Source organism: Schistocerca americana, chromosome 6, assembly GCF_021461395.2.
Source record: "Schistocerca americana isolate TAMUIC-IGC-003095 chromosome 6, iqSchAmer2.1, whole genome shotgun sequence".
In the NCBI taxonomy this organism is placed as follows: Eukaryota; Metazoa; Arthropoda; class Insecta; order Orthoptera; family Acrididae; genus Schistocerca; species Schistocerca americana.
Window position 1 is genome coordinate 37,731,177 of NC_060124.1, and position 144,179 is coordinate 37,875,355.

The 144,179-nt window shown below is 43.0% G+C and overlaps 1 protein-coding gene across 1 annotated transcript; it reads left to right on the forward strand.

Annotated features, from left to right (window-relative positions):
- The first annotated feature begins 26,167 nt into the window (after positions 1-26,167).
- On the forward strand, positions 26,168-90,746 carry LOC124619944 (beta-1,4-galactosyltransferase 4-like). Its single transcript, XM_047146605.1, has 2 exons — positions 26,168-26,893; positions 90,411-90,746. Exons 1-2 carry the CDS (start codon positions 26,168-26,170, stop codon positions 90,744-90,746), a joined length of 1,062 nt encoding a protein of 353 aa, XP_047002561.1.
- The last annotated feature ends 53,433 nt before the right edge of the window (positions 90,747-144,179 follow it).

Here is a 144,179-nt window from a genome sequence, read left to right on the forward strand (position 1 = left end):
TGGCGACTTGCGCGTCGATGGGGATGACATGGTGATGATTAGGACAACACAACACCCAGTCCCTGAAGGGAGAAAATCTCCGACCCAACTTGGAATTGAAGGCAGGCCCTTAGGATTGAGGTTCTGTCGCGCTGACCACTCAGCTACCGGGGGCGGACAGGAAGTTAGTGACGCCAGTAAATGGAATAAGAACACGAGGCGGCAGTACCGTAAGGGAAGATGAAAAACAATAAACGGGATGAACACGAACCGCACACGCCTCAGAATGGTTCAAATGGCTCTGAGCACTATGGGGCGTAACTTCTGAGGTCATCAGTCCCCTAGAACTTAGAACTACTTAAACCTAACTAACCTAAGGACATCACACACATCCATGCCCGAGGCAGGATTCGAACCTGCGACCGTAGCGATCGCGCGGTTCCAGACTGTAGCGCCTAGAACCGCTCGGCCACTCTGGCCGGCTGCCTCAGAATGTTTTCGTGGCATTCCCTGGAAGGCAAAATGAATCAACACAGGCATGAATCTATCCTTGGGGACCATGCTGACCGCTACATACAGTTTGTTTTCCCTCGGCATGATGGCCTCTATCAGCAGGAAGATACAGCGTGCCCCACAGCTCGCACTGTACGTGTGTGTTTCGAAGAGTCCTAGGATGAGTTAACCGTGCTCCCCTGGCTCTGGATTTAAATCCAGTTTAAAATCTGTGGGACCACCTCGATCGGGCTGTTGGCGACATAGATCTTCCAGCGAGAGGCCAGGCGCAGCTGGGAAGGTTCAAATGGTTCAAATGGCTCTGAGCACTATGTGACTTAACATCTGTGGTCATCAGTCCCCTAGAACTTAGAACTACTTAAACCTAAGTAACCTAAGGACATCACACACATCCATGCCCGAGGCAGGATTCGAACCTGCGACCGCAGCGGTCGCGCGGCTCCGGACTGAGCGCCTAGAACCGCGAGACCACCGCGGCCGGCACAGCTGGCAAGGGTACTGGAGGTGGCGCACTTTCCAGAACCTCACTGACTCTTCCTGCACTTCTCGCGCTGGAGAAGGTAGTTATCAGGCTTTCGACAGGCGCTCACTTTAATGTGACTATGTAGTGTATATTGGGAATGCATGACTTTAAAATCAAGACCAATAAATTAATAACCAAAAAAATATATCTATTATGTTTGTGACTGTAAGTACAGCAACCCACAGGAAACAAGATATAATGTGAGAGAAACGGAAGTGGTGAGTAAACAAGCACCTTTCAATATGAATGCTGTACATATCTTATCACTAACCATTGTTGCCACTAGAAGCAAGCACATTAAAAAATACAATATTTTGCGATCATTTCTTTATTTTTTCCGTTAATCCCACCGGATTAGGGCCACTGATTGACAATGAGTACTCGGTAGAGAGACAACTGTTTCTAGAAGCCATCACTCTCGTGTACGAATTACGCAATCTTAGTATCACTTCAGTGAATCCAGCACTGTTGTCTTTTTCTGACAGGTAGATATCTGCGTCCGTTGGAGCTCAGTTGTGGTGAACGGGTATCCACTGATGTTTTACGGTAGAGACTGAGCGCAACAAACGATAAAGAGTGTTTCCACTTAGATCAGCACCCTATGTTTACTTGAGTCGAGTGTCAGGTGGTAGCATATGCTAGCCTTAGTAAGTCGTCGTCCATTTCGGACCTATTTTTCTTTACGGCACTGTCAGCGGTACTTGGGCCCGGTATCACACGATCGGGTATTTTGACTGCTAATGATGGACTGAAAAATTAATATTTTCGTAAAACAAGTAATATGGTAGTGAGCGTAAACAACTGAAGCGAACTAGATTTCACACCATCCTTTGTTGCGAAATCAAGTATAGGCCTGCACCTCGCAGAAATTTTTTTTACAAAATCGTCAGTCTGACGGTATAGTTTTCACATGGCGACTGATAGCTGTGATTGATCCAGTCTGTTGGTATTTGTGACGTTCGGTTACTTATATATTTCTGTCTTCTTCTGTTTTCAGAATTCTGCTGTCCTGGTGTGCATGTTCCTATTCACGCGATATCTCGTTTTAAAGCTCCCACAAGAGAAGATATGCATAGTTTTGCCTCTTGGTAAATAAACTACTAAAAATGTCTGCATTTACCGCTTACATTGCAAACACGTGTCTACTGAGAGTGAAGGTGACTTGGTGAAGGAGGAAGGCGACTGAGGTGAAGGTTTGACTTGTACAGGATTTGTGATTGGTGTAAAGAATGGCAGCTAACTTGAAATATAGATAAATGTAAATTAATGCAGATGAATAGCAAAAAGAATCCCGTAATGTTTGAATACTCCATTAGTAGTGTAACGCCTGACACAGTCACGTCGATTAAATATTTAGGCGTAACATTGCAGAGCGATATGAAGAGGGACAAACATGTAATAGCAGTTGTGTGGAAGGCGGACAGTCGTCTTTGTTTCATTGGTAGAATTTTGGGAAGATGTGGTTCATGTGTAAAGGAGGCCGCTTATAAAACACTAGAACGACCTGTTCTTGAGTACTGCTCCAGCGTTTGTGGTTCCTATCAGGTCGGATTGAGGGAGGGTATAGAAGCAGTTCAGAGGCGGACTGCTGGATTTGTTACTGGTAGGTTTGATCATCACGCAAGTGTTACGGAAATGCTTCAGGAACTCGGGTGGGAGTCTCTGGTGGCAAGGAGGCCTTCTTTTCGTGAATCGCTACTGAGGAAATTTAGAGAACCAGCATTTGAGGCTGACTGCAGTACAATTTTACTGCCACCAACTTTTATTTCCCGAAAAGACCACAAAGATGAGATAAGAGAGATTAGGGCTCGTTCAGAGGCATATAGGCAGTCATTTTTCCCTCGTTCTGTTTGGGAGTCGAACAGGGAGAGAAGATGCTAGTTGTGGTACGAGGTATCCTCCGCCACGCACCGTATGGTGGACTACGGAGTATGTATGTAGATGTAGAGATGTAGAAGGTGAACAGGGAATGAATGAATAAGCCTTATAGAACTAAAATCACAGAATCATTTTCTGTACAATAAAAAAAGTAAACAAAGTATACGAAGTCTTTGCAGGTCAGTGAAGTCAAAATCTGCTAACAGATAATATTTAGCGCCATACTGCACCATCCCACGCGTTGTAACATGCTTGGTTCCTCCTTGATAAGTTCTCCACATGGTGGTCCAGACGTTGCTGCTGAAGCTCATCCTATTGTTCCACAGTGAAGCCCTTGAGGTTATCCACTGTCCAGGAATGATAGCTGTGGTGCTCCACTGTAAGTTTCACCTGTCCCGGGGATACTTGGGTTCGTGTCAGCGGTACGATAGTGTGCTACCGTCTTGAAAAACGAACGCATCGCATATATGTTGACTATAGGGCTGGACGATAGTTCGGAGGATCCTCCTGTCTCCATACTGCACTGCCCTCAACTCACTCTCGACTGCGATGAGAACTAGCCAAAAATATCACTTTCCTATTGATGCCGTGGAAATGCATGCCGTAGATGTGCACTGGTGCCCGGAGCCTCAAAATGCTTCCACGACGATCAGACAAATCTTTTACGTGCACCACGGTGCTGTGTGGTTTGCACTGTTATTCGTAATGGACCCTTTCTCACCAAACTGATGGTATGGAGATGACGGTTTACTGTCTGGAAAACACAGCTCTCCCTATTGCCTCCAAAAAGGCAGTGGCAGTTCTATTGCATTCTCCTAAACAAATAATTTCCCGAAATAAGAGAGGCCTACATTTATTTCTATTGCTTCAATACTTATTTAAAAAAATGTTCAAATGTGTGTGAAATTGCATGGGGGCTTAGTTAAAAATATTAATGAATAAGTGCAATAATTTTAGTAGCTCTGTGACCAGTTACGAAGTCTCGTAACCGGTTGGCCCTGACTAGTATTAGCACGCAATCTGACTGCATAAAATTAAAATAAAGAATGACAAGGAATTTCCATTAACACAATTGATTAATTAAGTCCCCTGCAACTATAAAAGCTACGAAACAAAAAGCACAAGTGTAACTGTTCTGTGTGTGGTAGTGTGACTCAACGTACATGTATCTGGCTCGGTTCTTTCTCAAAACGACAAAATATTTTAAACACCATTTACAATGAACTAATTGAAAAACCAGAAATAGTGTAATTGCACATAGAAACCAGAATTACAAGTCTAATTCATGAGCACGAGCCAGATGCTTTGTCGACTGTACCTATGACCGAGAGGCATTGTCATTAAAGAAATCTGTAATACCTTTTTACCACAATATATGTTGACGAAAATTTTCCATTACACCAGCATCATAAATCAAAGCCCATCTCCTTTCTCAAATACACTGTGATAATTGCAACATCTTCCATCTATACATTACACCAACCGAACAGCATCTACTCTGTCGCCCAACAGAACAATAGTTGCACTCGACACCCTCTGAACTACTACTGCACCAGTGGAGGCGGCGGAATAATAATCTTTGGTGCAATCTCTGGCGTTGTGACTCAGTGTAGCCACCTTTCAAAATCTTATGGGACTTAACTGCTAAGGTCATCAGTCCCTAAGCTTACACTCTACTTAACCTAAATTATCCTAAGGACAAACACACACACCTATGCCCGAGGGAGGACTCGAACCTCCGCCGGGACCAGCCGCACAGTCCATGACTGCAGCGCCCTAGACCGCTCGGCTAATCCCGCAAAACACTTATTTCTCCACCGTTATACATATTATGACACAACTGTTACTATGTACTGTTGTTATTACCTGTTGCACCAAATGTTTTTCATTGTGTCAGACTGCCAAAAATAAAATTGCTCGAGTACTTTTACATTCAGTATTCAGCCATATCTTCCGCCCTCGGCATTCTGTATCAAAACTGTTCACTGTCTCCCAGTTTCTTCACATAGGGTGACCTCATTCACCACTCTTGACTCACGACGTCCAGTTTTAACTTCATCTACATCTACTACTAGACACAACCTTCCGAAATGACTTCACAAAAAAATACGAAGTAAATATTCCAGAATTCGAATCAAGAACAGCTGGCAACATGAGTAACATACGAGTAAATATTCTCGTATTAGTGAAGAAACTTAAATCACTTAATAAAAGCAAGTCTTATGGTCCAGAGTGTATACCAATTAGGTTCGTTTCAGAGTACTTAACAATCATATACAACCGTTCGCTCGACGAAATATCCGTACCCACAGACTGGAAAGTTGCGCAGGTCAAACCAATATCCAAGAAAGGTTGAACGCACAACGGACATGAATGGATGCAGGTGATCAGACAGGATGTTTACGTACGTTTCACCTGTCAGAGTCGTATCTGGACGAATCAGGGGTCCCATATCTCTCCAACTGCACACGTCCCATACCATTACAGAGTATCCATCAGCTTGAACAGTCCCCTGCTGACATGCAGGGTCCATGGATTCATGAGGTTGTCACCATAGCCGTACACGTCCATCCGCTGGACACAATCTGAAACGAGACTCGTCCGACCAGGAAACATGTTTCCAGTCATCAACACTCCAACGTCAGTGTTGACGGGCCCAGGCGAGGCGTAAAGTTTTGTGTCGTGCAGTCATCAAGGGGACACGAGTGGGCCTTCGGCTCCGAAATCCCATATCGATGATGTTTCGCTGAATGGTTCGCACGCTGACATTCGTTAATGGCCCAGCATTGAAGTCTGCAGCGATATGCGCGAGGGTTGCACTTCTGTCACGTTGAACGATTCTCTTCAGTCGTCGTCGGTCCCGTTCTTGCAGGATCTTTTTCCGGCCACAGCGATGTCGGATATTTGATGTTTTACCAGATTCCTGATATTCACGGTACCGGAAAATCTCCTCTACATCGCTACCTCGGAGATGCTGTGTTCTATCGCTAGTGCGCCGCCTATAAAAGCACGTTCATACTCACTTAAATCTTAATAACCCGCCACTTTACCAGCAGTAACCGATCTAACAACTGCTCCAGACACTTGTTGCCTTGTATAGGCGTTGCCGATCGCAGCGCCGTATTCTGCCTGGTTACGTATCTCTGTACTTGAATACGCATCCCTATAGTATTTTTTTTTTTTTTTTTTTGGCGCTTCAGTGTAATACAGGTCGTATGAAATTTTACATATACAAAATATGAATCGTAATTGATTTCCTGTTGTTTCAACAACGTGTGACACTCGAAATAAGTAATAAATTGCCCCACAGTCCCGTCTTATGGCTTCGGCAGCACGTTTTCCAAGCTGATGAGATCAGCTTGCTGTGTAAACTCCCTGCTTCTGGAGTCCCCTTGGTGTTGTTTCGGTACTGAAAATGTTCGCGACTGCAACATTCAGTTTTCGAGGGACTGCTACTGTTGCCCCCTTATTTTTCGTGACAGTACTCTTCAATAACCGTCTGCCACAATCACTCAGCACGCACTTTGGAACTTAGCGGATGATGTTATCCGCTTTCGCTGCGAGCGGTATAAACGTTCGATGCGGTGTCTCTTGACAGACCAAAAACATTGACTACTTTCGTTAAAGAAGCATTCACCATATGAGCACCATGAATTTGGCCACTTTCGAATTCACTTCGCTCCCATGTAATACACTCACAACTACACTGTTCCGACCACGTATGGGACTTGCAACATATTGAGTACATTGCAAAGGTGCCATTCGTGGTCAAATGCAACACCGCAACTTGCAGGCTTGACTAGGATCTGCTTTGGTGTCCATGCATTTCTCGTGGTGTTTCGATATTTTTGTCCATCACCTGGATCTTTAAAACGAATAAAAAGTTACAAGAAAGACAATCATTCTGGTTAATCTCCCTGGTACCTAAACAATACTTACTTGGTACACTTTAAATGCGAACATTTTAGGTTAGGCTTTACCGTGAATGTTATTGTCATTAAATGAAACAACAAGTTTACTGTTACCAGTCACCGTTTCATTTACTTCCACGACGCGTTTCAAGGGTTTAACGCTCCATCATCGGTTGGATTTACATTACTTAGTATGACATTTGTGTGTGTGTTATGTTACGATTTTTGGAGGAACTTGTGGCACTGTCTAGTGGAGAAACAAGACACAATTTCAGATCATGGTTTCAGGTTTCTACTGACAAAAAATTAAACTCATATCTAACGGTGAACATAAAATAAGTAAAATAGAGTACCTCCAGTGGTCATATCTAACGGTAAACATAAAATAAGTAAAATAGAGTACCTCCAGTGGTCAGGTACTCTATTTTACTTATTTTATGTTTACCGTTAGATATGAGTTTAATTTTTTGTCAGAAGAAACCTGAAACCATGATCTGAAATAGTGTCTTGTTTCTCCACTACACAGTGCCACAAGTTCCTCCAAAAAGTCGTAACCCAACACACAAACAAATGTCATACTAAGTAATGTAAATCCAACCGATGATGGAGGTTTAAACCATTGAAACGCGTCGTGGAAGTAAATAAAACGGTGACTGGTAACAGTAAACTTGTTCTTTCATTTAATTACTTGATACATTTTTTACCATCTCCTGTATGTAAAGATATTTGAGGTGAAAAAGATAAATGGAAAGCTCTGTGCCGGCCGCGGTGGTCTAGCAGTTCTAGGCGCGCAGTCCGGAACTGCGCGACTGCTACGTCGCAGGTTCGAATACTGCCTCGGGCACGGATGTGTGTGATGTCCTTAGGTTAGTTAGGTTTAAGTAGTTCTAAGTTCTAGGGGATTGATGACCACAGATGTTAAGTCCCATAGTGCTCAGAGCCATTTGAACCATTTCGAAAGCTCTGTGTTTGAAATTGTTCCACTTCTTGATGTAATTGCCTTTAGTGAGGTACCGAGCGAGGTGGCGCAGTGGTTATCATACTGGACTCGCATTCGGGAGGACGACGGTTCAAACCCGCGTCGAGCCATCCTGATTTAGGTTTTCCGTGTTTTTCCCAAATCGCATCGGGCAAATGCCGGGATGGTTACTTCGAAAGGGCACGGCCGATTTCCTACCCTATCCTTCCCTAATCCGAGCTTGTGCTCCGTCTCTAGTGACCTCGTTGTCGACGGGACGTTAAACACTGATCATCACCTCGTCCTTTAGTAAGGGTAAATTCTTTTAGCTGCGTCGCTGTAAGTGAAATACAATTCACACACTAGGTAATAAAGAATTAAACGCTTAAATAATTACGGTAAAACTGAACCACCTAATCAATCTGTTCACAACCATCATGATTTGTGGTCATTTAAGTAATTTTTTAAAATAATTTATTTTCATGAACTACAGGGCTATTACAAATGATTGAAGCGATTTCATAAATTCACTGTAGCTCCATTCATTGACATATGGTCACGATACACTACAGATACGTAGAAAAACTCATAAAGTTTTGTTCGGCTGAAGCCGCACTTCAGGTTTCTGCCGCCAGAGCGCTCGAGAGCGCAGTGAGACAAAATGGCGACAGGAGCCGAGAAAGCGTATGTCGTGCTTGAAATGCACTCACATCAGTCAGTCATAACAGTGCAACGACACTTCAGGACGAAGTTCATCAAAGATCCACCAACTGCTAACTCCATTCGGCGATGGTATGCGCAGTTTAATGCTTCTGGATGCCTCTGTAAGGGGAAATCAACGGGTCGGCCTGCAGTGAGCGAAGAAACGGTTGAACGCGTGCGGGCAAGTTTCACGCGCAGCCCGCGGAAGTCGACGAATAAAGCAAGCAGGGAGCTAAACGTACCACAGTCGACGGTTTGGAAAATCTTACGGAAAAGGCTAAAACAGAAGCCTTACCGTTTACAATTGCTACAAGCCCTGACACCCGATGACAAAGTCAAACGCTTTGAATTTTCGGCGTGGTTGCAACAGCTCATGGAAGAGGATGCGTTCAGTGCGAAACTTGTTTTCAGTGATGAAGCAACATTTTTTCTTAATGGTGAAGTGAACACACTTAATGTTCGAATCTGGGCGGTAGAGAATCCTCACGCATTCGTGCAGCAAATTCGCAATTCACCAAAAGTTAACGTGTTTTGTGCAATCTCACGGTTTAAAGTTTACGGCCCCTTTTTCTTCTGCGAAAAAAACGTTACAGGACACGTGTATCTGGACATGCTGGAAAATTGGCTCATGCCACAACTGGAGACCGACAGCGCCGACTTCATCTTTCAACAGGATGGTGCTCCACTGCACTTCCATCATGATGTTCGGCATTTCTTAAACAGGAAATTGGAAAACCGATGGATCGGTCGTGGTGGAGATCATGATCAGCAATTCGTGTCATGGCCTCCACGCTCTCCCGACTTAACCCCATGCGATTTCTTTCTGTGGGGTTATGTGAAAGATTCAGTGTTTAAATCTCCTCTACCAAGAAACGTGCCAGAACTGCGAGCTCGCACCAACGATGCTTTCGAACTCATTGATGGGGACATGCTGCGCCGAGTGTGGGAGAACTTGATTATCGGCTTGGTGTCTGCCGAATCACTAATGGGGCACATATCGAACATTTGTGAATGCCTAAAAAAACTTTTTGAGTTTTTGTATGTGTGTGCAAAGCATTGTGAAAATATCTCAAATAATAAAGTTATTGTAGAGCTGTGAAATCGCTTCAATCATTTGTAATAACCCTGTATATGGTATAATCTGATGATGGTAAATGCACTGAAACTCGTGAATACGTCAAATAAATTAATTCTGCGAACAAATCTTTACCGTAACTAAGTCCTGGACAGTATGATCGCTTATATCTATCAGCATTTCAAGTAATGTAATTAAAGAGCATTTAACATTTTAAACGAATGGCTGTTATTAACCTTCTTGCACGTTAAATGCAAGTTGTGATACTGTACTGAAATCATCACTAACCATTGCACGACTTCTTGTAAATGAAGAATAAGCTGCCCATTCCAGTTCCTCGTCGGAAACGCCACTGATTACAGGTGGAATAAACTACACAGAAAGTCGATAATTCGTTCCACGGAGCATGAAACCGCAGGGTGTCGGCTGGAACCCAAGAAAAGCTTTTGTCTAAGGAATTCCTCATTAATTAGGTCAAGCACACCAGCAGAGAGGAAGTGGTCGACGTGATAAGGCAGCGACTCGTAGAACAGCAGGAAACCATGCGCCTTCCACGTGGCCCAATCGCCAACAGCTACAGCACCTAACAGTTCACAAGCAGGCGCTAATACTTTGCTTACTTTTAAGATATCTGCCACCTCAGAGATTTGACACTTCATACAGGAGAAGGCTGCGAGATAAGCAGACGTTCTTTTTAGAAGGAAAAATAGTTCAAATGGTTCAAATGGCTCTGAGCACTATGGGACTTAACTTCTGAGGTCATCAGTCCCCTAGCACTTAGAACTACTTAAACCTAACTAACCTAAGGACAGCACACACATCCATGCCCGAGGCAGGATTCGAACCTGCGACCGTAGCGGTCGCGCGGTAGAAGGAAAGAAACACTTTCGGAAATATGTGCTCGTTTCCTAGAACTACTGCAGAAAGAAAAAGAACAGATATTTAGGTTTTACAACGTGGGTGACTGCGGTGTATACGTCTTGCTGGGGTAACTGTCAAATAAAAGCAAATCAAATGAGAAGTCCTTATGAATGTTAATCTTGAAGTTGGACGGGTGTAGCTCAGATTGGTGAAAAAATAGGTATGTTGGTGTCAACTTAACTCCTCATACTTGCTCCGCTGCGGTTTAGTCTTCCTTGCAAATTTCGTAACCGATAACGGACCAGAGAACGCATTGGTTCCCTAACAACGTGAAAAGTCAAAGAAAGATTAAGGTGAACACAAATATATTTGACGTCGCTTCACAAAGTGCAGCTCAAAATCTCGTCTCTCCGCACAATTTCTCGCGGATCTTAAACTGAAGTACCACAGGAACAGGTATAGGTATGCATATTCAAATACAGAGATATGTAAACAGGCAGAATACGCGGCTGTCTACGGCAACGCCTATATAAGACAACAAGTGTCTGGTGCAATGGCAGGTTATCAAGATTTAAGTGAGTCTGAACGTCTTAAAGCCAGCGCACGAGCTTTAAGACACCTCATCTCCGAGATAGCGATGAAGTGGGGATTTTGCCATACGACTATTTCACGAGAGTACCATGAATATCAGGAATCCAGTAAAACTTCAAATCTCCGACATCTTTGCGGCCGGAAAAAGATCCTGCAAGAACGGGACCAACGGTGACTGAAGAGAATCGCTCAGCGTGACGGAATTGCATCCCTACCGCAAATCGCTGCAGATTTCACTCGTGCGCCATCAGCAAGTGTCAGCGTGCGAACCATTCAACGAAACAGCATCTATATGGGCTTCGGAATCGATAGTCCACTCGTGTACCCTTGATGACTGCACGACACAAAACTTTACGCCTCGCCTTTGCCTGTCAACACCGACATTGGACTGTTGATGACTGGAAACATGTTGCCTGGTCGCATGGGTCTCGTTTCAAATTGATCGAGCGGATGGTTGTGTACGGGTATGGAGACAACCTCAAAAATCCATGGACCCTGCATGTCGGCAGGGGACTGTTCAAGCTGGTGGAAGCTCTGTAATGGTGTGAGGCGTGTCCAGTTGGAGTGATATGGGACACTTGATACGTCTAGATACAGCTCTGATAAGTGATACATACGTACGCATCCTGTCTGATCACCTGCATCTATTCATGTCCATCGTCCATTCCGAGGGACTTGAGCACTTTCAGGAGGACAATGCGACACCCCACACGTCCATAATTGCTACGGAGTGGCTCCTGGAACCTCTTCCGAGTTTAAATACTTCCGCTGACCACCAAATTCCCCAGACATGAACATCAATGAGCATATCTGGGATGCCTTGCAACGTGCTGTTCAGAAGAGATCTCCAACATTTCGTACTCTTACGGATTTATGGACAGCCCTGCAGGACTTATGCTGTCAGCTCCCTCCAGCACAACTTCAGACATTAGTCGAGTCCTCGCCACGTCGTGTTGTGGCACTTCTACAAGCTCGCGGGGGGCCCTACACCAGGACAGGTGTACCAGTTTCTTTGCTCTTCAGTGTATATACTCTGGCAAACAATTCATACATTCTTGCCTTCAGTAATTTCGTTAATTGCAGCCACAGAAGTCGTTCTAAGTTACAGTAAATATTATCATTCGGTGTTTAAAATTGAAGTACGTGAAATAAGATACAAAGTGAAATACAATTTGGTCATTTTCGTGGAAAAATAAGTGAAATAATTCAAATAAACAACGTGGATTGCAATTTTATTAATTGCACTGAAACTACATTATCCCAAGTATTCCTACCATGCTTCCTGTTTCAAATATGAGTACATTATATTTTTGTGTAGACGGAATTTCAGTATATAATCCAATAGCCTAAATAACATTGTCAATTAGTTTCATATTGTGAATTACACAAATTGCGGAGTAATTAGATGTCGTTCTCTTAAAAAATAGTAAATCAAGCTGACAGTATGTCAAACAGAATTGTTACCGGTTTCTAACATTAGCAGATACAGTGTTTTTGGCACTCTTCTGTTATCTAGTTGTTTGTAAACGAAAAGCCCTAATTGCAACTAAACGAATCGATTATACATGTTCTTACCGATGGATGGACGTAATATTAGCCAATACTGTTTCATGAAGTTGTTGAAAATCACACTGCAGAGCTCAAAGGGCGAAATTAGGTATATAGGTCCTACAAAATGACTTAACATTTGATAAAGTTATCCAAATTAGCTTCGAAATATAATGACTCTTGGGCTGTTACATTTCATGACTTCTTTCAAGAAACCATACCTGATGTGATTGAGGGAAGCTCTGAGAGATTTAATATTTTTCTTTGACAGAAGAGAATATTCGTGGCTTTCTTTTAGCTTATACAAACGAAGAAAATTACCAAGTTGGGGCAGTGGCAAAAAAAAGGAACGGGTACTCCGGTGATGTGGGGCTCAAATCCTATCTTGATTTCGTTATTCCATGATTTTCCTAAATCTATTCAGATGAAAGCTGTGACGGTTCCCTAGATGATACTTTTCAGTTTACCACCGTACAATGGTAGAAGTCTATCCTTTTCAAAGGAACTGACAACAAGTTAGATGAAGCAAGCAAAAATTAACGTTGTTTTGAAGCCTGATTCTTCCGAATGCAAAGGAATGAAGATGTAAGCAGTAGATTAAGCTCTAACCCTCGTTTCTTTCTATAACGGACGAGAAGTGGCACTGTCGGGATCACTACAGCAATTTAATAATTAAATCAGCACAATTTAAGATTTTGATACCGTGGGGTTTCGGGTCTAAACGTAACTTACATTGCTGTGGAGCATATAGACACTGTGGCATCCATTAATGATTTACTTACAGCTAGTGAAACCACTTGCTAACTAAACAGTAAGATATAATCACTAAAACAGAGACAGTGTTTTTCTATTGCCAGTAACGCAAAACGTAAGTTAGGACACCCACAATTTGTAAAATTACGAAAAATACGTCTAAGGCGCTGCAGTCATGGACTGTGCGGCTGGTCCCGGCGGAGGTTCGAGTCCTCCCTCGGGCACGGGTGTGTGTCTTAGTTCTTAGGATAATTTAGGTTAAGTAGTGTGTAAGCTTAGGGACTGATGACCTTAGCAGCTAAGTCCAATAAGATTTCACACACATTTGAACATTTGAACGTAAAATACTCATGATGAATTCAGATGGAACAGACACAAAATTTAGATGTGAAACTCTTGCGAACCGCGCCTTGAGTTCGGTTTGTAGACCACCTTCGTTGTGGAATTGTTAAACTCGCCTTCATCCCGTCGAAAAGGAAGAAAGGTTAGTCTGACATACCGTCGATGACGAGGCTATTAGGGACGGAGCACAAAGGCAGAGTGAGGGAGGATAAGGTAGTAATTCTGTAATTTCCTTTTATTACATAGTACTGAGCGTTTCTGAAGAAGAGAAATTTGTTAACACTGAGTATAGATTTAAATGTCAGGAAGTCGTTTCTGAAAGTATTTGTATGGAATGTAGCCCTGTATGGAAGTGAAACATGGACGATAGATAGTTTGGACAAGAAGAGAATAGAAGCTTTTGAAATGTGGTGCTACAGAAGAATGCTGAAGATTAAATAGGTAGATCACATAACTAATGAGGAGGTATTGAATAGGATGGGGGAGAAGAGAAGCTTGTCGCACAACATAACTAGAAGAAGGGATCGGTTGGCAGGACATATTCTGAGGCATCAAAGGATCACCAATTTAGTATTGGAGGGCAGCGTGGAGGGTAAAAATCGTAGGGGAGACCAAGAGATGAATACACTAGGCAGATTCAGAAGGATGTAGGTTGCAGTACTTACTGGGAGATGAAGAAGCTTGCACAGGATAGAGTAGCATGGAGAGCTGCATCAAACCAGTCGCAGGCCGGCCGGAGTGGCCGAGCGGTTCTAGGCGCTACAGTCTGGAACCGCGCGACCGCTACGGTCGTAGGTTCGAATCCTGCCTCGGGCATGGATGTGTGTGATGTCCTCAGGTTAGTTAGGTTTAAGTAGTTCTAAGTTCTAGGGGACTGATGACCTCAGAAGTTAAGTCCCATAGTGGTCAGAGCCATTTGAACCATTTGAAACCAATCTCAGGACTGAAGACCACAACAACAACAACATCAGCATAGTACTGGGGCTTGACCTGAGTTTCCTTGTGGTGACTGATAGAGCTGTTTTTGCACTTCTTGTTACTGAAAGCGTGATTTCACGGGAAGTAAATACTATATTTTATATTCTTTATTTGTAATAATACTTCCGTGAGGCGAGGAGATGGAGTGAGAAAAGCTTTTGTTGTCAGTGATACATGGTCATTCAACGTAGTTTTTTTTATTGGAGATTATGCACTAATTTTTGAAACTACTGTAGTTACCACAGAATCACAAACAATTAGGATTAACTTCTATGAAGAAGAAGGAAGGAAAGTAGGAGCGTAAGAGTTTTACATTCTGTCGGCAGCGAGACCATTAGCGACGAGGGTGGAGAAGGGAAACACCCACGCTCTCGTTTTAGGAATAATCGCTAAAATGATTTACGGAAACGACAAACCGCATAAATTAGGGCCGCACGGTTCTGTTGTTATCTGCTCTCCCTGAAGATAAGTCTAGTGCCTGAAACACTGCGCTGCTATACTCTGTCACCTCATTGCTTTGCATATAATATTCATTGCCCTTAGCATTTATTCCACGCGTACAAGTGTAACGTAGTTATTGGGTTGAATTATGCAAATATGATAACTACATACAACTTTATGCTCAAGTTACATCTTTTCTGGGAGAAGTTTCCTTAGTGTATCAGTTTGAATGTAGTTTCATTCTTCATATACAAATACAAGAGATTATTTTAAAATCATCGCTAAATTGTCCACGAATCTTGAAATATTAATACAGAGGTAAAGGCAGTAAATCCTGCTACTTCATAGTCACCATAATATCTCTTAAGTCAGTTGGATTGGGAGTGCAGTTCTCAACCCGTATCGACCTCTGTCAAGTTTGTGACAATCGCGTTATATCTATTTATATCAAACCTGTCAGGAACACTTGTAGATGGAGGTATACCCCTTTGTTGATCTGTCACCGTGGAAGGTTTAAAAATACTAGTTGTAATCAATTTGCTTTACAATCTATCCCATGCTTTCTTTCATTTACTGCTTGAAAGTATTATGTGGATGAGGCCGGCCTGAGCACCACTTCCACAACGAATAATTTTTATTTGACCTAAGTGTGTAGGACAAATACCGTACTCCATCCTCATACCGGAATAGGACGTCAGATGTTGTTTGATAAGATTTACAAGCTCGAAGCAGTTTCTTAGGGATGCGTTTGGTTGCACTACTGTCTTCATTTACGCTGCTACGATTACAGCTTGCATTGTTCCGTTTCTTATAATTATATTCGCGGGTCTTAGTTTTGAAATCATTGTGTTGACTCGGAGTTAGCTGGAGCTGATCTGCAGTGCTCCTTATTGTTAAGAAGTCAGTTCTTATAAAGATACTATGATGTTCTTTTATCCATGTTGTTGTGGTCTTCAGTCCAGACACTGTTTTGATGCAGCTCTCCACGCTACTCTATCCTGTGCAAGCTTCTTCATCTTCTAGTACCTACTGCAACCTACATCCTTCTGAATCTGTTTAGCGTACTAATCTCTTGGTCTCCCTCTACGATTTTTACCCTCCACGCTGCCCTCCAGTATTAAATTGGTGATCCCTTGATGCCAACCGATCTCTTCTTCTAGTTAAATTGTGCCACAAATTTCTCTTCTCTCCAATTCTATTCAATATCTCCTCATTAGTTATGTGATCTAGCCATCTAATCTTCAGCATTCTTCTGTAGCACCACATTTCGAAAGCTTCTATTCTCTTCTTGTCTAAACTATTTATCGTCCACGTTTCACTTCCATACATGGCTACAATCCATACAAATAGTTTCAGAAACGACTTCCTGGCACTTAAATCTATACTCGATGTTAACAAATTTCTCCTCTTCAGAAACACTTTCCTTGCAATTGCCAGTCTACATATTATGTCCTCACTTCTTCGACCATCATGAGTAATATTGCTCCCCAAACAGCAAAATTCACTTACTACGTTAAGCGTCTCATTTCCTAATCTAATTCCGGCAACATCACCAGATTTAATTCGACTACATTCCATTATCCTCGTTTTTCTTTTGTTGATGTTCATCTTATATCGTCCTTTCAAGACACTGTCCATTCCGTTCAGCTGCTCTTCCAGGTCGTTTGCTGTCTCTGACAGAATTACAATGTCATCAGCGAACCTCAAAGTTTTTATTTCTTTTCCATGGATTTTAATTCCTGCTCCGAATTTTTCATTTGTTTCCTTTACTGCTTGCTCAATATACAGATTGAATAACATCGGGGAGAGGTTACAACCCTGTCTCACTCCCTTCCCACCCACTGCTTCCCTTTCATGCCCCTCGACTCTTATAACTGCCATGTGGTTTCTGTACAAATTGTAAATAGCCTTTCGCTCCCTGTATTTTACCCCTGCCTCCTTCATAATTCGAAAGAGAGCATTTCAGTCAACATTGTGAAAAGCTTTCTCTAAGTCTACAAATGCTAGAAACGTAGGTTTGCCTTTCCTTAATCTATTTTCCAAGATAATTCGTAGGGGCAGTATTGCCTCGCGTGTTCCAACATTTCTACGGAATCCAAACAGATATTCCCCGAGGTCGGCTTCTACCAGTTTTTCCATTCGTGTGTAAGGAATTAGTGTTGGTATTTTGCAGCCGTGGCTTATTAAACTGATAGTTCGGTAATGTTCACATCTGTCAACACCTGCTTTCTTTGGGATTGGAATTGTTATCTTCTTCTTGAAGTCTGAGGGTATTTCGTCTGTCTCATAAATCTTGCTCACCAGATGGTAGAGTTTTGCCAGGACTGGCTCTCCCAAGGCTTATCCATAATAAACGGAATTCTGCACAAATTTTCTTTGTTCCTCTGAAGGTTTTCAATATTTACAGACTTTATCTGTTTTCTTTTAAATTTCGTCAAACTAGATTTGGATTACACGAGCATCATCGTAGTCTTGAATGTTTGCATTAAACAATAAATTGTATATCTGTTGCCCTGTAGCTCCGCTGTATAGATGGACGTTTGTCTTGGCATTGCAGTCGTTTTGTAAGCTCCAGTAGTAAAAATACTGAAGCCGCATCCCATTACTTTTTTCTGTTTCAGAACCGCTATAAATCGAATTACGAGAACGAATATCGGTTGAATTTCATAGTTTGTATGCTGTAACTTTTTCTTTAGAGCCTCAGTGGGCCAGTCTTCAAATCAGTCACGTACAGTTCTGAAAGCTACATTTTTTCCCCTTTGTTGTGTACTTTCATGTTTCTCAGAATTCCACTTTCGAGGTTTTGACGTTCATTTACTGTTCTTGCAGTAGTGTTGCAATACGCTCGTCCAATCAATGGCAAACCTTTGGTACGTGTAAGACTGATGCCAGTCTCTGAAAAGTTGCAACAGATGTCGGCGCCGCTCTCAGATGATGCTCTTAGTGACTTATCAGGTACTGGCGCAAGATCGCAAAGGCGGTCGATTTACTAGCAGGAAAACGACGCGTAGTATCGGATAAGAGTTGTTTCTAAGTTTTGGCACTTTTTGAGGCACCTGTCGGGCCACAGAAATGTGACCTGTGGGGGAAAAACATTGCTCACTCGCTTTTGAACCACAATAAACATGCGTTTCTGTGTGGTGACAAGTTACCTGTTCCTAGTAAGTTTTTCAGTGGCACCAACTTAACATTGAGGTGCTATGTTTCGTATGCAAGTAAGGAATATTACTTTTTATTGTGGTCTAGATACACACGGTATTATTCTGTATACGGAAGGCTATAACAATGTCCAGCGAAAGAAATAGCCATGGGAGTGTTCAGCTACCACAAAAGTACGTTCGAGCTGTATCAGACAAAACAATTTCGGGTTGTAACGTACTGGGCAAAATAAACACCTTAAAATTCTAAACCTTTGCATGGAAAAGCCACGATATAAAATAGATGAAAATAGCATGAAGGAAGCAGTGGAAATAGACTTCCGGAAGTGACGAACTGGGAAGGGAGTGAGAAACACTCATTACCAAGAAGTACCTTTTAGTCACATATTTAATGCTTTACGGAAAGCAAGGAGCCTACGCAGCCTCTTAGTTACTTTTTCCGAGAACATACAGTGAGCAACAACACAAAATACTGTGGGATCAATGAAACTTTCGAATCAGGTGAAATGTTTCACTAAACGTTAAACAGTTCTGCTCAGAACTGTAAATGAATAATTTTATTATGAATTTTCGCTTATTTGAGCCAACTTTCTCCAGACATGGAAACATAGAACTAGGAGGAGTAACTCGTACTTACTTCATTGTAAAGTTTATTACCATGTGTACTGAGGGAGGTGGCGCAGTTGTTAGCACACTGGACTCGCATTTGGAAGAACGACGGTTCAAAAGCGCGTCCGGCCATCCTGATTTAGGTTTTCCGTGATTTCCCTACATTGCTTCAGGGAAATGCCGGGATGGTTCCTTTGAAAGTTCCATCTTCCTTCCTCATCCTTCTCTAATCCTTTGGGACCTATGGCCTAGCTCTTTGGTTCTCTACCCGCAAATCAAGCAACTTATACAGTCATTTATTGTCCAATGAAAACTTCTTTGGAACAGAAATGACTTTCCTGCATGTTGCAGTTTCATGTCCGACACTATCAGCCAGAAATTTAAACGATAAAAAGACCAATGGGTGGGAAAAATATTAAATATTCAATGACTATATCTTCTTACGACAATGAGTTTTATAATTTTACTAGTTGAGTGCCTGGCGTTGTCCGAGTACGTATTCATTCTCCTCCTTCCCCCTCTCTCCCACTCTCTCCAACTCCTCCTCCCCACTCCCTATTCATCTCCTTAACCGCCTCTCTCCATCCACCTCCTCCACCCACTCCCCACTTTCTGTCCATCTCCTGCTGTCCTTCTCTCTGTCAATCTTCTTATTCCTCCCTTTGTCCAATTGCTCCTCCACCTCCGTCAGTCTCATCCCACCCTCTTTCCTTCTCATCTCGTCCTCCTCCCTCTTGCTGTTCATCTCCTCCACTCTCTTTTGTCTGTCCGTCTCCTCCTCTTTCGTTTCGTTGGCCGTTTACTGCTCCCCCTCTCTCTGTCAATCTTCTTATTCCTCCCTTTGTCCAATTGCTCCTCCTCCTCTGTCAGTCTCATCCTACCCTCTTTCCTTCTCATCTCCTCCTCCTCCCTCTTGCTGTTCGTCTCCTCCACTCTCTTTTGTCTGTCCGTCTCCTCCTCTTTCGTTTCTTTGGCCGTTTACTGCTCCCCCTCTCTCTGTCAATCTTCTTATTCCTCCCTTTGTCCAATTGCTCCTCCACCTCCGTCAGTCTCATCCCACCCTCTTTCCTTCTCATCTCCTCCTCCTCCCTCTTGCTGTTCGTCTCCTCCGCTCTCTCTTGTCTGTCCGTCTCCTCCTCTTTCGTTTCTTTGTCCGTTTACTGATCCCCCTCTCTCTGTCAATCTTCTTATTCCTCCCTTTGTCCAATTGCTCCTCCTCCTCTGTCAGTCTCATCCTACCCTCTTTCCTTCTCATCTCCTCCTCCTCCCTCTTGCTGTTCGTTTCCTCCACTCTCTTCTGTCTGTCCGTCTCCTCCTCTTTCGTTTCTTTGTCCGTTTACTGCTCCCCCTCTCTCTGTCAATCTCGTCCTCCTCCCTCGCTTTGCCCTCCTTCCTCCCGTCTGTCCATCTCCTGCTCTTTCCTTTGTCCATCTCCTCGTTCCCCCTATCCGTGCCCTCCTCTTTTTCCCTCTCTGTCCATCTCGTCCTAGACCCTTCCCTGTCCGTATTATCACCTCCACCTTTCGACTGAAATCATTCCAAGAGCTTACCTGTGCTTTGTCTATGTACGTGCATGTCATAAATATTTCACATATATTTAAAATATTTCACACATATTTGTAGACGTATTTCACCTGTATCTCTAGCGAAATTCACCCTACAGTTTCATTTTCACGCAGCTCAATGTTTACGACCTCGTATCTTCTGAACTATGAAAAAATGGTTCAAATGGCTCTGAGCACTATGGGACTTAACTTCTGAGGTCATCAGTCCTCTAGAACTTAGAACTACCTAAACCTAACTAACCTAACGACATCACACACATCCATGCCCGAGGCAGGATTCGAACCTGCAACCGTACTACTCCGGCCGGCCTGAATTATGAGTCACAAAATGATGTAATTTGCACATACAGCCAAAGGCATATGTGTCTACTGCATGTTAAATGTGCTGTGAATAGAATTAGTTGTAAAGAAGTAATAAATAAAAACGGCATGCGTGATACAGCACTTTTTCACGCATTCCAATGTTTATGAGGTCGACTTATGTGAAGCAATAGTAAGGTAACAGTTTACAAACAAAATACTGAGTGCGGAAGATAGTGCTGAATATCGAGTATAAAAGTACTGAAATATGTTTATTTGGGGGACCGCATTCTGGCTCTGGGTTACCCAGAGGCCAGTGGCATAGGCCTCGATTGGCCGCCATATTCTCCGGATGTGAACACATGCGACTCCTTTTTGTTGGGCTATATTAAAGAGAAGGTGTACAGCAATAACCTCACAATCAGTGCTGAGCTAAAAACAACCATTCAGGAGGTCGTCGACAGAATCGATTTGCCGACACTTCAGCGGGACGTGCAGAATTTCGTCTGCGCCACATCATCGCCGATGATGGCACGCATATCGAACATATAATAATCTAAATCCGAATATCTGCAGTGACGTTTACACGCTGAATAAAGTATGTACATTCCCTAGTTTATAACTAATTTACGTTTGTTTTCATATAGTTCAATAACTGTCGCCCTCTATGTTTGGATATGTATTCTTTGGATACAAAAAATGCTTAAAAATGTTCAAATGTGTGTGAAATATTATGGGACTCAACTGCTAAGGTCATCAGTCCCTAAGGGTACACACTACTGAACCTAAATTATCCTAAGGACAAACACACACACCCATGCCCGAGGGAAGACTAGAACTTCCGTCGGGACCAGCCGTAAGCCCTGACTGCAGCACCTTAGACCGCTCGGCTAACCCCGCGCATAAGTTTAAAGATCGTATCACTTCCACATCTCGTGCTTCACTGTACATACACAAATTGAGAGGAGGGCACAGTTGTCATATCCAGTTCTAATTCCGGCAGCACGTACCGCATTCGTCCGACAAAGCAACGGCTCCGAGTACGATCGCAACTGTGGTTGACTCTGCCTCCCCACGGACGCGCCGCACTGTACACGTTGAAGTCGAATCCTTCGTCACATAGAAGGGAACCAGACGATGAACACTCGAAACATTTCCCATGCCATGGGCTCCTGCAAAGTAAACATTGTGTAAGTAGGCTGGTTAGGTTTTTTTATTGGTAACGCCAACTCTGTATGAAAATCACTGGCTGTGCTGTGTGCAGTCTGTGGCTGCTTTGCATTGTTGTAATACTCGCCATTGTAGTGTTTGGCAGCGGCAGCTGGATGTGAACAGCGCGTAGCGTTGCGCAGTTGGAGGTGAGCCGCCAGCAGTGGTGGATGTGGGGAGAGAGATGGCGGAGGTTTGTAATTTGTCATGAACTGCTATATTTATATATGATGATATCAAGGTAAATACATTGTTCGTTCTCTATTAATATCTTTCATTTGCTAACTATCCCTATCAGTAGTTAGTGCCTTCAGTAGTTTCAATCTTTTATTTTGCTGGCAGTAGTGGCGCTCGCTGTATTGCAGTAGCTTGAGTAGCGAAGATTTTTGTGAGGTAAGTGATTTGTGAAAGGTATAGGTTAATGTTAGTCAGGGCCATTCTTTTGCAGGGATCTTTGATAGTCAGATTGCGTTGCGCTAAAAATATTTTATGTCAGTTTAAGCACAGTCATGTATAAATTGTTCAAAGGGGAAGTTTCATATGGATCCTCAGGGGGGTACATGCTTACTTTGTGTACCATGTGTTTGGCAAACACAAGGAACCCTAGCTAATATGGTATTTGCTTATACAACTTTACACATCGGTACCATATTTCTCTAAAACATAAATTACACAGCTATCTGATCATTTAACTGAGAGATAAACATGTTTTTTACTACGTCAGTGACACATGTTTACGTAATTACACCGTTGGATAACTTCACACATACGAAATTGTATTTTGTCTGTACTGTGTGAACTCTTCATATTTTTTTGGAACCATTGTGATAATATGAGAGCTTTGAATGATGTATTTGGTATGAGATCATGATTTTTAAAGTACGTTTGAGGTAGATGACACTATTGAAATGAGCAGAGAATTTTTTTTAGGTTTTGAAATTATTGGAGGAAGCTACGACGATTTTGAGAGTTGACTGAGATGTTATGATATTATTACGACGACGATGTGTACTGTGCTGTTGAGATATGTTTATGATCAATAAGATGATGCTACCGTATATGAGGAATCAGAAGTATGTTGGAAACCAAGAAGCGTCTTTAAGAGTTATGAAATGTGCGTAAATGCGTGACTGTATCACAATGCTGACGAATATTTTATTTGGACACTTATATTTATAGGGTTTTGTTTCTACACATTTGCAACGCAAATTCTCGACCCGTGAAATTTTGTATATGAGACTGTCACAGTAGCGGAAAGTGCTGTCATAAATATTTCCGTATGAAAGTTAAATGACGACCAGCACGTAATGCGTCGTGGGCACGCAGCTGTGTCAAACGCCGGGAGAACAAGTCATTAGTGAGTGCCCCATCAGAAGCACAGGTAGAATAAAAGAAAGGGGAGGCCATTGTCCTCGCTATTGACATTTCCTTGTTGAAAGCATACTGTGGAGCTCGTAATTTATGATATTTACTGAAATGCCTAATGAAATGACGAGAAATATTTTTACATCTGCACACCTGATTACGACAAGCGTCTTTCTACGAGAGTTGAGAGAATTTCTACTAACTTACGAAATGTCACATGACTATTGAATGATATTTTTATGCTTAGGTTTGCGTAATTGCTTATTTCATTTGATACCTGTTTTCCAGCTGTGTTACAGCATTAGTTTTATAAAATAAACTTAGATGCATTTGCTAATGTGAACACTTTCTGTCAACAGATCTATTAAATGATAATTTTGTAATCCACATTCTTTAAAAAAAGGAGCACTTGGAAAGGAAAGAACAATAAGAAGGGACTAGTAACAGTAACTGGACACATAATTTTCTTTTCAAGTACATGGTAATATTTCTTTTACAATAAGTTGTTGTGGTGCACCACTTTAATTACTTAGACATTAAGATGTGATTATACATTTCCCTTATCTGCATTGTTATCTTTAGTGTACCATTTTTTCTGCTTGAGCTATGTCATGTTTAGATATAAGCTGCTGTTTGCCAGGCATAGTGCTACTGAACTTTAATTTGTGTTACTCTGCTAAGCCAGATTTATTTTTTTGTTTGCTGTGCATTGCCTCATATTAGTTGTAATGTTGAATTGCTTGGTAATTTAGATTTACTGTAGCTTGCTTTGCGATTTACCATTTTTTTCATTGCTGTTTATATTAATTGTTTTATGTGATGCTGCATTGCCTCGTCCCTTAGTTTAGCATCTGAGCTCAGTAGATTTAAGGTAGCTTAAGAGGGGGTAGACTATATGAGAAACTGACTATGGAGAATAGGTAAAGAATGCATGCGAAGTTATATAAAAAAGATTTGGGCCCAAATGAGTATTGTACAATCAGAAATAATTATTTTGAAAGAAATATGAACAGAATACAGAAAGCAGGCTTAGATAGGACTTTTTGGGAATAATGATGAACAAAGGGAGATCTCCATTTAAAATACTGCAGTAAAACAAACCCTGTCCTTTCCCTTTTGTGTTATCCCACTATATGTTTGTGTACCCTTGTGTATTTGTTTTCTTCCTGTCTCTGTGTACTGTTTCATAGAACTTTTTTCTCTTATAATACTAAGTTACATTCACTATGATGAGGAATACTGTTATCCTCAAATACAATTGGCATTAATAATGTGTTATTTACTTTGTAAAGATGTTTAGACATTATTTATTCTGTTTTGTGTTAATGCTCATGTGTGAAGTTGATGTTTCGAAAGTTACTCTGATCTTTTATGTATGTACTTATGTCATAATTCCTGTAACACTGATGTAAATGTTATTTCGATTCTTTTCTAAAGCCCATATTACTACAAATGTTATCTGTATTATTATGTTTTTAATGATGTATTTTGTACCTTTGTAATTGTATTCTTATGTTATAAAATTGTAATTGTCACCAGTTCATGATATTATTAACTTGTTAGTTCCATTTCACTGCACACGTTTCTGTTGGTCATTGTATATGGACAATATGTGAGAAGTAGGGACTGTTAGTGTTTGCACGTGTGTTAATAATTCAGCAAGGGACTGGATAACAGCATTGCTGGTTCTAAGGACAATTTCAAAAACTTTGTGAGTGCACAAGTGGTGGTTTATGGACTTGCTATATTATCCGCAAGACTCTTCAATGGTGATTGTGCACCTGGACAGTCACAACAGATGGCTGCTGGCTATCTATACAAGGACTACAGTGGGTCTACATCTTTGATGATCCATCAATACCATTATTTCTACAAGGACTGCAGTGGGTCTGCGCCTCTGGTGGCCCACCAGTACCGTAATCTCTACCAGGACTACAGTGGGTCTACTCTGTGATGACCTACCTACCAATATTCTTCAAAACTTCGACTGACTCTGCTGTGGGTTTGCTCTGTTGTGGCCCATTACCTGTCTGCATGTCAAGAGTCAGCACTGTCTCTCCGTTGGAAGGACAACACTACTTCTTCAAGACTGCATGGAAATCCACTACTTCCTTGTGCATTTTCTTCTACTGCTCAGACTTTGAGAAAAACACTACTATTTTACCGTAATGAACGATCAGGACTGTCTTTATGGACTGTGAGAAAATTTGAGCTTTTGACCAACATTGTATCAATAAGTGTGTGCATTTGATTTCTTTGTTATTGTAATTATGAAAAATTTTTTCAAATCTGTATTGGCCACTGCCCAATCCAATCTGTAAAATTTTTTGTGGGGAGCATGGGGGCTATGTAAGTAGGCTGGTTAGGTATTTTTATTGGTAACGCCAACTCTGTATGAAAATCACTGGCTGTGCTGTGTGCAGTCTGTGGCTGCTTTGCATTGTTGTAATACTCGCCATTGTAGTGTTGGGCAGCGGCAGCTGGATGTGAACAGCGCGTAGCGTTGCGCAGTTGGAGGTGAGCCGCCAGCAGTGGTGGATGTGGGGAGAGAGATGGCGGAGGTTTGTAATTTGTCATGAACTGCTATATTTATATATGATGATATCAAGGTAAATACATTGTTCGTTCTCTATTAATATCTTTCATTTGCTAACTATCCCTATCAGTAGTTAGTGCCTTCAGTAGTTTGAATCTTTTATTTAGCTGGCAGTAGTGGCGCTCGCTGTATTGCAGTAGCTTGAGTAGCGAAGATTTTTGTGAGGTAAGTGATTTGTGAAAGGTATAGGTTAATGTTAGTCAGGGCCATTCTTTTGCAGGGATCTTTGATAGTCAGACTGCGTTGCGCTAAAAATATTTTATGTCAGTTTAAGCACAGTCATGTATAAATTGTTCAAAGGGGAAGTTTCATATGGTTGTTATTGCAGTGGTGCTGATTTTCTGTGTTATATATTTGCTTCATCCAGGACGCTTTGCTTGTTATTATTCATATATTAATGATGATGAAATTGTCAGTTCTCTGGGAATCTCACCTGCTGCAGTCAAGGTGGCGGAAGATTATGGCATGCCACTTTGTTCTGTAACCTTCAATAGTTCAGTTACTGAAGTGCATTACCCTATACAAAATACTGACCTAAATGATGGCACAGTATTTGCCAAAACACTAAATATAACTGATGGAGGTGAATGGAAACCACAGAAATGTGTTTCAAAATTCAGTGTTGCTGTTGTTGTTCCATACCGCAACCGTAGTAGCCAGCTACAAATTTTTCTGAAATACATGCATCCATTTCTTCAGAACCAGTTGTTGAGCTACCAGATATTTGTTGTGGAACAGGCACTGGATGGAGCATTTAACAGAGCAAAGTTGCTCAACGTAGGCTTTGTGGAAGCTATGAAGATACGGCCTTTTCATTGCTTTATTTTCCATGACGTGGACTTGATTCCTCAGAAGGACAACAACATATATGCATGCACTTCTCAGCCACGACACATGTCATCATGCGTGAATACTTTCCGTTACCATTTGCCATATGAGGAACTATTTGGTGGAGCTGTTGCAATACTTCAGAATCAGTTTGAGGTAGTGAATGGATTTTCCAACAACTTTTATGGCTGGGAGTGTTGGCGCGCTCCTGTAATCCAAGCTACTGGGAGGCCGTTGTGTGGGCGAGATCTGCGGTACAACTGCAGGTTCGGCCGTTTCGTGAGCTCAGAGGCGTCCGCGGTGCCTTCGTCGACCTGTGGACTCTACCAAGATGACAGTGCAGAGAACTTCGGCGAATCGTCGACCCAGAGCTACAGAAGACGCAACTCACGCTCGGGAAACCGCAGCAGCCATATGAAACTTCCCCTTTGAACAATTTATACATGACTGTGCTTAAACTGACATAAAATATTTTTAGCGCAACGCAGTCTGACTATCAAAGATCCCTGCAAAAGAATGGCCCTGACTAACATTAACCTATACCTTTCACAAATCACTTACCTCACAAAAATCTTCGCTACTCAAGCTACTGCAATACAGCGAGCGCCACTACTGCCAGCTAAATAAAAGATTCAAACTACTGAAGGCCCTAACTACTGATAGGGATAGTTAGCAAATGAAAGATATTAATAGAGAACGAACAATGTATTTACCTTGATATCATCATATATAAATATAGCAGTTCATGACAAATTACAAACCTCCGCCATCTCTCTCCCCACATCCACCACTGCTGGCGGCTCACCTCCAACTGCGCAACGCTACGCGCTGTTCACATCCAGCTGCCGCTGCCCAACACTACAATGGCGAGTATTACAACAATGCAAAGCAGCCACAGACTGCACACAGCACAGCCAGATTTTCATACAGAGTTGGCGTTACCAATAAAAAAACCTAACCAGCCTACTTACAATTGTCTCCGCTGTGTGCGTAGCGCGAAGTGGGAGATTTGAAAGCCATCCGACCTTCAAACTTATTTTACACTACTGGCCATTAAAATTGCTCCACCACGAAGAGGACGTGGTACAGACGCTAAATTTAACCGATAGGAAGAAGATTCTGTGATATGCAAATGAGTAGCTTTTGAGAGCATTCACACTAAGTTGGCGCCGGTGACGCCACGCACAACGTGCTGACATGAGGAAAGTTTCCAACCGATTTCTCATACAGAAACAAAAGTTGACCGGCGTTGCCTGGTAAAACGTTGCTGTGATGGGTCGTGTAAGGAGGAGAAATGCGTACCAAAACTTTGGTAAAGGTCGGATTGTAGCCTATCGCGATTACGGTTTATCGGATCGCGACATTGCTGCTCGCGTTGGTCGCGACACAATGACTGTTAGCAGAATATGGAATCGGTGGGTTCAGGAGGGTAATACGGAAAGCCGTGCTGGATCCCAACGGCCTCGTATCACTAGCAGTCGAGATGACAGACATCTTATCCGCGTGGCTGTAACGGATCGTGCAGCCACGTCTCGAGCCCTTAGTCAACAGATGAGGACGTTTGTAAAACAACAACTATCTGCACCAACAGCTCGACGGCGTTTGCTGCAGCGTGGAATATTAACTCGGAGATCATGGCTGCGGTTACCCCTGACGCTGCATCACAGACAGGAGCGCCTGCGATGGTGTACTCGGCGAGGAACCTGGGTGCACGAATGGCAAAACGTCATATTTTCGGATGAATCCAGGTTCTGTTTACAGCAGCATGATGGTAGCATCCATCTTTGGCGACATTGCGGTGAACGCACATTGTAAGCGTGTATTCGTCATCGCCATACTGGCGTATCTCCCGGCGTGATGGTATGGGGTGCCAATGGTTACACGTCTCGGTCACCTCTTGTTCTCATTGACGGCACTTTGAACAGTGGACGTTACATTTCAGATGTGTTACGACTCGTTGCTCTACCCTTCATTCGATCCCTGCGAAACCCTACATTTCAGCAGGATAATGCACGACCGCATGTTGCAGGTCCTGTACGGGCCTTTCTGGATACAGAAAATGTTCAATTGCTGCCCTGGCCAGCAAATTCTCCAGATCTCTCACCAATTGAAAACGTCTGGTCAATGGTGGCCGAGCAACTGCCTCGTCACAATACGCCAGTCACTACTCTTGATGAACTGTGGTATCGTGTTGAAGCTGCATGGGCAGCTGTACCTGTATACGCCATCCAAGCTCTGCTTGACTCAATGTCCAAGCGTATCAAGGCCGTTATTACGGCCAGAGCTGGTTGTTCTGGGTAATGTATTCTCACGATCTATGCACAGAGAGGATTTTGTTTCTGAATCCACTAAAATTGTTCCTACCATTATTCTCCACATTCTGAGTGGTTCCTTCACCGTAGAGGCGGAATGGGCAATTTCCGTCAGCCGTCTGCAGTGAGATGTATTTAGAAGCCGCTGCTGGTGACGCCCGCGGTTCGCTTATCTCCCGGCGAAACCTACCAGTTTAGAGTTTGGCGAAAGCTTCAGAGTCATGCGTTAAAGAAGAACAGCGCTGGCCGTTCTCCAGAAAGAAGTGCACCACTTTAAGAAACCCATTAGTCCGTCCGACGCTCGACGCTGGCGGACTATTTCGATTCCCGGCGTGGCGCCGCGGAATGCCAACTGGCCGCACACAGTAGGGGCTTCTGTCTGCGCGGCGAGCCGCGTCTGCCGATCTGATGACCCTCCCTAGGACCCCACCACCTGGGCGCTGGTCACTGCTGGAGACAGCGGCCGCTGACTCTGAGTCATGCTGGGAGATAACACACCTCGTCGGCCCGCCGTAGTGGCTGCAGCATTCGTGTGACGTGGCACGCTAACCAACAATCTACGTGTTGAGTAATGCCGCTTGAAGAGATCTCGGAAACACATTTTGGGCTTTGCGGGTTGGGAGGGGGGGGGGGGGGAGGAGGCGGAATTATACAGGTGGTCGACAGAATCTGGTTTATATACCAGAGACTTATTGGACCCCTCCCCCTCGCCCCCCCCCCCCCTCGCCTTCTACGCGCACTGCCCTCACTTTTAGTTTGTTTTCGACTCAACGTTTCATATTTTTCATACATATTATTGTTAGGTTCAAATGGTTCAAATGGCTCTGAACGCTATGGGACTTTGCTTCTGAGGTCATCAGTCCCCTAGAACTTAGAACTAGCAACCTCTTGAATCAAAAAATAGCAGGCATTACCGCTTACACATATCAGTAGTGAAAAATGTAGTAAACGAATACACTTCGCTGTGCAACAAAACACTCCTTACACCAATACAAAAACTGTGTAAGTAAACCTTCTCCCGTTCCCCAAAACAACAAACTGTTACCCACCCCCCTCCCTCCCTTCTTCTTCCCTGTCACTCTAACTGCTTCTCCATCTTCCACACACAAACATACCCACACACACATACGTAAGCTAAATATACAGTCCAGTTACGTCAATGTGACCATGTGTCAAAACCTTGAATAACCACGTTTTTCAGTGCAGAACGCTGCGAAGTTCAAGAAGAGTGTCCGTTAGGTTCTGGTTGGTACCGACGGGGATGTGGAGCCATGTCACCTCGAGTGCCGTGGTTCAAAATGGTTCAAATGGCTCTGAGCACTATGGGACTTTACTTCTAAGGTCATCAGTCCCCTAGAACTACTTAAACCTAACTAACCTAAGGACATCACACACATCCATGCCCGAGGCAGGATTCGAACCTGCGACGTAGCGGTCGCGCGGTTCCGGACTGTAGCGCCTTTAACCGCTTAGCCACCCCGGCCGGCCGAGTGCCGTGGCCAGCTGCTGTAGGCTCGCGGTTGAGGACCCGTGTCGCGAACTTCCCGGTCCAAGTGGTTCTGTAGATTATAGATTGGGTGTAAATCAGGGGAATTTGGGGTCAGAGGAGTCCGGTCAATTCCTCCTGGAGCTCTTCGAACCACGCAAGTACACCGTGAGCTGCGCGACACTTTCCATTTTCCTGCTGGTAGAGGCCATCGTGCTGAGGAAAAGCTAACTTCATATAGGAGTGGACGTGGTCCCAAAGGTAGATCCATATTCGTAATGTTGCATTATGCCTTCCAGAATGACGATATAATCCAGCGAGTGCCACGAAAACATTCCCCAGATCACAACGCATGCAAGGTATTTGCTTTCAGAGGTTTCACACTGGACAGGCCAACGGCCATGTGTCCGATGGAGCATAAAACACCGTTCATCTTCTGTCACCATTCAGTGGACACCCAGTTGCGGACCTGGCGTGCACATTCTAGTCAGTCGTTGCCGATGAAAATCAGTTAGCATGTGTCAATAAACCAGGCACCTGCTGCGAAGGCCCGTACACAGCAACGTTTGTTGATCCGTCGAGGAGACATTGCTGGTAGCCCCTTGGTTGTCTGGGCGGTCGCTTGCCCAACGGTTGCACAGCCGTTCGCCCGTACACATCTTCACCGGCTTCATCCCTGTCATCTATGGCGCGTGGCGTACCACAATTGTCTCGCCGGCACCGGCTTTTCATAGCGCCATTTTGCCATGCACGGTATACTTTAAACACGGTGACATGTGAACAGTTTACAACTTGGCCGTTTAGGAAATGATTCTGTGGTGTCACCGCCAGACACCACACTTGCTAGGTGGTAGCCTTTAAATCGGCCGCGGTCCATTAGTATACGTCGGACCCGCGTGTCGCCACTGTCAGTGATAGCAGACCGAGCGCCACCACACGGCAGGTCTAGAGAGATGTACTAGCACTCGCCCCAGTGGTACAGCTGACTTTGCTAGCGAAGCTACACTGACCGATACGCTCTCATTTCCCGAGACGATAGTTAGCATAGCCTTCAGCTACGTCATTTGCTACGACCTAGCAAGGCGCCATAGCAGTTGATAATTAATATTATGAAGCATGTACCGTAACGAGAGATGTTCTACAATTGTGGATTAAAGTTAAGTATTACATCATTTACGTACTTTATTTGCAATTCTCAAGATATTGTCCTGTTCCAGACCTCACGCCAGTCAGCGTGTAATTAAACGCGTGCATTTCGGCCTCCTCTAGAAAAACAGTGTTGGCTCTTCTGCCAACACTACAGATTCCCCGTTGGCAAGACAGCCAGTGCCCTTTTGCACGTCAGATAAATTGTTCCGTTTCCGCATTACAACAACGACTGCACTGTCTTCCGCATCTCCCCGATACGGCTAATACAACCTTCTCTGCTAGTGCTTCTACATGCGATCTGTGAGTGGTTATTGCACGTTGACCTCGAACATAGATGGTGGTCACTTTAAAGTGACTGGATCTTGTATCTCAGATGACAATAACATTTTTAAATCGCTCACCATTCTCGGAACAAACACGCAACGAAATAAATGAACGTCACTTAGCTGCAAGAACACGCGAAATGGTGGAAGAATGCTTGTGCTTTGCGATAAAACTAATCAGATTTGTGTGTATGAACTAAAAACGGCAATCACAAAAGAAATAATTGTATAAACACAGAACACAACAGCAGAAAACCATAAGTAACATGCTAAATAACGGTATATTACATACCGTTTTTCTGTCTTAAACGTATCATAAAAAAAAGGAAATTTTTCGTTATCTGCGGACGACGAGTTGTAGAATTCATGGTAGATACGAAACTACCAATGTAAATAACTGATAGGGTCATGTGAAATATATAACTATTTATTTCGAAATTGGTAACCTAGGCGTAATTTTCAGCACAGCACAACCGTACATTATTTAATGACTCAGCCCTTAGACACATGTCTTTAGCTATATACGTACATTAACGTAAAATATGACGCCTAAATGTCGCTCCTTTGTGCATGTAAATATCTTTTTAGTCAAAACTGATGTTATAGTATAGATGCTGTACGGATATGTGTCAGTGGTGGTCATTAGCTTCCGATCTATTACAGTCACAATGAGGGATGTTGCCAGACAGCAAAATTGCAAACCTTAATGGCACTGTTCTATATTCACAGACGTAAGCCTCAGTTGTACACTTTTATTAACAATGCTTTTCTGGTACAAGAACAAACGATAAAGAGAGGGAATTATAATCAACAGCAGCCGTTTTCAGTGAATTACTTCATACGGGCAAGTACCATCGCACTCGTCTTGAACGGTGTGACCGCTCAGTGGTTAATGTACGTGGAGACAGGCACAACTTTAAACATGTGACGTGCATTCATAATAATGAAGATAATGACACTGGGCCGGCCAGCGTGGCCGAGCGGTTCTAGGCGCTTCAGTCTGGAACTGCGCGACCGCTACGGTCACAGGTTCGAGTCCTGCCTCGGGCATGGTTGTGTGTGATGTCCTGAGGTTAGTTAGGTTTAAGTAGTTCTAAGTTCTAGGCGACTGATGACCTCAGATGTTAAGTCCCATAGTGCTCAGAGCCATTTTTAATGACACTGGTTTGGACAACAAGAACATTTGCGCTCACAAACGCAATGATAGTGGACGCCATTCACGTATACAAGGGCAAAGGCTACTATGGCATAATGTGCCATTGCTGTACTTTTGTGGGTATACTTGAAAACGATCTAAGACCGAAATTGTACGATGGTACACAAATGCAGAACAGGATGACAGCTGCCGTCGATATAAAGTCATTCAAAGAATTCGTCACAGGTGTGGGCCAAAGATTAATGCAAATCATCTTAGGAAGAGGGTCTCCATGTACAGTGAATTCAGCTGCTCCTACCGGTCAGTTTTAAGCAACCGGCATCACTTATTTATCAGGAATGGTAACCAGACACGTATAGCCACGTAATCGATATGTTTCTTCTCAGAGCCTTAGGAAATACAAATGAGGATTGCCAAGTAATCTATAGGTGAGGTAAATGTGTTGCACTGAAGAGTGAATACGCGTAGAAGGGCAAACACCATCACAAGGTTTATAGTCGCAAGTAGATCGTTTCGAAGTGGTAATTAAAACTTATTGGCTATCCATTGTAGTCCACTGTTCATTGATACACTGCACGTGCTAACTCTGACCTTACTTTGGGTGCATATAAACTGTTACATGGGTGCATGTACTAGATTTCATATCTTTTTCTCTGGGAGATATCCTCCAAGAGTTAAAATAAAAATACACCATTGGAAAAAAAATGTTACATCCCCAAGGACTGTGTTCAAATGGTTCAAATGGCTCTGAGCACTATGGGACTCAACTGCTGAGGTCATTAGTCCCCTAGAACTTAGAACTAGTTAAACCTAACTAACCTAAGGACATCACACACATCCATGCCCGAGGCAGGATTCGAACCTGCGACCGTAGCGGTCTCGCGGCTCCTGACTACAGCGCCAGAACCGCGCGGCCACTTCGGCCGGGAAGGACTGTGTTCAGTGACATACTGAGGGTTTGTAACGTTAGTGATTCGTTTGTCACGGTCGTCGGCTAAGTGATGACGTACAGGAAGCCTATTTGCGCACTCTCCATTATGTTTCTGCAGGCAGTAATTGCGCCGAGTTTAGAGTTAAACAACGTTGATCAGCTTCAGCCGTTTTATCGAGTTCGCATTGTCGACCTGCGGAAAGCTGGAGGGACATACGGACGGATTCGCACAAGGTAGGCACAGAGTTGTGACTCTACTTTTAGCAGCGGTCTGTGGAACATTCTCGCATCTGTAGACCAGATTCTGGACGTCCGCGTAGTACCGACGCACTTTGAGACCGACACATTGTGCAAGTAGCGGTCACCTACCGAACATCATCCAGAGACGAAATCCGTGCACTTCTTGCACCTTCTGTGTCATCACGGGCCAGGCTACCACTGTCATCACGACACCGCCAAGCATGGCTACGGTGGAGTCCTGAAGGAGTTGTTGACTGGACAGTGGGATGGCTCTTGTCTTCAGCGATGAGTGTAGGTACCATCTGAATGATGTGATGGGCGTACACGTGTATAGCATGGAGCTGGTGAGCTGCCTGTTCCGGAATGGGTTCGCCCACCACACAAGGTCTTCATGGTGTGGAGAGTCATCAGTTATCATTCGCTGCCACATTCGGTATTCTGCACGGTGAAGTAACCAGTGAGCGCTTCATTACACCTGCTGTTACCTCCGTGCTACTTCCATTTCACCGGCAAGAGAGTGATGCTGTTTTTCAGCAGGACATTGCAATTCCACATACGGTTGCACCGACGCAATGCGCTCTTCGTAGCGTACAACAAGAGCCCTGGCTAGCAAGATTACCAGATCCCTCTAGAATTGAACACGTATGGGACATTAAGAAACGGAAACTCACTCGTTCTCCAAGGCCTGCAAGAATCGAATTGAAACAAAAAGTCGCAATATGCTTGGAATAATCAATCGCAGGGTGCCATTCGGCGTTTTTATGAACGTTTTCATACGAGAATACACAATTGTATTGTCGCCGGAAGAATGGGGTGGGCTAGGTGATGGTGGACACTGTGTGTTGATGCTGTTTGGGCGCCCTTTGCTGTGACATATGTCCTTGATTTGGTCTGAATTTGTTATCATATACGAGCTCCAATGATGGACTACCAGCACCTCACTCGTGAATAAAATGACCTTGTTCTTGAGGGTGTTGCAATATTTTTCCTGCGGTCTAGTTCTCGTCCCACCATTTCTAATTAACGTTTTTGGGTGGTTTCCCTGGAACTGGGCCGGCCGTTGTGGCCGAGCAGTTCTAGGCGCTTCAATCCGGAACCGCTCTGCTGCTACGGTCGCAGGTTCGAATCCCGCATCGGGCATGGATGTGTGTGATGTCCTTAGGTTAGTTACGTTTAAGTAGTTCTAAGTCTAGGGGACTGATGATCTCAGATGTTAAGTCCAATAGTGATTAGAGCCATTTGAATCTGGAATTGGTAATCTCCAAACAAATATTTCCATTGCTAACTAGCCTAGTATATGACTGCGAAGTTCCTGTCTTCCCCGAACTGTTAATATTGAAGAAGGCCCTCGCAGTTTTGTGAAATAGAAAGGCTTTTTTGACCCATCACGGTCACTCAGTAATGGAGTGTGTGCTGAACTGAGACAGCTTGGAAGTTTAAGACTCTGTGCTGGAATGGGACTCGAACTTGGGAACTTTCGCAGCCTTATTCCTGTGAGGGCCATGTCATCGTGCGACATGTTCTCTTTGGGAAAGTGTCTCAGCGCTGTCAGGTATTTCCTGTATGACTGAGTGCGGCCTCGAGGTGGTCGTGAGCTCGGAACGCCTCAGGGAATGGGAGCAGCCAGCGTTGATTCAGCCATCGTGCCTGCGACCCGCCGGCGCCTCCAGCGTTCGGCGCCTGTGCCTGTTTACTGTGGCGGCCGTGATAACGCCGATAAACACTTCGCGGAAGCTGGAAACGTGCAGAGACGTGGCGAACTCCTGTCATCACTGAGTACTCACTTCACGGAACTTGTCGCGCGGCAGGGAACACAGATATGGAGAAGAGATGAGAAAGCTGGCTTCTGGACGGTTACATTACTTTTGCCTGAACTGGCCAGATGAATGTTTCGCACATAGCTGCTGCGGTTTCGTTTATTACACCGTACATCCGGAATGAAGGTCCAGTTTGCAGTCGTGGGTCAGCTTTAATGAAAACGTTCAGTTGTCATGCCACGGTCAAAAACTACTACGTGGAGGTAAAATACACTCCCCCATATGGAAAGGAGAATCTTGGTTTGTACGCTAAATGATGACAACCTGTTTTTATTTTTCCCATTAATTCAAGATTAACATTTTTTTAATGTGTGAAATCTTATGGGACCTAATTGCTAAGGTTATCAGTCCCTAAGCTTACACACTACTTAACCTAAATTATCCTAAGGACAAACACACGCACCCATGCCCGAGGGTGGACTCGAACCTCCGCAAGGACCAGCCGCACAGCAGATTAACATTAAGTAAACTTTTTTCACGCACATCTTAGTGGTCGATAGACCAGCCCTAAAAACTAATCGCGTGTATTAATAGGTAGCTACCTCGTTATTCCAGAATTATTTTCTCCAGCGTAGTTTTAACTGGTCTGAAACTTCCTGGCAGATTAAAACCGTGTGCCCGATCGGGACTCGAACGTAGTACCTCTGCCTTTTGGAAGTGCTCCACCGACTGAGCTATCCAAGCAAGAGTCAAGAATCGTCCTCAGAGTTTTTCCTCCGCCAGTTATTACTTCACAGAAGCTCTCCTTCGTAAACTCCGGGACTAGTAGCCAGGAAGAAAGGATACTGCTGAGATACGCTTAGTCTGAGGCATTGTTTCCAGTATGAATGCAGCGGAGTGCGGGCTGCCATGAAATTGTGTGCTCGACTTGGACTCGAACTCGTGATGCCATGTCTTCGGAATATCTTTTCTTCTAGCAGAGTTAGTCCCGAAAATTAAGCATGAGAACTTCTGTGAAGTTTGGAAGGTAGGAGATGAGGTCCTGGCGGAGGTAAAGCTATGAGCAGAGAAGGTGTATCGTGCTTGAGTAGTGCCGTCGGCAGAGCACTTTCCCGTGAATGGCTATTCTCCCAGGTTCGAGAGCCCGTCCAGCACACATTTTTAAGCTATCCACTGTTCTTTAAACCTTTCCTTACGAACATTTCCATACATCCGGTTTTTGTATGGAAGGAGAATTTGATGTAACTGTGAGTAATTCTGTTATCATGTCTCTGACACGATGTAGCTGTTCAACTATAATGGATGAGGCGTTATTCGAAAAGTAGTGAATGAACTGCTGGCTGCTAATTTCCTGTTTGCTGGAACATTAACCTAACCTCCCAGTTTGCTGCTACCTCGCCCGTGATGGTGTCTGCGTCAACCAGAGATTTTGGTAACTAAATAAAACCATATCGATTTTGGGCAACAGGGGGGTGCTACAGACCAACAGACAGACACATCTGATAAATAAACTACATACGTTCATCAAATAAAACAGTTGATATGAGCTCCCGATATGGTGGCGCTAAAAGCCACATCGTCAGGTGAGCACATGATTAAAACATTAGAGCCGAAGAGCTCAAGATCTTTCTTCCAAACATTCGTTGTCCGTCAAATCAAAAGACCGCTAAAAGGCAGCATGTCACGGATTTTAGCGGTGTTTTGTTTCGACGGACAACGAATGTTGAGAAAAAAGAACCCTAGTTTTTCCGCTCTAGTGTTTTAATCATATGTTCACATGAGGATGTGGCTTTTAACGCCCACGAAAACGGTAGTGATACAGTAACACCTGATATATGATTCAGCTTATTACATCCTATGAAAGATCAATCCACTCACTATGAAGAAAATAGCCTGAGACGAAAATGCCTCACTGTAGCTGAAGACAAAACAATAAAATATCATTGAACACAGAATGAAACATGAACATCTCGTCCAGCCCCTTTGAGAGAGAGTGTCAGCGGAAAATCACGAAGAATCTTGAGGATCTGAAATCTACGTATCTGTACTTTAAAAAAGGCTTCTCCACTCTTCAGCAGATGCCCTATATTCCCATTCGCCAGCTTTCACGATCATGGCAGTCATTCACTTTCAGATCTTTTTTCCTCTTCACTATAATAACTCCCGCTCTCCACGTTAATATCGGCATCCAGGCTTCCTCCTACCATTCCAGATTGCTTTCGGCCATCCTTGTTCCACTCGTCAGACATGCCCATACAATTGAAGAGTTCTATTCTCAATTCCTAGCGCGAGTAGTTGTTCCATATTCATTATCTCCCTGATTTCCTCATTTTTCTCCGCTATTTCTGGCTATCTCGGCTGCCCTCCTTAGTCCATCCGTTTCTACTGCCTGTACTCTGCTTCTCTATCGGTCCCCCACGTCCGTCCTTCTGCACTGTATGGTAGTATACTTCCCCGAACTCCATTTAGCATTTTAATTGCTCCTCTTGTCCGCTGGATCCTGCGTTCCACATTCACTTGACAGATTCCTGAGGAATGGGTACTTTTTTTTTCATTTATTCAATTTAAATTCCCCCCGAAGGGGGCGGGCTGGCAGCAGCATAGTATGCCGCTCTTCAGCCTACTGACTTTGTTAGAAGGATGAAGAGAATAAATAATAAAAACAGGCGATAAAATCGGAGACTTAAAGAGCAACATGGCGAAAAGAAATCGTGGAACTTAGAACAAAGAACAGAGGGATGATGACGCTAAGAAAATACATACAGAGCAGACAGGTAAAACAATAGACAGACAATTAAAAAAACACGGCGACAGTCTGGTTGCTGTTCGCAAAAGACATAAAATTCACACCCAGCGACAGCATGGTTTCTGTTCGCAACACGAGAAAGACGAACAACACTGAACAGTCACTGGAACACCGCACTAAAAAGTTGGCAAATGTGACATACCACAGCCGAGAGCAGGTGGGGGGAAACTGGACAGATGATGGGAAAATAAAAAACGGGGGGAGCCGGGAAAGGAGCTGATGGAGGATGAGGACCCATAAGAGGGGTGGGGGGCGCTGGGCAGACGCGACAGGGAGTGGGGTAGGCAGAGGAGGGGAATACAAAAGGACTCGTGATGGGGGGGGAGAAGGGAGGTAGGGAGAGGTTTAGTGGGGAGAAAACAGGACGGAAGGGGGGAAGAGGGAGCCCAGGGAAAGGACAGAGGACAGGAGGGGGAGTGAGGATCAGAGTTGATAGGAGGGATAAATGTAGGGAGAGAGGGCATCATCTGGGAAGGGGAGTTGATGGAAGCCACCTTGGGAAAGGAGATGGTGGGTAGGGGGGACACAATGGTGAAGACGTGGCAGGGGGCGGGGAAGGAATGGGTAATCGATCCTAAGTATTTAAACTGCTTTACAGCTTTAGTATTTCCTTACAGTAGTACTATATCCTCTTCACCTACTCCCAATACTAGATATACTGTCTTGCTCATATTTATGTGGCATGTAAGTAAATAATGGGTCAAGTGCCAAAAACTGAAAATTTGAGTTACAGGTGTAATTCCGCTGTAACCGCCAACGGCAATAACATATATTCTGATACAACCGCCAGAACAGCACGAGACAGTATTTAAAGATGGCACTCGCGTCTGACACCAACATCGATGCTCAAATAACGAGTCACGCGCCCTCTTTTTTGTTATTGCCTTGGCGCCCACTTGTGTGAATTGTTGACAATGGAAGTAGCTCCGTGGTTTGTTTGCAACAATAGGACACTGCTGAATTAATTATTACAGATACGTAATACACAATATTGGAAAATGAAAATGAAAACTGCACCAAAACGGAGGAAGAGAAGTGAAGGTAGTGCTCAAAGTGAAATGAACAAATTACGCAGCGAAAGAAAGAAATATACTCGAAAATACAGCAATGCGGTTCCAGCTAAAGAGGCTCCCAAGCACCAGGTAGGCCTTGATTGCCGTTTCAGTTTTTATTACAAGGGTTGGAATCTCCATAAGCCATGTTTAATGCGTTTAATTTGTTATTGAAACGAATTTCGTATGGACAAAAATCGTCGTTCTGAATAAGAGGTTATAGTTAACTACTTGAATGAAATCGTTTACTTTCCTGCCAATACCCCTCGGCATATTGATTTAAATATATTATATATACTGATTCACTCTTTCAGGTCTCCTGCAAATGTCAGTTCAAGAGTAGGGACCTTTCATATGACCAGAAACTTAAGTTGTTTAAGGAATTCTACTCACTAAACGATATAGTGAAGCAAAATAACTGTACAATGTCTCACATACATGTCTGCAAAGTAATAGATGAAGATCAAAAGTGTATAATGATAATAAACGAAACTGCTCAGCTGTCTACTAAGGAAGGTGCAAGACAACTGGTCATACCTAAGAAGAAAAACGTAACTAAGTGTTACACACTGCCTGATGGTGAGCGAGCTGTAATAGGAGGATGTAAAGGAATATTTATTGGGTTCTCGCTTTGACCAAAAGAAGAGTTCAGACATTAACACAGTTGAAGCAGAGTGGTGCGATTGTATATGGAGAAAAGCGAGAAAATAAGACAAACCACCGGAAATATACAGAAGAAGATGAAAAGTTGGTTGTTGCTCATATTTACGCCATACCAAGAAAAGAAAGCCACTATCCAAGGGAAAAATTAGGTGACAAACAACACTTAAGTGAAGACCTGACTGTTTATCGTTTATTTATTTACGTAGTTTACACCCACATTGGAGCACTAAAATCAAACATAATACAACAGAGTCTACAATAATTAAGTTTAAGTCTTAGCAGTCAGCAATTTCTTCGTTTCCCAAAACTTCTTCATTCGCTGTGATCTGGCTGCTCGTTCTTCTGCAGATATGACATACTTCTTCCATTCTGATGGTTTGAATGCCAGCCGTGTGTACTTGTTCTTCAGAAGCAGTTTCTCTTCTCTTTGTTGAATTTGATGTGCGGTGATGTTCAGTTCATCCAGATCACTTTGTACTTCTTTAAACTAGATATTTTTGGTTTTAGTAGTCAAAAAGCTGCTTCAGGATTGTAGTATTTGCTAGGCGAGATACGTGGACGAAAAACTCAATTTTTCTTTTCCGCATTGTGTTAATAATGGCTTCACTTTCTTTATTCACTTCTGAATTGGGCAAAAGTCCCCACTGCCCGTTAACTTGGTGTTTCTTACTGATAATTGTTCGGAGTATTCTTCTATCAACTTTCTGCAATTTGTCAGTTGTTGCTTGAGTATTTAGTCTGAATAGTGTTTTGACTTGCATATGTCGCTTCCAGCTTAACGATGGAGGAGTAATGTCGAAATTTAGCATTTATTGAGAGCTATCGTTTTTTGTAGGTTGGCCTCGTGGTTCTCTGCGCTCGCTGAAGTTTTAATGTTCTGCTATCTATTGATGATCTTTCATTAACAGTCCAGGTAATAACCTCACCAAGATATTTAAACTTTTTTACTACCTTAATTTTTTGATCATTATGGAGTATGATATGGGATGTGTCAACTGGGAAGCTGGGCATCATTTCTGTTTTCTCAAACGAAATTTGCAATCCGACCTTTGCCGCTAATCGCTCTAGATGTTCTATCTGAACCTTTGCTTCATCAATATTGTTTGCCAACAGCGCCAAATCATCTGCAAATGCAAGGCAGTTAAGTTGAATCTTTCTTCCAATCTTAACAGATGGTGGGCATATCTTGTTCCATTCACGCATGATTTTCTCCAGCACACAATTGAACAATAATGGAGACAATCCATCGCCTTGTCGAAGGCCAGCATGAATCTCAAAAGGTTCAGAGAATTCATTTCTGAACCTTACTCTAGCTTTAGTATTTCGAAGGGTGACTGCAACGAGGTTGACAGGTTTCTGATGTAAACCAAATTCTTTAAGAATTGACAGTAGAGATTCACGATAGATACTATCGTAGGCTTTTTTAAAATCGAGAAACGTGATTACTAGTTTCTTGTCCCTGACCCTTTGATGTTTCATTATCCATTTGAGACTAATAATTTGATCAGGACAGCTTCGTCCTGGACGAAAGGCTCCTTGATATTCGCCTAGTTCACCATCAAGCTGTTCAGGAATTCTGAAATACAGAACCTTGGAAAAAATTTTTATAAGTAATATCCAGCAGGGGTATACCCCTACAATTATTTGGATCAAATCTATCTCCTTTTTGTGTAGTGGATGGATTATTGCAACATTCCATTCCTCTGGTAACTTCTCAGTATTCCAAATGTCAGTAAGGTATTAATGTAAGTTCAGACTAATTTGTACATTTGCATATTTCCAAAGTTCTGCCTCTAGTTGGTTCTGACCTGCTGCTTTATAATTCCGAAGTGAGTTAATCGCTGCTTGTACTTCATCTGGCTATGGTGGTATAACTTTTTCTAAATGCGTTTTGTGTCTTGGATGTGCGTCAAATTCCAAATGATGTTCAGGCTCCGCGCTATTTAGTAGCTGTTTGAAATATTTAGCCAGTATGTGCTACCTTTCCGTTTGAATCCTTCATCATAAGAGTAGGTGGAGTGTATTTCGACTGGTACTGTTTGAATGTCTGATAGTAATCTCTTGTCTTGTGGCGATTGAAGGCATCCCCGATAGATATTAGCGAATCCTTATGAAATTGCCTTTTGACGCTTCTAATTTCTTTGGCGGTTGATCGTCTAGCATTTATTAATTCCTCCCTCGAGCTTTCAGTTCTCTTTTATTGGTCATTTAACCAGGCCTTATGTCTACGTTGAATCGCTACATCACATTACTCATTCCACTAAGCATGTTTCTTGCGTTTCCACACAGGAGCTACTTCTTCAACCAAGGCTTTTAATCGATTGACAGTGGCTTCTAGATAGTCACTTAAAGGTATTCTTGATCTCTCGTAATATATCTGATTATTAATAATGTAACTAGGGTCATATGTTCTCTTTGTATCTAACTTTTGAGGTTTGTTTTTTCTTTTAGGTGTCAGTTTGATTTTAATTTTTGAAATGTAGTGGTCTGAAACAACACCGACGCCACGTAGCACTTTAACATTTTAGATTTCGTTATGGAATTTGTGATCAATGGCCACATGATCTATTTGGAACTCTCCTAGCTTGTCGTTTAAGAGTCTCAGTGTAACAGTAAAAATGGAACGAATACCTGAGGACGGTACTAAAGAAGGAGAATGGTCTGGGAAAGTGTGGTTCATCTTTAAGGGAGACCACGTATAGAGTACTAGTTTGACCCATTCTTGAGTACTGCTCGAGTGTCTGGGATCCTCACAACATCGGATTAAATGAAGGCGTCGAAGCAATTCAGAGGCGGGCTGCTAGAGTTGCTAACGGCACATTCGATCCACACGAATATTACGGAGATGTTCCGTAAAGTCAAACGGGAATCACTGGTGCGAGGACGACGTTATTTCCTTGGAACACTGTAGAGAAAGTTTGGAGAACCGGCATTTGACGCACGCTGTAGAACAATTCCACTTCTGGCAACGTACGTTTTGCGTAAGGGCCATGAAGATAAGAAGGTACATAGACATTCGTCTTTTCCTCGCTCTGTTTGCGATTAGAACATTAAAGGAAACGTGTAAGAGTGGTGTGAGGTACCCTCTGCCACGCACCGTAGCGTAGCTTCGGGGCTATGCATGTATTTGTAGGTAGAGTGAGACCCGAGTGACTAATAGGCGGTCGGTTTTATGGGAAGTCCCATACTCCGAGGAGTGTAGGAGACGATGCGGGACACACGCACCGCTGTACTAGGCAAGGGCCTACTGGAGGTGGTTTGCCGTTGCCTTCCTCCGACCGTATTGGGGATGAATGATGATGATGAAGACGACACAACAATACCCAGTCATCTCGAGGAAGGAAAAATCCCTGACCCCGCCGGGAATCGAACCTGGGACCCCGTGCGCGGGAAGCGAGAACGCTACCACAAGACCACGAGCTGCGGACATTCTAGAGAGAAAATCAGTTATTAAAAGTGTGTCGTAGTACAGGGGCACGGGCAGTCAGTTTTAGTCTGTTTTTGGCGGCCGAGAGTGCGAAGTAGCAGAGCTGAATGGCGAGACAGGATAGAATCAGCACGAAGAAGTTGGCAGTTGCACCTGCAGCGGCGGATAGGGGAGAGAGCCTTTTTTTGGCGATTTTGCCTCACTGGCGCCACTGCAGAATGGCCGAGGTTTGGCTGCACTAAGCACTACGAAGTGTAAATACACTCCTGGAAATTGAAATAAGAACACCGTGAATTCATTGTCCCAGGAAGGGGAAACTTTATTGACACATTCCTGGGGTCAGATACATCACATGATCACACTGACAGAACCACAGGCACATAGACACAGGCAACAGAGCATGCACAATGTCGGCACTAGTACAGTGTATATCCACCTTTCGTAGCAATACAGGCTGCTATTCTCCCATGGAGACGATCGTAGAGATGCTGGATGTAGTCCTGTGGAACGGCTTGCCATGCCATTTCCACCTGGCGCCTCAGTTGGACCAGCGTTCGTGCTGGACGTGCAGACCGCGTGAGACGACCTTCATCCAGTCCCAAACATGCTCAATGGGGGACAGATCCGCAGATCTTGCTGGCCAGGGTAGTTGACTTACACCTTCTAGAGCACGTTGGGTGGCACGGGATACATGCGGACGTGCATTGTCCTGTTGGAACAGTAAGTTTCCTTGCCGGTCTAGGAATGGTAGAACGATGGGTTCGATGACGGTTTGGATGTACCGTGCACTATTCAGTGTCCCCTCGACGATCACCAGTGGTGTACGGCCAGTGTAGGAGATCGCTCCCCACACCATGATGCCGGGTGTTGGCCCTGTGTGCCTCGGTCGTATGCAGTCCTGATTGTGGCGCTCACCTGCACGGCGCCAAACACGCATACGACCATCATTGGCACAAAGGCAGAAGCGACTCTCATCGCTGAAGACGACACGTCTCCATTCGTCCCTCCATTCACGCCTGTCGCGACACCACTGGAGGCGGGTTGCACGATGTTGGGGCGTGAGCGGAAGACGGCCTAACGGTGTGCGGGACCGTAGCCCAGCTTCATGGAGACGGTTGCGAATGGTCCTCGCCGATACCCCAGGAGCAACAGTGTCCCTAATTTGCTGGGAAGTGGCGGTGCGGTCCCCTACGGCACTGCGTAGGATCCTACGGTCTTGGCGTGCATCCGTGCGTCGCTGCGGTCCGGTCCCAGGTCGACGGGCACGTGCACCTTCCGCCGACCACTGGCGACGACATCGGTGTACTGTGGAGACCTCACGCCCCACGTGTTGAGCAATTCGGCGGTACGTCCACCCGGCCTCCCGCATGCCCACTATACGCCCTCGCTCAAAGTCCGTCAACTGCACATACGGTTCACGTCCACGCTGTCGCGGCATGCTACCAGTGTTAAAGACTGCGATGGAGCTCCGTATGCCACGGCAAACTGGCTGACACTGACGGCGGCGGTGCACAAATGCTGCGCAGCTAGCGCCATTCGACGGCCAACACCGCGGTTCCTGGTGTGTCCGCTGTGCCGTGCGTGTGATCATTGCTTGTACAGCCCTCTCGCAGTGTCCGGAGCAAGTATGGTGGGTCTGACACACCGGTGTCAATGTGTTCTTTTTTCCATTTCCAGGAGTGTAGTTTCTGATAGATATAGAGAGAAGGAACTTGTGACTGCATACACTGTAGATCACGTAGTATGCCAGCGTGTTGTTTATTTACGGATTTTGCAATTGCTTGCAAAGAATGCTCTCTCACAGTAAACTAGTGAAGTCGAGACTGATTACTCGCCTTCCCATCAAACTACATTTGCGAAAGCAGTGATATATGATGTTTTAAGCCGCGTTCGTTACTAGTTAAACTGTAGTATACAAGTGACGTTTCTTCAAAAAAAAAAAAAAAAAAAAAAAAAAAAGAATTCGTATAAACTGACAGCTCAGTCAGTATTAGCCTCTAGTTCCCGAAACCTGTCGGTATGTGAAGCGTAATAAAAACTGCTCGCTTTGTGGTCACGGTGAGGTAGCACCACAGTAGAACTACGTCTTAAAGAAACGGACCAGCTCTGGTGGTTCCGCTCCAGCAGTTTGCTGGACTGCGAAAAACACAAACACACACACACACACACACACACACACACACACACACACACGCAAACACATACGAGGCTCGCTCGTGACGCATGCGCTCTCCGAGCCAACATACAGACACTACTGCGCCATTAACTTGTAAGTTTATTTTGGGGACTTTGGTCTCCTGCGATAACATGGCTCGTGTTATGTTACGTGATGGCACTGTTCCCACACTTCTCGGGAAAATAAACATTCGTTAAGTGATGTATCAAACTAAAAGAGTCCCTGCCCTTGACCAATGCGCAAACCCAATAGCATTTCACTGTATTTACCATAGCCCCCACAACGAGGGACTTTATTTTTTCGACACTGGGGAGTTTTGGGATAAGACTAGAGAAAAGTTGGTGTTTGCTATTGCTACTGCTCCGTACTAAGGTTAAATAATATCTCAGCAATTTGTAAGCTATTCGCTCTCGGAATGTAGGTAAATATGTAACCTCTGTATGTTAACCAAAGACACGGCCGATGTGGCCGAGCGGTTCTGGGCGCTTCAGTCTGGAACCGCGCGACCACTATGGTCGCAGGTTCGAATCCTGCCTCGGGCATGGATGCGTGTGATGTCCTTCGGTTAGTTAGGTTTAACTAGTTCTAAGTTCTAGGGGACTGATGGCCTCAGATGTTAAGTCCCATAGTGCTCAGAGCCATTTGAACCATTTGTTAACTAAAGAATCACAAAACTATCCTATTAAACTATCCTATTAATGCGTCCGTACCGGAGACCTGTGACTGACAACATATTACAAATATAAAAGATTCTACGGGAGACATAACAATACAAAGCTAGCCATAAAACCACGAAGGCAGCGTGCAGCTGACGTTAAATTGGCAGGAAGTGTTCTACATGTTTCACCACGCTAGCGAAAACCATTTCAGAGAAAAGTCGCATTGTATTTAGAGGAATCGCCACTTACACTCTAAAGTGAAGATTACACAGTGGATTCTCATTCAGGAATCACATGTGAATGTTGGTTGTGGTTCAGAACACGGTGCTATGCCTCGAGTAAAAAGGAGAGATGCCTACCACAACGATTCAACAGCAGCAGAATCGTGTCTTACCAAATTACAAAATAATGGAATACAAAACAAAATTTAATCATTTGTCTTGACATTTGTTGAATAACACTGTCAGAATCAAATATTTTGAAATTAATCTTTAAATTTTTTGATAATTCAATTCATATTTTAATACTGTGCAACATTTCAACGACCGCCGTTTACTTTTGCTCAACCATTAACTATTTCTCAAGCATTTGTTTTCTCTGGCTCTTCCTTTTGCTGTGACACTTGTATATTCCAGGAATCCTATTGCAAGTGGTATGACTTGGGTGAATAGAACTCTGGATACACGTATAAACTAAATTTTACTTAAGCTGCGACATCGTCGCGAAACAACAGTGATCTGTATACGAGGTGTGGCTAGAAAAAGACCGGACTAGTACTGGTGAAACAATAAAACGAATGCAATAAGGCTGAAAGTCGCGTGGCCTGTGAATTGACTCTCGATCCGCCTACTGCTCGAGTTTCATCTGCCTCCTGCACTCAGTCTGTCCGTGGCGTCTGTTTTAAGTAGTTGACGTTTTGTCTGTGCGTCGGAAAATGTTGAGTGTACAGAAAGAACAGCGTGTTAACATCAAATTTTGTTTCAAACTAGGAAAATCTGCAAGTGAAACGTTTGTAATGTGACAACAAGTGTACGGCGATGATTGTTTATCGCGAACACAACTGTTTGAGTGGTTTAAACGATTTAAAGATGGCCGCGAAGACACCAGTGATGACACTCGCACTGGCAGACCATTGTCAGTAAAAACTGATGCAAACATTGAAAAAATCGGTAAACTTGTTCGACAAGATCGCCGTTTAACAATCAGAGCAGTGTCTGAGTTAACAGGAGTTGACAAGGAAAGTGTTAGGCAGATTCTTCATGAAAGTTTCAACATGAACAAAGTGTGTTCAAAAATGGTTCCAAAGTGTCTCACAATTGAACAGAAGGAACGCCGAAGAATGATATGTTCTGACATCCTGGAAAACATTGAAAGTGATCCCACCTTCTTACAAAATGTTATTACTTGCGATGAATCGTGGTTTTTTACTTACGATCCCGAAACTAAACGCCAATCGATGCATTGGAAAACTCCTGGTTCTCCACGACAAAAAAAGCACGAATGTCAAAATCGAAATTCAAGGCAACGATGATAGTTTTTTTTTTTTTTTTTGACGTCAAAGGGATTGTGCACATTGATTGGGTACCAGAGGGACAAACAGTGAATCAGCATTACTACATTAGCGTCCTGGCTACCCTACGTGAGCGAGTACGGAGAAAACGGAACGATTTGTGGAGAAAAAAGTCATGGATCCTTTACCAAGACAATGCCCCAGCTCACAGTGCGTTGTCAGTGAAGACGTTTTTGGCAAAACACAACATTCCCATCTTAGATCATCCACCCTACTCACCTGATTTGGCCCCCTGTGACTTTTTTCTTTTCCCTAAAGTCAAGTCAGCTTTGAAAGGAACTAGATTTGAGACTGTTGAAGCAGTAAAAGAAAAAGCGACGGAAGTAATGTATGGACTTACCGAAAATGATCTGCAGCATTGCTATGAACAGTGGAAAATTCGTATGGAGCGGTGTAGAGACCGAGGAGGAGAGTACATTGAAGGAGATAACATGAAATTGTAAATAATTGTAAATAAATGTTTTTTCCAGCATCAGTCCGGTTTTTTTCTAGCCGCACCTCGTATGTAATAAGACTCTATCCTGTGCAAGCTTCTTCATCTCCCAGTACCTACTGCAATCTACATCCTTCTGAATCTGCTTAGTTATAAAGGTTTAAAAAACAAATACTCTTGTAGGGTTGATGGAATTTCAAACAGAATTCTGAAAAGTTGTTCCAGCTTAATAAGTAATGACTCAAGTGATATATGCATTGCATCACTGACACATGGAATTTTTCAGTGGAGGTTAAAATATGCAGTTATTAAATCAGTTTATAAGAAAGGTGACAAGACAGACTTCAAACAATTATCGTGCAATTTTCTTACTGACATCTTTTTTCAAAATATCCGAAAAAGTATTGTATTCAAGAGTAGTCGCACACTTAAGTGGAAACAATTTACGTAGAACGTCCCAGTGTGGGTTCCAGAAAGATTGCTCGACTGAGAATTCTTTATACATTCCCTCATCAATTAGTACAAGCCTTAAACGATAATATACCACCAGTTGACATTTTTGTGAACTCTCCAAGGCGTTCGATTGTTTAGATCATGATACTCTTTTAGCAAAACTCAAGTTTCATGGATTTTGTTGGTTTACACACAGCTGGTTCGAACTATACTCGACATACAGAGTGCAAAAGGCTGTACTGCATAATACAGACAATGGCAGAAAGGTAGAAAATTGTAGAGACTGGGTAAAATGACAAAGTGAGTGCCACAGAGTGCAGTTCTGGATCCACTCCTAATCTTTATATTTGAGAATGACCTTCCATTTAACATTCAACTAGCAAAATTGGTACTTTTTGCAGTCGTAACTAGTGTTAGAATAAAACTCGTTAGAGAGTAAATGATATATTCAAGGATTTATTAAGTGGTTCTCGGAAAATTTTGGAAAAACGCACTATATTCAGATGTGTACAACAAATACTGTCATACCAACAACTGATGTAGAATACGAACAGCGGTCAGTAAGCACGGTGCAGCACTCCAAATTTTGGGTGTACGTACTGATGAAAACTGGAACTGGAAGCAGCATGTTACTGAGCTTCTCAAACGATTAAGTTCAGCTACTTCCACTCTTCGTGTAACTGATAACATTATAGACAAACATATCAGCCTCCTGATATATTCTCCATATTTCCCTTCACTAATGTCGTATGAAATAATTATCAGGGGTAACTCATCACTTAGAAAGAGCGTTGATTGCACAAAACGAGCAATAAGAGGTGTTTATGTGTGCGAAATTTTGTGGGACTTAACTGCTAAGGTCATCAGTCCCTAAGCTCACACACTACTTAACCTAAATTATCCTAAGGACAAACACACACACCCATGCCCGGGGGAGGACTCGAACCTCCGGCGGGATCAGCCACACAGTCCACGACTGCAGCGTCTAAGACCGTTCGGCTAATCCCGCGCGGCGAGCAATAAGACTACCATGTGATGTTCACCCATGGACGTCATGTACGTACGTCTTCAAGGAGCGATGCATATTAATTGCGTCGTCACAATACATATTTTCGCTAATGAAGTTGGTAATAAATAAACCATCACAACTTCCGACTAACAATAGAGCACATACCTACAACATTAGAGGGAAAAATTATCTTTATTACCCTCTGTTAAAGCCGTAAGTGTCTCAGAGAGGGTTTCAGTATGCAGCAATTAAAATTTTTGATCATTTACCCGGTAACAAACGTATCTGAAAGGTTCAAATGGCTCTGAGCACTATGGGACTTAACATCTGAGGTAATCAGTCCCCTAGAACTTAGAACTTCTTAAACCTATCTAACCTAAGCACATCACACACATCCATGACTGAAGCGCCTAGAACCGCTGTCTAAAAGGCAGCGAAACAAGTTTTAAACCAATTTAAAATGATTTCTACTAGACAACTTCTTCTATCCAACTGACGAATTTCTGCTTAGAAAAAGCAAAAGAGCAAAAAGTTTGTTCTGAGTATAGTTGCATGAGAAAGAATAAAACGATCGTTTGACCATTAACGTTAACAGTAATCGTGTGTACATATCCCGTAAACTGACTCGTTCCACATCATTTGATAAAATAATCGTTCAAATGATCTATGGCCGCAGTGGCCGAGCGGTTCTAGGCGCTTCGGTCAGGAAATGCGCAGCTGCTACAGTCCCCGCCTCGTGCATGGATGTGTGTGATGTCCTTAGGTTAGTTAGGTTTAAGTAGTTCTAAGTCTAGGGGACTGATGACCTCAGATGTTAAGTCCCATAGTGCTTAGAGCCATCTTTACCATCTGTTAAGTCCCGTAGTGCATAGAGCCATCTGTACCATCTGTTAAGTCCCATAGTGCTTAGAGCCATCTGTACCATCTGTTAAGTCCCATAGTGCTTAGAGCCGTCTGTACCATCTGTTAAGTCTCATAGTGCTTAGAGCCATCTGTACCATCTGTTGTCCCATAGTGCTTAGAGCCATCTGTACCATCTGTTAAGTCCCATGGTGCTTAGAGATATTTGTACCATCTGTTGTCCCATAGTGCTTAGAGCCATCTGTACCATCTGTTAAGTCCCATGGTGCTTAAAGATATTTGTACCATCTGTTAAGTCCCATAGTGCTCAGAGCCATTTGAACCATTCAACTAACTAATTGTCGTCAGGGCAGGCATGCCCATCGTCAAGGGGAAAGTCGACTATATCTGACAGTGTTGTGAGTTAAGCTCGCTATAGCCCCTCGACATCCGTGCCTCCTATCCGAGGACAAGTAATTCATGCCCTGCAACACTGTGTCATCCCGCAGATATTGGTTGCAGACCTGTATCAGCCGGACTAGGAAGCTTGATCTTCCCATTAATTGCATCGGATTGTGATGGGCAATGAGTCACGGTTCCGCATTGCCCCAAATGACCATTTTCGGTGAGTGAGTTGGTGACCTGTTGGGATCTCCAATTCTTACATTGCTTTCGACATTCTCACAGATGTTATTCCTGGCGTGATGTTGTGGCGAGCCGTTGTGTATGACTCAGGTCACGGTTGGTATTGACTGGGAAATGACGGAACAGCGTTACGCCATGAATATCACGATATATTGGGTCCTAAATCATTAACACTCAAGCGACAGCAAAGTAGGCCATTTTTCAACGGGACAACGCTCGTCCATAAATGGCACGCAGTTCTTTAAGATAATTGGAAATTGGTGGTAAGGACTATGGGACCAAACTGCTGAAGTCATCGGGCCCTAGGCTTACGCACTACTTAATCTATCTTAAAGTAACTTACACTAAGGACAACACACACACACACATATATCCATGTACGAGCGAGGACTCGAATCTCCGACGGGAGGGAAGTTCTTGAATAATGATGACAAAGTCAGTGGCTGTCTTTGGATCTAGTGTCGTTGGTTCTTTTTAAACCATGCTATCAGTTCCGACACCACATTGTGTCATCATCAGGTCCCGTACTTAACATGCCATCCACAACCGTTTTCATCTGCAATGAACAGAATCGTATGCAGCGGGCCAAATGTAACCGTATCCTGTACCTTCAGTGGCAATAATAATCCCAGGGATGGTACGGAATCCACTTAATTTTGGCCCGCTGCATGTTCATTGTACATAAAACGGTTGTGGATGGTATATTACATTCGGGTCTGAAGATGAGACTATGTGGTGATGAAACTGGCAGCATGTTTTAAAAAGCCGTAGTGGTTGCAGTATATTAGGACTTTGTTTTTATGAAACAGATATGATTATGGTCATTAAAGACCGAAACCGGTAATCTGTTAACAAAAAGTTTGTGACCATAGACGTAAGTTAAAGGAAACTTATTACATATACAGATCACTGTTGTTTCCCGACGATGTCGCAGCTTAAGTAAAATTTAGTTTATACGTGTATCCAGAGTTCTATTCACCCAAGTAATATGATTCAGTAACATCGGTGATAGGCTACAATCCTGCCTCACTCTCTTCTCAACCACAGCTTCCCTTTCGCGGCACTCGACTCTTGTAACTGCCATCTGTTTTCTGCACAAATTGTAACTAGCCTTTCTCTCCCCGTATTTTACCCTAGGATTTGAAGGAGAATATTCCAGTGAACATTTTCAAAGGCTTTCTTTAAGTTTACAAATGCTATAAACGTACGTTTGCCTTTCCGTAACTTACCTCGTATGAGAAGTTGTAGGATCAGTATTTCCTCACGTGTTCCTACATTTCTCCGGAATCCAAACTGATCTTCCCCGAAGTCTGCTTCTACCAGTTTTTCCATTCTTCTGTTGAGAATTCGTGTTAGTATTTTGCAGCCGTGGCTTATTAAACTGATAGTTCGTCAATTTTCACACCTGTCACCACCTGCTGCATTGGAATTATTATATTCTTCTTGAGGACTGAGGGTGTTTTGCCTGTCTCATACACCTTGCTCATCAGATGGAAGAGTTTTTGTTGTGACTTGGCAAGACAGCCAAGCCACTAGGAGGTGAAGCCGAAAGGCACGCGTTTAAGCTCACGCAGGCTGGCGTGAGGTCTGGAACAGTTAAAGGATTTGAGTCTAGCAAATAAAGTACGTGGCTGTTGGAATACTTAACTTTAATCCATAATTGGTGAACATCGGTATGACGGTACATGCATCACAAGATAAATAGCAAATGATAATGCCGCCTTGCTAGGTCGTAGCAAATGACGTAGCTGAAGGCTATGCTATCTATCGTCTCGGCAAATGAGAGCGTAATTTGTCAGTGAACCATCGCTAGCAAAGTCGGCTGTACAACTGGGGCGAGTGCTAGGAAGTCTCTCTAGACCTGCCGTGTGGCGGCGCTCGGTCTGCAATCACTGATAGTGGCGACACGCGGGTCCGACGTATACTACCGGACCGCGGCCGATTTAAAAGGCTACCACCTAGCAAGTGTGGTGTCTGGCGGTGACACCACAGTTTTGTCATGGCTGGCTCTCCCAAGGCTATCAGTAGCTCTAACGTAGTGGTGTCTACTCCAGGGGCCTTGTTGTTCACACAGTATCATACGTCCTTTCTCATCTTTATCTACGTCTTCTTCCATTTTCATAATATTTCTCTGCACATAATCAACATAAATGCTCTCTGGTGGCCATTCAATCTGTCGCAGGTAATTGCAACTCTAACATTTACATACCTGCCGAAGATATGTACTTTTACGAAGTTACATTGACATCCGACCGTGTCTGCTACGTGCTTCACTTTTTGCCAGGCAGTGTACTGTGACAACGTCACACCCCTTCCAAGTTGTCAAACGCTACACGTATGAAGCTTGTTGACGGTGGCGGCTGCGCGGGGTGTTACAGCAGCAGAAATATCCCATGTACGGTGGGGCCATGTCCGCAAATAGAGCCGGCTTGGGCGGAAAAGGCGGCGCGTTAAAATAAATCCCAGCGCGAGCTAGCGCGTGCGCGAGTGCAAGGTCAGGGCGGACGGAACACTGCCACAACCGAGCGATGCTTACCTGCCGTCGCTCCTCAGCTGTTTTCCTTTCAACACTGTCGTGGCTCACGATACTGCAGTGCCGGTGTTATTCTGCTGTCATCAAAACAACACCGACTCTGCAATATCGTATTTATCTGCAGCTAGCGGGTATGCGACCGTTCTTTACGGGAATTCACATAATGGATGTGCGAGTACAGATTGTAGACGTATGGTTGACGACATATGGAAGTTTGGGTGTTTCAGTGAGTCATGCACGGGTAGCCAAATGCTAAGGCGACCGCTCACGATAAGTGGGAAAGCTGAGTTCGAGTCTCGGCAAATTTTCACTGTCGTGATTCCACTGTACAGTTGGTGGTAGTCATTATTCGCAATTGCGAATTCATTTGATCTGTCGTGGCTTGCTCGGAATTTCTCGGCCCATTGACTCTCCTGCAGCATATGCATAGGAAACTTGGCTGTAGAATCATTTCTTCTAGAGGCACACGCTTCGGTCATCCATTGAACATTTTCAGAAAACACAACTGCTAGGCAAAGGGAGAACGACGCATCTCATGTCATGTACGAGGGTGAGTCGAATGAAAACCTTAAATTTGTAATAACAAATTTAAATTTCGCGCCGTTATCCTGTAAGTTGGTAAGCGTGCTACAAACAGCGTGTAGAATGGCCTGTAGGTGGCAGCATGGTGCACATGCACACACGCCGTCGCAGTATCAGTACAAAGATGGCCGCCCCACTTGCGACTTGAACCAGGGAAGAACATCGTTCTGTTATTCGGTTTTTGCGTAGTGAAGGTGTGAAACCTACTGAAATTCATCGACGAATGAAGGTTCAGTACGGTGATGCATGTTTGTCACAGCAGCAAGTCTACGAATGGAGTAGGAAGTTCGCAAATGGTGTGACTTCAGGGGAAGATGTTCCTCGTACAGGTCAGTGACTCCACAGAATATTGCAGCAGTTGAAGCCATAGTGAAGGAAACCCGCCGAGTGTCACTGAATGATATTGCAGCATGTTTACAGATTAGTCATGGGTCAGCACACCACACTGTGCATGATGTGCTCCAGTTTCACAAAGTGTCTGCAAGATGGGTGCCACGGCAGCTGACTCCTGAAATGAGAGATCGACGTGTTGATGCTTGTGAAGAACTTCTTCGGCGCTTCGAACGAGCAAGTGATGGCTTCCTTGCAAGAATCGATACTGGGGACGAAACCTGGGTTCACTTCCACCAACCGGAAACGATGACAGCGAGCAAAGAATGGCGCCATTCCTCATCACCAGGTGATTTCCATATGTTTGGACCACTCAAAGACACAATGGGAGGAAAGAAGTTCCGTTCTGATGAAGAGGTACGCCACACGGTGGGTGAATGGTTGCGCGGACTACCAAACGAATTTTCTTCTAAAGGAATTTATGCAGTTTGTAAGCACTGGAGGGCTTGCACTGAGCGTGGGGGAGATTATGTTGATAGGTGATACAGCTTTGTACTACTTCTGCACAATAAATAATATTTAAAAAGTATTTAAGGTTTTCATTTGACTCACCCTCATACTATGGTGGTTGATAGAACATCGATACATTGATATTTTTCAAAAGGTATCGTTACATATCGCCGACGTCTTCTTCACTGATACACGTATTCGAAATGGCAATATCGAGCGCCAAGATTTTTATTCACTTCATTTATTTATTTATTTATCTTTTTTTGGCAATTTACGACACATATTTGAAATTGTTCTTTTGAATCTGTAGTAGAGCATAATTTTACTTTCTCTGTGTAAAGGAGTCTTACTACTTTTTGAGTTTTCACCATGTCGAGTCTTCCTCTTTGACTGTGTGAAGCAAGCATAGATGACACAAAGTTGTACGACTGCACTTGGGGGGCCGGTCGGAGTGGCCGTGCGGTTCTGGGCGCTACAGTCTGGAACCGAGCGGCCGCTACGGTCGCAGGTTCGAATCCTGCCTCGGGCATGGATGTGTGTGATGTCCTTAGGTTAGTTAGGTTTAATTAGTTCTAGGTTCTAGGCGACTGATGACCTCCGAAGTTAAGTCGCATAGTGCTCAGAGCCAATTTTTGCACTTGGGGGTGGCGATGTGAATTGAATAACAAGATATCATATGAAACAGCACACCAGTTGCGGTAAAAAAGAAAAAAATAAATAAATAAACGCAGCTAGCGTGCTACTTTGTATTTCTTGACATCGGCATTCTTCGAAAACAGTTGGCTGAAAATAATGAACAAAATCTAAATGACAAGATTAGTCTTTGTGGGGGGCGTAGATGTGTGAGGGAAAATGCTGATGTAATCGGCGCTCGGCGCTATCAATAGAAACAGAAACGTTTAGTTTCGCCACCCTACTTTGACAGTATGTAAGTAGGCTGTTTATGTTTTCTTATTGGCAACGTTACATAGCGCTCTGTGTGGGAATCACTGGCTGTGATGTGTGCAGTCTGTGGCTGGTTTGCATTGTTGTCTGCCATTGTAGCGTTGGGCAGCGGCAGCTGGATGTGAACAGCGCGTAGCGTTGCGCAGTTGGAGGTGAGCCGCCAGCAGTGGTGGATGTGGGGAGAGAGATGGCGGAGTTTTGTAATTTGTCATGAACTACTATATATATTATGACTATTATGGTAAATACATTGTTTGTTCTCTATCAAAATCTTTCATTTGCTAACTATGCCTATCAGTAGTTAGTGCTTTCCGTAGTTTGAATCTTTTATTTAGCTGGCAGTAGTGGCGCTCGCTGTATTGCAGTAGTTCGAGTAACCAAGATTTTTGTGAGGTAAGCGATTTGTGAAATGCATTGGTTAATATTAGTCAGGGCCATTCTTTTGTAGGGATTTCTGAAAGTCAGATTGCGTTGCGCTAAAAATATTGTGTGTCAGGTTAAGCACAGTCGTGTATAATTGTTCAAAAGGGGACGTTTCATATGTCGACCCTTAGCCGAGGATACCTCACTGGAATCTTCTGATTTTTTCTTGTAGTTTGTGTAATTAGTGTAGCTATTGTTTATTGCTAGCGCGTAATTATAGAGAGAATTTCCTTTGTAGTTGCAGTCTTTCATTGTTGTACGGTAAAACAGTTGTGGCATGCATGTAGATTTGCACCAAGTATTTCGCAGCTGCAATTAACTAGATATTATTTTCAGTGCTATGTTAATGTGTTCTCTTATTTTTGCTCTTCAAATTGTGTTTTTCTGTGTTATCGTGTGAAATATTGTGACAATAATGGCGTGTGAAAAACGTAACACTAGGCTCCAAAGTAGACTGAGAAATAATAGTGACGACGAGCGTAGCTTGCCAGCACCACTGTGTAATGAATTAACAGACGTTCAAAGTAGTAATTTGGTAACTGTGCATAGGGAAATGGAGCGGGCGTCAAATAATGGTGTAGACAGTGAAACAGGTAGTGAACAGGGAAGCATTATCGATCGATCGGTCGGCAACAGCTCGCCTCAGGAATCGGGAATGACAGAACACAATATTGCAAACACTGTAGACTCAGGTTTTGGGTTCTCATCGTTTTCTCAAATGAGCCAAGACAATTTTCCGCTTGGCAAAATGTGAATGTTGTCGGTGCAAATTCACTGCCGAAAAGCACTGAGGAACATGTTTCAGACACCAGTGCATTGTTATTACAATTAATGCAACAAATGGGACAAAAGCTTGAAAAGTTAGACACAATGGAACAAAATCTTCAAAACTTAGACACAATGGAACAAAATCTTCAAAAGTTAGACAACACACTTGAACAAACACGTGAAGATTTAACTACTGAGTTACATAAAATCGAATCGAAATGTCAAAAAGTCTGTAACGACGTAAAAACACAAATTTGTGAGCATTTTCAACCTATTTTTTCGCGGCATGAAAATGCATTACAGAATCACGCAGCAGCCATAAAAGAACTGCAAACTATTGTTCATGAAAATCACAACACCTTGCAAGCTAAAATTGACTCAGTTGCATCTACCGATTCGGTTACGCAACTTGCAAAAACTCAGGAAAACTTAAAGGACACAGTAGATTCGATTTCAACACAAATGGATACTCTGAAACTTGGTTCAGAAAAACACACTGAGGAAATGTGTTCACTATCGGAGAAAGTAGCCGAACTTTCGGATCAGGTCACTAACTTATCTACAAAGGTAGATGATGATCTGAATGACACAAGACCTGTAGCCTTCACTGACACAGAAGAGTATTAACAAATTAGAAAATTCAAACAAAATCAGAATCAAATTAATACGCAACACCAAAGAGAAATCCGGAAAGTACAAGATCAGCTGACTCAGGTAATACAAGAATTACGTATTTCAGAGGATACTCGCGCCCCAATACGGGAAGAGGGACACAGAAATACGGAAAAGCCGCAAAATAATAACACAGGGCATTTCGGAAGTTATCAAAGAAATTGGCAATGTGCACCGAATTTTGATATGGAACGGCCGACACGACCTAACAATGACCGATATGCGACTCGAGGACATGATGATTTTGACTATAAGCTGTTCATTACTACACGTAAATTCAAAACATTTAAGAATTCTGGCAACGACATTCATCCACAAGCATGGCTCCATCAATTCTCTCATTGTTTTCCTCCCAACTGGTCGTTAGAGCACAGATTAGAATTTATGTGTGGCTATTTAGAGAATGAACCAGCTGTAAGAATGCGATCGGTCATTCACGATTGTCACAGTGAAGGAGAATTTTACCATGCCTTCCTCTCAGCATATTGGTCTCAAGCTACACAAGACCGAGTAAAACATAGCATCATGATGATGAAACGTTTCGAACAATCTGAATTTTCCAGTCTTATGCAATATTTTGAAGACATGTTGCATAAGAATCAGTATCTTTCAAACCCATACAGCCCCTCAGAACTTATCCGCATTTGCTTAATTAAATTGCCTGAACATTTAAGAAATATTATTTTGGCAGGGCGTTGCAAAGCCGACATTGAAGCTCTTCAGGGACTCTTACAATAATTAGAAATTGACACAGACAGTCGCGGGATGCGAAAACAGGAAAACAATCACTACAGGTCACATCCGTCACAATTCCGTGACGACAGAAACAATAACTGGACACGACAAGTCTGTTCTTACAACGCAAATCGTGACCAAAACGGACACCACCCATATGACAACCACTTGCAGAGTAATACTAGTTACAGAGAAAGATCGCATTTCGCATTTCGGTAGTAAAGAATATGTCAGAGATTACCATAGAAACAGACAATATGGGAACCAAAATAATTATTATCAAGGGAGACAGAATAACTTTAGACGCAACGGTCCAGCGCGCAGTTACGATTCAGGGAGAAATTCTCCACCTCGTGACCGACAAGAAAGAAACTATGGAATCTACCGACATGACGACAGACGATATGATCGTAACGACAGACCTAAATTGCATCAGAACTGGCGGGATTTAAACAGGGCAGGGCCTTCTCGTCAGAGTGAATTTGTAGACGTTAGGTCTCCTAATCCCAATAACGGCGCGCGCCAACAAAGACACAGACAATGACTCGCACAGCAGGCAGCCGCGTGCGCCCGCTGGCTCCGAGAAAAATAACTAAGACGCTAACCTTGAGAAAAATTTTAGCACTCCTCACCGACGTATACCGCATGATAATTCCGTTCAAGTTGAAACTCTGAGTACTAGGAAGAGTAAAGGTTTACACCACATTTCACATGTAAAACCGTTTATTGAAAGATAATCTCCTTTTTAACTTTGTCTTTGCCATAAAACTTTTCACTTCAAATTTCTAGTATGCTTTGTCAGACTTAAGAAACTGTTAACATGCAACAATGTTTGAAGTTAAATATCCAGTCAAGAACCAAGAGAACTTATTTAAACAGAAATTACGAATGCATTGTTATTGTGAACAGACAACACAGTGTTATTGTGTGTGTGCATTCTTGCTTGTTAGTTGCACGATTATGTAACGACTATAAGGCTTACATACTTAGAACATTTACCAGTACTGCTAATGAGATTTTAATGCAACATTTTGGTTTACTTGAATATACATTCCGGATTTAAAGTACTTTCCGTGAGATACCAGATGACACAGTGGTTAGTTTATGTGACAGCTACACGATTTTATCACGACGCTACTAATGAGTGACAATTTACAATGTTGCTTTTGCGGTGTATCTGTTTTATATCTGCACAGTTTTACTGAATTCTTCTGGAAAGTAAAACAGGTTTTAGTAGTAACTTTTGTGGTATAGCTACAATGAGACAGCCTTTTCTGTAGCACAACAATACGTTACAGCACAGTAATTTCTTCATCACAACAATAAACATAATAACTAAGATATCTATACGCAAAGCATTTCACTTTTGTTTATCATGAGGTAAGTACATTGACTTCTGCAGAACTTAGCTTTCGGAGGACAATAACTACGACACTTCCACAGAGATTATCTTACAGCAAGACGCACATTTAGCGCTACAGGACACGTATTTGAGTGATTAATTTTGCACTTAAATCATTTATTTTTAAAGATATTTGAAGTACAATGATACAAAGGTTTTCCGTAATAATTTCATTCCATTGTTGTAATCTGTAACACCTGCGGGTATAATTACATTAATTCTCAGGGGGTACACGCCTACTTTGTGTACCATGTGTTTGGCATTCACAAGGAGCCCTAGCTAATATGGTATTTGCTTATACAACTTTACACATCGGTACCATATTTCTCTAACACAGAATTACACAGCTATCTGATTATTTGACAGAGAAACAAACATTCTTTTTACTATGTCAGTGACAGATGTTTACGCAATTACACAGTTGGATAACTTCACACTTATGAAATTGTATTTTGTCTGTACTTTATAAACTGCTCATATTTTTCGGAACCATTGTGATACAATGAGAGCTTTGAATGATGTATTTGGTATGGGATCATGATTTTTGAAGTGCGTTTGAGGCAGATGACACTTTTGACATGAGCAGTGAATTTTTTAGGTTTTGAAATTATTGGAGGAAGCTACGACGATTATGAGAGTCGACTGAGGTGTTATGACGTTATTATTACGATGACTATGTGTATTATGCTGTTGCGGTATGTTTATGATTAATAAGCTGATGCTATATGAGTTATCTGATTATGCTACGTATCTGTAATGATGAAATATTGAAGAAGTGTCGACGAATAAGGTAAGGAATAATGAGTAGTGGTTAGGGACGCTGATTTGTGGAAAATGATGTCGGAAACCAAGAATTGTACTTCAGAATTATGAAATGTGTGTAAATGCGTGAATGTATCACAATGCAGGCGTAAATTTTTTGCACACTGCTATCTATATATTCATAGGATTTTGTTTCTACACATTTGTTACGTAAATTTTCGACCTGTGAAATTTTTATATGAGACTGTCACCCAAGCGGAAACTGGTGTCGTAAATATTTCGGTAAGAAAGTTAAGTGACCACCTGCACGTAATGCGTCGTGGGCACCCAGCTGGGCGACAATCGCCTGAAAAAAAGAAAGGGGCCATTAGCGTGTGCCTTTCAGAGATACAGGTGGAGAAAAAAAAAAGGAGGCCATTATCCTCGCCATTGTCATTCCTTTAGAGAAAGCATCGCAAATATGACACGCTAATTACTTGGAAACATATCGTACTTTCTGATATTTACTGAAATGTCTAATGAAATGACAAGAAATAGTTTCTCTACACACCTGACTATGACTACTGTCTTTCTAGATGAGAGATTTTTTTTAATACTTATGAAATGCCACATGACTATTGAACGATGTTCTTATGCTTTGCTTTGTACATAGTTGATTATTTCATTTGATATCTAGTTTCTAGCTGCACTGCAGCATTGGTTAAAATAAAATTTTATAGATGTACTAATATAAATATTTTCTGTCTACAGATCGAGTAAATAATAATTTTGTTCACAAAAATGAGGGAGCACAAAACGACATTTACCTTCACAGGAACTGCATTCATAATTTTCTTTTCAAGTACTTGGTAATTTCTCTTGTAGAATAAATTGTGATGCATCACTCTAGTGTTAAGATGTGACATAGGTATTAGTCATGGCCATTTTTAGTGTAAAATTTTCCTGCTTGAGCTATGTCATGTTTAGATATATGTTTTTTTTATTTGCTGCTGCTGTTTGCCAGGCATAATGTTACAGAATTTGACTTTGTATTACGCTGTTAAGCCAGTTTTACTACGGATTTAGTTTTCTTGTTTGTTGCACAGTGCCTTATATTAGTTGTAATATTTCAATTGCTTTGCCAATTTGAATTTTTGTCATTGATGTTTGTGTTAATTGTTTTGTGTTGCTGCATTGCCTCGTCCCTTAGTTTAGCATCTGAGCTCAGTAGATTTAAGTTAGCTTAAGAGGGGGTAGACTACATAAGAAACTGACTATGGACAATAGGGAAAAAATGCATTGAGAAGTTATATGAAAAATATTTGGGCCAAAATGAGTATTGTACACTGAGAAATAATTATTTTGAAAGAAATATGAATAGAATACAGAAAGCAGGTATAGATAGTACTTTTTGGGAATAATGACGAATGAAGGGAGATCTCCGAGAAGTAAAGAAAGTTTTGTTTGCAAAATACTGCAGTACAACAAACCCTGTCTTTTCTTTGTGTTATCCCACTATGTGTATGTGTTCCCTTGTGTATTTGTGTTTTTCCTGTTTTTATGTGTTTAGCTAATAAGATTTATGTTGTAGAATTTTTCAAATACTATGTTATTTTCTTCATAAAGGTGTTTAGACATTATTTATTCTGTTCTGTTTTGTTGCTCATATGTGAAGGTGATGTTTCAAAAGTTATTCTGATCTTTATATATTTACTTATGACATAATTCCTGTAGCTCTGATGGATATGTTATTTCGACTCTTTTGTAGAGCCTGTACCACAAATGTTATCTGTATTGTTATGATCTTTAATGATGTATTTTGTACCTTTGTTATTGTATTCTTATGTTATAAAATTGTAATTGACAGCAGTTCATCAAATTAAGTAACTTGTAAGTTCGATTTCACTGCACACGTTTTGCTGGTCATGGTATATGGACAATATGTGAGAAGAAGGGACTGTTAGTGTTTGCACGTGTGTTAATAATTCAGCAAGAGACTGGATAACAGCATTGCTGGTTCTAAGGACATTTCAAACAAGTTTTTTGTGAGTGGACATGTGGTGGTTTATGGACTTGCTATATTCTCTGCAAGACTCTTCGATGGTGATTGTGCACCTGCACATTTGCAACAGATGGCTGCTGGCCGTCTCTACAAGGACTACAGTGGGTCTGCGTCTTTGCTGACTCACCAGTACCATTATTTCTACAAGGACTGCAGTGGGTCTGCGCCTCTGGTGGCCCACCAATATCGTAATCTCTACCAGGACTACAGTGGGTCTGCTCTGTGATGACCTACCAATACTCTTCAAAACTTCGATTGACTCTGCTGTGGGTTTGCTCTGTTGTGGCCCATTACTTGTCTGCATGTCAAGAGTCAGCACTGTCTTTCCATTGGAAGGACAACACTACTTCTTCAAGACTGCATGGAAATCCACTACGTCCATGTGCATTTTATTTTACTGCTCAGACTTTGAGAAAAACACTGGAATTTTACTGTGGTGAACAATCTGGACTGTCTTTATGGACTGTGAGAAAATTTTAGCTTTTGACCAGCATTGTATGAATAAGTGTGTGCATTTGATATCTTTGTTATTGTAATTATGAAAAATTTTATCAAATCATTGTTGGCCACTGCCCAAAACAATTTGTAAAATTTTTTGTGGGGAGCATGGGAGCTATGTAAGTAGGCTGTTTATGTTTTCTTATTGGCAACGTTACATAGCGCTCTGTGTGAGAATCACTGGCTGTGCTGTGTGCAGTCTGTGACTGGTTTGCATTGTTGTCTGCCATTGTAGTGTTGGGCAGCGGCAGCTGGATGTGAACAGCGCATAGCGTTGCGCAGTTGGAGGTGAGCCGCCAGCAGTGGTGAATGTGGGGAGAGAGATGGCGGAGTTTTGTAATTTGTCATGAACTGCTATATATATTATGACTATTATGGTAAATACATTGTTTGTTCTCTATCAAAATCTTTCATTTGCTAACTATGCCTATCAGTAGTTAGTGCCTTCCGTAGTTTGAATCTTTTATTTAGCTGGCAGTAGTGGCGCTCGCTGTATTGCAGTAGTTCGAGTAACCAAGATTTTTGTGAGGTAAGCGATTTGTGAAATGCATAGGTTAATATTAGTCAGGGCCATTCTTTTGTAGGGATTTCTGAAAGTCAGATTGCGTTGCGCTAAAAATATTGTATGTCAGTTTAAGTACAGTCTTGTATAAATTGTTCAAAGGGGACGTTTCAACTACAACAGCTAGATTGCGAGTGTTTTCAGAAATGCAAGAACAGGGAAGATGACATGAAGGGTTCCAGGGAAATACGGTATATGACGAAACCGAATGACGGATCCATCGGACACCTTTTAATGTGCCAGTTACATGCAGTTACCATTGTTAGTAATGTTGTTATCGCCAAGTATGAACGTGCATCGGTTTTTTCGATGTATTGAGGGCAGACAATGATATGGTTTTAAATATCGATGTATCGGATTCCTGATATTTTTAAAAATACCAACAGTCCTACAGTGCACACTCTGTCATAGTGTGGTAATGTATATCTTGAAACTTTATTCTCCATTTACTGAAAAAGACGTGGTTTCAGAAAACAGCGAATGTCTGGCCACAATTGATCACTGTTAGGAGCGTGTTAGTGCGATTTTTTTTAAGAAATAAAAATGATCTGCTGAACGGAATGAACAGTCTAATGAGTACACAGTATAGTTTGAGAGTAAATCGGAGAAAGACGAAGGTAATGAGAAGTAGTAGAAATGTGAACAGCGAGAAACTTAACATCAGGATTGATGGTCACGAAGTCAATGAAGTTAAGAAATTCTGCTACCTAGGCAGTAAAATAACAAATTACGGACAGAGCAAGGAGGACATCAAAAGCAGACTCGTTATGGGAAAAAAAGGCATTTCTGGCCAAGAGAAGTCTACTAATATCAAATACCGGCCTTAACTTGAGGAAGAAATTTCTGAGGATGTACGTCTGGAGTACAGCATTGTATGGTAGTGAAACATGGACTGTGGGAAAACAGGAACAGAAGAGAATCGAAGCATTTGAGATGTGGTGCTATAGAAGACGAATGATGAAAATTAGGTGGACTGATAAGGTAAGGAATGAGGAGTTTCTAGGCAGAATCGGAGAGGAAAGGAATATGTGGAAAACACTGATAAGGAGAAGGGACAGGATGATAGTAAATCTGCTAAGACGTGAGGGACTGACTTCCATCGTACTACAGGGAGCTGTAGAGGGCAAAAACTGTAGAGGAAGACAGAGACTGGAATACGTCAAGCAAATAATTGAGGACGTAGGTTGCAAGTGCTACTCTGAGATGAAGAGGTTAGCACAGTCAGTAGACTGATGACCAAAAAAAAAAAAAAAAAAAAAAAAAAATGGTACATGATAAAACTTTTGTCCACAACACCCAAACTCTCCAACTCAGTCGGAACAGAACTTGGAACGCCCAACGGTACGAACCGACCATCGTGTGCTCTTTAGCCGATAGGCATCATTGTATTTGGATTTGGAGGGGCACGTGGTCAGTACACCTTCCTCCCGGTCGTCAGTTTTCCTGAGCTGAGAAGCTCCCTTTCAGTCAGTTGGCTCCTGTCTTGCCATCACAAGGGCTGAGTGCAGCCCACTGCCATCAGCACTCGACACACCCGAACGGTAGCCCGTACAAGTACTAGCCAAGCACACCAGCGCATAACTTTGGTTATCCGACGGAAACTGGTGTTACCACTGCCACAATACCGTTAACTTTCACAAAAACAGAATACAGCTTTTATTTAGCTCCGAAGAAAATGTAGAGGTTTGTTCAAACGAACTTCAAGGTTTGCAGCCGCTACAGGTGACAACAAAGATATGTGTACGATGTTTCGAAATTATACAGAATAGCTTCTATTGGAAAGGGTATCTGGAAGATAACGAGCAAACATTTCATCTATTGACGGTAGAAAGTATCGAAGAAATGGAAATCAGCATCTCGTGACATAATCTAAAGCCCGCATCTCGTGGTCGTGCGGTAGCGTTCTCGCTTCCCACGCCCGGGTTCCCGGGTTCGGTTCCCGGCGGGGTCAGGGATTTTCTCTGCCTCGTGATGGCTGGGTGTTGTGTGCTGTCCTTAGGTTAGTTAGGTTTAAGTAGTTCTAAGTTCTCGGGGACTGATGACCATAGATGTTAAGTCCCATAGTGCTCAGAGCCATTTGAACCATAATCTAAACCACACATTTTTATTTCAGCTATACATAACGAAACAAAGTCCACTCATGTCTTATTCTGCATGATACATGCAATACATAAAGCTGTCCGCATGACGATAGTCCTGTTTGAGAGACGCATTCCTCGATAGTGTGAGGCGTCAGATGCACCACACCCTATTCCTTTTGCCTTTACGCAACACAAGCATTTTTTACAGACGGCTGTCTAAAGTATCTCCTGTGTTCAAAAAGCTTCGCGAGCAGATAAATACAAAAACAGGGAAAAGTTAAGATTGTGGTTTTAACTCTTCAGGTATTCTACATTTGTAGAATGTCATGAACACTTATCTTAGAGATGCTCAGTTCGTTGTTCCACTGGGATTTCTGCCATAAAGCCTTCGACGCGCCACTGCCGAACCTTGCCTGCTCACAACCGTCTTGCCGAGAGCAGATCTGTTTTTACAGTTCTTAGTTAATGTTGTCACCGTAGATGCTAACCCAGGAATAAAAACAATCTCGGAGTTTTTCCGACAGACGATGCATGATAATTTATTCCTTTATTTATTTCAGCCTAAACGGTCGTTTTCAAGTGGTTATGGACAGACTTAACAAAGAGCCATGACCTGTCAAACATTTGCCACATCGATTGTTCCGTTTCGTCTTCCACTAAGTCGCTTCATAATCACGAAAATGGCAGCTTAGACCGGAGTAGATCATAGAATAAATTATCATCTTCTCAGACAGCTGCATGACTAAAACTTTACCTTTCCAAAAATACGATTTGACTATGTCACCGACCAAAGAAAAATCTCTATTCTTCTTTCTTTTTTTCTCTATCAGAGTGACTGATCGTTTCCAGCGCTGCGAACTTACGATGTACGTAATCCAAGTCTTCTTTGATGTATGTATGTGTTCACGTTTACTTTCCTTTAATGGGATATTCAAACATGTATCGTTATTCGTTGATCCAGACTGATGGGCACATTATCTGGAGTCGAAACTGATGATAAGTTTCAGTAAACCGAATTATGGCGTGCTGTTTCCGTAAGATAGTGCAGTTACTCTCGGGAAGATAAGAATTCACATCTTCGACGAGTATCCGAAGTATGGATGTTCTGTACTCTTCCTGAATCACTCAAGGCAAACATCGAGTCAGTCGTAGTCGGTTTCTTTTCGCACCTTTCTCCAAATCGGGACTTTTTTCCGCGTCTACTAGTCCCGTCTTCGGTGGAACACTCAATACTAACATGCCTTCTTCCTTCCTACTAAGGTAGTAGGATTAATGAAGCGTATAGTACAGTTCGCGTTAAGAATGATGCCATGTAGCGTCGATGGGCGTCTTCATGGCGATGGCCCACTACCATATTTTAAAAAAAAAAACGAAATCAAATGTAAAGCTTATGCCACTCTCGAGGCGTCGACCGACACATCTTTGTTGGTGTTTAGTGTCGTTGCATTAGGTATCGGTGCCTGGTGATCTGCTACGTGCATCGCAAGTAATGGTGGGAACTGGCACGAGTGAAAGTATTGTTAACAATGGAAGATAGTGAAAGAATAGTCGAAGACGTTTTGCTGATTTTGTATCATTATAATGCACTGGTTTTAAAAAAATGATTCCGGTTTTCGACACCTGGTCAACTTTTTGAGTTACTAAATTTTCGTTTGTTATGACACATACCAAAAAGCTGAGCAAATACTAATTTATTATTTCACAATTTGCATTACTTCACATTAAAAGTTTTTTTTAAATTTGCAAGCAAGTCAAATGGATTCAACAAGAAGATGTTGCAAAATTAAACCAGATATATTGTGCAATATCTGTGGGGAATACTCCACGGTCACTAACAGGGATGCGGCCACATGTCTGATAAAGTGTGCTTCCTAGCTTATTTTAGTATGCCAACTGATGACGATGGAAAAGCTTGCGTGCCACACATGGAAGGCAAGACATGCACCGGGTACCTGCGTTAGTCGACCAAGGGCAAGAAGAGTTCTTCGAAATTTGGAATTCTCATGGTTGGAGTGAGCTGACAAACCATGGCCCACACTTCTGCTTCTGCGCTGTTGATGGAAGTGTAACCAAGAGAAACAACGGGAGTAGCCTCATTTATCCCGACCTTGCATCGGCATGTTGTCCTGCATCTGATTATGAGGAATTCCAGCACTGGTCTTTCGTGAGCTTCTTGACAATACTATACTGTTGAAGAAAGAGAAGAAGCATATTTAGAAGTAAATGATGGTGCTTTAATTCCTTCTTCTCAACGGGAGCTCAAAAATCTAGTTCGCGATCTCAGCTTCCCAAAATCTGTCAAAATACTATGCCAAACTGTTGACATCAACATTGAAAGAAAAATACTCCTGTTTTACAGTGTTCGAATCACTTTTTATCGCAACAGACGTAAACAGTTACTCAATTTTTTTTCTTCAGAAGAAAAGGACTTGGTGTTTTGTACAGATATTGGTGAGTTTCTGCACGCGCTTGGAGTACCTGATTACCAACCGAAAGCTTGGAGACTGTTCACTTACAGCGGAAAGACATCACAAAAATGTGTATGGCTGCCCAACCGCAACCAATAAACCTCCCTCATTCACTCGACCACAGTGAAGGAGAAATATGCAACGGTAAGGCACGTGTTGGAGAAAATTTTCTATGATAAGCATGGGTGATTGATCTGTGTAGACCTGAAGATGTTGAACTTTATGTTGGAACAACAGTCAGAGTACACCAAGTACCCATGCCTATCCTGGAGGAATTCGTGCCTGGCAGATCGATGAATATCATCAACCACCCTCTGGTGAAGAGAGATAAGATACTCTTTCCACAGCTGCACATCGAGCTTGGCTTGATAAAAGAGTTCACCGAATGGACAGTAATGGTGGATGCTTCAGATACTTGTGCCCGATTTTTCCAGGGATGAGAAGTTGGAGCAGGATGAAACTTACCAGTTCGTAACATGGTATATAAAAAAAACTTGTGATTCGAAACTGTGTGACTTTTAAATTCCAATTCCAGTCTTGCACATGTGTTCTGATCTAGAATAGCCTTTGCTACCCTACTTTTGAACACCTTAACTGTGTAGAGTACTTTCGATGTGTGTGGTACCAATTATTCTAAACTGAATTTGATTTTCTGTCCATGAAATTGAATACAAAGAACGGCCATCAATAGTACACACAATGTTTCTTCACCAAACAATCACAACACACCGGCTAATTGTCGCCTCAGTTCCTAACTTCATCTCACAACGTTCGTTTACGTTCTAATCTGGGCGACAGACAGCCCAGACCTGTTATATGAAATGCTGACATGCGCAATAATATAGAATGTCGAACTGCATGTACCTAAAATAAATCACTGCACGGCTAATTGCCTTAATATTTACTTAAGGCTGCTTTGTCAAATTATAATTTCGTTATGTTTTCAAAAATACAGCTCTCCGTCCACGGAGTAATACAAGGCGTGACAGTGCATTAATTACACGATTTCCATTCAAAATGTGACGATAAACTCAGTGAGTGAAAAGATTATTTTAAAGTGAAATGGTTTTCTTATCCCTTTAATAACACAAAAGTGAATCAACGTGAAACTATGATTTTTTTCCTTGGCATTGCCATATACAATGAAAGCTACAGTGAAGAGGCAAAGAAACTGGTACACCTGTCTAATGCAGTGTTGGGCCCCCGCGAGCACGCAGAAGTGCCGCAACACGACGTGGTAGCGACTCGACTAATGTCTGAAGTAGTGCGGGAGGGAACTGAAGTCATGATCCCTGCAGGGCTGTCCGTAAATCCGTGAGAATACGAGACAGTGGAAATCTCTTCTGAACAGCACGTTGCAAGGCATCCCAGATTCGCTCAATTATGTTCATGTCTGGGGAGTTTGGCAGCCGGTGGAGTGTTTAAGCTCAGAACACTATTCCTGGAGCCACTCTGTAGCAATTCTGGATGTGTTGGGGGTCGCACTGTCCGGCTGCAGTTGTCCAAGTCCGTTGGAATGCACAATGGACATGAATGGTTGCGAGTTCAAAAATGGTTCAAATTGCTCTGACAAGGGAACCTCCCCATCGCACCCCCCTCAGATTTAGTTATAAGTTGGCACAGTGGATAGGCCTTGATAAACTGAACACAGATCAATTGAGAAAACAGGAAGAAGTTGTGTGGAACTGTGAAAAAATAAGCAAAATATACAAACTGAGTAGTCCACGGGTCGCATAGGCAACATCATGGACAATATGTGCTCGGGAGCGTCGTGGTCCCGTGGTAGCGTGAGCAGCTGCTAAGCGAGAGGTCCTTGCTTCAAGTCTTCCCTCGAGTCAAAATTTTATTTTCTTGATTTTTGCATAGTTATTATCTGTCCGTTCGTTCATTGACGTCTTTGTTCACTGTAATAAGTTTAGTGTCTGTGTTTTGCGACCGCATCGCAAAACCGTGCGATTAGTAGACGAAAGGACGTGCCTCTCCAATGGGAACCGAAAACATTTGATCGCAAGGTCATAGGTCAACCGATTCCTCCACAGGACAACACATCTGAAATACAACACTGGTGACGGCATGTGCGTCACATGACAGGAATATGTTGTCGACCCACCTAACTTGTACACTTGGCGAAGGGGTAAGAAGATTCTTCTACCTTGCCCGATTTAGGTTTTCTTGTGGATGTGATAATCACTCCCAAAAAAGTGATGAAAACATAAGAGTTTGTCACATAAACTGAAAGTAAAAAATTAAAGTTTTTCACTCGTCGGTAGACTTGAACCTAGGACGTTTCGTTCCGCAGCTGTTTACGTTACCACGAGACCACGGCGTTCCTCGCTTCTCAGTTTCCTTGACGTTGCCTATCTTCCCATGAACTACTCAGTTTGTATATTTTGCTTATTTTTTCACAGTTCCACACAACTTCTTCCTGTTTTCTCAATTGATCTGTTTTCAGTTTTTCAAGGTCTATCCACTGTGCCAACTTATAACTAAATCTGAGGGGGGTGCGATGGGGAGGTTCCCTTGTGAGCACTATGGGACTTAACATCTATGGTCATCAGTCCCCTAGAACTTAGAACTACTTAAACCTAACTAACCTAAGGACAGCACACAACACCCAGTCATCACGAGGCAGAGAAAATCCCTGACCCCGCCGGGAATCGAACCCGGGAACCCGGGCGTGGATGCGAGTGATCAGACAGGATGCTTACGTACGTGTCACCTGTCACAGTCGTATTTAGACGTATCAGGGGTCCCGTATCACTCCAACTGCACACGACCCACACTATTACAGAGCCACCGCCAGCTTGGACAGTCTTTTGCTGACATGCAGGGTCCATGCATTCATGAGATTGTCTCCATACCTGTACACGTCCATCCCCTCGATATAATCTGCAACGAAACTCATCCGATCAGGCAACATGTTTCCAGTCATCAACTTCCAATGTCGGTGTTGACGGGCCCACGCGAGGCGTAAGGATTTGTGTTGTGCAGTCATCTACGGTGGGCCTTCAACTCCAAAAGCCCATATCGATGATGTTTCGTTGAGTGGTTCGCAGGCTGACGCGCATTAAAGGCCTAGCATTGAAATCTGCAGAAATTTGTGGAAGGGTTGCGCTTCTGTCACGCTGAACGATTCTCTTCAGTCGTTGTTGGTCCCGTTCTTCCTGGATATTTTTCCGGCCGCAGGGATGTCGGAGATTTGATGTTTCACCGGATTCCTGATATTCACGGTACACTCGTGAGACGATCGTACGGGAAAATCCCCACTTCGTTGCTGCCTCGGAGATGCTGTCCCCCATCGCTCGTGCGCTGACTATAACACCACGTTAAATCGTTACAGCCCGCCATTGTAGCAGCAGTAACCGATCAAATACTGTGTCAAACACGTGTTGTCTCACATACACGTTGCCGACCACAGCACCGTAATCTGCCCGCTTCCACATCTCTCTATTTGTATACGCATGCCTACACCAGTTTCTTTGGCGCTTCAGTGTAAAGTGGAAATACACATCTAATATGGAATAAAATGCACTTAAATATACTATCTCAACTTGTGATGTTTATACTGTAATACTCAGGCCAAATACAGTATTATGATGTAGAAAAGCATAAAAATCTATCATATTTATATTCTTTGTAATAACATCCTTCCAGTAAGTCTAAGACTGAGTGCAGCTAAATCCTCTGTATATTTGTGTGTGTTACCTGAAAAAGTCTATAGAGGGTCTATACAAGGGCGATGTACTTGAGGACAATATTATGGAAATGGAAGAGGATGTAGATGAAGATGAAATGGGAGATGTGATACTGCGTGAAGAGTTTGACAGAGCACTGAAAGACCTGAGTCGAAACAAGGCCCCCGGAGTAGACAACAATCCATTGGAACTACTGACGGCCTTGGCAGAGCCAGTCCTGACAAAACTCTACCATCTGGTGAGCAAGATGTATGAAACAGGCGAAATACCCTCAGACTTCAAGAAGAATATAGTAATTCTAATCCCAAAGAAAGCAGGTGTTGACAGATGTGAAAGTTACCGAACTATCAGTTTAATAAGTCACAGCTGCAAAATACTAACACGAATTCTTTTCAGACGAATGAAAAAACTAGTAGAAGCCAACCTCGGGGAATATCAGTTTGGATTCCGTAGAAACACTGGAACACGTGAGGCAATACTGACCTTACGACTTATCTTAGAAGAAAGATTAAGGACAGGCAAACCTACGTTTCTAGCATTTGTAGACTTAGAGAAAGCTTTTGACAATGTTGACTGGAATACTCTCTTTCAAATTCTAAAGGTGGCAGGGGTAAAATACAGGGAGCGAAAGGCTATTTACAATTTGTACAGAAACCAGATGGCAGTTATAAGAGTCGAGGGACATGAAAGGGAAGCAGTGGTTGCGAAGGGAGTAAGACAGGGTTGTAGCCTCTCCCCGATGTTGTTCAATCTGTATATTGAGCAAGCAGTAAAGGAAACAAAAGAAAAATTCGGAGTAGGTATTAAAATCCATGGAGAAGAAATAAAAACTTTGAGGTTCGCCGATGACATTGTAATTCTGTCAGAGACAGCAAAGGACTTGGAAGAGCAGTTGAATGGAATGGACAGTGTCTTGAAAGGAGGATATAAGATGAACATCAACAAAAGCAAAACAAGGATAATGGAATGTAGTCTAATTAAATCGGGTGATGCTGAGGGAATTAGATTAGGAAATGAGGCACTTAAAGTAGTAAAGGAGTTTTGCTATTTGGGGAGCAAAATAACTGATGATGGTCGAAGTAGAGAGGATATAAAATGTAGGCTGGCAATAGCAAGGAAAGCGTTTCTGAAGAAGAGAAATTTGTTAACATCCAGTATTGATTTAAGTGTCAGGAAGTCATTTCTGAAAGTATATGTATGGAGAGTAGCCATGTATGGAAGTGAAACATGGACGATAAATAGTTTGGACAAGAAGAGAATAGAAGCTTTCGAAATGTGGTGCTACAGGAGAATGTTGAAGATAAGGTGGGTAGATCACGTAACTAATGAGGAGGTATTGAATAGGATTGGGGAGAAGAGAAGTTTGTGGCACAACTTAACTAGAAGAAGGGATCGGTTGGTAGGACATGTTTTGAGGCATCAAGGGATTGCTAATTTAGCATTGGAGGGCAGCGTGGAGGGTAAAAATCGTAGAAGGAGACCAAGAGATGAATACACTAAGCAGATTCAGAAGGATGTAGGTTGCAGTAGGTACTGGGAGATGAAGAAGCTTGCACAGGATAGAGTAGCATGGAGAGCTGCATCAAACCAGTCTCAGGACTGAAGACCACAACAAAAACAACCTGAAAAAGTGCGTTATGGGAACGGATTTGATATATATATCACGAAGCTGTGCACTGTCAGTACCCAACACACAACAACTTTGCTGTTGCACAAACGTTTCGTCACCGATAACAAAATTTCCGTCATTTTCGCCAGCCCCGCCACCGAAGTGTCTAGCTACACTTGGCCCACGACGTAATGTCTCTCTAATTCCTCCGTTTGATGCTCAGCCTAAAGTGGCTTGAAAACATGTTAATGGCACAATAAACTCCAAAAAAGCGAGTGGTTGCATATTTATTCCCAAATATAACGTCTTTTAAATAACAGTTGCAGTTCGTCATTCATAATGGATCTACAGATACGTTTGCTGTATACTCAAGTTGTTCCTCGAGTTGCAAATCTTTCACTGTTTTTCGGAATTATTTCGAAACACTCAGTACACATCGTCCGATAGGGAGCTCACTTCTCAAGTGTTCACCGTGACTGTTGTCTGTTTCATCGTAAATGTTATTACTGTCTTGTAACTCTCACTATAGAACTCACAACATGCCATGATCACACTAGGGTCTTCGAGACGACATTCTGGGATAACGTCGTCTCAACTTTCATTCTACCATTGATTAACTATTTAAGCTAAATGCAACAGCAAAACCAACAGACCTTTGTCCATATTATTTCCGATACCGGCGTGTTACACCAAATGAAACTGCCGATACTGCCAATCAACTACCGAATACTGTGGAAGATGGACATTGGAACGATCGTGGACATCTGAATGAAAATGTGGTGCGCACGACGAGGTCACGAAATTGGAGTGCTCACTGTTACCCCGTGTGTCATTATAACTAACCGATATGGATAACGTACACTGATTTTAAAATATGTGTGTGGAATCTTATGGGACTTAACTGCTAACGTCATCAGTCCCTAAGCTTACACCCTACCTAACCTAAATTATCGTAAAGACAAACACACACACCCACGCCCGAGGGAGGACTCGAACCTCCGCCGGGACCAGCCGCACAGTCCATGACTGCAGCGCCCAAGACCGCTCGGATAATCCCGCGCGGCCTCGAATTTTTCACAGTTTATCATCAGACGGTTTTTTCATGCTTTGATTAAACGAAATTATACATTGGTTTCCTACTAGTTGCCCTAGGACAAACAATAATTCACAATTACAAACGTGTAACCAAATGACTGCGCTCCGTTTTTGCAGCTTTCTTGAAATGAAATACATTCTCAAGGAGCCGGCCGTGGTGGCCGAGCGGTTCTAGGCGCTTCAGCCCGGAACTGCGTGACTGCTACGGTTGCAGGTTCTAATCCTGCCTCCGGCATGGATGTGTGTAATGTCCTTTGATTAGTTAGGTTTAGGTAGTTCTAAGTTATAGGGGACTGATGACCTCAGATGTTAAGTCGCATAGTGCTCAGAGCCATTTGAACCATTCTCAAGAATGTTCGTATTTTCAAATCACATACACTGGTTTACAATGTAAAATAATTTTTTTAGTTACAAAACGAATTTTCGATGCACACCACAAGTTTTGATTTACAGCACATGGAAACAATTCATGGAATTTTTTGAATTATAACATTACAAATTTATTTTTTACAACGTTAGAGTTACAAAAGTGCTCAAGTAGTGTGTGAGTTCCTTTGTGCTTTCTGAACATTGATGGTGATAGTACAGTAAAATTTATTTGTATTTAATGTTGTAAATAATACTGACTATTGTAGGTACATATACGTGATCCACTGATAGTTGTACAAACGTTATTTATATTAAAATACTGAAAGTACTCTCTGAACGTTTTTCAGGAAAGGAGTGTTAGTCAATTCAGTCTCATCTTTATGGATATTATCAGGGGAAGCGTTTTTGTATGTATGTATTTCTATGCGCTAGATGGACATTTCAAGTAATTTGCAATCCAACACAGATCTGTAGTGCAACCACTTTGGTTACACGTTTGTAATTGCGAATTATTGTTTATCCTAGGGGAGCTCATAGGAGACTGGTCTATAATTGTTTTGATGAAAGCATGAAAAAACCGTCTAATGGCGAATTGTGAAAAATTCGATACCGGTAACTGCACTTTTTCAGTAAAGTAACCTAAAACCAATTTGTAGTTGGTTGCTGTACACCATCACCAATTGCCCGCATCTCGTGGTCGTGTGGTAGCGTTCTCGCTTCCCACGCCCGGGTTCCCGGGTTCGATTCCCGGCGGGGTCAGAGATTTTCTCTGCCTCGTGATGGCTGAGTGTTGTGTGCTGTCCTTAGGTTAGTTAGGTTTACGTAGTTCTAAGTTCTAGGGGATTGATAACCATAGATGTTTAGTCCCATAGTGCTCAGAGCCATTTGAATCATTTTGAACCATCACCAATTTATGACTATTTGGATGTGATTTGATTCTATTCGCTGATGTAGGCACTGTGCATGATTCAGTTCCTCGACACCATTTTGTGGAAAAGCAAGGCGCTAAATCAAGTATCTTTCCTTCTCGAAATTTCCCGTTGTCAGTTTTTTGGTAGAGGTCTTGACGTACCTCTGAAGTCCCTTTAGTCCTCCGGCGTCCGCTTGGATACAGGAAGCCACAGTCAATGAACTGCGTCGTTCAGGATCAGCTACACTAAATTAGCTTGGTAGTTGTAGTAATGAACTTTCCCGAGGCCAGAACCACGAAATGGAAATCACGAAAATCCCGATCGAAACGTTTCCGGAGGGAATTTGTTTGGCGGATGAATGAAGCGGCAACTACGCCAAGAATTTCTAACTCCGCAACTGGGGGGGGGTTGTTTTGAGGGAAGAGACCAAACTGCGAGGTCATCGGTCTCATCCGTTTAGGGAAGGACGGGGAAGGAAGTCGGCCGTGCCCTTTCAAAGGAACCATCCCGGCATTTGCCTGGAGCCATTTGGGGAAATCACGGAATACCTAAATCAGGATGGCCGGACGCGGGATTGAGCCGTCGTCCTCCCGAATGTCCGCAACTGGCATGGTCATGAGCCCGGGAGAGTCGCAGTCAGTCGTGCTGTTGGCAAAGGCACTCGCGTCGGGCGTCTGTTGTCATAGACCACTAAAGCCAAATTTCGCCGCAGTGTACTAACGGATGCCAACGGCCTTGGTGCAGTGGTAACACCGGCTCCAGTCAGATCACCGAAGTTAAGCGCTGTCGGGATGGGCTAGCGCTTCGATGGGTGACCATCCGGTCTGCAGAGCGCTGTTGCCAAGCGAGGTGCACTCAGCCCTTGTGAGGCAAACTGAGGAGCTACTTGACTGATTAAGTAGCGGCTCCGGTCTCGAAAACTGACATACGGCCGGGAGAGCGGTGTGCTGACCACATGCCCCTCCATGGCGTCTGCAGGCTGAGGATGACACGGCGGCCGGTCGGTGCCGTCGACCCTTCCAAGGCCTGTTAGAACGGAGTTTAATATAACTTAGTTTAGTGTGCTATCGGATATGTTCGTCGTACGTCCCATACTGATTTCTGCTGCTATTTCATGCAGTCATTTGTCCGTTAGCGCTGACAGCTCTACGCAAAACACTGTTCTCGGTCGTTAAGTGAAGACGATCGGCCACTGGGTAGAAATTCGGTATTTTCGCCACACTCTTGACGCTGTAGATCTCGGACTACTAAATTTCCTAACGATTTCCGAAATGGAATGTGCCATGCGTCTTCCTCAGCCTACTCCTCCGCGTTGATACTCTGTTAATAGCCGCCGTGCGCCCATAATTACGCCGTAAAACCTTTACACATGTATCACCTGAGTACAAACGACAGTTGTGCCAATGCACTGCCCTTTTATACCTTCTGCACGTGAAGCTACCGCTATCTGTGTATCTGCATATCACTATCTTACACCTTTTGACACCTCAGTGTAGTCTCAGTCACATGGTTGTAAGTAGGCTGTTTAGGTTCTTATATTGGTAACGCCGCCGCCACGTAGCGCTCTGTATGAAAATCACTGGCTGTGCTGTGTGCAGTCTGTGGCTAGTTTGCATTGTTGTCTGCCATTGTAGTGTTGGGCAGTTGGCTGTGAACAGCGCGTAGCGTTGTGCAGTTGGAGGTGAGCCGCCAGCAGTGGTGGATGTGGGGAGAGAAATGGCGGAGTTTTGAAATTTGTAAGACTGGATGTCATGAACTGCTATGTATATTATGATTTTTCAACACTATTAAGATAAATACATTGTTTGTTCTCTATGAAAATCTTTCATTTGCTAACTATGCCTATCAGTAGTTAGTGCCTTCCGTAGTTTGAATCTTTTATTTAGCTGGCAGTAGTGGCGCTCGCTGTATTGCAGTAGTTCGAGCAACGAAGATTTTTGTGAGGTAAGTGATTTGTGAAAGGTATAGGTTAATGTTACTCAGGGCCATTTTTTTGTAGGGATTATTGAAAGTCAGACTGCGTTGCGCTAAATATATTGTGTGTCAGTTTAAGGTCAGTCATGTAAAATTTTTCTAAGGGGACGTTTCATATGTCGACCCTTAGCCGAGGATACCTCACTGGAATCTTCTGATTTTTTCTTGTGGTTTGTGTAATTAGTGTAGCTATTGTTTATTGCTAGCGCATAATCATATAGAGAATTTCCTTTGTAGTTGTAGTTTTTCATTGTTGTACAGTAAAACAGTTGTCACGTGCATGTAGATTTGCGCCAAGTATTTCGCAGCTGCGCTTGCAATTAAGTAGATATTATTTTCAGTGCTATGTTAACGTGTTTTATTATTTTACTCTTCAAATTGTGCTTTTCTGTGTTATCGTGTGAAATACGTGATAATTATGGCGTGTGAAAAACGTAACACTAGGCTCCAAAGTAAACAGAAATAATAGTGACGACGAGCGTAGCTTATCAGCACCACTATGTAGTGAATTAACGGACATTCAAAGTAGTAATTTGGTAACTGTGCATAGGGAAATGGAGCGGGCGGCAAATAATGGCGTAGACAGTGAAACAAATAGTGAACAGGGAAGCATTATCGGTCGATCGGTCGGCAATGGCTTTTCTCAGGAATCCGAAATGACAGGGCACAATCTTGCAAATACTGTAGATTCAGGTTTTGCTTCCTCACCGTTTTCTCAAATAAGTCAAGACACATTTTCTGCTCGTCAAAATGTAAATGTTGCCGGTGCAAATGAACTGCCGAAAAGCATAGAGGAACAGATTCCAGACACTAATACATTATTATTGCAATTAATGCAGCAAATGAAACAAAATCAGAGACAAACACAGCAACAGTTAGACACAATGGAACAAAATCTTCAAAAGTTAGACACAATGGAACAAAATCTTCAAAAGTTAGACACAATGGAACAACACCAGAGACAAACACAGCAACAGTTAGACACAATGGAACAAAATCAGAGACAAACACAGCAAAAGCTTCAAAAGTTAGACACAATGGAACAAAATCAGAGACAAACACAGCAAAAGCTTTAAAAATTAGACACCACACTTGAACAAACACGTGAAGATTTAACTACTGAGTTACATAACATTGAATCGAAATGTCAAAAAGTCTGTAATGACGTAAAAACACAAATTTGTGAGCATTTTCAACCTATTTTTTCGCGGCATGAAAATGCATTACAGAATCACGAAGCAGCCATAAAAGAACTGCAAACTATTGTTCATGAAAATCACAACACCTTGCAAGCTAAAACTGACTCAGTTGCATCTCCTGATTCGGTTACGCAACTGGCAAAAACGCAGGAAAACTTAAAGGACACAGTAGATACGATTTCAACACAAATGGACACTATGAAACTTGGTTCAGAAAAACAGAGGAAATAATTTCACTATCGGATAAAGTAGCCGAACTTTCAGATCAGTTCACTAACTTATCTACAAAGGTAGATGATGATCTGAATGACACAAGACCTGTAGCCTTCACTGACACTGAAGAGTGTGAACAAATTAGAAAATTCAGACAAACTCAAAATCAAATCAATACACAGTACAAAAGAGAAATACGGGAAGTACAAGATGAGTTGGCACAAGTAATACAAGAATTACATACTTCAGAGGACACTCGTGCTCCAGTATGGGAAGAGGGACATAGAAATACGGAACAGCCACAAAATAGTAACACAGAGCATTTCGGAAATTATGAAAGAAATTGGCAAGGTGCACCGAATTTTGAAATGGAACCGCCGAAACGACGTAACAATAACCGATATGTGACTCGCCGACATGATGATTTTGACTATAAGCTGTTTATTACTACACGTAAATTCAAAATATTTAAGAATTCCGGCAACGACATTCATCCACAAGCGTGGCTTCATCAATTCCCTCATTGTTTCGGCCCCCCCCCCAACTGGTCATTAGAGCACAGATTAGAATTTATGTGTGGCTATTTAGAGAGTGAACCAGCTGTAAGAATGCGATCGGTCATTCACGATTGCCACAGTGAAGGAGAATTTTATCATGCCTTCCTCTCAGTGTATTGGTCTCAAGCTACACAAGACCGAGTAAAACGTAGCATCATAATGATGAAACATTTCGAACAATCTGAATTTTCCAGTCTTGTGAAATATTTTGAAGACATGTTGCACAAGAATCAGTACCTGTCAAACCCATACAGCCCCTCAGAACTCATCCGCATTTGCTTAATCAAATTACCTGAACATTTACGACATATTATTTTGGCAGGACGTTGCAAAGACGACATTGAAGCTTTTCAGGGACTCTTACAAGAATTAGAAATTGACACTGACAATCGCAGAACGCGAAAACAGGAACACAACAATTACAGGTCACATCCGTCGCAATTCCGCGATGAAAGAAATAATAACTGGACACGACATGGCTATTCTCATAACACAAATCGTGACCAAAACAGACACCACCCGTATGACAACCGTTGGCAGAGTAGTAATAATTACAGGGAAAGATCACCTCTCCGTGGTAGTGACTATCACAGAGACAATCAGAGAAACAGACAATATGGGAATCATAATAATTATTATCAAGGGAGACAGAATAACTTTAGACGCAATGGTCGAGTGCGCAGTTACGATTCCGGGAGAAATTCTCCACCACTTAACCAACAAGAAAGAAACTACATGAACTACTGACATGACGACAGACGATATAATCATAACGACATACCTGAATTTCATCAGAACTGGCGGGATTCAAACAGGGCTAGGCCATCTCGGCAAGGTGAATTTGTAGAAGTTAGGTCTCCTAATCCCAATAACGCACGCCAACAAAGAGATAGCAGACTATGACTCGCACCGCAGGCAGCCACGTGCGCCAGCTGGCTCAGAGAAAAATGACATAGACGCTAACCTTGAGAAAAACTCCAGTATTCTTTACATTCAGAAAGTCGCCTTTGAAAACTTCATCACCACATCTTTAAAGGACATTGCTCATGAACAAGATAAAGATCCGATTTGGAAAGACATCAAAAGTAAATGGCATGAAAAGACGCACACTCAGATTCGGCATTATTATCATTTTGGTCCACGAAAATGTTATCATATTCTTCTAACGACTTGTTATTTTAACAATATAGAAAAGAGAATTCGAAGAGTCTTGTCTATTTGTAAGCTTTGTCAAAAGGCGAAACCATCTACTATCTCACATCGTGCTCCGTTGTTTCCTGTCATTCCCTCTAAATTAAAAGAATTTGCTGCTGTTGATCTCTTGGGACCCCTTGTCAGAACATCGAATGGATTTTCGTACGTTCTAGTCGCTGTTGAACTTACTTCAAAATTTGTTTCTTTCACTCCATTACGTAAAGCCACTGGACCGTCTGTATCCAACGCCTTTGTTAAAAATTTCTTATGTTAAGTTGGCCACGTTGCTAAAGTCATTTCAGATAACGGACCGCAGTTAAGATCTGCTGTTTGGTCACGCATGCTTCAGAACCCTAAAATCAAACCTGTTTTTATTTCATTGTACTCACCACATTATTACCCGTCTTAACGGATTATGAAAGAAATCAATAAGCTTTGCAGACTTTATTGTCACAGAAAGCATCAGCACTGGGACAGATATTTACACTTATTTCAAAATGTGCTGAATGAAATGCCTCATGACCCCACTGCTTTACCACCTACTCTTGCACTGAAGAATGAAGAACCACCGAACAGAATCAGAGAGCTTGTACCTTTCCTGAATACACGTAAACTTCGACACAAAGACATAATCGATTTGGCTATTAAAAATATAAAATCTGCAGCAGACAAAAGAAAAAAAAAACCACACGGTAAAGCAAATGCAAAGAAGTTATATATTGGTCAGAAAGTTCTCATTAAAGCTCATTCACTGTCACATAAGAAGAAACACTTGAGTCACAAATTCTTTCTGATTTACAATGGACCTTACAGAATCCGACGTATACCACATGATAATTGCGTTGAAGTTGAAACTCTGCGTACTAGGAAGAGTAAAGGATTGCACCACATTTCACATGTAAAACCGTTAATTGAGAGATAATCTGTTTTTTTATTAATTTAGTCTTTACTATAAAATTGTTCACTTCACGTTACTAGCACTCTTTGTCACACTTAGAAACTGTTAACATGTAACTATGTTTTAAAATATACTATCCAGTCTACAACCTAGGGAACATATTTAGACAGTAATTACGAATGCATTGTTATAGTGAACAGATGACACAGTGTTATTGTGTGTACATTTTTGCTTGTTAGTGGCACGATTACGTAACGACCATAAGGCGCACATACTTAGAACATGTACTGGTACTGCTAACGAGAATGCAAAATTGTGGTTTATTTGAAAATACATTCTGGATTTAAAGTACTTTCTGAGAGATATCAGATGACACAGTGGTTAGTTTATTTGACAGCTACACGACTATATCACGACGCTACTAATGAGTGGCACAATTTATATTATTGCTTTTGCGCTGTATCTGTTTTATATCTGCACAGTTTTTCTGTATTATTCTGGAAAGTAAAACATGTTTTAGTAGTAACTTTTGTGGTATAGCTACAATGAGACTACCTTTTCCGTAGCACAACAATACGTTACAGCACAGTACTTTCTTCATCATGGCAATAAGCGTAATAACTAAGATATCCTTACGCAAAGCATTTCACTTTTGTTTATCATGAGGTAAGTACATTGGCTTCTGCAGAACTTAGCTTTCAGACGACAATAACTACGACACTTCCCAGAGATTATCTTACAGCAAGACGCACATTTAGCGCTACAGGACACGTATTTGAGTGATTAATTTAGTACTTAAATCATTTATTTTTAAAGATATTTGAAGTACAATGATACAAAGGTTTTCCGTGATACATTTCATTCCATTGCTGTAATCTGTAACACCTGAGGGTATAATTACATTAATCCTCAGGGGGTACACACTTACTTTGTGTACCATGTGTTTGGCAAGCACAAGGAGCCCTAGCTAATATGGTATTTGCTTATACAACTTTACACATCGGTACCATATTTCTCTAACACACAAATTACATAGCTATCTGATCATTTAACTGAGAGATAAACATTTTTTTTACTACATCAGTGACACGTGTTTACGCAATTACACAGTTGGATAACTTCACACTTATGAAATTGTATTTTGTCTGTACTTTGTGAACTGTTCATATTTTTTCGGAACCATTGTGATATTATGAGAGCTTTGAATGATGTATTTGGTAAGGGAGCATGATTTTAAAGTACGTTTGAGGTAGATGACACTATCGAAATGAGCAGAGATTTTTTTTTAGGTTTTGACATTATTGCAGAAAGCTACGATGTTTTTGAGATTTGACTGAGGTGTTATGATGTTATTTTTACGACGACGATGTGTATTATGCTGTTGAGGTACGTTTATGATCAATAAGCTGAGAATCATACTTTAAAGAGTTATGAAATTTGTGTACATGCATGAATGTATCACAATGCCGCCGAAAATTTTTTGGACTCTGTTACATTGATAGGATTTTGTTTCTACACATTTGTAACGCAAATTCTCGACCTGTGAAATTTTTATATGAGACTGAAATTTTTATATGAGACTGTCACTGCTGTCGTAAATCTTTCAGTAAGAAAGTTAAGTGACCACCTTCACGTAATGTGTCATGGGCATCCAGCTGCGTGACAATCACCTGGAAAAAAGCCATTAGTGTGTGCCTTTCAGAGGCACAGGTGGAGAAAAAAAAAGGGAGGCCATTATCCACGCTATTGACATTTCTTTGTAGAAAGCATCGCAAATACGACATGCTTAAATTTGAAAACATATGATTATGCTGTAGAGCTTTTAATTAATGATATTTACTAAAATGCCTAATGAAATGATGAGAAACATTTTACATCTATTGTCTTTCTAGTTGAGAGTTTGCTCATTTTATTTAATATCAAGTTTCTAGCTGCAGCAGCATTGGTTAAAATAAAATTTAATAGATGTTCTAATATCACTATTTTCTTTCTACAGACCCAGTAAAGAATAATTTTGTGATGTACTTTCGTAGAAAAGAGAGCACAAATAGACATTTCCCTTCACAGGAATTGCAAAAATAATTTTTTAACAGATCGGTAACTTATCTGCTAGAGTAAGCCAAGGTGATGCATCACTCTAGTATTAAGATGTGACATAGGTATTAAACATGGCCTTTTTTACTGTAATATTATTTCTGCTTGAGCTTTGTCATGTTTAGATATAAGTTACTGCATTTGCTGCTGCTGTTTGCCAGGCATAGTGCTACTAAATTTCACTTTGTATTACTCTGTTAAGCTAGTTTTATTACTTATTTATTTTTCTTGTTGCTGCACATTACTACTTATTTATTTTTCTTGTTGCTGCACATTGACTCACATTAGTTGTAATGTTGTATTTGCTTGGTAATTTAGATTTACTGTAGCTTGCTTTGCCAATTTCCATTTTTTTTGTCATTGCTGTTTGTGTTAATTGTTTTGTGCTGCTGCATTGCCTCGTCCCTTAGTTTAGCATCTGAGCTCAGTAGATTTAAGTTAGCTTAAGATGGGGTAGGCTGTATAAGAGAACGAGTTGTGATGAATTGGAAGAAATGCATTGAGAAGCTATAAGAAAATGGTTTGGCCAAAAAGTATTTTGAAAGAGGATATGAACAAAAAAGTAGGGTTTAGGGACAACAGGTTTAGGTGGGATTTTCTTGGAAATTAATGATGAGGTAAGATAATGGAAAATTAATAATGAAGTAAGAAATATGTGAACATATAAATACAGAAAGCATGCTTGGATAGGATTTTTTTTGGTGGAAACAAATGTTGAAATAAGACGAAAGATCTATGGAATGAAGTTTTGGGTTGGACTGCAGTAACAAATGTTACACTGTAAACAAACCCTGTCCTGTATTTTTGTGTTATTACACTATCTGAATTTGTGTTTTCCCTGTCTGTATGTGTTTAGCTAATAAGATTTATGTTGTAGAATTTTTCTGATAATGTATTATTTACCTTGTACATATGCTTAGACCTTATTTATTCTGTTTTGTTTTAATGCTCATGTGTGAAGCTGACGTTTCAAAAGTTATTCTGATCTTTTATGTATTTACTTATGTCATAATTCCTGTAACACTGATGTATATGTTATTTCGATTCTTCTGTAAATCCTGCATTACCACAAATGTTATCTGTATTGTTATGTTCTTTAATGATGTATTTTGTACCTTTGTTATTGTATTCTTATGTTATAAAATTGTAATCGACACCAGACCATCAAATTAAGTAATTTGTAAGTTACATTTCACTGCACACATTTCTGTTGGTCATAGTATTTGGACAATATGTGAGAAGTAGGGACGGTTAGTGTTTGCACGTGTGTTAAAAATTCAGCAAGGGACTGGATAACAGCATTGCTGGTTCTAAGGACAATTCCAAAAACTTTGTAAGTGCACAAGTGGTGGTTTATGGACTTGCTATATTGTCCACAAGAATCTTCGATGGTGATTGTGCACCTGCACAGTTGCAACAGATGGCTGCTGGCCATCTCTACAAAGACTACAGTGGGTCTGCATCTTTGATGGCCCACCAATACCGTAATCTCTACCAGCACTACTGTGGGTCTAGTCTGTGATGACCTACCTACCAATATTCTTCAAAACTTCGACTGACTCTGTGGTGGGTTTGCTCTGTTGTGGCCCATTACCTGTCTGCATGTCGAGAGTCAGCACTGTCTTTCCGTTGGAAGGACAACACTACATCTTCAAGACTGCATGGAATTCCACTACTTCTGTGTGCATTTTCTTTTACTGCTCAGATTTTGAGAAAAACACTGCAATTTTACTGTGATGGTTGATCAGGACTGTCTTTATGGACTGTGAGAAAATTTTATCTTTTGACCAACATTGTACCAATAAGTGTTTGAATATGATTTCTTTGTTATTGTAATTATGAAAATTTTTTTTCAAATCTGTATTGGCCACTGCCCAAAACAAATATAGAACTTACGTGCCACTCATTCTTGAGTATTAAAGGAAGACATCGAAGCAATTCCGAGGCGGACTGTTATAATTGTTGCTGGTAGTTTTGATCAACATGCAAGTATTACGGAGATGATTAGGGAACTCAAATGCGGACCCCTAGAGAAAAGACGACGTTCTTTTCGAGAAACACTGTTGAGAAAGAGATGCGGCATTTGAGGCTCAGTGCAGAAAATTCTATTGCCGCAAAGTACATTTCATTTAAGGACCATGAGAAATTAGGATTCATGTAGAGTCTTGTAGACTGTCATCTTTCCCTCGCTCTATTGATGAGTGGCATGGGAAAGGAAGTAGTGGTACGCTCTATATGATGGCTTGCAGCGTTTGCAGTATATAAGGGGTATAACTGCAGATATTTTTATACACTGAAGCGCCAAAGAAACTGGTATACGTATCCACATTCAAACACAAACCGCGCAGTTATTGATCTGTTGCTGCTGCTACAGTGGCAGACTATCAATATTTAAGTGAGTTTGAAAGTGGTGTTATAGTGGCGCACGAAAGATGGGACACAGCATCTCCGAGGTAGCGATGAAGTGGGGATTTTCCCGTACGCCCATTTCAGGAAGCTGGTAAAACATCGATTCTCGGACATCGCAGCGACCAGAAAAAGATCTAGCGAGAATTGGACCAATGACGACTGAAGAGAATCATTCAATGGGACAGAAGAGCAACGGTTCCTTAAATTGCTGCAGATTTCAATGCTGGACCATCAACAAGTGCCAGCGTGCGAGCCATTCAACGAAATATCATCGATATGGGCTTTCGAAAACAAAGGCCCTCTCATGTACCCTTGATGACTGCACGACACGAAGCTTTATGCCTCGCCTGAGCCCGTCAACACCAACATTCGACTCTTGATGACTGGTCACATGTTGCCTTGTCAGACGAGTCTCGTTTGGAATTGTATAGAGCGGATGGATATGTATCGTTAGACAACATCACGAATCCATGGACCTTGCATGTCAGCAGAGGACCGTACAAGCTGGTGTAGGATCTGTAAATGTGTGGGGCGTATGCAGTGGAGTGATATGGGATCCCTGATACGTGTAAATATGACTCTGACAGGTGACACGTACGTAAGCACCCTGTCTGGTCACCTGCATCCATGCATTTCCATTATGCATTCTGTCGGACTTGGTCAGTTTCAGTAGGATAATGCTACACCCCACACGTCCAGGTTTACACTTCCATTGTCAATTAAACTCCCCAGAGAAAAACATTATTGAGCATATCTGAGGTGCCCTGCGGAGTACTGTTAGAAGACATCTACACCCCCCTAGTATTCTTACCGATTTACGGACAATCCTGTAGGTTTCATGGTGTCAATTTCCTCCAGCACTACTTCAGACATTAGTCGAGTCTACGCAACATCGTGTTGCGGCACTTCCGTGTGCTCACAGGTGCGCTACACGATATTAGGCAGGTGTACCAGTTTCTTTGGTTATTCAGTATATGTGCTACCTTAGTATGTACACACATCTGTATTGAACAATCTGGCTACAAACATGTCACATAACTTACTACCTCATGTATTCTGAACAGTCGTAGCTGCACCACTATGTGGACTTCTCCTGTCAGTATAGGCTAACCGTTTTGCGTCCATGTGTCACACTTCAACACCTGACATGTTGCCCAGGTGAAAATAAGCGTTAAAAGTTTGCTCTTGACACGTGTATTTGGATGTAGCAACCAACTCAAAAACATACTATTCCAGACGGCTCTAATTATGTGTCTCCAAATGAAGTATATACTGATTTAATGTTTTAAAATATACTGTTACTCAGTCACCAATAAAAATATCACCACATTCACGCTCGCGTGTATATGTACACTACTGGCCATTAAAATTGCTACACCACGAAGATGACGTGCTACAGAGGCGAAATTTAACCGACAGGAGGAAGAGGCTGTGATATCCAAATCATCACCTTTTCAGAGCATTCACACAAGGTTGGCGCCGGTGGCGACACCGACAACATGCTGACATGAAGAAAGTTTCCAACCGATTTCTCATACACAAACAGCAGTTGACCGGCGTTGCCTGGTGAAACGTTGTTGTGATGCCTCGTGTAAGGAGGAGAAATGCGTACCATCACGTTTCCGACTTTGATAAAGGTCGGATTGTAGCCTATCGCGAATGCGGTTCATCATATCGCGACATTGTTGCTCGCGTTAGTCGAGATCCAATGACTGTTAGCAGAATATGGAATCGGTGGGTTCAGGAGGGTAATATGGAACGCCGTGCTGGATCCCAACGACTTCGTATCACTAGCAGTCGAGATGACAGGCATCTTATCCGCATGGCTGTAACGGATCGTGCACCCACGTCTCGATCCCTGAGTCAACAGATGGGCACGTTTGCAAGACAACAATCATCTGCACGAACAGTTAGACGACGTTTGCAGCAGCATGGAATATCAGCTCGGAGACCGTGGCTGCGGTTACCCTTGACGCTGCATCTTAGACAGGAGTGCCTGCGATGGTGTACTCAACGACGAACCTGGGTGCACGAATGGCAAAACGTCATTTTTTCGGATGAATCTAGATTCTGTTTACCGCATCATGATGGTCGCATCCATGTTTGGCTACATCGCGGTGAACGCACATTGGAAGCGTGTATTCGTCATGGCCATACTGGCGTATCACCCGGCGTGTTGGTATGGGGTGCCATTGGTTACACCCCTCGGTCACCTCTTGTTCGCATTGACGGCACTTTGAACAGTGGGCGTTGCATTTCAGATGTGTTACGACCCGTGGCTCTCTCTACCCTTCATTCGATCCATGCAAAACCCTACATTTCAGTAGGATAATGCACGACCGCATGTTGCAGGTCCTGTACGGGCCTTTCAGGATACAGAAAATGTTCGACTGCTGCCCTGGCCGGCACATTCTCCAGATCTCTCACCAACTGAAAACGTCTGGTCAATTTTGGCCGAGCAACAGGCTCGTCACAATACGCCAGTCACTACTCTTGATGAACTGTGGTATCGTGTTGAAGCTGCATGGGCAGCTGTACCTGTACACGGCATCCAAGCTGTGTTTGACTCAATACCCATGCGTATGAAGGCCGTTATTACGGCCAGAGGTGGTCGTTTTGGGTACTGATTTCTCAGGATCTATGCACCTAAATTGAGTGAAAATGTAATCAGTTGTCAGTTGGCTCTGAGCACTATGGGACTCAACTGCTGAGGTCATTAGTCCCCTAGAACTTAGAACTAGTTAAACCTAACTAACTTAAGGACATCACAAACATCCATGCCCGAGGCAGGATTCGAACCTGCGACCGTAGCGGTCTTGCGGCTCCAGACTGCAGCGCCTTTAACCGCACGGCCACTTCGGCCGGCCAGTTGTCAGTTCTTGTGTAATATATTTCTCCAATGGTTACCCGTTGACCGTCTGCATTTCTTCTTGGGGTAGCAATTTTAATGGCCAGTAGTGTATGTGTGTGTATGTAGATGACGTGAATGGAACGGAAAGGAGCAATAGTAAGTGGTAAAATGGAAAATACCCTCATCAACGCATTTCACAGTGCTGCGCAGGGTAGGAACATGGTGATGCAGGAAGCGGCTCTCCTCCGCGTCCACTGTAGTATGGGGTCGGGGGTCGCGAGCGTGCCACCAGAAATACCTGCGACCCGGGCCGCGCCGGCCCAACAGGTAGGCAGCGGCCGCCTCTCGGCAGGCTAGCTCGCGGCCCGCCTCTGCCTGCTGGCCGGCTGCTACTTGCGGCTGGCGGACCGCCAGCGCCGCGCATGCGCACGCCGGGCTACCTTGACACAGAAACGCTGCTGGCTGCGCGTTACGTAATCCATTCCTGCCGCGCCGCGCCGCGCCTCGGCCGGCTCTTTGCGTATTCCGCTCTCGCGCGATGCCGGCGCGCCGCTCCAGCCACCATGGTGCCGGCGCACAAACATCTCTTCCGCTGACATAACTGGCGCGCCGCACACTCACTGGCGTTTTTTTTTACTTTGCTAATCTTTTATTTAGTTCTGTACCTGACTGAAGGTCAGTAAAGCAATAAAAGACTCATAATATGTCCACAAATAATTAGGAGAGCTGGAAACTACAGAATTCCAAAATGAAAACAACACTGCAAGTAATAAAATAATATCTATAGTGTAATATTACTACAGTGGTATTTTAGTTACTTGTTCTCGCCGGCCGTGGTGGCCAAGCGGTTCTAGGCGCTTCAGACTGGAACCGCGCGACCGCTACGGTCGCAGGTTCGAATCCTGCCTCGGGCATGGATATGTGTAACGTCCTTAGATTAGTTAGGTTTAAGTAGTTCTAGGGGACTGATGGCCTAAGATGTTAAGTCCCATAGTGCTCAGAGCCATTTGAACCATTTTGAACTTGTTCTCACATTAGTTTACAATAATATCTGATATGTCACAACAATAAAACATAATTTACAGTTAACACCTCACATGCATATAATTAGTTATAGGGCTACTTAGTTCCAAAACGTTACTCTATATATTCACTCTCATTGGGTACCATAAGGGCGTATATATATATATATATATATATATATATATATATATATATATATATATATATATACTCCTGGAAATTGAAATAAGAACACCGTGAATTCATTGTCCCAGGAAGGGGAAACTTTATTGACACATTCCTGGGGTCACATACATCACATGATCACACTGACAGAACCACAGGCACATAGACACAGGCAACAGAGCATGCACAATGTCGGCACTAGTACAGTGTATATCCACCTTTCGCAGCAATGCAGGCTGCTATTCTCCCATGGAGACGATCGTAGAGATGCTGGATGTAGTCCTGCCATTTCCACATGGCGCCTCAGTTGGACCAGCGTTCGTGCTGGACGTGCAGACCGCGTGAGACGACGCTTCATCCAGTCCCAAACATGCTCAATGGGGGACAGATCCGGAGATCTTGCTGGCCAGGGTAGTTGACTTACACCTTCTAGAGCACGTTGGGTGGCACGGGATACATGCGGACGTGCATTGTCCTGTTGGAACAGCAAGTTCCCTTGCCGGTCTAGGAATGGTAGAACGATGGGTTCGATGACGGTTTGGATGTACCGTGCACTATTCAGTGTCCCCTCGACGATCACCAGTGGTGTACGGCCAGTGTAGGAGATCGCTCCCCACACCATGATGCCGGGTGTTGGCCCTGTGTGCCTCGGTCGTATGCAGTCCTGATTGTGGCGCTCACCTGCACGGCGCCAAACACGCATACGACCATCATTGGCACCAAGGCAGAAGCGACTCTCATCGCTGAAGACGACACGTCTCCATTCGTCCCTCCATTCACGCCTGTCGCGACACCACTGGAGGCGGGCTGCACGATGTTGGGGCGTGAGCGGAAGACGGCCTAACGGTGTGCGGGACCGTAGCCCAGCTTCATGGAGACGGTTGCGAATGGTCCTCGCCGATACCCCAGGAGCAACAGTGTCCCTAATTTGCTGGGAAGTGGCGGTGCGGTCCCCTACGGCACTGCGTAGGATCCTACGGTGTTGGCGTGCATCCGTGCGTCGCTGCGGTCCGGTCCCTGGTCGACGGGCACGTGCACCTTCCGCCGACCACTGGCGACAACATCGATGTACTGTGGAGACCTCACGCCCCACGTGTTGAGCAATTCGGCGGTACGTCCACCCGGCCTCCCGCATGCCCACTATACGCCCTCGCTCAAAGTCCGTCAATTGCACATACGGTTCACGTCCACGCTGTCGCGGCATGCTACCAGTGTTAAAGACTGCGATGGAGCTCCGTATGCCACGGCAAACTGGCTGACACTGACGGCGGCGGTGCACAAATGCTGCGCAGCTAGCGCCATTCGACGGCCAACACCGCGGTTCCTGGTGTGTCCGCTGTGCCGTGCGTGTGATCATTGCTTGTACAGCCCTCTCGCAGTGTCCGGAGCAAGTATGGTGGGTCTGACACACCGGTGTCAATGTGTTCTTTTTTCCATTTCCAGGAGTATATATATATATATATATATATATATATATATATATATATATATATATAAGGCTCACCGGCCACTTGTCCATCTTCTTCTTCTGTGCCAATACACAAACAGTGCCCGAACTCTTACGGGAATCGGCAACGCGCCACGAGTAATGAGCATAATGGGCGGGGACACTACGAATGTACTCCGGGACAATACGTTGAGAATGTGGGTTTCGCGAGAGGCGTGCCAGAGATAAATCCATGCAGTCGCGCTATCCTCTGTGACGTTGGTGGCTCAGAAGGATGCCGGCACGGTAGCTCAGCGTGTTCGGTCAGAGGGTTGCGTGCCCTCTGTAATAAAAAAAAAAAACTGAGTTAATAGATCAACAACGAACGTAAATGGATGTCTTACGACGTCCGCCCCGAGCACATGAAACGAACTAAAGCGAACAAAATGAGATAAAAGAAGAAGAAAAAAAAGGATAGAGCGTCTGCCATGTAAGCAGGAGATCACGGATTCGAGTCCCGGTCGGGGCACACATTTTCATCTGTCCCCATTGACGTATGTCAACGCCTGTCAGCAGCTAAGGGTGTTCATTTCATTGTAATAAGGACGTTTGTCTCTCAGAATCCATCTATAATTTTAGAGAAGATTATCTATGCACAGGTGTTAGCTTCATCCATCAAAGACTGAAGAGCCAAAGGAACTGGTACACCTGCCAAATATAGTGTAGGGCTCCTGCAAGCATGCTGAAGTGCCGCAGCACGACGTGGCATGGACTCGACTAATGTCTGAAGTAGTGCTGGAGGGAACTGACACCATGAATCCCGCAGGGCTGTCCATAAATCTGTAAGGGTACGAAGGGGTGGAGATCTCTTCTGAACACCACGTTGCAAGGCATCCCAGACATGCTCAATAATGTTCATGTCTGGGGAGTTTGGGTGGCCAGCGGAAGCGTTTAAACTCACAAGAGTGCTCCTGGAGCCAGTCTGTAGCAATTCTCCACGTGTGGTGTGTCGCATTGTCCTGCTAGAACTGCACATGTCCATCGGAATGCACAATGGATTTGAATGGGTGCAGATGATCAGAGATGATGCTTACGTACGTATCACCTGTCAGAGTCGCATCTACACGTATCAGGGTTCCAATATCACTCCAACTAGACGCGCCACACACGATTACAGAGCCACACAAGCTTGAACAGTGCCCTGCTGACATGCAGGGTCCATGGATTCATAAAGTTGTCTCCAAACCCGTCGGGCGCTGATAACCTCGCTGTTGTGCGCCCTAAAACACTAATAATCATCATAATCATCCAATCCCGTGCACGTCCAAGCGCTCGATACAATTTGGAACGAGACCTGTCCTACCAGGCAACATGTTTCCAGTCAAAAAAAAAAAAAAAAAAAATGGCTCTGAGCACTATGGGACTGAACTGCTGAGGTCATTAGTCCCCTAGAACTTAGAACTAGTTAAACCTAACTAACCTAAGGACATCACAAACATCCATGCGCGAGGCAGGATTCGAACCTGCGACCGTAGCGGTCTTGCGGTTCCAGACTGCAGCGCCTTTAACCGCACGGCCACTTCGGCCGGCGTTTCCAGTCATCAACAGTCCAATGTCGGTGCTGACGGGCCCAAGCGAGGAGTAAAGCTTTGTGTCGTGCAGTCATGAAGGGTACATGAGTGGGCCTTCGGCTTCGAAAGCTCATATTGATGATGTTTCGTTGACACTTGTTGATGGCCCAGCATTGACACCTGCAGAAATTTGCGAAAGGGTTGCAATTCAGTCACGTTGAATGACTCTCTTCACTCGTCGTTGGTCCCATTCTTGCAGGATCTTTTTCCAGCCGTAGCGATGTCGGAGATTTGATGTTTTACCGGATTCCTGATATTCACGGTACACTCGTGAAATGGTCGTATGGGAAAATCCCCAGTTCATCGCTACCTCGGAGACACTGTGTCCCATCGTTCGTGCGCCGACTATGACACCACGTCCAAACTCACATAAATCTTGATGACCTGCCATTGTACCAGCAGCAACCGATCTAACAACTACGCCAGACGCTTGTTGTTTTGTATATGCGTTACCGACCGCAGCGCCGTATTCTATGTGTTTACATATCTCTTTATTTGAATATGCATGCCTATACCAGTTTCTTTGGCGCTTGAGTGTAAAATAATAGACCCAGTGCAGTAGTACTACAGCGTGTTAGTTACTTATTTTTTCACATATTATGTTACAGTAATATCAGGTACGTCCTAATAACACAACAATAATAACAACTCACAAGCCTGTAATTACTTTCAGGGCTCCTTAGATCCAAAACCAATGTTTCTCTATTTATTCACATCTGATCCGGTAACACCAGCACGTTTTACTGTCAGCATCCATCTATAATTGTAGAGAAAATTATTTCTGGACACGTGTTAGCTTCATCAATGGTTCAAAATGGCTCTGAGCACTATGGGACTTAACATCTATGGTCATCAGTCCCCTAGAACTTAGAACTACTTAAACCTAACTAACCTAAAGACATCACACAACACCCAGTCAACCCGGGCATGGTAAGCGAGAACGCTACCGCACGACCACGAGCGGCGGACTTAGCTTCATCCATCATAGAAATCGGGCTGTCAATTTTCCAGTAACGTGAATTACAGACGCACACCGAAAGATTATTGTGGCATGGCGGAGATATAGTTTATCAATTTCTATCAACCGTAACACTTTTTTATAAACCGCTGTTTTGTATTACGTGGGTAACCATTTACTGGGTTGGGTTGGGTTGTTTTAGGGGAGGAGACCAGACAGCAAGGTCATCGGTCTCATCGTATTAGGGAAGGACGGGGAAGGAAGTCGGCCGTGCCCTTTCAAAGGAACCATCCCGGCATTTGCCAGGAGCGATGTAGGGAAATCATGGAAAGCCTAAATCAGGATGGCCGGACGCGGGATTGAACCGTCGTCCTTCCATTTACTGATTACTGCCATTTACTTACTACTGTGAATTATTTAGGAGGTATTCCTTAACTATCTTTTTAACAATAGTGGTTTTAGTTATTTGTTATTTCATTGGAGAATTTATTGTACAGTTTGATGAAAAAAAAAACTGTTTCGATGTTTTTGCTTAATTTTTATCAGTACTTTTAAATCTTGTTCTATGATCATGCGTACTGCTATTAGTGTGTAATTTCTAATGTTTTACTATATACCGTTAATGGATTGATATTTTTCCACTTAGATGCGATACAATCTCTAGCTATGTAGAAAGAATATTAATGAGCCAAATTATGTTTCCATTTATTATTCTTATCAGCCTTATTTTGTGCACTGGATCCCCTTGTTACAGTCGAATGTAATAAGGAACAACGTATTACTTTCAGTAACTTGGTGTTAGACATTGTTGATATGACTTAAGGGCCATAAGGACATACTTTATTTTAAACATTTAATAATGATCTGGGATTGAGGAAGTCGTTGGTCATAACGCATTAGCAGGAAATAGAAATTACTTAAAATAACTGGGTGATTAATGACTGAGCGATTGCAGGATGGCATGTGTTTACAGTTACGAAGTTGTATTTAGTTCTGTTCTGATATATAGAAGTTTTTATATTTGTGCCAAGTTGTTGCCGATGTGATTCAATAAATCTTATGAAGTACTGTGACTCAATAAAAGCCTGTACTGACGAATAACGACATTATTCGAATTACTTTATGTGATGTGGCGCATTCGTACTTGCAGTGTCTTCAGGGAAGCCGCAGGGTTATGAAAGAATCCTATCGCCTCGCGACTGGTAATTCTGTCACTAATCTGTGTATGAGAGCAGCAGCTGTAGCCGTCTACAAAAGCTGACGGTGACGTATGATTCACATAGAATATCGAAGAGTTGGAGAGCCGCAATGTATGTCTTGGACCGAAGCGAGTTCATGTAACTAATGCGGAATCTCTGACATGACGACTGATTGCAAAGACTTTTCCAATCATGACGTACATCAAACAGCTCCCCGTTGACTACCTATGATAGCAAACACTCCTATGACCTTGATGCGTTGTGGAAGCACATCTCTGGTATAGGGTGGAGCCTCTCCACGCTCGCACCGGGATGGTGACAATCACTAAAGTTCTGATGTTACCTCTGCGTTTGTTGGTTTTGATCGAGGAGTTAACACGATGCGGGTCTGTAATGTTGTCCGAGCGTCTGGGTAGGACTACACTTTAATACGAGCCCATCGAGCTGATAGAAAGTGGATGAAAAGCGGGTTTGAGGACAACGTCTAGGGAAGTAGGGAAGGAAACCTCAGTGAGAGTCTGAACGGGCAGTAAGAGCAGTGGCGTTTTTTAATCAATGGCATTGGTCATAAACCGATCTCACAGTGTGAAAGTTATGTGGGTTTTGTTGGAGTTTTGTGTGCAAACTAACTTCCCTGCTGTTGTTGTAAGTAGGCTGTTTATGTTTTCTTATTGGCAACGTTACGTAGCGCTCTGTATGAAAATCACTGGCTGTGCTGTGTGCACTCTGTGGCTAGTTTGCATTGTTGTCTGCCATTGTAGTGTTGGGCAGCGGCAGCTGGATGTGAACAGCGCGTAGCGTTGCGCAGTTGGAGGTGAGCCGCCAGCAGTGGTGGATGTGGGGAGAGAGATGGCGGAGTTTTGAAATTTGTAAGACTGGATGTCATGAACTGCTATGTATATTATGAGTTTTCAACACTATTAAGGTAAATACATTGTTTGTTCTCTATTAAAATCTTTCATTTGCTAACTATGCCTATCAGTAGTTAGTGCCTTCCGTAGTTTGAATCTTTTATTTAGCTGGCAGTAGTGGCGCTCGCTGTATTGCAGTAGTTCGAGCAACGAAGATTATTGTGAAGTAAGTGATTTGTGAAAGGTATAGGTTAATGTTAGTCAGGGCCATTCTTTTGTAGGGATTTTTGAAAGTCAGATTGCGTTGCGCTAAAAAATATTGTGTGTCAGTTTAAGCACAGTCATGTATAATTGTTCAAAGGGGATGTTTCATTGTCAACTGTTATTTGCGTTGTAAAAGCAGACATAATAACTGATGGGATAACCGCAATCACTGGTTTTTACAATGTTTTTTATAATCCGACTTGATTGCAAAAAAAAAATGTTTATTCACATGACCGGTTTCGGTTCCTCTAGAACCATCTCCAGATCTGCAATTTCGGTTACAGGAGTAACCCGTCCTTATACAGCAACCTTCACAAGCTGCGTCACATAAAATTGTTTGTGTATGGCTGTGAATGGACGGGTTACTCCTTGACCGAAATTGCAGATCTGAAGATGGTTCAAGAGGAACTGAAACCGGTCATGTGAATGAACATTTTTTGCAATCACGACGGATTATAAATAACATTGTTATTTGCGTTGTTTGTCTGCCTTCAACTTGCCATAGGTGGCTGAGTGTCCCTGGTACAAAGTGGCAATTATGCTTCCACCTATGATTGAGATCGTGCTCAGATTTTGTATGACCGGATTGTTCGAATGTCTCGAGTTCCTGTACAGTCGTGTGGCTACATTCCGGTATGTCGTCGTATCCGAAACATTACGTCACATAAGGCTTTTTTTCGAGCGGAGAATCGGAAGTTTCTGGCTCACTTGGTGTATATCTCACACCAGTCACGCCTGGGGAAACCTCGGAAATCATAACTTATTGCTTACATTGAAGAGAGAGATACGTGTGAGGTCTAAAATAAGGCGCGCAATTTTTCTAACGACTCCTGTAGCGATATCGTGCCAGTGGCGTATCTGGCTGCCAAGCAATCTATCCGTTGTTGCACTGAATTGCCTATTGTTCAAGTGTAAGTCTTCTAACAGCGTTGGCTCACGCCCAACACGCTCTTCGCCGGCACGGCGAGGGAACAGGTATCGGGGTATGCAGCTCTCGCGCCGTTTCCCAGCCAAAGCAGTAGCAAGCCACCCACCGACGCCGAGTCCACTACGGAATGTCAGAGAATTCATTGTCACAGACACGACTCCTACAGTCGTCGCTGCGTTGGCACTCTTAAATATTTCACAGGCTTTATGTACTATTGGCCTTTTACAGTCTTACAGTCATCAGTGTTTGACCGATTTGAGAAAATCTGCATCTCTTCCTATTCTGCTTAGCTTTCTTCGACTCTGAATATCTTATACAGGGTTATTACAAATGATTGAAGCGATTTCACAGCTCTACAATAACTTTATTATTTGAGATATTTTCACAATGCTTTGCACATACATACAAAAACTCAAAAAGTTTTTTTAGGCATTCACAAATGTTCGATATGTGCCCCTATAGTGATTCGGCAGACATCAAGCCGATAATCAAGTTCCGCCCACACTCGGCGCAGCATGTCCCCATCAATGAGTTCGAAAGCATCGTTGATGCGAGCTCGCAGTTCTGGAACGTTCCTTGGTAGAGGAGGTTTAAACACTGAATCTTTCACATAACCCCACAGAAAGAAATCGCATGGGGTTAACTCGGGAGAGCGTGGAGGCCATGACATGAATTGCTGATCATGATCTGCACCACGACCGATCCATCGGTTTTCCAATCTCCTGTTTAAGAATTGCCGAACATCATGATGGAAGTGCGGTGGAGCACCATCCTGTTGAAAGATGAAGTCGGCGCTGTCGGTCTCCAGTTGTGGCATGCGCCAATTTTCCAGCATGTCCAGATACACGTGTCCTGTAACGTTTTTTTCGCAGAAGAAAAAGGGGCTGTAAACTTTAAACCGTGAGATTGCACAAAGCACGTTAACTTTTGGTGAATTGCGAATTTGCTGCAAGAATGCGTGAGGATTCTCTACCGCCCAGATTCGCACATTGTGTCTGTTCACTTCACCATTAAGAAAAAATGTTGCTTCATCACTGAAAACAAGTTTCGCACTGAACGCATCCTCTTCCATGAGCCGTTGCAACCGCGCCGAAAATTCAAAGCGTTTGACTTTGTCATCGGGTGTCAGGGCTCGTAGCAATTGTAAATGGTAAGGCTTCTGCTTTAGCCTTTTACGTAAGATTTTCCAAACCGTCGGCTGTGGTACGTTTAGCTCCCTGCTTGCTTTATTCGTCGACTTCCGCGGGCCACGCGTGAAACTTGGCCGCACGCGTTCAACCGTTTCTTCGCTCACTGCAGGCCGACCCGTTGATTTCCCCTTACAGAGGCATCCAGAAGCTTTAAACTGCGCATACCATCGCCGAATGGAGTTAGCAGTTGGTGGATCTTTGTTGAACTTCGTCCTGAAGTGTCGTTGCACTGTTATGACTGACTGATGTGAGTGCATTTCAAGCACGACATACTCTTTCTCGGCTCCTGTCGCCATTTTGTCTCACTGCGCTCTCGAGCGCTCTGGCGGCTGAAACCTGAAGTGCGGCTTCAGCCGAACAAAACTTTATGAGTTTTTCTACGTATCTGTAGTGTGTCGTGACCATATGTCAATGAATGGAGCCACAGTGAATTTATGAAATCGCTTCAATCATTTGTAATAGCCCTGTACATGCGACATCAACAGCCTTCCATATTCGTATGAGACATTTACATTTACAGAAAGGTGACATATTAAGGGGAGATTTACTATCTTTTGGTTCAAAAAATCGACTTTTCTAAATTGCATTTTTGGATCAATAAAAGTGTTTAGAATCCAGCCCTGAAACAGAAAATTCAAATGAAAGTTTGAACGCGTGTGTTTGGAAGTTAGCCCCCAAGGATTTGCATTCTGGTGCAAGGACCGTGGAGATTGCGACTTTCCTGACAGTGAGCAGCTTCAACGAAGGATATTCAGAAATTCTGAAGACCTTGACAACGGTGGACGTCACCCTGGGACGCAGTTCGCCAAGCATTCGGACGACCATCGGATTCAAGAGGCCGAAAACCGCTTGTCACCGGCCGTACTAGCGGTTCTGGAGCAGCGCAGGATGGTCCAGATCGAACAGGACGCCCTCTATGAGGAAGAGGAAGGACTAGTTTATGGACCCGGAATAGCAGATTGAATGTAAGTTGCATAATATTGCATTTATATGTAGTCAAAACTTGGAAACGCGTTTTTCTCGAAATGACTTGTTTTTATCGCGCGGTATGGTAACTTCAAATCTACTGAACCGACTGGCAAGATTCTTTGTTTCCGATGATGATAACTAAATTGTCTAGGACTTGTACCACTTTTATTCCGATCCATCAACTATAAATATTTTTACTTGGCAGACGAAGTCGAAAAATCGATGACAAAAACACTATTTTGTTCAAATGGTCGCCATTTTGTTTCCTATTGACCAAATAACTTAAGCGAAGTAAAAGTCCTAAAGAATCTTATATAATTCGCTAACGTCAACTCAGTTTTGATTTCAGACCAGCCGGATGACCTGTGACGTACGGCGCGTGGAGGTCTGCATCGAAATTTTGCTTCGTTCCAACGGCACTCCCGCCTTTGCTCTTCGACATTTCCGGTAGAAAAAATTCCATTTTGTAGAGTAAATGTCAATAAACATTTTGACCAAATTTGACGTTGATATCTATAACAAATCTCGAGAAAAAATTTCTCAAAGAACATGCTTTTTTCGGGTCAAAGGTAGTAAACCTCCCCTTAATAAGTTCATTTACAAAATGTGCACGTAATAACCGACGAGCATAACTCTGAATGCTTTCGTTCTTCAGTGGTGCTGAATTACATACGGATGATAGTAGCATAGTTGATTCTAACAAATGGGCTTGAATGCTGGTAGAGCTATGAGTCGCTCCAGTCGCGTCAGTCTAACCAAAGTGTGTATTCGATGTCAGCGTGCAAGAACACTCACAGAGAGCAGGTAGCAGAACGAACAATGGAGGGTATACAAAGCATATCGGGGGGACGCGGAAAACAGTGCAGTCTTCGTCGTAATGTGGAAATGGAGCGAATTAACTGACATCCAAAAGGATATGAACACTGGCCAAGGGCGGAAGCATTTCAAAACGACTAAGGCTTTCTGCCTTGGTTGAAGTACACCGTGTGTGGCAAAATGGCGCTATCAAAAGTCGGCGCAGAGACAACTGTGGTGCACTACGCGGTAACTACGCCTGCGGGCGATTAGACGTGCAACTCTTGAGCAACTGACCGCCCACATGACCCAAAGGAATTACAGCAGCGTCTCTTCAACGTCCGCTCAGTGCACGTTGCTGTGTTCGGGTCTCTGCAGGAGATTCCTGTTTCATGCACTCAATGCTGACTCCTGTTCAACAACGAAGCTTGGATTTTGCACGCCAATACTACAACTGGACGTGTACTGAGTGGCAGGAGGTGGCCTTTTCAGATGTCTCAAATTTTTTGCTCCACCGGCGCGAAACGTCTGAAAGCTCACACCCTACAACAGTCGTCGGAAGGGTCCAGGCGGAAGGAGGGACGGGTCTCGAGATTGTTTACCTGGCGTTCTATGGCTGATCTCATCGTTCTGGACGCCGGCCGAAGTGGCCGTGCGGTTCTAGGCGCTGCAGTCTGGAACCGCGAGACCGCTACGGTCGCAGGTTCGAATCCTGCCTCGGACATGGATGTGTGTGATGTCCTTAGGTTAGTTAGGTTTAACTAGTTCTAAGTTCTAGGGGACTAATGACCTAAGCAGTTGAGTCCCATAGTGCTCACAAGGGTACCTCCCCATCGCACCCCCCTCCAATAGGAACACAGATCAATCGAGAAAACAGGAAGAAGTTGTGTGGAACTATGAAAAAATAAACAAAATATACAAACTGATTAGTCTAAGTGTAACATATCCAACATCAAGGACTATATAACACGAAGAGCGCCGTGGTCCCGTGGTTAGAGTGAACAACTGCGAAGCGATAGGTCCTTGGTTCGAGTCCTCCCTCGAGCAAAAATTTTACTTACTTTATTTTCGCAAAGTTACGATCCGACCGTTCATTCATTGACGTCTCTGTTCACTGTAATAAGTTTAGTGTCTGTGTTTTGCGACCGCACCACAAAACCGTGCGATTAGTAGACGAAAGGACGTGCCTCTCCAATAGGAACCGAAAACATTTGATCGCAAATTCATAGGTCAACCGATTCCTCCACAGGAAAACACGTCTGAAATATTCTATACGACACTGGTGACGGCATGTGCGTCACATTACAGGAATATGTTGTCGACCCACCTAACTTGCACACTTGGCGAATGGGTAAAAAGATTCTTCTACCTTGCCCGATTTAGGTTTTCTTGTGGATGTGATAATCACTCCCAAAAAAGTGATGAAACCATTGAGTTTGTCACATAAACGGCAACAAATGAATGCAACAGTTTCACAGTCGCACAGTTTTCCCTGTGCTCTGTCAAAACAAACGTTTTTAACGTTTTCAAGTTTTTCTGTGTGTAGACCGTCAAATCCTGCATGTGTCCAAGCAAATCTGAACATGTCCTGGAATTTTGGAGAGCAAAGTTGATCATGTCTGAGTGCATGAACTTTGATAATTGTCTGAAAATAAAAACTTAAAACTTTTTACTCGAGGGAGGGTTGAACCAGGGACCTTCGGTTCCGTAGCTGCTCACGGTAACCACGGGACGACGGTGCTCCTCGGTGTACGCGTATCTTGATGTGGCTTATATTGCACACAGACTACTCAGTTTGTCTACTTTGCTTATTTTTTTCATAGTTCCATACAACTTCTTCCTGTTTTCTCGATTGATCTATGTTCAGTTTTTCATGGCCTATCCCTGTGCCAACTTATAACTAAATCTGAGGGGGGTGCGATGGGGAGGTTCCCTTGTCAGAACCATTTTCTCATCGTTCTGGAAGACACAACGAGCCAACACAATTTTTGCGTCTATCCTTGGGGACCATGTCCAGTACTACATGCAGTTTTTCCTCTGCACGATGGTATCTACCAGCACGATAATGCAACCTGTCGCAGTGTACGTGCGAGGTTTGAAGAGCACCAGGATGAGTTTACCATACTCCCCTGACCGTGAAACTCCCCGGATTAAAGCTGTATCGTGAACCTATAGAACCACCTCGATAAGGACTGCTCGCACCATGGATCCTCAACTAAGAAACCTAGGATGGCTGGACACCGTGAAACGTCCCCTTAGAAAAATTATAAATGACTTTTCTTAAACTGACACACAATATTTTTAGCGCAACGCAATCTGACTTTCAAAAATCCCTACAAAAGAATGGCCCTGACTGACATTAACCTATACCTTTCACAAATCACTTACCTCACAAAAATCTTCGTTACTCGAACTACTGCAATACAGCGAGCGCCACTACTGCCAGCTAAATAAAAGATTCAAACTACGGAAGGCACTAACTACTGATAGGCATAGTTAGCAAATGAAAGATTTTAATAGAGAACAAACAATGTATTTAACTTAATAGTGTTGAAAAATCATAATATACATAGCAGTTCATGACATCCAGTCTTACAAATTTCAAAACTCCGCCATTTCTCTCCCCACATCCACCACTGCTGGCGGCTCACCTCCCCTACCCGCTGTTAACAGCCGACAGCCCAACACAACAATAGCGAATATTACAACAATGCCACCCAGCCACAGACTGCACACGGCACAGCCAGTGATTTTCATACAGAGCGCTACGTGGCGTTACCAATATAAAAACCTAAACAGCGTACTTACAACCGCACTGGAGTCGGCCTGACTCCACACCCCTGTCGGCACCTTCCAGAACCCCAATGACACTCTTCCTTCACGTCTTGCAGCGCAGGCTTTTCGTGGCGTCACCCGACCAAGAACAGCGAACGATGGATAGCGTACTGACCCCCCACACAGAGCTTACTTCAAAACCTGAACATAATTTAAAAAATGGATATAAAATTTCACAAAACTGTGTTCTTTTTAAATTCTTGAGTTGCCCATTAGATTTCTGACATCGGAATTGCAAAATTCAAAATGGCGGATCCAATTTGGCGGATAAAAAATTATAAAATCAGTCGATTAGAGTGGAACTCCATGTACGAAGATTTTTTTAGGTTGGTGATAACGAATTAGAAGTCGAAATCGCCGTGGTGAAATGTTCTATTCGGCATTTTTCATTTTTCAATCGAAATCGTTATCACATTAGTCGTTTGTGTCGTTATTGCTTTCAGTAGGATCGCTGTGGGGTTGCCCAGTGTAAGATGGTTCAAAAAGCAGGTCTGTTACCTCAAATGGAAACTGTTTACCTTATTCAGTTCTCGTTTTCTGGGCTCTCAAGATTAATGGATTCGAAGATACCAGAAACCGATGGCATGCTGTGTTCATCGTTTTCTCACGTAAAATCTTCTCGAAAGCGCTAGGTGTTGTTATTCCGATCTCCCCCGCATCTCCAGATATCCGACCAATCGGCAACAGAGGAGCTCCGATTACGCTATATTCGTGCGTGAAAACTATGAGAACTGATGGCATCGGATATTACTGCAGAATACTTTGAGCCCGGTGAACATTGTCACCCGAGTTCCGAGAAATATACTTTCTTTCAGAGTTCTTGATAATTATAGTTTACTTCTAGACTCCTCGGTGCGAAATTTCAATACTTAGCAGAATTTCGCAAAAAATAAGAATTGCTCGACGAAATTTTAATCTTGTAAAAAAAAAGACCACAATCCTAATGGCTCTTCAAGAAATCTTCAGTAATTCGTAATGATTTTTTATGCAGATAATAAATAGTTTATGAAATAACTGATATAGTGATGGACTCATTTTTGTCTTGTGACAGTATGTGCATGCAGATGCATTTAAACTCTTTAACTACACTATTAGGGTGGTAGGAGAGCCATTTACAAAAGTGGAGCCTCGCACAAGAAATTTTGTAGCCAACGATTTCCGGCAATATGGGTAGTAGCTTAGTTTTAAGTCCATACGTCATTACACCGGTTAAAAATGTCATAAACGCACCTTCTGCAGTGCTACCCATCTTATTTTATATTGACTTCTAGGCAGGATCGCTGTCAAATATTAAACAGGCCACACAAACAGTATCTGAAAATGAGCCTTTGTCTGATTCATTGTTTACCAACTGTCACAGCACGTGTTATATTGACCTGCCTTGAACCTTTCCGTTTGTAGGTTAATCCTCTCTTCTCCTCTCCTCTCATCTTTTAGCACCCCTCAACTTTGGTTATTCACTGAGAGCGAGGAAAGGTTTCTCGGTCATTGGTGTTTGTTTTTATCAAACCACTCGTCAAATTAAATTATGAGGAACTGAATTAGAGAAAGAACTGGAAGGAGTACGCTCCTATCGTCACACCGTGACTAGCAAGGTACACGCTATCATCTCATTTGATCGCGACCTGATTGTGAGATCCCCAGGTACATCCCATTTTCAAGATCCTTCCAGGCTTCTCAACTTTCATGGTGTCGAGATCATACCGTGATTACCTTGGTATAGAGAAAATAGCTACTGTGTATAGCTATATTTTGATGACTGCGACTTGCTTACATTGTTGCAGAACCTAGCAGCGAATGAACGGAGCAGAAAATCACTCGCCACGTTAGTGCTGGACAGTTGCAGCCGGTGGGCGTGTGAATCAGATACAACCATCTGTTGCTATCAGGTACAGTAGCAAGTGATCTATACTTATACCTATCCTCACTGCACGTGAATTGGTGCAGAAAATTTGTAATGGGCTCTCGAATATGGAAAGGGTTACATGTGTGCCGTACACGTTATTACTGACTGATGGCCACATATGTCAGAGACCAAACGAGGAGATGAATTTCCCTTGCCATAAAAGTACCGTTTAGATAAGTGATATACGTATCCTCGCAATGAGCGATGTTCACGTGGGGTGATATTCACCTCCTTGAGCGCCTGGTTTCACCTCTGTCTGGCGAAAGATACAAAAACCGACTGTTCAGTCACCTGTATCCGTTTATTCACGTACTGCACACCGAGTATAAAGTGAACCCAGAGCCCGTTTGGGCAATACATCTTCTCGGCGGAACTGTGTAAAAGTGTTTTAGGTAGACTCCATAGACGCTGTGTGGTGCCTAATGTTACAAACCTCAATCTTGGGAAGCCGTTTAGCGAGTTGGGTGCGCTGGTTCCAGTTCCAACTACTCTGCATTAGTTGAGAGCAGCAGTTGAATGGTCGAGCATCGTGATGGCTCCGAACTCTTTTGGTAACTCGTGGAAGTCCACGCCACAGCGGGCCGGACCTGCATCATGGCGAAGGTTATGGGGATAGAGGAGGGAGAGTGGGGGGGGGGGTGGTTGCCGCTACAGGTGTATTTCAATATATTATTTTAAAGAAAAGGTTCTCATGAATGAAACACAGTCGGCTTTGATCCAATGAAGGAAGCATGAAGGAGACAAATTACTTGGCGGGAACTTTGCTTGTAGAACTCTGTACTTTGATTGTTCAAGGAACTTTCCAACTCTAAAATCACATAGTCGTCAATCTGGAATTCTTGCCACACAAAGGTTTCTTCATCTGAAAAAATAAGAAAAGAGGAAGAAGTCACTGGGTGTCATGTCAGGAGAATAGAGTGGGAGGTGTGGAGGGGGAGAAAAATTTGGTAACCCTAAAAAGTATCGTAGTATCGCATGTGACTGTGATCCGTGCAGAATGAGTTATGGCTTTGTCGCGGAGTAAAAACTCCTACTGTAAATAGCTTCCCCGCGGTGCTTCGTTTCGACAGCTTCTCATAAACTCGACATGAGATTTCGGTTCAGCGAGCGTATTCAGTGAGTGTGAGTAGTCGAAGAACCCAGTGGGGGCGATCTTTGTTGTGTTCAAAAGTTCAGTTTGTTGAAAACTGATCCATTACTGATTCTTACATATTCCATAGTCGTCTCCATTGCGATATGTCGGTCGCCAAACCTCAGTACCTCCATTTCTCCTGCAGTCCAAGTTATTCACAGAGAGATAGTTTTCCATTTCGTTCTTTGTCACTGAGACATTTAACACAGACTTCGGGCTGTGCCATTGGATTTTTTCACCTCAGCGATGTTTGATAAAATCATTGTTATTCTAAATGATGAACCGATTTTCAAAAATTCTTATACATTCTAGTACAAATCCAAAATGAACAAGCTTTACACCAATGAAAAGAGGAAGCTTCAAAATTTTCGGCAGGCGGCGGGAGGGCGGTGATGGTTTCAGAAGCGGCCGGTAAAGTTCGCGCAGCAATAGGGCCGTCGTTCCGTTTCACTATCAGTTGTGAGGGAGATGGTGACTGTGGAACACAAGGTTTTCTGCGTTCTTGAATTCGCAAAAAGTGAGTCTCAAATGGCAGTGAAGCGGGCATTTCGTACCAAATTCGGTATTCAACCACCAACTCGAAAAAGCACTGGCCACAGGTTTAAGCAATTTAAACAGACTGGGAGTATGTGCGAAGGAAAAACCACAGACCGACCGCGTTTGTCAGAAGATTCAAGAAAGTTCTGTGCTCAGTCCCAGTGTAAGTAGGCTGTTTATGTTTTCTTATTGGCAACGTTACGTAGCGGTCTGTGTGAGAATCACTGGCTGTGCTGTGTGCAGTCTGTGGCTGGTTTGCATTGTTGTCTGCCATTGTAGTGTTGGGCAGCGGCAGCTGGATGTGAACAGCGCGTAGCGTTGCGCAGTTGGAGGTGAGCCGCCAGCAGTGGTGGATGTGGGGAGAGAGATGGCGGAGTTTTATAATTTGTCATGAACTGCTATATATATATTATGACTATTAAGTTAAATACATTGTTTGTTCTCTATTAAAATCTTTCATTTGCTAACTATGCCTATCAGTAGTTAGTGCCTTCAGTAGTTTGAATCTTTTATTTAGCTGGCAGTAGTGGCGCTCACTGTATTGCAGTAGTTCCAGTAACGAAGATTTTTGTGAGGTAAGTGATTTGTGAAAGGTATAGGTTAATGTTAGTCAGGGCCATTCTTTTGTAGGGATTATTGAAAGTCAGATTGCGTTGCGCTAAAAATATTGTGTGTCAGGTTAAGCACAGTCGTGTACAATTTTTCAAAGGGGACGTTTCACCAGTCAAGTCTACCAATAGAGCCAGTCAACTTGGAATACCTCAACCAACTGTATGGAAAGTTCTGAGGCGGCGTCTGCTGTACAAGCTCTACCGATTACAATTTGTGCAGGCTCTCAATCCCAATGACAAACAGAAGCGTCTCGTATACTGTGGTTATCTGCTAGCAAAGATGGAGGATGACGCATTTCTACAGCAGCGAGTCATTTTTAGCAATGAAGCGACGTTCCACCTTAGTGGAAAAGTCAACAGACACTATAATCACATATGGGGTTTCGAAAATCCACATTTACCACTGCAACGCGAAAGAGACTCACTGAAAATCAACGTCATCTGTGCAGTATCCCGTACAAAGGTTTATGGACCATTTTTCTTTGCGGCAAGAACTGTAACGGGTATCACGTACCTGGAAATGGAACAGTGGCTGTCCCTCCAACAGAATGGACCTCCGCCCCATTGGCACCATGATGTACGAGGCTTTTTGAATGACTCCCTTCCTCAGCTCTGGATCGGTCGTAGGGGTCTTGACCAGTCTCTGTACTCCTAGCCACCGAGATCTCCTGATCTCACACCCTGCGACTATTTCTTATGGGGTTACGTGAAGGAAGATGTTTCCGTCCCACTTCTACCAACAAATCTGCGGAACTGGATCGCTGCTCCCGTGCACTCAGTGACAGCAGATACGGTTTCGCGTGTGTGGAACCAGTTTGGCTACTGCGTCGATGTTTGCCGTGCTGCCAACGGTGCCCTCATCAAACATTTATAACATTTATCACATTTCTAATTATCAAATAATTATTGAAAAATAATTAATTACGAATTATTTATTTATTAAACTGATGTCAAACATTGCGAAAAAAATTTCGAACTTCCTCTTTTCATCAGTATCAAACTTGTTCATTTTGGATTTGTACTTGAATAAATACGCAGTTTTGGAAACGGGTCCATAATTTAGAATAGGCCTGTATGCTATACAGGATGTTATTGGTATAAGTGTTGACATTATCCCCACTTCAGGGTGTTAGTTGTTTTTCTCTGCGTCTAACAATCTTCCTACAAATACGTCACATAATTTATTATCTGATGTTTTCTGCACGGTCGTCACTGTATCACTAACTGGACTATGCGTGTCAGTGTAGACTAACCATTTTGCGTCCACGTGTCCACATTTCCACAATTCACCAGGTGCCCAGGGGAAAATAATCATTAATGGCTTACTCTTGCCCTACTTGGAAGTATTTACCAACCTAAAGTTACTACTTGTAACAGTTATAATTATTAGTCTGCAGATGAAGTAAATACAAATGTAATGCTGTTCAGTACACTGTCGTCAGTCACTAACAAAAATATCTGCACTTACGCCCGTAACATCCTGTATAATACGTTATACACGGTGGTCAGAAATAATCTGAAAAGCTTGTAATGGTGTTGAAGAGTAGGATACGCTGATATGTAAGTATCAAGGAAAAAAATCGACACGTTGTACCGTTCCGCTGTAATTAGCATTGAAGTTAGCCAGTCAGGTCGTTGCATATGCAAATCCAAGCAGCCTGCTAGAAATAGTGTTTCCTCAAACAGAACAAACATAGCTCTCGCTTACCTAGCTTCAATTTATCACTTCCGAAAAGACACATTTTAACTGGCGACGAGCATTTAAACAAACAGTAACTCATTGCCCTATAGATGTCTGTGCATTACCACGAGCAACGATCTGATTGGCTGGATGTCAATGTCAATTAAAACGGAAAAGGGGGCCACGTATCTAATTTTAATTTTTTTTTCTCAGCATAACCTTCCCTGCGACACCCTCCCAAGCCTTTCAGACTGTTTCTGACTGCCCTGTATACGAAAGTTAATGATTTTCACAGTAGCAAATTTTTAAATAGAACTACTGAAAGTTGAGACCCAGTTTGGATCCAAGTCGTGGAGTTTAAGTACAATGTTCATTCTGAAACAATACTTTGAATATACAAAACGAGCGACTGCAATGTTCTTCTTTTTTTTCTGAATTCTCCCTATAACTAATAGTTGAGTTTGGCCACTGTACACAACGAAAATGCCCTCACAGTGAGAACAATATTATTATTATTGTTAGGAGGTCGCCGAACCATGGAATGTTGTACCCATTTGCTCTACTGACAAAATTACAATAAAAGTCAACAGAGTTCTCTGAAAATTTAATCAAATTACAAAATGAAACTTACGTTGTAAGGAGGTACCAAAACGAGCAGAGGCTGTATGATGAAAGTGCAGCAACATCTGCTCGTCTAGCTTGCAAAATCAAAGTTAACGGGCAACAACACCTCACAAATTGTAATAAAGATAAGAAATACAAGTTGCATGGAAAACTAAGCCGGTAATGAGCTGCTCAAAAATAAATCGCACTACCACAGTTATGACACATTTCTTCAAAATCAGCAAACCGTTTGTCCATCAGCACCGCACAATGACTGGGAGACGAGGGACCCTTACAGTGGGTGGTGACAGAATGACCAGCTCGACAGCGCAGGGGAGAACGGTCCCTTAACCACCTAACTTTCGAAAATACTGTATTACTATATGGAGGGGATGACTCATTGCCATTGCCAATGTGACAGACGAGAGCATCGCTTATTTAATGACAAAACAGGTGAACACTGTAGAAATTTCCCATTCCTGGCGTTCAAAACGCACCTCAACAAATGAGAGTTTGTTACTCGGATGGAGCGGTGTCTCATCGATTGGCCCGCTTCTTCACACTAAGCATGGTGATTAGGAGGCTCAGTTCGATTGAATCTGCCATATTTTGGGGCAAAAGCAAGAGACTTTCCCACAGTTGTCGGGTGGCATCTCGATCGATGTCTCCTCTTTTGATGCCCAAACAGAATAGGCAGCAATGTCATGATCATCCTATGGGTGTGGCAGTGGCTAAAACCCGCCTTTCCCTCACGGCTAGGAGAGGAGCCGGCTCTGCCGACAACAGCACGAAGCAGTCTGCAGCCTTACTTCCTCAAAAACTGCCCAGTTCGTAGAGAACCTTTGCTCTTCCTGATGAGATTCACTTACTGCATCCTGTCAATAAAGAGGACACGGAGACCACACCAGGAGAGCATCTCTCCAGTGAGGAAAACGCAAGGCTTTTCTCCTAGAAAATATGTCCAGTAGACTGTAAATAAAATTATCCATGAGCTGGTGACAATAGTGAATCAATATCGCTTAGCAATATGTGACAGCAATGTCACACTACAAAATGTTTGTTTTGTGTTTTCTTTGTTACAAGAGCTACACAGAGATTAGGTAGGAACTGACGGCTGTTTCTCACACAGCTAGGAATTAGTTAATGTTCTTGCCCTTATATAGTATACATATATGTATTTAAATTACTCAAAATGTTTTTATGCATGGCACTGTGATGTGCACTTTGATGCTAGTAAATCAAGCTGAAGTGATTTGCAGATAAAAAGCAATGCTTCAGGTGCGAAAATTTTTTGAAGTGTATGTGTGAGAAGTTACTTTAAATCATATTGAATGATAGCTCAGATGAGTAATTATATCGAAACCAAAAGTAACAATTAAGCACTGCCGGCCGGATTGGCCGTGCGGTTCTAAGCGCTACAGTCTGGAACCGAGCGACCGCTACCGTCGCAGGTTCGAATCCTGCCTCGGGCATGGATGTGTGTAATGTCCTTAGGTTAGTTACGTTTAATTAGTTCTAAGCTCTAGGCGACTGATGACCTCAGAAGTTAAGTCGCATGGTGCTCAGAGCCATTTGAACCAATTAAGCATTGAGGAAAGTGATCCAAACAACTATATCTCTGGTTTTGAAATAGAGCGACGAGAAATGTTTTAGCTGGACAAGATATGTTTATAACACCCAAACCTCCTGCAGTCAGATACTCATATAGGTACCAAACGTTGTACGTCGATTTAGTTTGTGCCATGTGTCGTCAACTAGTAGAACATGGGTAAATGGTAATTAAAAGTAACTCAAGAACTGCGGGACACAGGAAAGATGTATCAGTGACTGATTGCTTTGCAGATCTCACATGGTAAGTTGGTAGAGCGTAAGGTCGTCGCGTCTAAGGTCCCGCGGTTATTCTGAACTGATGACTGCTCGTTATAACTGTTTACGCTTGAAACTATCATAAGGGAGAACATTTTCCTGCCATGTAAAACGACTTTTCGTTGTTTGTAGCACTGTGCTTTTGGCAGTAGTCTCCTTTCGCTTCGTTAGTTGAAAGCAGCAAACCTACAGAGTACATTTGTATAGATAGGTGCGGTGTTCTGTCGGACGTCTGCGACAGAACAGAAACCACTCGTGACGAAGCAGGTAGCGCATTTGTAGTTCCACGAAATGAACATAAACAGTCAGAACAGTAGAATAAAGCAACCTTTTCATCACACGTGGCGAAGTATTAACAGACCCATATCTCACTTTCACGCATAACACAGTAAAAAAAATTGTTATCATTGGGTTATGAACCCAGTACCCTTGGTACGACTATCTAACGCTCTACCAACTTCTCCACGGAAGCTGTACTTGTAAGTTACTCACACTGACGCTTTTCCTGTGCTCCGTAGTTCTGGCGTTACTTTTAATTAACGTCTAGCGCAAGGTCTGTTAGACGACAGCGCATAGTACGAACTAAATCGGAATTTTGGCTGATATTCTATCGCTACACAACGTTTGGTACCGATCTGAGTGTCTGACATCTGGAGCTTTGGATGTAAGGAACAAAGTAATCTACTATTGGGCGGTAAAAAAATAGTTCAAATGGCTCTGACCACTATGGGGCTTAACTTCTGAAGTCATCAATCCCCTAGAACTTAGAACTACTTAAACCTAACTAACCTAAGGACATCACACGCATCCATGCCCGAGGTAGGATTCGAGCCTGCGACCGTAGCGGTCGCGCGGTTCCCGACAGTAGCGCCTAGAACCGCTCGGCCACTCCAGCCGGCCTGGGCGGTAAAGAAAACTTCTTTAATTTTCACTTAATTGAAAATAATTGTAAAACAAATAGTGTTATTTGTTAATGCTATTTTAATAGCAGCGCAAAATCCAGAGATCGAAAGTATTTAGGTGAGGACTCTAGTCAACACGATGGCTGGTTGTCTAAGTAACATGGCAATTAACTATTACATTACGACGACTTTAATAGAAAAATTCTATCAAGAAGTAATTTTACGTTCTCACTTTTATTCTGTCTGGAGAACACGAACCCGTCAACTAGTAAATACATAAGTGGTTGTTTACACATAGCTGTAAACGGCCGACAAAAGTAATTTTAATAATAATCAATCATAACGAAGTAGCAGTGCTGCATGTGATATCACTATACTACCCCTTTGTATTTCCGGTTACTACCTACTTAGCTGAAGTGAAGGAGCAGTTTATTTTTACGAGCAAAGCGAGAAGCTGGTAGGCAGCAATTCAGTGGGTTCTGCGTCTGGTGGAAGGCGACTGGCGGTCGTTGCACAAGCGGCCGCTCTGGGCTCAGTAACCGGAGAAGTCGGCTCGCAGTGTGACAGCCACTCTTAATCTCGCGCCGTGTTTACTGGGCGCCGGGACCTGCTAAAACACACAGATTACCATCTCCACACGGGGCCGTGTCGTGGTCGGTCGCGCTTCAGCACTCGCGCCACCTCACTCGCGAGGACTTCCCGTGTGGCGTAATGACAAAGTGTGCCTACCTGCGGCAGGCAGCAGGCTGCGAGGGAACACGACTCCTACACAGCGCCCGGGTGTATATCATCATTCCACTTGGAGGAAAGCAACGCTTCAGAGCTTTCCACAGGGTCCCTTCGCCGCTAATGTTACTTAAGAATCAATGACGTGACATTAAGAACATAAAAATAGATCTAAAACTATCCTCCTTGATAACTGCTAACGCACAATACACAATCTACAATAGTTTTGATAACTGTGGGACTGGGACACCAAAAGGCAAAGTGAACTTTTCGAAAACATGTCGGCTATATTTACGGCAGTACTTCTCTACCACCGGGTACAAAAAAAGAGCATAAAAATACGAAATCTGTAACAGTAACGATCGCTGACAAAAACTATCACGCTACATATACGAGGGGCGTTTGAAAAGTCCGTGCAAAGTACGAGAGATGACACCACCGGCGAGTATCGAGGTCATGTTTAGTTAGTATCATCTTTGGAAAGAACGCACACCTATTTCTTTGTGTTTGGCATTTGTGTGAATCAAGGAAGTCAAGTGATTGTCAAAAAATGGACGAAAAAGAATTTCGTGTGGTGATTGAACATTACTTTATGAAAGGCAAAATGCCGCAGGAGACTAAAGAGAAGCTTGATAAACATTACGGTGAATCTGCATCAATTAGAACAGTTTATTAGTGGTTTCAAAAGTGGCCATATGGGCACAAGTGATGCTGAACGTTCAGGACGCCCTTTGGAGGTTACGGCTCCAGAAATCATTGATAAAATCCATGATATGGTGATGTATGACAGAAGAGTTAAGATACATTAGATTGCTAGTGCTGTAGGTATCTCGAATGAACGGGTACATAATATTTTGCATAAACATTTGGACATGAGAAAGCTATCCGCAAGATGGGTTCCGGGATTGCTCACGCTTGACCAGAAACGGAATCATGTGAAGTGTTGCAAGGATGGTTTGCAGCTGTTCGGGAACAATCCACAGGGCTTTAAGTGTCGTTTCGTCACTGTGGATTTATCATGGATACACTACTATACTCCTGAGACCAAGCAACAGTCTAAACAATGGGTAACCAAGAGAGAATCTGCACCAACAAAGGCGAAGACCATTCCTTCGACCGGAAAGGTTATGGCGACTGTCTTTTGGGATTCGCAAGGGATAATACTCATCGACTACCTGGAAATAGGTAAAACTATTACAGGTGCATATTATTCGTCGTTATTGGACCGTTTTAAAACCGAGCTGCAAGGAAAACGCCTGCAATAGGACCGCAAAAAAAGTCATTTTCCATCACGACAGTGCACCAGCGCACACCTCAGCATTTGTGATCGCAAAATTAATGGAAGTAGGATTCCACCTCGTTTCACATCCCCCCCTATTCTCCAGACTTGGCTCCCTTAGACTACTATTTGTTCCCCAGTGAGAAGAAATGTCTAGCGGGACAAAGATTTTATTCAAACGAGAACGTGACTACAGCGACTAATAGCTATTTTGCAGACTTGGACCATTCCTATTATTCGGAAGGGATGAACCAATTAGAACAGCGTTGGACGAAGTGTACAAGTCTAAATGGAGACTATGTCGAAAAATAAAAAAGGTTTACCCCCAACAAGTAAGTAGTTTTTACTTTTACACGAACTTTTAAAACGCCCCATGTAAGCACTCAGAAATACACTGCGGTGATAAAAATCGTGGGATAACTCCTAATATGGTGTCGGACCTTCTTTTTCCTAGCGTAGCACAGCAACTCCACGTGATATGGACTCAACAAATCGTTTGAAGCCCCTGCAGAAATATTGAGCCATGTTGCCTCTGAAGTCGTCCATAATTGCGAAAGTGTTGCCAGTGCAGGATTTTGTGCACAAACTGACCCCCTCGATTACGTCTCATAAATGCTCGATGGGATTCATGTCGGGCGAAGTCGGTGGCCAAATCATTCGATCGAATTATCCAGAAAGTTCTTCGAACCAGTAGCGAATAATTATGGTTCGGCGACATGGCGCACTGTCATCCATAAAAATTTCATCGTTGTTTGGAAACATGAAGTCCGCGAATGGCTGCCACTGGTATCCAAGTAGCCGGACATAATCATTCTAGAATGAAATTTTCACTCTACAGCAGAGTGTGCGCTGATAAGAAACTTCCTGGCAGACTAAAACTTTGTGCCGGACCAAGAGTCGAAATCGGGACCTTTGCCTCTCGCGGGCAACTGCTCTACCAACTGAACTACCCAAGCACGACTCACGCCCCGTCCTCACAGCTTTAATTCCGCCAGTACTTCGTCTCCTACCTTCTAAACTCCACAGAAGCTCTCCTGCGAACCTTGCAGAGCTAGCACTCCTGGACGAAAGGATATTGCGGAGACATGGCTTAGCCACAGCCTGGGGGATGTTTCTAGAATGAAATTTTCACTCTACAGCGGGGTGTGCGCTGATATGAAACTTCCTGGCAGATTAAAACTGAGGACGAGGCGTGACTCGTGCTTGGGTAGCTCAGTTGGTAGAGAACTTGCCCGCGAAAGGCAAAGGTCCCGAGTTTGAGTATCGGTCCGGCACACGGTTTTAGACTCCCAGGAAGTTTCATATCAGCGCACACTCCGCTGTAGAGTGAAAATTTCAATTTAGGAACATCTCCCAGGCTATGGCAAAGCCATGTCTCCGCAATATCCTTTCTTCCGGGAGTGCTAGTTCTGCAAGGTCCGCAGGAGAGCACCTGTGAAGCTTGGAAGGTAGGAGACGAGGTACTGACGGAATTAAAGCTGTGAGGACGGAGCGTGAGTCGTGCTTGGGTAGCTCAGTTAGTAGAGCACTTGCCCGCGAAAGGCGAAGGTCCCGAGTTCGAGTCTCGGTCCGGCACACGGTTTTAATCTGCCAGGAATGACATAACCATTCCCAGTCAATGACCGGTTCAGTTGAACCAGAGGACCCAGTCCAGTCCATGTAAACACAGCCCACGCCATTATGGAACCACCACCTGCTTGCACAGTACCTTGTTGACATCTTGGTTCCATAACTTCGTGGGGTGTGCACCTCATGCGAACCCTACCATCAGCTCATCAGAAAAGACCAAGGATTTACAGTCGCCTAGGGTCCAACCAATATGGTCACGAATCGAGGGGAGACGCTGCAGGCGATGTAGTGCTGTTACAAACGACAATTGAGTCTGTTGTCCTCTGCCATAGCCCATTAACGTCAAATTTCGCCTCACTGTCCTAAAGGATACGGTCGTCGTACGTTCCACAATGATTTGTGCGATTATTTCGGTCGGTGTTGCTTCTCTGTTAGCACTCACAACTCGCTGCCCTAGGTCGTTAAGTGAAGGCCGTCGGCCATTCCATCGGCCACTGCGTCGCCCGTGGTGTTACTGACAATTATTGACGTTGTGGATCTCTGAATACTAAATCCCCTAACGATTTTCGAAATGTAAAGTAACATTCGTTGAGTTCTAACTACTGTTTCGCGTTCACCGTCTGTTTATTCCAGTCATGCTACCATAATCACGTCGAGAACCGTTCCTGATGAATCACCTGAGTACAAATGACAGTTGCGCCAATGCAAAAAAAAAAAAAAAAAAAAAAAAAAGGGGGGGTTCAAATGGCTCTGAGCACTATGGGACTTACCATCTGTGGTTATCTGTCCCCTAGAACTTAGAACTATTTAAACCTTACTAACCTAAGGACATCACACTCATCCATGCCCGAGGCAGGATTCGAATCTGCGACCGTAGCGGTCACGCGGTTCCAAACTGAAGCGCCTAGAACCGCACGACCATACCGTCCGGCTGCGCCAATGCATCGCTCTTTTATACGTTGTGTACACGATACCGCCATCTGTACGTGTGCATGTCGCTATCCCATGAATTTTGTCATCCCAGTGTATGTATGTCTGCTGTGGCCACCAATTCATAATTTCACATTGTATTATAGGGTCAGTTGTAGGCGACGTGGACAGCATTTGTTAATTTGCTGCTGATCGTTTTTTGTTAGAAAAAGAGACTAAACAATAAAGTTTTTTAGCCATGGATTTGTTTTGTGAAATATTCCCAGTGAACGCATCGCCTTAAAACTGCATAAAACGACAATAAATGTTTCCAAAAATTACTGCAACCAGTCGCATTTTGTGGTTCTTCAATTTTTATTTGTCATGACCGTTTTCTGATCGCCTAGCGATTCATTATGGAAGGGTACAAATTTACTGCGTCTATGCAGCATTGTGACAGTCGTGTAGCTGTGGAAACATACTCGTATATACAAACGAAACACGTAAGGACTGAATGTGGCGACAATTATTTACATCATCAAATCGACTGAAAAGCATTATTTACTGTTATTAGTATCCACTGGATATTCGTGAGGCACACAATGCTCTGGAAAACATAATTAATGTTTTTCAGTAACTTTTAAATTGAATCTTCTAAGTTAGTTGCTATTAATTTTATTATATTTCGTACAACAGACCTATTTCGGGGGTACTGATATTGCCAGTAGCTACTGTGAATATTACGTTTGGTAAATTTCAATGACACTGTAACGCCAAATAAACGGGTATAGACATGCATATCCAATACGTAAACAAGCAGAATGTGGCACTGCGATCGGCAACGCCTATACAAAACAACGTCTGGCGCAAATGTTAGATCGCTTACTGCTGCTACAATGGCGGGTCATCAAGATTTAAGTGAGTCTGAACGTGGGGTTATAGTCGGCGCAAGAACGATGGGACACAGCATCTCGGAGGTAGCGATGAAGTGGGGATTTTCCCGTACGGCTATTTCACGAGTGTACCGTGAATATCAGAAATACGGTAGAACATCAAATCTCTGACATCGCTGCGGCCGGAAAAAGATCCTGCAAGAACGGGTCCAACGACGACTGAAGAAAATCGTTCATCTTGCAGAGGTGCAACCCTTCCGTTCGTAAATTGCTGCAGATTTCAATGCTGGGCTATCAACAAGTGTCAGCGTTGAATGGTTCGCACGCTGAACCATTCAACGAAACATCGTCGTTATGGGCTTTCGGAGCCGAAGGCCCACTCGTGTACCCTTGATGACTGCACGACACAGAGCTTTACGCCTCGCCTGGGCCCGTCAACACCGACATTGGACTGTTGATGACTGGAAACTTGTTGCCTGGTATCGTTTCAAATTGTACAGAGCGGATGGATGTGTACGGTACGGAGACAATCTCATGAATCCATGGACCCTGCATGTCAGCAGAGGACTGTTCAAGCTGGTGGAGGCTTTGTAATGGTGTGGGGCGTGTGCAGTTGGGGTGAGATGGGACCCCTGGTACGTCTAGATGCGACTACGACAGGTGACACGTATATAAGCGTTCTGTGTGATCACCTGTATCCATTCATGTTCTTTGTGCATTCCAACGAACTTGGGAAGTTCCAACAGGACAATGGGACACCCTACACTTCCAGAATTGCTACAGAATGAGTCCAGGAACACTCTTCTGAGTTTAAACACTTCCGTTGTCCACCAAATTCCCCAAACATGAAAATTATTGAGCGTATCTGGGACGCCTTGCAATGTGTGTTCAGAAGATATCTCTACCCCCTCGTATTAGGATTTATGGACAGCCCTGCAGGATTCATGGTGTCAGTTCTCTGCACCACTACTTCAGACATTCTTCGTACATTCATATTTAAATTTTATGATGGTGGGACATCAGCTGGTATAATTTTTATTAAAAATGTAACTCCTCCAGCTGTACTTAAGATTTCATATTTATTTGGCTACTAGTTTCGTCGTTGTGTCAACGCCATCTTCAGTCCCGTACACTTTGATGATATCAGTTGTGTGTGGCTGAGTACTAGAAGTCCGCGGTGAGACCAATGCGTGCTCCACACGGATGGCGGCAAGTAACTAGTGTAAACTTCAGACATTAGTCGAGTCCATGACACGACCTCCTGCGGCACTGGTGCGTGCTCGCGGAGTCCCTACACGATATTAGGCAGGTGCAACAGTTTCTTTGGCTCTTCGGTGTAATTTATCAGAATGCTAATTAGAATATTTGTGAACAAAAGAGTTAATAAAATGTGTTAGAAAGTGGGAGGGTAGTGATGAGTTCTAAACTATTATGAGGGTATCCTGAATAGAATAGAAAACTTTGTACCGCAAAGGAACATTTCAACCTGGATGGCAGTTCCTGCTGTTTATCCCTAAACTTTCTCAATGTTACTGGAAACCTATTGAATATGAATCCTGCTGAATAGTGCAAATTCTTCCGTGTAATACTTATGGAAGAGTTATCCAAGTAAATATCATTTTCCGTCTAGTGTTCACTGTATGAATGTGGCAGTTTCTTCTGAATGAGCCAATATTGTCACCATTGAATTTCATTGTGATGGACATGATGAAGCATACTATCATTGTTTAGAAATATTTATTCTGTCCCTCTTCAATCGTCATGATACCATTATGTTGACTGCCAAGGGTGCAGCATACTATCATTTTTCCCAAGCCAATATTCTGTCCCTCTTCAATAGTCATGACACTATTAAGTTGATTGCCAAGGGTGGAGCAACCTCTGAAGCAAGATAGGCTGAAAGTTGTTTGTTATATCAAGTGTCATATTTTACTTATATGTTACTTAAGAGGAATTTTTCCTGTGACATCTGTGCCAACAAGTCGACTATCTGTGCCGTCACTGCCGCTGCTGCTGCACTGGTTTGTCTTAACTAAGGTCTTTGCTGTCAACACTGACTCGGCCAATGCGAGTTAAGGGCGGCTCTGCCTACAACATGGCTCCCATGTTTGAAGATGAACAAAGCTTCTTCTTTCTGTGCTGTTTGGTGCTGGTTGTTCACCTCTTGTGTGTGTTACACTGCGGTAAGAAATATGCTGAATTAGGTTGAAGAGGTAGGAGAGTGACGTAACAATGCAGCCTGGATTTGCGAATTCGAGGTTACAGTGAGATTTGTGAACTACGTTTCTCTATGCATTTTACGAAGTTCAGTACAAACACTGCAATTAATTAAAAACCGACCAACACACCAGACATTTAGAACAAGCTGTTCATACCATATAGGTAACATGCAAAGGACCACCAATGAACATATTGAAAGAAATAGAACTGTATTTACATACACACAACTACCAGCTAAAATACTTAATGATTAGATCGTTCTAAAAGAAAAAAAATATCGAAAAATTTGTTGAAATTATCAATCAAGAAAGCGGATAGAGAAACAAAATATTACGAAACAACCACAGATTACACAAGACCACCAACGATACCACTAGCAAAGATTACCGAAGTTACAGCATAATAAACAAAACTTATTGTAACCACACAATGTCAGTGATACATCTGTCAAATAAACTGTCACATAATTACCACTCTAAAGAAAAGAAAGGCAGTCTGAAAATTGTGTGAGATACCAAGTCATATCTGGTATAATCAACCGGTATTATTCCAAGACTACTCATGGAGTATAATTAAAATAAAGAGACAGCGGCAGGACTGAGATAACGCATGCGTGTCAAACCCATCTGACGTATGTAACAAATTTTATAACAATATTTTCTAATTAATACCTATTTACAATTTTAGAATTATTGTTCCAAAATTATGTACCATCTAATTACACATAACCTGACGATGGCTATTTGCCGAAACAGGCTTACTGTAACGAATAAAACGATCTGACTTAGCAGCGTTTTTGGAACCGTAATTACCTTATGTTATTGTGTTATATGACCAATTGTCGTCGGCTTAAACACTTAATACAATTGAAAATGACTCGTAGTTGAGTGGAAATCGGTCATGGGAATAAAGTCACTGCATAATTGGCAACTTGAGTGGTTAATTTCAATAAAATAACGGAAGTTTACTAATATAGGAATAAACGTCTGTGTTAAGTATCGCCGAAACAAAATAAAGTGATTCAAATCAAAAATCTATTATGTTGTGTCAGCACAATGTTCCACAGCTGGGAACATTTTATACACTTTCAAATACCATTCTTTTCGGAATCATAATATCCATAAGCTGTATAAGTAATCACGCCAGTTGTTCGTGAGTGCCTCATGCTGTTTCAGAAACACTCAGTGTTCTTGATTCTCTAGATTCTAGCAATACTCCAGAGTTTTAATATTTTCGTTAATCTTCCATACATTTCGTTCTCTATGTACGAACTGCGCTAGTAATCCTAGTAACAGGATGACAAAGGAATCTCCTGTAGTGTCGTTGTGGAAACTGTTCTAGCATTTGCCAATGGCTGATGAAGATCATGCACCCCATTCCTTCAGAATACAAATTACAGTATTTTCCTGTAACAATGAGTCATTTTGCTCAGGTTCTCTGCAATTCCAGCATCCAACTAATAAAATAATGTGTGACAGTAATCCATCACCAGGTATTTAAGAAGTAGAATCTTTTAATCAAGCCCACCCCATTCCAGCATTTCATCCATACTCAACAGCAGCAGTGTTGATCTCCCCAGGATATAAATGGCAAAGTGCAGAAGTATAGTTGAAAACTGTTCCATTTAAACGTTCTTTTGATGTATCATACCACAGAATGTCTGTACTGAACGAAGTACGACACTGCTGCAAACAATGTATTACCAAACCAGTTCGTAAACAGTCGATGGCAGTATGAATGGCAACTTTGGCCAAATGAAACATCAAACACAATACAAGCGCACATCAAACGCTATCATAATAGTCGTACTGTTTAAGTGCACCGTCCTAGCTTGAAAAGCAAGCTGAATCCAAATATAATCAAACTGACTTTTTAGGGTCGATCTTCTGACACAGCGGCTAGTCTGATATGCGTGTATAAAATGTGTGTGGGTGAAGTTGAAGATAACTCCAAAATCATCTTCCGCCAATCATTGGTTTCTGTGTCTATGGTCTGTGAAGTGTTGTCGCCGTCACATCGTGTTGGTCATCAGGACATCTTGTGTCTCTTTCGCATCAATGTACTTTTGAAGGGAACAAATTCGAGTTTGTTCTGTACTGTTCTTGAGATTTTACGAATTTTCTTGAATGCTAACGTGTGTTTTCGAATATTCTTAAATATTCTACATTATAACGTGGAAACGACACATATCATATTGATCCACACTCGGTCAAAATCGTTTACACCTTTGACTTGTTCTACTTAGTATACACATAGTATACTATGCACAAATGTACCCGCTTATAGAGAGAAGCTATGTAAGTAAAGAATGATCGTGCAAGCTAGCAATTTCAGGAACAAAAATGATGTACGAGTAAATGAACAAATAAATTAGCGAATAAGTAGTATAACAGCAGGAGAAGAGCAAGATATCAAATCCGTTTATACAACCAAATCTAAGTTGTAAACTTATATACATAATTCCTAAATTCGCTCAGTGTTCCCGGTAAGCGCTGGCAAAACTGCTTCTAAACAACAAGACAGGAGCGGAAACATTAACCTTAAACGAAACGGGCAAGTAAGTATTCATATCACGAACTCCAATATCTAACCATTCAGCTTTAAAAGGCTCAAATATGCGATAATATGTGCGTTAAGTATGACTATCAAATAAGGACAAGCAAAAACATTCCTTTGTTGCGAAGTGTATTTATAAGAATCGCGTGTCTTGCGCGTAAGACTATTGGTAGCTTTCTATTGGCTTGGACAACCACGAATTTTATTCGTCTTCGCACTTGAAAACAACATGTTCATGTATCTACAACAATATAATTTGAATAAATTACATGCTATACAAGTGAGATGATTAATTGCACATTTTTCCCAGTTCTGAAAACAAGTGGAAAATGGAAGACCAAACGAAGCAGGTACTTTTCAGCTGGTTTAAAATAAAAATAAATTCGTCATATCATGAAACCATTGGGCCCCGTATGGTGGGATAACCGTTAGGACAGAGAGAGTCAAAGTGGTCCTCTGCGTTTCAAAATCGCTAAAACAGTTGATGGATGTGGCATGTTGCCCTGATAACGGCTTGCAGGGGCAACAAAAAACTGATCTGCAATGTTTTGTATAGCTATTTGGTGAATTTAAAAATTTAGCACGCTATCCTAATTTACGCATTAAGAGGTTTACTCTTACATTAAAGGTTTAACACAAAAAGTCACTTATTAAAGTTACAGACTGTATATACAGGGCTATTACAAATGATTGAAGCGATTTCATAAATTCACTGTAGCTCCATTCATTGACATATGGTCATGACACACTACAGATACGTAGAAAAACTCATAAAGTTTTGTTCGGCTGAAGCCGCACTTCAGGTTTCTGCCGCCAGATCGCTCGAGAGCGCAGTGAGACAAAATGGCGACAGGAGCCGAGAAAGCGTATGTCGTGCTTGAAATGCACTCACATCAGTCAGTCATAACAGTGCAACGACACTTCAGGACGAAGTTCACCAAAGATCCACCAACTGCTAACTGCATTCGGCGATGGTATGCGCAGTTTAAAGCTTCTGGATGCATCTGTAAGGGGAAATCAACGGGTCGGCCTGCAGTGAGTGAAGAAACGGCTGAACGCGTGCGGGCAAGTTTCACGCGTAGCCCGCGGAAGTCGACGAATAAAGCAAGCAGGGAGCTAAACGGACCACAGCCGACGGTTTGGAAAATCTTACGGAAAAGGCTAAAGCAGAAGCCTTACCGTTTACAATTGCTACAAGCCCTGACACCCGATGACAAAGTCAAACGCTTTGAATTTTCGGCGCTGTTGCAACAGCTCAAGGAAGAGGATGCGTTCAGTGCGAAACTTGTTTTCAGTGATGAAGCAACATTTTTTCTTAATGGTGAAGTGAACAGACACAATGTGCGAATCTGGGCGGTAGAGAATCCTCACGCATTCGTGCAGCAAATTCGCAATTCACCAAAAGTTAACGTGTTTTGTGCAATCTCACGGTTTAAAGTTTACGGACCCATTTCCTTCTGCGAAAAAAACGTTACAGGACACGTGTATCTGGACATGCTGGAAAACTGGCTCATGCCACAACTGGAGACCGACAGCGGCGACTTCATCTTTCAACAGGATGGTGCTCCACCGCACTTCCATCATGATGATCGGCATTTCTTAAACAGGAGACTGGAAAACCGATGGATCGGTCGTGGTGGAGATCATGATCAGCAATTCATGTCATGGCCTCCACGCTCTCCCGACTTAACCCCATGCGATTTCTTTCTGTGGGGTTATGTGAAAGATTCAGTGTTTAAACCTCCTGTACCAAGAAACGTGCCAGAACTGCGAGCTCGCATCAACGATGCTTTCGAACTCATTGATGGGGACATGCTGCGCCGAGTGTGGGAGGAACTTGATTATCGGCTTGATGTCTGCCGAATCACTAAAGGGGCACATATCGAACATTTGTGAATGCCTAAAAAAACGTTTTGAGTTTTGTATGTGTGTGCAAAGCATTGTGAAAATATCTCAAATAATAAAGTTATTGTAGAGCTGTGAAATCGCTTCAGTCATTTGTAATAACCCTGTATATACTTTGAAGCAGCATAACTCACTGCGCGAAAAATGACTCGGACTACACGGATCAGTCATAACATTATGACCACCTGGCTAATAGTCGGTACGTCTACGTTTCGCTCGGATAACAGCGGCGAAGCGTCATAGCATGGAAGCAATGAGGACATGGAAGGTCATTCGAGGAAGGTGGCAGCACATCTGCACTCTCAAGTTACCAAATTCCTGTGAATTCCTGGAAGGAGGGTGATGAGCGCACGCTACATGCTTTCGGTCGGGTTCATATCTGGTGAGATGGGGGGCCTGCACATCAACTGGAGCTCGCCATTGCGTTCCTCGAACCACTCCTGGACTTGTGACATGGCGCATTACCATGTTGAAAAATGCCTCTGCTGTTGTGGAGGGGTGTACGTGGTCTGCAACCAGTCAACGATACCCCATGGCCGTCGTGGTGCCTTGCACGAGCTCCACTGGACTCATAGATGCCCACGTGAATGTTCCCCAAAGCATCATGGAGCTGCTACCAGCTTATCGCCGTTCTGGAGAACAGGAGTCAAGGAACTGTTCCCCTGGAAGACGGCGGATTCGCGCCCTCCCATAGGCATGATGAAGAAAGTATCGGGGTTCATCAGAACGTGCAGTGCTCTGCCACTCCTCCAAAGTCTAGTGCCAATGGTCACGTGACCATTTCAATCGTAGTTGCCGATGTCGTGATGTTAACATTGGCCCTTGCAAGGGTCGCCGGCTGCGGAGGCCCATCGTTAGCACCGTTCGGTGCACTGCGAGAGGAGAACACACTGGGAGATACCATGTCAGTCTATTTGCTTTGGTCGCCAGGGATCTATACTGGCAGCATAAAAGACGACGAATGTAAATAAACGGCAATAAAAAAAGATCCCAATACCCACGAACAGCCCTCCTCTGCTACACGTACATCCATCTCCAGTAGAGAATCACCGCCCACACCAAGCCACGCTAGACAGCGCCTCGTAACCAGTGTCAGAAGGACGTCGGAAGATGAAGATAACGATCGACCGAAGACAGCAATTAATTCCATGGTTGTGTAGCAGGGATCAAACGAAACTGTATGGTTCCAAAGACCTTCTCAAGTCTCAAACATCTACGATGCATATATGCAAACTGAAACGACGAATGAAAATTTGTACTGAGGCCAATATTCGAATCCTCACTAGCTAGATGGGCTAACAACTACGCCACTCTGCCACATTGGGAAATGCATAACTGCGCGGACTACCCTAACACGCCTCCCTCTTCAATCCAAATTCCCATTGATGCCTTAACCCACTTGAAATTTCCCTAAACTCAAAGAGCATGTGCCAGGGGGCATAGCGGTTAGCGTATCTGAGAGACCCGGATTCGAATCCTGCCTTAGTACAAACATTCATCCGTTGCATCAGTCTGCATACATAGAAAGCAGAGGTTGGAGATTTTGAAATGGAACCATATAGTAGTTCCCTTTAATTAAAGCGCCTATGCCTAGGTTTTAGGCAAGCCCTCCCCCCCCGCCCCCCCCCCCCCCCCCCCCGCGCCAGAACCCAGTGCCCCAGAGACTCAGGCGTGAGACCGTGAGAAATCTGGGTTACCCTGAAAACAGTAGTTGCATTTTTTAAGAATAAGCCAAAATAGCCAAAAGATTTTATTTTAAATACGAATTGTATAGAATAAATGTTTTACAGTGATTAAGGACATTAGGAGTAACATGTATATTGTTAACATGTATACCACTAAAGATAGTCATGATGTAGGATCTAAAGTCATGGCTACTAAGTCAGGACAACGAGGAGATGGAAAAAAATGTGACCCCAGGGAAAACAGTTAAAGGTAGTACTTACAAGGGAACCTCCCCATCGCACCCCCCTCAGATTTAGTTATAAGTTGGAACAGTGGATAGGCCTTGATAAACTGGACACAGATCAATTGAGAAAACAGGAAGAAGTTGTGTGGAACTGTGAAAAAATAAGCAAAATATACAAACTGTGTAGTCCATGGGCCACATAGGCAACATCATGGAGACCGGCCGCTTGGGAGCCCCGTGGTCCCGTGGTAGCATGAGCAGCTGCAGAACGAGAGGTCCTTGGTTCAAGTCTTCCCTCGACTGAAAATTTTACTTTATTTTTGCATAGTTATTATCTGTCCGTTCGTTCATTGACGTCTCTGTTCACTGTAATAAGTTTAGTGTCTGCGGTTTGCGACCGCATCGCAAAACCGTGCGATTAGTAGACGAAAGGACGTGCCTCTCCAATGGGAACCGAAAACATTTGATCGCAAGGTCATAGGTCAACCGATTCCTCCACAGAAAAACACATCTGATATATTCTGTACGACACTGGTGACGGCATGTGCGTCACATGACAGGAATGTGTTGTCGACCCACCTAACTTGTACACTTGGCGAATGGGTAAAAAGATTCTTCTACTTGCACGATTTAGGTATTTTTGTGGATGTGATAATCACTCCCAAAAAAGTGATGAAAACATAAGTGTTTGTCACATAAACTGAAAATAAAAAATTAAACTTTTCACTCGATGGAAGATTTGAACCAAGGACCTTTCGTTCCGCTGCTCAGTTTACCACGAGACCACAGCGCTCCTGCGCTTCCGGTCTCCTTGATGTTGCGTATCTTCCCACGAACTACTCAGTTTGTATATTTTGCTTATTTTTTCACAGTTCCACACAACTTCTTCCTGTTTTCTCAATTGATCCGTGTTCAGTTTTTCAAGGCCTATCCACTGTGCCAACTTATAACTAAATCTGAGGGGGTTGCGATTGGGAGGTTCCCTTGTTAGTTCGATGAGAAAAAGTTGCGCCATGGTATAGCACTGATAAAGTAGAACAATAATAAGGAGACGCAACGGTATTGTTTGGTTAGGTTTTACTGTCTCCACGTCATGCAGTATTGTTCCAAGACAGCAAAACTGCTGCAGTGCCACAAGGACGCGAGATGCTTCACTGGCCACGACGTCGTCAGTTAAATCGCTCCAGGTCCCTCGAGAAACAAAGTTCATAATGGCTGTAAATCATCAACAATGGGCGACCAAGCGAAAGATGTGACGTAGCGGCAAAGTCTACTAGATATTAGGAAAATACGTGGAACTAAAGGAATTAAATGAATTTTTGTGTGTACTCTAGAGGTGGGGTTAGTGTAGCACCGGTGACTAGGAAAATTACAGGATTGTTGTCCATCGTAGGTGGATGATGTAGCGCCTGTATCTGCTGTAGCTCTTGGAGTGGGAACAATGGATAAGTCTCTCAGAGTGAAGATACTAATAAAGATTTAATGAAAAGAGTAATACGTTATGAAACTTTGGGTAGATTCCCAACACACATATCTCGGGAATGCGACCAAAGCAAGATTTCCAAGGATGTTTTATTGTTTTAAGCCTCTTCTTCTGAATTGCTGAGCTGTAAAAATACTGTGTTAAAGGAGAACATGCAAAACGAAAACCTTACGCAGGGCAGAAACGGAAAACAGCAAGACAGTGCACAGACCATTCAGTTCGTGTAGGTCAGTTTTATTCCCTGTAGGTTAATGAAGGGCTTAGCCCACAGTATGTGCGTTATGTTTAATAGTCGTTAATGATAATAGTAAGTTATTAGTGTAAACTTGTAGAGGATAATAAGGGAAGGAGAGGAAAGGAGCAAATCAGATCGCAGTGTCAGGACGCAACCAAATTAGCTACAGCTACATCTGAGTCTTTACACATACCCCGCAAGCCATCATACAGTTTGTGGGGGTATCACGCTGCACTACAGCGTTGGAACACTCGGTTACAGGTAGTACTTACTGGAGATAATTTTCCGAAAAATTCTGTTTGTGGTTGAAACGTTGTTTTGTTCAAAGGTTCACAAATATCACCTTAGTGATCTGTCTTTCAGAGTCATCCACTATGTACTAGGTGACCAAGGGTATTCCTTTTGAACTAGATCCTATCTGTTATGGACAAAACACTCACCTACTTTGTATGTCGCTCAAAGAAACTTCCCTTTAATATCGTAAACGTGTGGCATACCGGCATGTAGCTCTTAAAAAATCTTCGTTCATAAACGCCATCATTCGGCATTATCTCATCTTAGGTATCAATATACGTCACGTGTAATTCTTTCGGACGTCAACAATATGCTTTGTTTCGGTGGTGCTGATATGTTTAGAATGTTCCACTCTTATGTCACGTAGGCCCGAGTCCTTGCGATTTTTGGTTCTATTATTGCTAAAGTTACTTAATACGGCAATAAGACATTAAAGATGATTGTTGCTTCAAATGATAAGTCAACGACGTGAAAATGACATCTGAGCTTAATATTCATGTAACGAACACAGAGTCAATAGCAACAATGCATTTTTTACTGCATAAACTAAACATTTTTGGTTAAGCGTCTATTACCAAAGCATTTGTAAAACAGCTGACTGCAAAGAAGAGGCTCAGATGAAAAAGGGAGAAAAAAATCTGCTCCAACAACCAAAGCAGTCACGTAATGTGAGCTAAAGAGCTCACTTTTACACTATTCCCTACAGCACAAGCCGTTTATGCTTGAAGGCTATTACCTATATTATGCATACCCACTGTCTGGTTCGGTTTGTAATAGGCGATGGTGCTTCTGTTATGGTCTGAGCCGTAAGCTCTTGGTTATAGTGGGTTCTACTGCCTTATTGGAAGGATGAAATCTACAAGAATAGTTTACGTTATCAGTCAACGTTGTATTTAGAATTAAAATATGGTGAATGAGGTATGTGGAAACACCGCGATCAGGCCCAGAAGACCATACGATAGTCGACCGACCGCCGTGTCAACCTCAGTCATTCGTCATCGGATGCGACACAGAGTGCATGAGGTCACGACACCGCGTTCCTGGGTGTTTCCAATATTTCGACCTCTCAGTCAGGTAGCTCCTCAGTTGGCTTCACGAGGTTGAGCACACCGCAGTCCAGTCCTCTCATTAAGAAAAAAATCCCTGGGATTACAGGGAATCATCCACATGAGGGTCTGTCGCTTTGACCACTCGGCTACGAAGGCAGACTGTTTAGAGATTAATAACCTAATAGAAGCATACTTAGTGCAAGGAAAATGCCGTTGTGGGATGAAAGGTGGACACACTCCAGAAATATTTATGTGCAGCTGCTCATAGTACAGGTTCGGCCGGAAGGATTATTTATGACTGTTCAAGAGAGGAGAGTTTGTTAAGAAAATCTCCTTGAACCACGTCAAGCGATTTGTAGCCTGTTGTGCTGTCTTATACAAGCGTGACCGAGCAGATAATTGGACACAATTTGTCTGCTCCAGTAATCTAACGGCCTAACGCCGCACCTCTTTCCTCTGCACACAATTAGATAGCGCAACGTGAGTTTCTTAGAAGAGAGGCATATCGCTGCAATTTCCGCTGGTACGCTCCGGCCAAGGCGAGCCGGACCGGGCGATGGTGTCCGTCGATGTTTATCTGAGCGTACCAGAACCGGTCGCGCCTTAAATCGCACCTAATCTTCGAAAGCTCCCCGCGCAGCCCGTTCCCATATCGCACATAATGGCCGGCTACCGACAGCGCTTTCCCAACTCTTGCGACTCCGCTCTGGTCTAGTTTTGCAGTGCCTCCTTCAGCCATTGTTCTCGTGGGATGTGGAGCCCACGGGAAACGAGCGATGCAATCCCCGAGTTACATCAGCTGTGGGCATTCTTTCGTGCAGAGAGGACGGTAGAAGGTAGGCAAGCTCTTGCTGGTCGTCCTGCTCCTACCCTCCCTTCCCAGATGCTAGTAGCTTGATGTGAGGACAATCAAGTCTGTATGGTGACAGGCATGAATAGAGCGCGCAAAATGCCGTGGCCGCTAGATAGGCAGTCGGCAGGGGAAGTGTAAGGAGAGCGGCAATGGAGGGGGCGTCGCTCAGATCGCTATACGTCCTAAATTGAAGCCCACGCTCACATTTTTGGAAATATTAAGTGGGCCCCTCCACGCCCCTCCTATGGTGACCAGTCAAAACGATCTACTGTCACTTCTGCTTTCGTTAGTATCTACAAAGAATTCCGCCGAAAATGCAGCGATTAATTCTCGCATGGCTTGTTAACTATGTGCAACTTTCAAAGAAGCGTCATGAGTGGCGAATTTTGAGTAAAACCTACACATTCCTCTGGTTGCCATAACAAAATTTCTTCTTTTGCCAAAACAAAGTGGAGTTTACACTGTCTTACCTCACCAACATTTTGTGCAGACCAACTGCGAGAGAATCCTGAAACAGTGGTTTATTAAGTTTGTTAAGTGAGGAACTCAGGAAAAGTAAGGTCAATAGCTTATGAAACCACAAACTGGGAACAAAAAAAAAAAAAAAAGAAAGTATAATATCTTCACATATGTTGTTCCAAAACCCATAGCATTTCTCGTTTCACCAGCTATCGATGGCCCTTAAAATTTACGTTCTTTTACCGAAAAAGCCTGTAGTAATTGGACTAATACGGTAGACAATAAAGTTTTACGTAATAACGATATGATAAAATACTCTCTTCTCTGCGTGCTGTCATTTGCCTAAATCTCATTTCGATATCTGAAAACGTTTATGAAACATGAGGAATTTTGTGGATATTTCCCTTTGGCTTTATCACTGGCGCGGCGCGGTCGTAAATCAGTGTGCTACATAAGATCAATTTTCTCGAGGTTGGTGACAGACAGATAGCTCTACCTAAAATTCAATATGTTAGCTAAATTTCATATGCAGCAACATATTGTCTAATTGCATCAAACGCAAAATCATAGCGACCTCTACTTTTCATTGCACACTTTTCCGAATTTCGCGAAGTGTCTTACTTTCACGTAAATATCGCAATAACTATTACCATCAACGAAATGATGGGCACATTATCGCGAACCTGACATATGAAGTTATAAGTAAAGTAAAAATGAATGTTTTTACCGAATAGTTTCTGTAAAATCGTTTGAGAAAGATTGCAGGGTGTGCGCCTCAATTCTGTCAACCCTGGCCGGCCGAAAAGTGGGAAACACTTGTCGACCTCCCCTTCCGAACAAACGTATGAACTCGTCCAACGCTTTGGACGAATACTGTTCACTGCACATCGGCCATCGTATTCCGCACGAGCTATACTAGGTGGTTATAATTAACCTTTACCTGTTTCAGCTAGTGTAGAAGCAAAAGTATTTACCGTATGAGTACCCAACTTCATAGGAATTATTTTCAGACTGTAAGCTGCAGGATTTGCGTCGTCAGGTGTGTTAGTGTCGTGACTTGCCGTTAGGCACCGCTACAGATACGGCGACATAAGATTGAAGCACAAGCGCCATTATGCAGCGCAGTTGGAAACAGTCAACATGGGTCTGGACGGGCTGAGCAACGCATTACTCGGAAAGTAGTTCTATCAGAACAACAATCATTGTGCTGCTACGAGCATCGACGTATTACAGTGATACGGAGAGGACCTCTTTCCCCATCAGGGCTGAAGAACAGTATTCGAGAGTTTGAATTACCTGGCGATTTGTATTGCTCCTAGGAGAGGTCGATGGCTAATTGCGCCACAAACTGTTGAAGAAGTTACTGTTGCCATGGCTAAGAATGTTGGGCGCAATGTGCAATCATCAAGTAGTGCATGATCTTTGTCACGACAGCATAACATACCGTGGTCGACCGTTCGAAAAGTGCTGCGAACGATTGTGAAATGGTATCCTTACAAACCTCACAATATTCACCAACTTTTGCCGCGTGACGCAAACATTCGAGTACGTAAACGTTGCAAATTTTATCTAATCTTGTGGAAATTGAAACGTGTTTCTTTCAATGGTTTATTCGTTATTTCTCTTCCGTATGACCTTACAAATGTATCCGTAAAGTTTGCCTGTCCTACGATCACTAGTTTTTCTTGGAGGCCTTCTCAAACAGCGAAAGTTTAGCTATAACCACTTTATAAAAATTTCAGTGCTTAAAACATCGGTGTTCCATCGACGGGAATCGAAAGTATTATGCCATGAACACAATAACTGAATGGTTCTAACCTGATACTCTAATACTTCCGCCGGCCGCTGTGACCGAGCGGTTCTAGGCGCTTCAGTCTGGAACCGCGCTATTGCTACGGTCGCAGGTTCGAATCCTGCCTCGGGCATGGATGTGTGTGATGTCCTAAGGTTAGTTAGGTTCAAGTAGTTCTAAGTTCTATGGGACTGATGACCTCAGATGTTAAGTCTAATAGTGCTCAGAGCCATTCTCCAATACTTCCACGACTGTGCGGCATTGTGGGGTGTTGGTTGTGGTCGGACCATACCCCTACGATGGACAAAACCAGATCATGGTGCCCAACAGAATGAGGGACCACGCCACGTGATCATGCAAATTAACTGAAAACCGATGTGCAGCGGAAAACATGTTATTTAAATAATTATTACTAAGGGCGCCATATTAAGCACGAAACAAATGGGTGCTACACCACTCACATAGACATATTAATGGGAGGACGGATCTTCTGGCTGTGAATTGAAACAAATAGACACTATCACAAACAGATTTACTGAATTTTAACGTGAAATTTATACACTGACGTCTTAAAACGAACCACTGATAATGGGATAAGGACATACAAATCAGAGTATAGGCTTGGCGCCGCCGGGGTGGCCGAGTGGTTCTAGGCGCTACAGTCTGGAACCGCGCGCCCGCTACGGAGGCAGGTTCGAATCCTGACTTGGGCATGGATGTGTGTGATGTCCTTAGGTTAGTCAGGTTTAAGTACTTCTAAGTTCTAGGGGACTGATGACCTCAGATGTTAAGTCCCATAGTGCTCAGAGCCATTTGAACCATTTTTTTATAAGCTTGGCACAGGTGGGTAGCCAAGATAAAACACAGTTGCTTTAGTACTTTGTCGACACGGCCAGCGACAGTGCAGGTTGTTAACGAAGCGTAGAAAGTAGACCGAAAGATAGGAGTAAACATCATTACACTGTCAAAATGCTCATTGAGAGCAACAAGCTGGCTGGATGCGTGACTAAGGTCGCGGACTAGCCGCCTGAGTGGAGCAAGTTAGATTCGTTTCTGAATTGCATCGGCAGGAGGGACGATGTGCTATTTAGCAATCGGTCAGTGCGTACTTTAACAGGCTGCCGGCAGCAACGGCTACAGAAATGCGAATTCAGCCCGCCTCCTGCACCTAGTGCTTAAGTACAGACGTCCTTCCAATGGTGGAAAACCACGTTTCATCCATCATCTCTCCCCTCATAACCTGAAGCAAAGTCATCACTTCACGAAGACCTATAGTGAAGTGTTTACTACAACGTGACAACCTGAAACTTGCTGTCTCGCTGCCGGAACTGGAAATCGCTGCCCAATGAACGCGGAGACTCCGAGTTCCGAAGAATGAAAAATCCGTAGCAGCATTAAACTATTCCCTACCGTTTTCTGTCTCATTATATACCTACCAGTCGCCCAGAGGCGGATAGTTGGAGCAAGAGCCTACTTCCAGACCATGACATTATTCTGAAAAGGACGAATGAACGACTTTTCACGCAACAACAGCCCAAAAGCGCTGTCACCGACAAAAACGTCGGTGTGAGCCAATGAGGCGGCTCTGTGCTGAAAGTTTAAACTCAAAATTGTTCCGAGGGTTCGTAACAATCACACGTCCAGAGAAAAGCACAACTGGCTTCTTATCTGGCTTAAGGGGCTTCGGCCTTCGGCAAAGATTTCTATGTTTCCTTTGATGGAGGAATGCCTTCTCACCCTCCCTTCCAGAGAGCGCACAGGGGGATGAAAACCTCAGCCTCATTGTTTTCGTACAGGCTTAAACCGAAAGTGCTACAGTTTTATAGATTCAAGTTCGTCTTAAAAGAGACTTAGCTCACACATCCATCTCGTGAGATTTCCAGCCTCTGGAACCACTACAACTTACACAAGAAAGGCAGAAGTGAAGCGAAAAACAGACAATGGAAATGCTAATCTAGATCTGCAACGACAGAGGAGTGTACTGAACGGTTATTTGATGAAGGGAATTTGCATATCAACCTCTGAAATATTGTAGCGAACATTACAGCACGTTGATTAAAATGTAATCCTTTTGCGAGCTTATTCTCAGTGAGGAAAAAGTACAGTCCTAAAAGTGAATAACGGTGACAAGACAGTGGTGGTTGTTAGGTGTGTTTAACATTGGTGGAAGTTTTGAGGTGGACATCGCAACATGCCCAGAGGCAATATATATAGTAGTGGTCGAATGACTGGCACGAGGGACATGGGAGCATCAACCTGCAGATCGTTTAGACACTTTGCTGTAGTGAAATGGCTACAGCACGAATGTTGAGGAGTTGGACTCAGCACAACAGTGACGAAGCGGAATAGCCATGGGTCCTTCCAGAGTGACTACACCACGACAGGAACGTACGACTGTTCGACGAATAGACGGGCAACAACAGCTGAAGTACACTACTGAAAATAATTTGGTGCACCTGGAAAGACGACGTCGATTTTGATCCGAAGACGGCATATCCCATTTGGGGGATAGTAGATGTACTGTAGTAGCGTAGCCAACAAACCGCTATCCGTTTCTGTCGTTTAAAAGGAAATGCTCACAGCCACAAGACTCAGTGTGCTGCAAACTTGTGAAGCAAGCAGGCGGAGATGCCAAAGACGTGCACTCGTGCTTCCTACAACCAACTGATCGAGTCCGAAAGGGGTCAAAGTGTGACCTTCCGTATCGCAGGACGGATCTTTCGAAGAACTGCCACAAAAGTTGGACGTGCTGCGTCAGTTGTGCTACGTTCCCACATCCGTAAACGACGTTGTGGACGTCCACGCAGCACAGACATCCGCCAGGATTGTCCTACTGTAGGGCAGCAATGGGAGATCGTACAGCTACCACATAACAGATAAGAGGGCTTGTGAGCTCAGACGTGTCAACGATGTTGCGGACCGGTTGTTAGCAGTGGGACTACGGGCACGCACACCTCTGGCCTGTCTTCCATTCACACCACAGAATCCACGTGCGCGGCTCGACTGCTGCCGTCAGAGGATCACTTGGAAGATGGAACGGTGCGCCTTGATCTTCAGCAATAAAATCAGATTCCACCTGTACTCAAGGGATGTTCGCATTCGACGTGATCTGGTGAGCGCCGTTTTGTAGAGTGCATTCGTCCAAGACATACTGGTCCCACCCCAGGCCTTATGGTCCAGAGTGCGATAAGCTACAACTCTCGTTCACCTTTGGTGGTTCTGGAGGGCTTCGTCACCAGTGCTCAGTATGAGTATGATGTTGTTAGTCCCGTCCTTCTGCCGTTTTTGCAACATAGAGGTAAAGCTTTGATCCAACAGGATAATGCTCGCCCATACACTGCCCTTGAAACCAAAGTGCTCCGCAAAATGTGCGACAACTTCCCTGGCCAGCACGATCTCCAAGCACGCGTGGGATATGACGGGATGAGAAATGAGTCGTGCGACTCGTCAGCCAACAACTCTTACAGAAGTACATGAGCAGGTCGAGCAGGCAAGGCATAACGTATCCCAGGACAATATCCGCCATCTGTACGGTCGACTGGAGGCCAATGTCGGAGCTGCTCTCCCGCCAATGGGTCAACACCTGGTACCTCAGAACCACTTGTGTTATTGATCTGTAAATGTAATCATTTCATGTACACCATATGCGACAATAAATCTTGAATGAACTGGCAACCCCTAAAAGCATGTACTAATTTTTTTCCTACAGCGTACATGCACCGTAATCCGTCAGTTGGGTTGAGATTTCGAGTTGAGGGGTATCGTTTACAAACCTGCCAGGGTAGCCGAGAGCGCTAATGCGCTGCTTCCTGGACTCGGGTAGGTGCACTGGCCCCAGATCAAACCAGCCCGGCGGATTACCGGCCAGGGCCGCTATGCTGGCCAGCCAGGATGTGGTTTTTAGGCAGTTTTCCGCATGCCGCTAGGTGAATAAGGGGATGGTCCCAACATTCCACCTCGGTTACATGACTCACAGACATGTGAAAAAAGTTCGCCCTATTTCATGACTTCTACTATACGCAGACATCTGGGGTACACTACTTTTGTCCTGGGGATTTGGGGTGGTGGCAGGAAGGGCATCCGGCCACCCTCTGCCACTAACCCTGCCAAATCCGTAATAAGAAGACCGACCCCGCGATGGAGCAGGACAATTGCCCCAAGAAAGAAAGAAATGTATCGTTTATAACGCACCATGAGAAACTGCATGGTGTCACGGCGAGAGTTAACTGGTCATTGAACGGCATTTCGTGGTGCTCAGTGGTGAGTCTCGCTTCTCTTTTTGCTAGTCAGATCGCCACATGAAGCAGAGATTTTTGAGATGTATAGCGCTACAGCTCCTGGAATCATGTTGTGAGGGAACCGTTGGGCTTGGCAACAGAAAAAAATTGAATTTTTTTGAAGGGAGGCTAATGTGTAGTAAGAGTGGCACACCCTTTAGTCATGCCCTTCTTGACTGGGTTATCAGATGATATATTCTACTAGAATAATACAGGTCACTTCACAAATACCTTTAGGAATGTACGTAGCCTCCAGTGGCCTGCATGGTCCGGTGATCTGTCATCCCTCGGATGCCATGGGAAGATGTAAACTTTCAAAACAGCGTCCATCTGGTAATCATCACCAGTTTAAACTGCATGTAATTTAGGCATGACAAGAAATCATCCAAGATAGCAGTTGGGGTTTGTTTGTTTCCATGCCACAGGCCTGTAATCTTATTTACTGGAGTAGTATTGTCTTCAGACATGAGTTCCGCTAAGAAATGAGCCCCTCTCACCAGCGGGATATCAGAAGGGCATCTGGGTGAATTATATAAACACTCCAGTTTTATTCAAATAATATTACATTAATGTCAAAATTTTAGAGGATTTTTTGTTGCCGTGGGTTTCTGTACAATTTACATGCAACAAGTTATAAGGAGAGGTTAAATTTTTGAGTGGCAATTTAAAGAATGCTAAAACAGCGAGTTTCATTAAATACCAGTTTTAAATGGCACCCTGTACTTTGTTGAGAATAATGCCACTATCCAACTCTCGCAAGGAAAGTATATTTAAGATCCACAAAGGGCTGCTTATGAAATTAACACTTATTCACTACCAGCATCTATCAGTCTGTGATCAAGTGGCTTGTACAGCAACAGAGAGAAAACTTGAGATGCATTTCACGATTTAACAATCAATGCCACGACATGTGCTGAAAATAGAAAACTATCATTGTCCCTATTCATTCAGCATTTCTTTTGGAAAGGGGGAGATTCATGACTGATGTATTGTGAACGTATTTCTATTTCTGACACAGTCACGTTTGATGACAAGATCATTTTATTTAGTTTTACAACGCATGTAAGAAAGTTTTGTTTATTAATTGCCACCCATAACTAACAGTATCTGAAGGTAGCGAATGTAGGACAAAATCGGTTATGACTGCCTCATAAAATGTGACTTTGTAAAATATAAAAGAAAAATCATTTTACATTCCATCATACCACACAAAGCACCTCAGCTTTTTCTTGAAGCGTAAGAAGCAGAAAAATCATTAGTGTTTCTTATAGGCATGCAACTGAATATTTAAGGGACAAATGCTACATTATTTATTTATTTATTTACACGTCAAGTGCCGTAGGACCAAATTGAGGAACAAACTCCAAGCTCATGGAACATGTCAGTACATGAAATTACAACATAAAAGTAATAACAGATAAAAATAAAATGTATATGAACCCAAAAAAGTAAAGCCATAAGTTTAAGTAAACGCAATAAACAATACAACAAGAATCAGCTTAATTTTTCAAGGAACTCCTACACAGAGTAGAAGGCGTGACCCATGAGGAAACTCTTCAGTTACGATTTGAAAGCGTGTGGATTACTGCTAAGACTTTTGAATTCGAGCGGCAGCTTATTGAAAATGGAAGCAGCAGTATACTGCACATCTTTCTGCACAAGAGTTAAGGAAGTCCGATCCAAATCAGGTTTGACTTCTGGCGAGTATTAACTCAATGGAAGCTGCTTATTCTTGGAAATAAGCTGATATTATTAACAAGAAATGAGAGTAAGGAATATATATGTTGAGAGGCCAATGTCAAAATACCCAGACTCGTGAACAGGGGTCGACAAGAGGTTCGCCACTTATTGCCCGAACCGCCCATTTCTGAGCCAAAAATTTCCTTTTAGAATGGGTAGAGTTACTCCAAAATATAATACCATACGACATAAATGAATAAAAATAAGCAAAGTAGACTAATTATCGTGTCAAACGATCACTCACTTCAGATACCGTTGGAATAGTAAAAAATGGCAGCATTAAGTCTTTGAACAGGATAGTGAACGTGGGCTTTCCACAAGAGTTTACTATCTATCTGAACACCTAGAAATTTGAACTGTTCAGTTTCACTAATCATATGCCCATTCTGTGAAATTAAAACGTCAGGTTTTGTTGATCTGTGTGTCAGAAAAGTAAAAGCTGAGTCTTCCTGTGATTTAGCATTAGTTTATTTTCTACAAGCCATGAACTTATGTCATGAACTGCACTATTTGAAACCGAGCCAGTGTTGCACTCAACATCCTTTACTACCAAGCTAGTGTTATCAGCAAACAGAAATATTTTAGAATTACCCATAATACTATATTTATATAAATTTATATAAATAAGGGACAGGAGTGGTCCCAACACTGATCACTGGGGCACACCACTTGACTGTACCACACTCAGACCCCACATCACATGCATTCTCAACACTGAGAATAACGACCCATTTCTGTCTGTTGCTAAAGTAAGATGTGAACCAATTGTGTGCTACTCCCCATATTCCGTAATGGTCCAACTTCTGGAGCAATATTTTGTGATCAACACAATCAAACGCCTTAGTTAAGTCAAAAAATATTCCTAGCGTTCGAAACCTTTTGTTTAACTCATCCAGTACCTCACAGAGAAATGAGAATATAGCATTTTCAGTTGTTAAACGACCTCTAAAATCGAACCGTACATTTGATAGCAAATCGTGTGATGTAAAATGATCAATTATCCTTACACACACATGCCTTTTCAATAACTTTAGCAAACACTCATGGCATAGAAATAGGTGTAAAACTGTCTACATTATCCCTTTCTCTCTTTTTATAATGCGGCTTTAATAGTGAGTACTCTAAGCGTTCAGGAAACTAACCATTCCTAAAGGAAAAATTACAAATATGACTAAATACAGGACTGACATGTGCAGCACAGTACTTTAATATTCTGCTCGGCACTCCATCATATCCATGAGAGTCCTTAGCCTTCAGTGACTAAATTATTGACTCAATCTCCCCCTTGTCTATATCATAGAGGAGTATTTCAGACATCAATATCGGGGAGGCATTTGCCAAGAGAGTTATATGATTCCCTGCAGAAACTAATTTTTTATTTAATTCACCAGCAATGCTCAGAAAATGATGGTTAAATACTGTATATATATCTGATTTAGAAGTAACAGAAATCTTTTTACTACCAACTGACTTTATATCGTCGACCTCATGCAGCTGACCAGACACTTCCTTCAGAACTAACCATGTGGTTTTAATTTTATCCCGTGAATGAGCTGTTCTATTTGCATACCACATACTCTTTGCCTTCCTAATAACAATTATAAGCATCTTACAGTACTGTTTGTAACGGGCTACTGTAGCTTCATTGTGACTACTTGTAACACTTTGATGTAATTCCCACTTTGTTCTGCCTGATATCCTTATGCCTCTAGTCAGCCACCCAGGCTGCGTATTACTGCTAGTACGCCGTTTAGAACGTTCTAATGGAAAGCAATGCTGAAAGAGCATGAGAAATGTGTTAAGGAAAGTATTATATTTGTCATCTTTGTTATCGGCACTAAAAAACATCCTGCCACTCCTGTTCCTTGACGAGGCTTAAAAAACTCTCTATTGCTGTTGGATCAACTTTCCTACATAAGTATATGTGACATTTGTCTGAGTACAAGAGCCTTTTCCCGGCGGGGTCAGGGATTTTCTCTGCCTCGTGATGGCTGGGTGTTGTGTGATGTCCTTAGGTTAGTTAGGTTTAAGTAGTTCTAAGGTCTAGGGGACTGATGACCATAGATGTTAAGTCCCATAGTGCTCAGAGCCATTTGATCCATTTTGAACAAAAGCCTTTTAGTGTTAAAACTTGTGCATCATGGTCTGAGAGATCATTCACCCGCTTAATGACAGAATGCCCATCCAGTGATGAAGAATGGAATGGTATATATTTCCTGTTGCATTCAGATAGGGCTCTACAGCGAACTTCAGCTGAGTATATGTCAAACGAGGGTGTTATCTTTCACCAGACGAAGTGCGCAGTCAGCCATAATCAAAGTTCAGTAAAGACTCTATTCTGTAGCGGAGACAGCGCTAACATTAATCTTTCTGGCAGTTTGAAAGTGTTTGATGAGGAGGTACTCGAATTTCACTGTCATCAGCAGTCAGTACTCCATCTCCGTTGTCCAAGGCGTACTGTACCTAGAAGATCGAAATACGCAGGACAGAGCAATTGGTAAAAACAAAAGAGAACTGCTAACTTACTCATGTTTTGCGCTGGTCCTTGAAACTCCATAAAAAGGTTAGATCGTGTAATGACATCAGACCCGAATCTGCTTCATCTGTTGATTGCACGCTTCCATTAGTATAGAAGTCCTTAACACATAACCAGGGAGCGGTTACTTAAGAAAATTCCTAGAAACATCGTGTACAGAGCATCGTATGTTGTAAAAAGGAGTTCGCCGCTACGGACGAGGATTTGGACCTTGCGATCTCAGCCTGTATTTTTGCGACGATTCATAAATTGCCTTACATCAGGTACACCCTTGAAGTTCTAAATGGACGTTCCAGTTACATCACAGGAACAGCAGCATAATCAGCCATTTACCATCCACTGCCTGCTACAAGATCTACCTGCGAAACTGGGTGGTTCAGTATTGCTGGCTGCCATACGGAGAGTTTGAGTTCAGATCCTTGTACTGCCAGGAACTTTCCATTCGTGAGAGAACTGGAAAGAGGTCCAGAGCACCGCTTGATGTCAGTTGAGGATTTACTTGAATAAGAAGTTGCGGCTCAAAGGTCTAGGAAGCCGCAACGGCCAGAGAGCGTTGTGCTGATCCCACATATGAGCCATTGCCTGAGGTTGACACGGCGGTCGGTCGGTCGCGATTAGCGTCGTGAAGCCGTGCTTTGTTTTCTTTTGCTGGATGTGGGGCTCTTTAACAACCTACGATCTTCAGCTTTTCACTTCCGAGTTCGTCTCGCCTGTTTCCTCATGTCGACGATTTCCTACTGTACTTATCACGAGGATTCCAAAACGGAATCATCTTTCGCCTCACTATATGCCCAGTCCATCTCCATTTCACTTTGATGAAAGTCACCATTACTTCCTCAGCTGCTGTCTTTTCTCTTAACACCCATTTTTTTTATCTTCTTCCTATGCCCAGCTTTTATCTTTGCATAAGTTTTTTGAGACCATTTTCAACAGTCATCATATGTTTCCAAAAGCTCATGACACTGATCTGCATTAACTGGATTTTAGCCAGCCGCTGTGGCAGAGCGGTTCTAGGCGCTTCAGTCTGGACCCGCGGGACTGCTACGGTCGCCGGTTTGAATCCTGCCTCGGGCATGGATGTGTGTGGTGTCCTTAGGTTAGTTAGGTTTAAGTAAGTTCTATGGGACTGATGACCTCAGATGTTAAGTCCCATATTGCTCAGAGCCATTTGAACCATTTGAACTGGATTTTATTAGTACTACCGTTTTCGGCCGTGAGCCTTCATCTGGTATTTGTTATTGTCATCTCATATGATAGGACGATTGCTGCACTAATAAATGCTATGAATGCGTTTTTTTAAGTGTTTCATGCGGATTAAGGTATTCAATGCTTTTTGTTTGTGTGTATACGACAAATGAAATGTTTTCGTAGCAGATGATGGCTTACTGCCGAAACCGGTACTACTAATAAAATCCAGTTAATACAGTTCAGTGGCATGAGCTTTTTGAAAAAAATTATATCTTTGCATTCCTTGTTGGAACTGTTTGCCCCTATTATGTTCATGTCTCGCTGGCAGTATGCGCATGTTATGGGTCTGAGCACTATGGGACTTAACATCTGTGGTCATCAGTCCCCTAGAACTTAGAACTACTTAAACCTAACTAACCTAAGGACAGCACACACATCCATGCCCGAGGCAGGATTTGAACCTGCGACCGTAGCGGTCGCGCGGTTCCACACTGAAGCGCCTAGAACCGCTCGGCTACAACGGCCGGCTATGCGCATGTTAGTCTTTCCGTGGGACATTTACTTCTGACTACAGCATTCAGTTTCGCGAATAAAGTCCAAGCCATTTTTTGGCCTCCTGTCCTTGGCTTCTCTGGGCCCTAGTAAAATTCTCTCTTAGTCAGCTGTCAAGTCACGAATGCTTTTA

Coding starts and splice junctions, on each gene's coding strand:
- LOC124619944 (XM_047146605.1), top strand. CDS start 26,168: ATGGTTGTTATTGCAGTGGTGCTGATTTTCTGTGTTATATATTTGCTT. Junction 26,894..90,410: donor GGGAGTGTTGGCGCGCTCCT/GTAATCCAAGCT, acceptor CGTCCACTGTAG/TATGGGGTCGGGGGTCGCGA.